The sequence below is a fragment of the Diadema antillarum genome, unplaced genomic scaffold (assembly GCF_040938485.1).
Source record: "Diadema antillarum isolate AM-2024a unplaced genomic scaffold, OU_Dant_1.0 seq00000596_RagTag, whole genome shotgun sequence".
Lineage (NCBI taxonomy): Eukaryota > Metazoa > Echinodermata > Echinoidea > Diadematoida > Diadematidae > Diadema > Diadema antillarum.
Genome location: NW_027271527.1, coordinates 304,362 through 410,730, shown reverse-complemented (window position 1 = coordinate 410,730; position 106,369 = coordinate 304,362). Strand labels below are relative to the sequence as shown.

The following is a 106,369-nucleotide window of genomic DNA, read 5'->3' as shown; positions in this document are numbered from 1 at the left end:
CCGAGTAGCTTGCCCGGATAGGTATGACAGGGCCTAAACACGGTTGCGGGTAAAAAAATATGCGGTGCGCACCTCCGGGCGTCTACTTTTGAGATACATGCTAGGTACTGTCATGTGAGGATCATCTACGGGGACCTCCGGGTAGTCAAAATTGTTCTTTGCAAGTCGCACGCAAGGCTGGTGTGACACGGCCTTCAAGTTCAGATCGCGGTTGGTGCACGCATCCACCTGCGTGCAGACAGCTATATACAGTACACAGACGATTTGTACACGCGTACACCTACACACACCTACCCAAAACACACAGCATCGCTGTGTGAGCACCACAGAATTCTACACACGAGTTCTGTGGTGACCACACACAATACGAAGCAGCGCAGAACTATGCGTACGTGAAGAAAAATCGAGACTTTTGCTGCCCTACCGAATGAATATTCAGAAATAATCTCTCGCTTGGTTACTCCATTGGAATGCTGTTTACCCTCTCTCGTTTCTTCTTCTTCTTCTTCATTATTATTTTGTTCTTTTATCTCCCTCCCTCTCTCTCTCTCACTCTCTCTTTCTCTCTCTCTCTCTGTCTCATCCGTTGATTCCTTGCCTGTCTCTTAGCACTTAAACTTCATGAACATTATTAACAAGAATTTAATTCCGTCACGTTTCACAGTCATAACAAGCATGTCGAGGTTGAAATAGTCTGAATGGTCTTGTTCAGTTCATTTCCTGTCGTGTGTGCAACACTATACCCAGTCTGTCTGACTTCACAAGGAAGCTAATCGTGACAGGAGTTATCTTCCATCAGCTTGGTTTATATTTTCACCCGAAGCTTCTGTAAATCATAGACAAAACCTGCAAAAGTTATTGGGGGTCAAACCTGCCGCCGTGAAACAGCGTTCTTGTCATCAATTACAAATGAATTTGAAGTTAGAATTCGCACGAAATAGTCTTATTTGGCTAGCTACACGATAATTTGGCAAAGAATCCGATAGCTGTTGTTGAATCATCATTCTCACTTTTCACAGATTTTTGTGCGAGATAATGCTAGGCGCGTGCTTTAAGTCATTATGTCGTGGGGTAGTATTGAAGGGAAAATTGCCATCATACTCTCACTGAATGGCAAGTTAAGATGTATACTGTAATCTATGTGAAACTGGTTACATTCATTGTTTTAATTGATTAATAGGGAGGTTTTTTATAATAATATACACAAATCTTTCACTTTCAGGGAATAGCTTTATTATTCTGAATCGGGCTGTCAATTAAAGGATCAGTTATTTTCTCAGCGATTTAGTAAATTCTGATAATTCTACAATTGAAACAAACATAATTATGAGACGAGGATATTGCTCAAATGACAAAAGATTGTACTGTTATACCTTATGCCATGTTTGAAATGAATAGCGCAAATCATAACAAAACGATACACAAACCACACTATTCCCGAAAGTTTCTGTTTTTTGTATAGTTACAAAGTGAACTTACGTAAACATCCCGAAATATTAAAATGCGAATAAACGAGTATACATACTAACAGAATGGAGATGTAACTAACAACGGCAAATCATGAGATGTAAAACGTTTGTGATGGAAGAAGGAATACATTTCCTCAGTGCACTAGGCCTATATTTAAATTGTGGACATTTCGCAAAGTCACACTGCTTCGATAAAGCCAAGAGCTGAACCGAATGGGAGGAAGTTGCAGCTTATAATTCCATTGTATGCCTACAGCCGCATTTTCTCCGCCCTTCTCCTTCCCCTCCCCCTCCCCTCCTCCTCCCCCTCTCTTAATGTCGACTCAGGAGCTATTGGTCAATTGTTTTCTCCAGCTTTATAGCATAAATCTGAATAGTCACGCCAGTTGTAACCAGTTCTGTTTATGCGGGAAGACTATGATTACGTGTCACTGCGGGATACGTTTAAACAAACAAACAAACAAACAAACAAACAAACAAACAAACAAACAAACAAACAAACAACAGCACAGTTATGGGTTAACCATCAAGCGCCTACCTCCATTACACTGTCGTTATTGACGCACATGTTAATAAGCGAAAGATTATAAAGAGTTACATAAGATATATTTATCTGTTTCACAAGAGGTGTTATCTCATTCACGTAGATTCATCGCAAAAACCAAGACAACACATTATTGAAGATACTCTCACTGGGGGAAATACATATGGGCAAAGCTATTCATTGAGCTGCATTAAGTTATGTCTGCTTGATTGAAGTTTTTGTTCTATCTTAATATGTATGTCTATATTATACATGTATAAATAAATAATAACCATATATGTTTTTTATAGGGGGCAATTTGTACACATATCAACACTGTATTTGAAATGATTTGGCATTTAGGTTTATTCTTCATGATGAGGAATACGGTTTTTCTTTCTTTCTTTTTTCTTTCTTTTTGGATCTGCACCTACATTATTATCGGTATCGCCTGGATTTCAGATGGTTTCAAACCTCTAAAGTGTAAATCATATCGAGGAGTTTAAACTGTTTTTTTTTTTTTTAGTGTGCGTGTAATCCCGACACTGCACGCCATGCAATTATCATAGCTATGATAATAAGTATACTCCTGAAAAAAATATTAATGCTGCTTTTTCTTCAAGGGATGAATCAATTTGATGGAAGATTTAGTTTATACAACGCGTTACACAGACTAATAAACGAATAGGAAAGAATCTATATCCATCTTCCGTGGGCATGTCCGGCAGATTCCTCATTTCCACCCCATTATGCAGTTCTCCTCCTTTCTGGGGGTTTGGGAGGGGGATAACGTTAACGTTATTTTTAGCTTGCATTTGCGGTCAATATCAGACCTGTTACCCACGGGTCCAGCGAGTCCTGACTGAGCTTTGAACTGGTTTTCTGCAGTCGCACAAACAAACATCACTAGCTACCTACATCGGACTATGAGACTCTTCTTAAAAATGATCATTATTATGCACATATGTGATACCAGTTTATCCTTATGCTTTGTTTCATAGGGATGGCATTCCTTTTTTTGAGACTATGTAAAAATAATTTACATGGTGACACATCTGAGGGATTTGATAAAACATGTACTGGCAAAAATGCATAATATACTCTCACACCCTAACAATTCCTATTCACACAAAATATATCAAACCTAATTATTGTAGCTACAGCTGTAGAAGAGAAGCTATAACTCTTACAACCTAGCAATAACTCGTCGTATGCATCTATGCATAAACTATTTAATTCAATTAAATAAACTATTGAATTGAATTGAATTGAATTGAATTGAATTGAATTGAATTGAATTGAATTGAATTGAATATGCATCCATCCACATGTACAAAAGTGTAGAATATTGCCTTCTCACAATATGTGTGGGATGAAGATTGGATTTCATGCTTGCCATTCTTTGAAAATGAAGTTTAGTAAAGGGAAAGGGTTTCTTTTCAGGGAGTGGGATCAACATACCAATGATCAGTCTTACCACAGTTTTATACTCTTGCAAAAAGAGGAAGAAGTAGGGCCCCTTTCTTCAGTGTACTGAAGAAGGACACCGGCCTTGATGGCATTAATGAACTGAGGACAGCCATGCTAGATAATAGATAGGTTTGGAGATGCAACTTCGTTTATGGAACCCGAGTTGGCATAGGCTTAAAGCTCCTCGAATTAGTAGTGTATAGTAGTAGTAGTAGTAGTAGTAGTAGTAAATGTTCGTGTATCTAATTTGAATAATTTGAGTGTAGTATAATACGCAAGTTAGGTGTATACTTGAATAATTTTATAAAGACGAGATGTTCTTTTGTAATCCTTGCTCTATATTCGCACTAAGAGTCCAAAGTTTTCTTCATTCGTTATTTTCTATCATCATACCATTTTGTTCTTGTCCACGCAGATGCTCCGTTCCTCAACCCATCACTGTCAGACAGCCAAGTATATGGCTTGCAGACTCGTGCCGTCAACTTGACGTGCGCGTGGAGCGGCTTTCCCCCTCCCTTTATTACCTGGACGCTGAACGGAAGGTCTGTGACCCGCCGGGCGAAACGGAAGTATTTGGATGGGATCAGCACACTGTCGGTAAACAACAAACAACAACAAAATATAAAATTACTAAATCAACAAGCAGACAGACAGACACACAGACAAAGAAACAGGCAAAAACTTGAATCACTCCGGAGTCACATGATTTAAAACAAATTTTGCTGTAGACATTCCTGTCTTTTAAAAATCTGTTAATCATAGTGATCCTGATACGAATTCGGTGAAAAAGGTCCTTCTCAATCGATCGATCAATTAACCAATCAATCAATCAATCAATCAATCAATCAATCAATCATCACTCATTCACTCACTAACTCACTCAATCACTCAATCAATTAATCAATCACAATTATAGCTTAGCAATTGTTTCCTTGACCATAGTAATAATATGTCAATAATTTATTTGAATCTGATTGCCACTGAAAAGGATAAAATGACAGGCAACCAACGGCATACCTGCACTATGTCACACCTTTCCTACATGTATGAATGCCAATGACACAATAGCAAGTCGCTTATTACACCTCTCTTTATAAGAAGGAGATAACAGCTGAAGATGACACCAATCATGCCTATTTTGCTCAGGGTTTTTTCTGTCTCATTTCCCCTGGGGGTCTGAGGAGATACTGTTCAGTTGTGCCAGATTTTGTTTGTTTTGTTTCTGTCTCCCTTACAATCCTCTTGAATTTTCTGAGTAACATAGGGAAACACTCCAGTGAAAAGAAAACATCATGTTCATCTTAATGTCCTATATACAAAATTTATGATTTGTGATTTGTAATTATACGTTTGGATCAATTTTATTTACAGGTGGAGATAATTGGCTAAATTTAGTAGCATTGGCGAAGATGGACGGAGTACCATCATTGATTAAGTCAACTTTAGTAAAAATACTTCTTTGGTTGACTTACACTCGTCTTTTTGTTATTGGTTTATTGATTTATTTTGTTATGTGTATGTATGTGCTTATGTATATTTAATCATTATTTAATTTATCTATTCATAGTACATTTATTTCTTTATTCATTTATTTGCAAATGCGAGCAGCTAACTCCACTTGCCACAGACTTTGGGACGTACCGTTGCCACGCCTCGAACAAGCTTGGAAGGAGCAGTCACGCCATCACTTTAAGAAGAGCACGTGAGTCGCTTATCACATATTTACTACACAACAAACTTGTCTTCCCGATATGACTCTCATTTACATACACATCATGCAGCACGTGGCAGATGATAATTGCAGGCTGAGAGACACTGAATTACTTGCACGTGAACATAAAAAAAAAAATATCATTATTTCAGTCCACTGCCTATATCGTAATACAAGTGCTGACGTGCGAGATTAATGGTGTTAAACCAGAATCTCACGGAAGACGTGTTGAAATTCAAGAGTAGGGTTGCAACTAGAACATTCTTCGTCAACATTATAAAAGGGTCGTTGCGAACATGACAGGATGCGTGCCGTGCAAGAACTTTTTTCTATTGCCACACTTTGATGTTTGTATCATTCCTTATTGATGTTCCATGTAAATTGAAGGGACTGTTGATGAAAACACGAAATCCAACGCGAAAATCATGAGCGAAAGAAAATCTATGCTAGCCACAAAGTAGTTCATAAAAAGGCGGTATTTCCGATCATGCCAATATCTTTATAATCTCTTCATCCTGAAAATGAAAAAAGAAGAAGAAGAAACACCGTTATAAATGCAAAATCCTTTCGGCAGGGCCACCATCAGCTCCACTGCGCGTGCGCACGGGGGCCATTTCCCAGACCTCAGTACAGATCATCGTGGAACCACCATCCACTGAGATTCGGGGATTTCCCGTGCTCTTCTATCACGTGGTATACCAAGAGACCGCCCCAGTAAATCTACGGACGGATTCGCCGCTCCAAGGGGGACAGCAGCGCCAGCCGGGGCATACAGAGCGGCAGCCGGCTTCGTCGGGAAATACATTCCAAGAGCAACAACTGAGGCAGCAAAATCAACAACCTTACGTCGCACGGCAGGAAAACTCTCGACGTTTTAATATAGGTACTCAGACTATGAAAGCATGAGAAATTGATTCCGACCTGAACATGCGCAGCGTCCTATGTTAAAGTGTAGGCCTACAAGTGAAAGAAATGAGAAGTGAGGCAGACGTAGCTCTCAATGATACTAGTCCCTTTTTTATAAATTATGATAGGCTGCCTATATAATTATGATAATAATAGTATGATGATGTAATCATTGACATAAGGGAGCAAAAATATAGAGCTACGTCCGTCTCATACCTCATATCTTTAGCATGTATAATCAAAATTCATATACACACAAAATATAATCTTATACGTATGTGAGTATGCACATGCATTGTTGCCGTAGTCCTTATAGTATATGGTTTACTTTGACCCAGAAGGCTACTGATTGGCCAATCTTACTGAACATTATTTTCTTCTGGCAAGTTCAATAACGGACACGTATAGAAATGCAAGCAAACCATGATGTGGACTGCTCGGTACAGTAGATGCATGTAAAACAATACTATTAATAATCACACAAACTTTTATATTATTCAAAGAAACTGACACTACATTTATTTTACACAGTTTAGTGGATTGTGAATGCAAATATCAATATAAACATTCGAAGCTGCAACAATGCACTCACATACCACAGAGAAAATATCATATTATTCGTGCGAACAGTGTGTGAGTGTTAGCGCGCGCGCGTATGGCAAGCCATATTGCTTTTTAAAAAGATTTTCTGATATCACGAATTCCCTTTCGTGACATCAAAAATTCGAATTTCTGATATCACAAATTCAATTTTTGATATCACAAATACCCATTGGTTTATCACGTAACACCAATTTTTGATATCACGAAATCGAATTAGTGATATCACAAATTCAATTCGTGATATCACGAATTCAATTCGAGATATCACGAATTCACATTCTTGATATCAAGAAATACATTTTGTGATATCACTAATTCCAATTTGTAATATCATTAACTTACATGGAATTTCAGCACATATCTTTCGCAAAGAAATGATTTGATTTCGAGCATTAGTTTTGCGCTGAAATTCAACCGTAAATTCTAGCGTTTGTTGAGCGCAGAAATACACAGGGAATTCGAGCTTTAGTTCAGTGCAGAAAACCAACGGGAATTTGAGCGTTAGTTGAGCGCAGAAATACATACGGAATTCGAGCATTCGTTTTGCGCTGAAATTCAGCTGTGAATTCGAGCGTTAGTTGAGAGCAGAAATACACAAGGAATTCGAGCATTAGTTTTGCGCTGAAATTCAACTGTGAATTCGAGCGTTAGTTGAGCGCAGAAATACACAGGGAATTCGAGCATTAGATTTGCGCTGAAATTCAGTTGTGAATTCGAGCGTTAGTTCAGTGCAGAAATACACAGGGAATTCGAGCATTAGTTTTGCGCTGAAATTCAACTGTGAATTCGAGCGTTAGTTGAGCGCAGAAATACACAGGGAATTCGAGCATTAGTTTTGCGCTGAAATCCAACGGTGAATTCGAGCGTTAGTTGAGCGCAGAAATACACAGGGAATTCGAGCTTTAGTTTTGCGCTGAAATTCAACAATGAATTCGAGCGTTAGTTGAGCGCAGAAATACACTGTGAATTTGAGCATTAGTTTAGCGCAGATATTCCTATGGAATTTCAGGTGTTATCTTTACATAGTACAGGCTGTATATAACGATAGTTACAAAAAAAAACAAAACCCTAAATGAAGAGTTTTGGCAACTCGTCTTCATTTAAAGTGATTAGGAATTGGTTTTAAAAGAATCGATGAAAATAAATCGTTTAGCAGCATATCTAAAATGCCATTATTTATTATGTTGTCAATTACTTCAAAGTCATTATTATATTCTCTTTTTTTTCCCTCCATTTCTTGCCACTGATTTGGCAGAGACTGGTTGACTTACAACTTTTGTTTGCGTTTCTCTTTACTCTGTCATGTGAAAGATACTCTCTCCCGACCTCCCCCTGTTACTTAATAAGAGAGATTTCTCATTGCGCAGATTAACAAAATTGAAGTCCTTCGTACCACTGCTTTTTTCCTACTACAAATTCTAACTGTTTGTTTGCCATGCATACTGCTGCATAAACTCCTCATAAGATCTGGATATCTTCACTCTTCTTGATACGGTCTGAAGACTTTTGGGCTTGTGCGTTCCAGTTTTGTTCTCCCCGGTTTTGGTTCTTGAATAAACTTGCCTATATGATTACACTTTAAATCATTTTACAAAATCATAAACATACTGGGGCAGGCAAACTGTACACCCAACACAATTGGTCTTAATGGATACACCCCTTTGTTCTGGAGGACTGATTTTGAGGAGTGAGAAAATGTCTTTAGGAGAAACACGTTGCTTTATGTGACCACCAGCCGACACCAGTGGTGACATTAAATTGGCAAGTTTACGACTCCCTCTCGCACCCCGCATGCCTCACAGTCTCTCTCTCTCTCTCTTATTCTCCGCTGCTGACATACACAGACCAGAGGGTTGATTGCCCTCGGTCGGTCCTCCGCAATACAAACACATAGTATATGCTTTTATAACACATACACATACCACCACACATAATATCGATTTGGTGGAAGAGTCTACTGTAAAGGGGATTACCACATGAAAAATGTATCATAATTAACAATAATGTAGTAATAGATTACAATTTGAGGATCAAAACGATGAATTAAATGTAAGCCCTAAGTGAACATAGTATCATTGAATTCATGATAACATGTTGCAAAACAATTGATTTGTATCAATAATTCATCGAATATACCTTGACGATCATTTACGGAATGATGGATGTGTAAATCTCTCATATATAGTTATTGGTATTTTGAACATTGTTCTAAAAAAACTTAGCAGTAGTATACCTTCCATCTGAATATCAGCTCAAAAGTAATGTTCCAATTCCCTGTGTATTTCTGCGCTAAAAAAACACAACAAACAAAACCGCTCGAATTCACAGTTGAATTCCAGGGCAAAACTAACGCTCGAATTCCCTGTGTATTTCTGCGCTAAACTATGAAATGCTCGAATTCACAGCGATTTTCTGCACTAAACTGACGCTCGAACTCCCTGTGTATTTCAGCGCTCAACTAACGCTCGAATTCACTTTGTATTTCTGCGCTAAACTACTAGTAATGCTCGAATTCACAGCGATTTTCTGCACTGAACTAACGCTCGAAATCCCTGTGTATTTCTGCGCTGAACTAACGCTCGAATTCACAGTTGAATTTCAGCGCAAAACTAATGCTCGAATTCACTTTGTATTTCTGCGCTCAACTAACGCTCGAATTCACAGGGATTTACTGCACTGAACTAACGCTCGAAATCCCTGTGTATTTCTGCGCTCAACTAACGCTCGAATTCACAGTTGATTTTCAGCGCAAAACTAACGCTCGAATTCACTTCGTATTTCTGCGCTCAACTAACGCTCGAATTCACAGGGATTTACTGCACTGAACTAACGCTCGAATTCCCTGTGTATTTCTGCGCTCAACTAACGCTCGAATTCACAGTTGATTTTCAGCGCAAAACTAACGCTCGAATTCACTTTGTATTTCTGCGCTCAACTAACGCTCAAATTCACAGGGATTTACTGCACTGAACTAACGCTCGAATTCCCCGTGTATTTCTGCGCTCAACTAACGCTCGAATTCACAGTTGAATTTCAGCGCAAAACTAACGCTCGAATTCCCTGTGAATTACTGATATCACAAATTCGATTTTGTGATATCAATAATTCAATTCGTGATATCACAAAATGGAATTTGTGATATCAGAAATTCGCATTTGTGATATCACAAATAAGAATTCTTGATATCACAAATTGAAATTAGTGATATCACAATTTTATTTCGTGATATCACAAATTCGAATTTGTGATATCAAAAAATCATTTTGTGATATCATGAATTACCATTGGTTTTTCACGTGAAACCTATTTTTGATATCAAAAATTCGAATTTCTGATATCACAAATTCATTTAGTGATATCTCAAATTGAATTGTAGATATCAGAAATTCGAATTTCTGATATCACAAATTGAATTTGTGATATCAAGAATGGATTTTGTGATATCACAAATTCGATTTCTTGATATCACAAATTAAGTTCATGTGCTACACTTACGGGAATTTGTGATATCACAAATTTGATTCTTGATATCATAAATTGAATTCTTGATATCAAAAATTTGATTTTATGATATCACAAAATGGAATTTGTGATATCAGAAATTAACTTTAAATGTAAAAAAGGCTTGCCATACGCGCGCGCGTGTGTGTAATTCTGTGCTGATAACAAACTTTAAAGTGTTCCACATACTTAGGGTTTGTGCAAAGACGAAACAGCAGATTTTGATGAAAAGCAATATGGCCTAAACTCACTCTTATTAAAACCGTCATGCCTTGCAGGGTCAAATATCGAGCTTACGGGGTTACACCCTGGGAAGACTTATGCCGTCCGCGTGGCTGCAGGAAACGAAGTCGGAGTAGGCAATTTCTCAGAAATTCAAGTCAGTACAGGTGAGTTTACAGGAAATAACAGATGTAACCCGTTGTTCTAATTCTTTTCCGATTCCCAGCTTTGTTCATATCTTTGTCTTCATATAATTCACTTTACACTTTATCCCTGCCTCAGCTTTGTTCTTAAATTCGCCTTCTAATGTTTTCTAAAGTTGTCGTACTGCTCTGAGCTATGAAACATCTCGCATGGTGTTCCAAAGAAACAAAGACACAATCGGTGTTCGTTTCTGTGTGTCCTTGTCTCAATATGGAGAGGAAGAAAAGATATTCAGATAGATGTATAATATGATATAAGGGGTTTGGTCGCAAAACGAGTTAGCTCCATTCTCGATAGAGGTTGAAGCATTTGCTATCAAAGCTGCTAAAAACAAATTAAGAAAAACAAAGAGAGTATGAAATGTTTCTGATCACAATTTCAAGCATATTCCTTGTTGTGTAAGAAGTGAGGCATCACTTGAACGCTTTTATTTTGCTCTATCAGACTTCCTTTAAGATATTTGAGAATGGGTTAGCCCAATTTGCGATTACACTCTTCATATATGTTGTTCTGCATGCCTACCATTTGGTTCTACTTGCTGAACTAATCTTCTTACAGCATGCTAATATAGACTGTGAACCCTAAATTTCTTATAGTGTAGAGTTTTGCGGTCGAATAGGAAGACCAAAGTATTACAAAGATTAGAAATAATCTGCTTACTTTACCTGAATAATCCTATGTTTTAAAAATGATTAAAGCTCTCCACGTTGTCAGCCCTCTTTGAATAATATACGTACAAATATAGATTCACTTCAATATTACCCGAATTCGTCAACATCAAGAGTGAATCTGTAATGGCACTGAATGTGAAATGTACATGCCCTTCCTATTTCTTTAGAAATTTAGGAATACAACCCCACTACCCATGTGTTCCATTGTCTTGTGTTTGTGAAAATGTTTAACGATCTCCTGATTTATATGATGTCGTAATAGCATGCTAATAGAAAACCTAATCCTGTCTCACTTTACTCCGGTGAATGGATTGCTTTGTTTTTGTTTTTGTTTTTTCTTTTCATGTTTGTATGTTTGGATCATGTTTGGATCAAAACGAGAAAGAATTTCATTGAAATCGCCGAGGCCTTTATTGATGCGGCAGAGACAAGTGTAGGACGCGGCCTTTAATGTAATCACCGTGAGAACTTTGAATTTGACATCTGTGAATCTCCTTTGTTCTTTTCTCTAGCTTCATCACAAAGTGTCAGCAAGATACAGCGACGCACTAAGCCATTAGCCGTCCCCCTCCTCTCTACGGGTATATTCCTCTCCTCGATCTTTGTATACAGTATTCTCCGTTCGCGCGGATTATACAAACGCGGCACCATTTTTTGTTTGTTCTGTTTGCGTAGAATTATTTTGCATTTATGTGCAGTCTCAGAAGGGTCAAATCGGAAGCACAGTCTCTTGAAAAAAAAAAAAATATATTTCCCAGTCGACCTAGGAAGAGAATGAGAAAAACAAAAATTCTACAACAAACAAATGACTCGCTTAAATCAGTTGTATTTATAACCCAGGTTGCAACAGATGGCCTTCATTTTTCTGTTTGTTTTAAGATATCATTTTTTTTTTCATTTCATGGACCGCAGAAAGACTCAAACATACTTACATTATGTCATCAATCAGAATGCTTCAATCTTAGAAATCGGTGGCCCAGTAGCCAGGGTCCACCAGAAATAAATGTTGGGCCACCTGTCTCTCTCTTTCTCTCTCTCTCTGTCTCTTTTAATATCATGTAGACCAATTAGGCCATGAGATATTTGTGAGTGTGGACATTGTTTTCGTGTCTCTTTTTTTCATAGAAAATACGGGCGAATAACTGGCTGCTTGGTGCTTGATAACTGCGGTGGCGGAGCCATGCTTTATTTTTTTGTTTGTTTCAACAAAAGATATAAAAAGAAAAATCGAGGGGGGGGGGTTGTTTGTCCCTTCCCTTTTTGTAAAGGCATCTACTCCCTCTTTACGGAATTCCTGGATCAGCCCCTGTAACTGCACGTGTTTCGTCTAGCTGCTGCGACCAGGGTTGCCTGATCGCTGCTAGTCTTCTTGGCAAAATTCGGTCGAACTGTTCTTATTTTTGCTCACGGCATTTTTTTTTTTTTTGGTCCAATAATAGAACTAGGTGTATAGCTGTGTTAAATATAATGATTTAACTGATATGGGAAATTCATGCTCATATCTCATCTCTCATATCATGAATATGTTAAATCAAGTGAACCTAGTCACAGTATAAAATGTGGTATATGAAGCCCAGCCAATTTTCTCATTATCCTAATGTTTAGTGAAATGTTTTTATATAAATTTCTGACTTTTTAGTCACAGTACGTGATATTTGAAGCACTTTTACAATATCTGCCATTTTTTTTTGTGGGATCATCATGATTTATTTCATTATTTTGATGTAATTTTAATTATTTTTTCTTTTTTCGTGGCACAAAATTTCATTGTCAAGTCACTAATTACATGAAATTCGGTAATTTTCTTGGCCCAAGCGTGCCTCAAGACAACAACAACAACAACAGCAACAAAGATATAATGTCGAACCTTGGTATAGATAATAGACGCACGACAGCAGTAACTCGTTTTGTCGACAATATTATAGAAGACAACAGGATACTTTGTCGTTTGCTAAAAAAAAAAGTAGTAATGGCTTTATGTGCCATCATTTCAGAATTATGATAAAAAAGAAACAGTATTCATAGCCAGGAGCCCCTGTAAACGCCTAGATATTGGCTATAAAAACAACCAAAAAAAGAGAAAAGAAATAGAAAATGCAAATCGTTCAATACACGTATATACAGGTCAGTCAGCAATTAGATTTGTGGATATATTCATATATCATACTAAAGATAATCTAAATACACTGTAAATGCTTTAGGTGTATTTCACAGTGTGAAACCATGTTTCAAAGTATCTTGATACAACAATTTACTAATAGTCAGCATGATACTTAGAGAGCATTACTAGTAAACTTATGTCTGACCATTAAAGAGTCAATTACGATTAGAACTGCAGCATCGACTCAGCGTTAGCGACAAACAAACTCGCGCCTACCTTAAGTGACGCACAGACAAAAATGCAAAATCTATACAAAGACGTCCAGACCACTGTTCTGGTTTGTGTACTATAGTATTTCTAGTCATAATTACTTAGTATGGAGCATGAAAACACGCAATCGTCCCGAAAAAAAAAATGGTTATCCAAATGTTGCATTCCTATACGACGAAGGCAAGAAGAAAAGACAACGTGATTTTTCAAATGGAAGAGATTATTTCCAACGCGCTTGTGACTGCGCGTACCTGTGTTTATGTGCGTGTATGTGCGTGTGCTTAAGTGCCAGTGTATTTTGGATTTGGTTGTGTTTCTGCGCTTTGACGCTTCAAGCTCCTGACAGAATTACCTGCCTGCGTTACGCCCAAGTCCCGCTTGTATCAAATCGCTTCAGTCTCTACATTCCTACTTTTTGCATTCACCGCCCTGCATGCAAGTTTACGAACAAACTTTGCTTTTGGTGCACTTGCTAACATCTTTCCGTTTATGTATCTAACAACTTAAATCAAGTGTCCCATCCATTTCCGTAACTTTTTCCGGGTTGCCTCTTCCGTATGTTATAAGTGTGTAGTCATGAACATCAGTTCCATCACCAACTAAACCATAACTCGATTAAAGACGGCAAATGAATAGTGCCAGGAACAAGCAAAAGGAAGTTAAAACCAATCAATAATGTGTGAAGATGGCAGCGCTTGTAAGTGCAAATATGCTTAAACACTGCCCAATATTATCCATCAATTTGAAGGAATCGATTTTCATATTTCCTGTTCAGCAGCAGGTCCCAGTGCACCTGTTATGCCCACAGGGACCTCGACTCCCGCCTTAAGCCCCGCCCGCCCGGCTCGAACGTCAATTGCTCCAGCCTCTTACCCTACCCCTGGTACATATTTTTGGGTCACTTTCTCAATTTCATTTTATTTACTATTTGACAACGACCATCATTCTCCTAAGAAAAACAAAAGCTTATCTTGTTCATGTCTTGGATCATCTTTTGTTTGTATAATGTACACCTCTGATTACAGAGCCTTTGACATTTTGTGAGAATTCTTTCTTGAAAGTTTAGTCTCAATATACAGAGTAACATGATAGACTTAGGTGAATATCACATGCTTACATTGTGTCCTGTTTTCAGTGTTCGTGAATTTCCAGGTCTTTTTCGTATTTACTTTTAATGCGTCTTTGAGTGGGACAAAATGTTGTATATTCATAATCTTCATAATCAGTGTCTAAAAAAAAAAAGTACGGCAGGCCTACACCCTTTGTCCATAAGCAAAGAGTCTAGTGAATTCTAGCTGATTAATATCTGTACCTTCATTGGTAGATGCATGTTTCGTAATAGTTGATATAGCAACTAGAAGTAACCAACTCTTAATGTGTCGACCATCCGCTTTGAGGAATTGCTTTACAAAAATAACACACGCCATTACCCATTTATTTCTCGCTGTCCAATTTTGCACCTTTTTGAACTTAATCAACTAGAAGCATGACGAATTCCTTAAACGTAGTGCACAAGAAGAAATGTGTGATATCTTAAGCAACAGAGAAAATAGTCCTATATTGTACGCTGCGCACATATCTAAAAACAAATGAAATAGGAAAGAAAAAGAAGAAGTGTCAGATTTTCTAAAAAGTTTTCCACCATATTGTAATTTTACCACTCTCTAGCGCGTGCACCGGTCAACCCGTCTACTCGACCCACGCCCAACATGGACCCAGGAGTTCGTGCAAGGCGGCCCGAGAGCTCTCGTCCGTCCACCCCGTTTCCGACCTTGCCCGAGGGTGGTAAGAAGAAGAAGAAAGGCATGTCGCCGTTCCCAATCATCGTCGGCGCCATTCTAGCTATGTTCCTGGGAGGCCTTCTCATCTTCTTCGCGTCGTCCATGCCACTTTTTCGCTGGCAGAAAAGGCGACAGCGCAACCCACCAGACGTAAGTGTGTATCGTCCTCGTTCTGGCCTTTTCCCATGTATCCTCTAGCGAGGCAAACCAATGCCTTGCTGTGTCTGAGAATATGATAATCCTTTATTAATGAGTTTATCCAGCGCATCACTGCCCTTGAAAAAAGAAATAATAATCATTAAGGCATTTTCTACCAATGGAATTCCTACCTTTGCCCACTGGTCGTCGTAGCGACCTTTATATCCATGAATTTGATTGACTGGATCTCTTTTGATTTTATGCGATTTTTTTTATTACATTTTGGCTAGGAATTTCAGTGGTGAGATAATGGAACAGGACCCTAAAGGTCTTCTTACTTTAGGCTTGACTTCGACTCATTTAACATTACGATTACACCGAATAGACGTTAAAGGAATTATGATTGCGATGAGGTGAAGCTAGACACTGTTTGATTTTCAATTTCTAACATTAAGTAACAATCTTTCTTTCTTACGCCATCCGAAATATCTGCCCTGACAAGTTGTCAGTCTCTTACAATTTCAGTAAAATAATTGGTTTTAACTGGCTTAGCAGCTCTGGTCACTGACTGTAACTGTGGTAAGTGTCAGAGACTGACAACTTGTCAGGGCTGACAACTTTCATGAAACGGTGTCCTGAATGACGAATCCGAAACCTGCTGGAATAGTCCGACTGTCATATTCATATCTATACAAGCACAGAAAAAAAAAATGTTGCATTTAAGCATATGGTTTGAATTAGCCTTGCTTCGTTTAAATGCGCAATGAAGTTAAGATTTCTTTTTTTGTCTATTTCTAACATGCCCTGAAACCCTCACAATAGAACCGTCGACTCTGTGAGCAATTGACTTATTTAGTCTCTCTCTCTCTTCTCTGTCTCTACACACATGCAGGAAATGGAGGAGGAGTTATACAGGTTCAGTGGCTCCATCTACAGCGAGTCTTCGTCTTTGCAAATGAGACCAGTCAGTGTGGTAATAATGGTGGACTGTCCATCCAGTGGGTCTGTCACGCCAGTCTCTTTTAACCCTCTCTGTGCCATCCACTCAAATACGTACGACTTTCATACACATACTTATGGAAAGAAAGTGAATGTGGCACACAGAAGGTTAATATCTAAGGGATGGTACAGCTGGGGTTGAGATAGGTCTTGATGTTTTCAACGTTTTTTATGCCTTTTTTTCTAGATAAAGAGAAACCTCTTATGAAATATGACCTAGCATAATGATTCTAAAAGGAATTCAAATTTATTAAATGAAAATCGGTTTTGAACTGACTTGAATATCAAAACCAAAGCAATCCACAGGATTGCTGTGTTTCAGTTCGTGTTTAAAATTGGCGACCATTTCAAAATCGATTGTCATCAAAAACACACTGAATTCCTCTTAGAATTGTGTCTTTTTTCCATTTCATACAGTGGTTTCAAAGTATCTCGCAAAAAGCTAAAAGCTGAATTCTCACCCCACCCGATACTATACCACCCCTTTAACTGCATGTTCAAGACGAGAATATCAACACTCCCATTTAAAATTGAAAAACGAATCAATTAGAATATAATCATGCAGAGTTTAAAAATATACTTGGATAAATAAGTAACTTTTGATCATTTTTTTTCTCTATAAGTCAGGTAACGTTAACCCTAAAAAGACTGGGCTATTTTGGTAGCTCGAAAGACTGGGGGGGGGGGGGGGGGGCCTAAAGGGCCCCCCCCCCTTAAGATTTCGGTCGTGGATCGCGCGATCGCCGCGAAAATTTGCACAATGGTAGTGTGCGATGTAATCTACAAGATAGTATATTCAAATTTTCCAAAATAGTCTTCTTTTATTTTATTTTGATTAATTATGCTAATTTATGCGAGAAATCAGACTCTTTGATCTAAATCAGTAAATAAAGCTCCAAAAGTGCTCATTTTTGGTCTAATTATTCTTTGTGGCATTCTTAGCAAATGCACTTGAAAAAAAAATTCGGTATCAAAATTAATTTCTTATTTATTTTATTATTTCATGAATTTCTTATGTATTTCTTTGTTTTTTTGACCTTTTGTTTTTGTTGTTTTTTTAAACAAAATTTGTGGCAGACATTTTTGAAGCATAATACTCCTAAAACAAATTGATTTTAGCCATTGAGAGTAAAAATAAGCATATTTATATGAACCATGTGAAAAAACTCAATTTGCATTGACTTTGTACACAAAATCACATTTTTGAGCCATTTTCGGCCTCACATGCATGTACAAAATGTTATGTAACTTCAGAATCGTACCCCCGGGCGTCACAAATTTGGTGTCAAAATGTGCGGGAAACTTGAAAAAAAAAAAGTCATAGAGCATCGCGGCGAGAGCATTGCGTGTTGCAGAGTAATCGCGCGAAATGTCGAGGGGGGCCTTTTAGGCCCCCCCCCCCCAGTCTTTTTAGGGTTAAGCAAGCATTTCAGACTGTTCTTGATGACTAACTGGTTAAGAGGAATCACTTTAAATACTTGTTTAATATGCTTAAAAGATCTACGTATGTACCTTCGTTTCTTTTCCCTATTACGACTTCCCTCAACTTGGAATACGTTGCTTAATATGTAGATGAATCCTGTAAGTTGCCTGATTCTAGCGAGTTGGTTTCTTGATACCCTGCATGCCAGAACAAGATTATTATCATAATTGTCACCGCGATTAAGAATTCTATGGCAGGTAATAAGAACACATGTTGTATAGAATATTGTCGAGGATGGGATTATGTGTTGTTTTTTTTTTTTAATAATAGCACCTGAAATGTAAAATAGTGTTGAGTGTGGATTTCTTTTTCTTCTTCACTTTCTATGTTCATACTTTCCTATATCCTGCAGAAAACATTAAAGTTGTCCTGAAGCTGATCTCAATGTCTTTGTATGCTAATGTACATCGACTGTTGAATAGTATCATATTCATATCTTTATACACGAATATTAGAGTAACAATCGAAAAAAAGAAAGAAAAAAGAGCCAAAGCATTACCTGTCATTAACATTTTTCGTTTTTACATGCAGCACTACGACTCGGGTATTCACTCTGGATCCATGGGCAAGGAATTCGAGTTCCCGCGGGAACGCCTGGTGATCGGGGCGGTAATCGGTACGGGTTCCTTCGGGAAAGTCGTCCGCGGAGATGCAGAAGGGATTATCAAACCGTCGGCGAAAACGGTCGTGGCTATCAAAATGTTAAAAGGTAAAAGTGAAAAATACTTCAGTGTTTTGTTAAGGTAACAACAACTATAAAATAAGTGATAATGAATTATAAGATCTTGTTTTTTTTTCTGTACTGAAGAAAAACATAATGTGTATATTTGACATGTATAATTTAACATAACATAATCTAACATAGTAATAACTTGCCAACAGCAAAACCAGATGAATTTGCCGGATCATTGATGGTGCATTTAGTTTATTTTTCTGTTTTTCGTTTATTTTTTGTTTATATATATATCTATCTATCTATCTATATATATATATATATATATATATATATATGTAAGCATATTCATTTTAATCAAAACATCTACATTTCGGGTACATTTTCTCCCATTGAATATCAGGACATTTTAATAAATGTATATATATATATATATATATATATATATATATATATTTCCTAATGACGGAGAAAAATAGAATTAAGAATTAAATGTTTTGGATCAAAAAAACTGGAAATGTAAGTGAACTTCAATCTCCCACTGAAACTGCTTCATTAGGTTTTTTTTTCTGTTGTGAAGTTTTTGATTTTATTTGGATACCTTGAAAATGTTACCTTTTGAAACCAATTTCAAAAATTTTGTAAATTAAACTGTGTAAGGTAAACTGTGTAACGTATCCTTCTCTTGGACACGCGAAATGTAAAGGTTAAGTCCACAGATGCTATGTTTCATTATTTTACGAGAAATGATTCGTCAAAATTTAACGAGCAATCATATTTCCCCTCATATTATTCCGATACCGCGTAATCTCGAATGATTCATTTTAAATGTATGTAAAGAGCTTTCCATTTTTATATTAGTTTTATTCAGCGGAGCCAATCCAGTCTCCAAGAGTGTATTCTTTTTTTTTATTATTCCTGTATAAACGATTCATTTCAAAAGAATTATCATGGTTCACATTGACAGGAAGATACAGAACTTAAAATTTGGGAAAGATATGTCATCCAGCATCTTCACGAACGTTATTATGATTTAAAGAGACAGGTAGCATGCTCCACGCAGTGAAAAATTCTGCTCCAATTTCTAACGTGAAGTAACAATACTTCTTTCTCACGTCATTCGAAATATCTGTCCCCGTTGCAGAGGACGCTACCGGACTAGACCACCAGGATCTGTTGAAGGAACTTGCAGTGATGAAGCTTTTGAAGCCACATCCGAATATTGTTACTCTCTTCGGCTGCTGCACCAAGGATGGATGTGAGTACTCACGGGCTTTTCAGTGTCATGCAAAGCGAAGCGAGCAACTGGCAATATCCGTACCTACACTGTAAAAACATCGGTGTTACATTTAACACCACGGGTGTTAAATCTAACACCGGTCAAACTTCAATAAAGGACCACACCCACAGGTGTTGAAAATGCACTGTGATGGTGTTGAAAAGTGTTCACCTGACACTTCGTGGTGTTAATTTGACACTGTACCTGGTGTTATTTTGACACTGTACTGGTGTTGATTAAAAAATGACACCACATGGTGTTGATTTGATATTTGTTGGTGTTAATATCAGTGGTTTAACACCCGTCAAGCTTCAATAAGAGACCACACCAGCTGGTGTTACTGTGGTGAAAATTTATTTTCACATTTTTTCAAAAATCTTGTATTTTAATGTAAAATTCTTGATCGTCTTGTTTAAATTAAAAATCAGCAAGAAGTGCAGTTACTAAGAAACTCTTCAAAAAAACAGTTTAAAATTGGGAAATGACACCAGGTGGTGTTAATTTAACACCATAAATGAGCACCGAAAATTTAACACCAGCTCGGTGTTCACCAGCCACAATGACGTAAAAATACGTACGTATGTGTGCGTGTGTGTGTTTGAGTGTGTCTGTGCGTTATGTGTGTGTACATCGTCAGGGTCGTCATATTGCATTACTCAAGCAAATACAAGATTAGATATAATGATTATGATCATGATGACATCACCTTAAATCATTTCGGCCTACGTCTGTCCAATTAATGTCATGATGGTGACATGACGGGTTTGTCTATCCACGTGCTCGAATTATCTTGACCTTTCATAGATGACGAAAATTTGATTGTCTGTTATTTCAAAAAATTTTTAAATAAGTAAATTAACACTCAGCTTTGCTATTCTTATTTCTTAGACGAATCTCCTCTCATCATTATGGAATATCTTCCAAACGGCAACCTTCTCTCGCATCTGCGCAGTAGCAGACAACGTGTGGAGGACTTTGAGATGCACAGAACGAGCATGCGCACAACCCTGTCGCCGACGGACCTTATCCGATATGCATACGAGATAGCCAATGGAATGGCGTATCTCGCTTCAATGATGGTGACTATCACGTTTCGGCTTCTATTTTTATAGCGATTGTCTTTCACCAATAATTACTGTAACAAGACATATGTAAAAGCGATTGGTTGAACTTTTATGAATGGTTGATTGAGAAGGTCTAAAAAAACAACAAAAAACTCTTGTAGGACTTTAGTAGAACGCCTTCTTTGCGCCTCACCTCTAGAGTTGGTGTGACACCAGCCCCGTTAAGGCCCGTGGATACTAGAATGGGTATATAACAGTCCAACAATACTCGTACGAATAAATGAACATACAAACACACAACAAAGCACGCCCTTTCCACAGCTATAAGATGTCCCCTCAAACCCTGCTAACTATACTTACCTGTACCCATAAACTTCGTCTGTCGGTGATAGGATATATAAATTATATCCGTACCATAATAAAAAAATCGGAAATACCTCACATACCAGCCTACACCCATAGTATCTAGTCTGAGAAAGCCGCGTGTAAATTGAGGAATAATGATGATGAAAGTGTAGTTTGTTTGTTCAAATTTCCATCTGAGAAAATGGTTAGATAGCCAATATTCAGCTGCCCTACCTGATCGTCTACCAGTGTCCATGGGGTCCAGTTGGCTGTATATAGAGGTGAGGCCACTTTACCGGGTTAATGTACCCTGCTCTCTACGATGGATGAATGAATAAAGCTGGATCTTTTCCGCGCATGAGTTGTGACTCACAGACACACGTACGACGCCTCCATTTTAGGTCCTACCCGAGGGACAGAGTTTTTCCTCTTACTAGAGGCGACGATTTGTTTACACATAACATTATCATATTGTTCACTTATACTCGGTGAATCGAACCCGAGTCCCTTGGATCTGGAGGCAGACGCTCCACAGACTGAGCCAGATCACCGTCATTAGTTCTGAAAACAAGATCTTATTTTTCTCTCATCTCCACAGTGCATCCACAGAGATTTGGCGGCCAGAAACATCTTGCTGTCCAGAGATGGCGTCTGTAAGCTGTCCGATTTCGGCTTAGCGCGTGACGTCATGAATGGTGGAGTGTACCAAAGAAAAACACAGGTAATACCCTAACATGTCGGTATTTTAACGCTACTCACGAACTGTATTCGGAGACTGAGCATTTTGCATTTCCTATGTTATACTATAAGTGAAGTGGCAAGAACGGATTTCACAAGTACGTGGAGAAGTGTCATGTTATTATATCACACATTTCTTGGTATTCTTCTTTTTTTTCCTAGGGAAGGGTTCCTATTCGGTGGATGGCACTTGAGTCATTATTAGACAATGTCTACACAATCCAGAGCGATATCTGGTCGTTTGGAGTTCTTATGTGGGAGATTGTCACGATTGGTAAGTTCAGCTAAAAGTAAGCAGGCAACACTTTTGCAGTCAAAACTACAATGTTTTAGAAAAGACACTTCGCTCGTACTCAGTGCCAGTTTGTTATGGTTTTGTGACGTAAAACAGTCAGTTGTTACGAAAGTGTTTTGAATGATATACGTATATGGCAATGGATTCAGCATAGTTCACAATACCAGTACAGGCAATACAGCAACCTGTACAGTACACCGTATTGCTATGTGTCAAAACGAGTACATTGTCATTTCTAAACATATTTTACACACATTATTTTGATATCGTTTTCTTTTCATTTATTTCATTTCCAATTAACAAAAGTACAATCACAGGAAGACATTTGAACCTATATGATTACACGAAATCAATATATCATTGTAATGAGAGAAAATACAATGAATTTAAATACAATGAATATTGATTGTTAATGAGTTATCTACAAACTACAAGCTGTGCTCTATAGCAGCCTCTTCTATTCCCCACAATTTTCATTCGTATTGTCAGAAAAATCACATAAATTGTATTTCAGTTTATTACATTTTCCTTTATTACAGTGTTGCATTGATTTTGTTCCAGGAATTGTACACTTGCTCGTTGGAAATTGAATGAATGAAATGAACTCTAAGAAGAATCATGCCGTCTACAAGATAACAGAGTGTCAAAATGGAAATGCTTTTAATTCCAGGAAGACGACAGGGTACAAAATTAGGAAACATTGCAGCAGTCCACCTAGCCCCAGTTTTATCAAGAGATAAAATCGATTTGAAATTCCCTTACCACACATGCTGTCATAGACTTACAGTTGAAATCAATAATATAAATAATTCTAACTCTTCATAAAACGGGGTCAAGGTGTGATAATATAGTTATTGTACATTCGTTGATAGTCCTGTTTGTAGTTGGTAATATAAATCATGCAACTATAATTGTTGCAAAACTTGTATTTTAGTTATCTCTACCTATGCCGCCTCCAAAGCTGAAAACCAAATTATTTAGTGCATGCTAAAATATCTCATCACGCAGGCCTACATTCCTGTAGCCAACAACTGCGCAATCCTTCAAATCACTTAGGTATGATAATCGTGTGTTTTCTTCTTTCCAGGTTCGTACCCTTACCCGGGTGTTCCCAGTAAGAAGCTTATCAAGGATTTGCAGAAGGGCTTCAGAATGCCCCGGCCAGAGCACTGCAGCGAAGACATGTAAGTCCACATTATATCTTACCATTTGCGTGTCATATTGATTTTACTGTTTCCTGGGAATGTGCGTGAAATTCGTGAACACTTTTACTCATTAATTGGCATAGAAAGAGCTGACACAGGTGTACAGTCGTGTCATATTTCATATTTGTGTAACACATTAATTACGTATATATATATATTTATTATATAAGTGCGCGGGCAGTTTTATTTTGTGTGTGTGTGTGTGTGTGTGTGTGTGTGTGTGTGTTTCTGTTGTTACGGTTGTTGCTGTTTACTCGTCTTTTGCCTCCACTGATACATTCAGAAACTCGCCAATGGAAGAAAAAAATATCTTACTTGACTTTTGTTGAGAGGAAGGACAAATGCCAAGAACGGTAAAATTGTCACAAATTTTGGATAGAAATTAGACAATATTGTGGAAGTTTGAAATGATGTCCGTTTCTTTTAGCATGCAAATCTGTCACACTGACGTCATACCTTAACATTATCATTCTGAGTACAAAATATGTTGAATGGAACTTAAATTATCTTTTTACTACCATACAACCCCATACTTCTGACAAAGTACAATTGTAATTGTCATTTACTGTGGGATCATGTAAAACATAAAAAAGAAAGAAAAAATGTGAACAGGAAACTTGTAAGGTCTATTCTTTTATTATGATATTAGTTTGGCCTATTGTAATGTTTAAAGAGAGCATTTGGAATGTCATTGATACTTTGTACAAAGTTAAGTAAAATCTCGTAGGTTTGTCTCAATCTATATTGAAATTGTCATCCATTTTCATTTTACAAGCATTCAATGTCGCATGATTGAAACAGTAGAGTGGTTTTGGTCAATTTCAAGTTTATTGCTCTTAACTTTGATTTTAAAGGCACCAAAATCAATGCTCACAAGTTCACATTCGAATGTACGCACTCACTCAATTTCATGTTTGATCATGCTTTTTGTATTTGAACATTGAAATAAATGAGCTGAGTGAGCACTTCAGAGCATTTGCAGATTCGTTTTAGAGCCATCAAGTAATCATACAATCAAGTACCAATTTTCGTTAGGTAAATGTTGTTTGCTAAGTGTACTGATAATTATATCATATTTTCATTTGGTATGTTCTTTCTCATAAGACGAGATGACGGCTTTCATGTCTTTCAAGAAAATACAAGCTTTCAATGAACACACACCTACCATTAAATTAGGGAGGATGGAAATCTAGTGGCTAAGTGGTTCTGAAATTTATTTGAAGTAAATTCGAAATATAGAGAAGTTTTGCATCCCGCAGTAATATGTTACTAACATTTTTGAGATGTGGTGGGTTTTTTAGATGGAGCAGAGTTGTTCGAACTGTCTCCCACCTCCATTGAGTGAATGTATATTGAAGTTACAAAGCATATATCTCATTTGACCAATTGTGCCTATTTTCCAGTATGTCATTTTTTTTAATTTTTTTTTTTTTGGTTTTGGGGAAACTAAACCGAAATGTAAAATGAAGTTGTTGTGCTCGTAGATAAAAGCAAAAACAAACACATCAATAACATCAAACAGGACGCGTTTCAATCTGTTGCATCTGTGACAACGATTATGTGCTTAGTTTCATATCATCTCTATATCTCTCTCTGGTAGCTACACCATAATGTTGGAGTGCTGGAGGGAGGAACAGAGTCAGCGGCCGACCTTCGAACAGCTACGAACGAGACTCGAAACTATTCTCATCGAGTCCGGGGTTAGTGTCCATTGTCGCGGATGGGATTTCTGTGTATATATTATCAACCTATGACTTTTTGACAAAATCCTGCAGGTCAATGACCCTTCTTGCTGCTTCATCCCACGACGTGCCGTTTAATCAATCTTCAATTTTATTTTTTAATCAGATCATCATGTTTGAACAATTATGTCATAATTCCTATGTGGTAAGTGGTCACGCACACACACACACACACACACACACACACACACACATATATATATATATATATATATATATATATATATACATAGATATAGATATAGATAAATATAGGTATATAATAGTACACGTATTGGTGCAATGATATAAATCAATATTACAGAACTCATGCTGTCAATTCCAACAGTCTATTTTGACACACAAATTTTTGGGCGATTGGCCCTTTCTCAAAATAATGTTCTTGATTCTGAGAGAATCTATCAGAGTAATGTATAAATGCATATCATATATAAGGGTAATGTGCTTTTTTTTGGCATTCTTTTACTTTAAATGAACTGACACATTGACCGTTACGTACTATGTTCTCTTTTTTTTTTGTACAATGCATATATCTACACTGAGCATTATGTATTATCATATTTGGATATATTCTTTGTATTTTCCATCAAAAAATACGGAAATAAAATTGAAATATGAAATACATTGACATACACTTCAATTGCAACTAACCGACAAATACCATTTTTGTTTTCTTCGTCGATGTAAAATGATTACATATCCTTCAGTATCGCATTAATAGCCATGATTAAAAATCACTAGCCCACATACATACTTGCGTTTGACTCGAACCAACGTCCTCCGAATTGCTAGATAGGCGTCATTTTCACCAGACTCCCGAACTGCTTGTTATGTTTCATTTTTTTATGCCTCCGCCACGAAGTGGTGCCGGAGGCATTATGTTTTCAGGTTGTCCGTCCGTCCTTCCGTTAGTCCGTCAGTAATGAATTTTGTGGCAAGCGTAACTAAGAAACCTTTTGAGTTATATCCTAATGAAACTTGGCATGTATGTGTATGGGGGGGGGGGGTGAAGTTGTGCCGATCAACTTTTGGGCGCACATGCTTGAGGGCAAAGGTCAAAAGGTTAAGGTCATATACATAAAGTTTCACTATTTCCACCACATCTCTCCAATATCTCAAGATATTTTCTTGAAACTTACTGTAATCATGTATTACCCAATTAAGATTCTATGGTGAAAATTTGGGGTCATGAGGTCAAAGGTCAAAAGGTCAAGTAAAAATATTAAAACTTCACTTTTTTCTCCGTACCTTTGAAATTGTTCGAGGTATCTTCATGGAACATACATGTACTGACTGGCAGTGATTTTCTAGACAATTTAGGGTTCATGGGGTCAAAGGTCAGGGGTCAAAGGTCAAAGGCAACACTTCAAAATTTTACAATTTCCCTCATGTTTATGCAATGCCAGCAGGATTATTTTTTTTTTACACTTGGTGTATGCATGTATAACCTAATAGAGATTCTCTGGAATTTTTTTTTTGCCTCAAAGGTAAAAAGGTCAAAGATCAAGTGAAAGTGCTGAACTAAGTTTTTTCCTTCATATCTTGGAAGTGGCTCAAGTCATCTTTAAACTTTCTACATATTTATGCATGTTCGGCCTGACAGTGATTATCTTATGAATTTAGGGTCAAAGGCGAGATGAAAATGGTAACAATTTACTATTCAATACAGAAATTGCACTTTTTCTCCATACCTTGGAAATTACTCAATGCATAAACGTATGAATTGGTCAAAGTCAAGTTAAAGTCCTTAAATCCCAAATCATACATGCTCTCCTACTCGTCCAATTAAACCTAGGTCAAGGAAGGTGAACATTCAACACATTTGTGACAAACTTGTCATTTTAATATTTAGCCAATTTTGTGAAAATGTAATCACACATTTGTCCACATGTACTGTCTAGACCTATAAGGAGAATCATGCATCATGGCGGAGGCATACCAGTCACCATAGCGACATTTCTATTTTATTGATAAATTAGTAATTGATAGATTAGCCTTCATCATTGCGCTTTATCATCTTGTGTCTTTCATGTTTTTATGAATTATCTTGTTGTTTTTCTTCAGCTCAAATTTATGATGCAAAAGTCCAGATGTCATGCGTCAAATATGCGTAACATTATATACCTGCATTGCAGAAATCTGTCCAATTTTCTACCATTCACACTTTCTTATTTCTCTGTGCTGCAGAACTACCTTGTCCTGGATGACTTCGACGAGCGCCTGTACGAGTACACGTACGATGGAAATTCCACACCCGACGAGTGACGGATCAGCGCTGCCTGCCGGTAGTTCTAGCAAGTCCCCTCGGAAGGCACACGAAAACAAGCCAGACAGAATTGGATAACTCAGTAGAACACCTATTACGCCAATAGTCTTTCACAGCTCATTTTTAAACTTGCCCTTATTTGACAGTGACCGAACGCGAGGGTCTCTGCCCTTGACAGTCTGCAAGGGTGCTAGGTGAAGCGAGCAAGTCCACCAAACTGTCAGTAAAAGAGCTGCTTTTATGTCATCCCATCTCCACATTCTGTATATCATCTGGCAACACACAGAGCTCCCCAGTGCCCTTCCTTCATTCTCTGTCTTTCTTCGGGGCTTTTCATGTTTATTTGTCAACGATGTGCCTGATTGATGTGTCTCTTAGTGGAATATTGCGATTTGGACGAACCGCGAGAGATCGGCATGCTCTAACAGCTGTTCCAGACGATCCACAGTAATTAAACTTTATATTACATGTAGTCCTGATAGTTCTCTAAATAAAGTTTTCATAAGTGAACAAGGACACATCTGCAAATGGAGCACTGGTGGACACCCAACAGTAGAAGCGCCTGCTCTTTTGCTTTGCCAGTTGCCTCTTTAGATCGTCCCTCCAATTTTGATACGCGCACGTGTTGTTATTCACTTAGACAGTGTTGTATCACACAAAATTTAATGTGCATTTTGATTAAATGTCGATGGCTTTTGGATGCCGTGATTGGTTCGGATCTGGTGAATGATGTAGGAAAATATATACGATTTAGCCATGGGTATTATTTCCTCAGTGTGTTTGTTTGTTTGTTTGAAAAGAAAACGCGCGTATGCTTGTATGTTAGTTGCGAATCTTTAATGCTTAAACCAAAGAGGTCCTCACTTTGACAAGACAGCACTGGACTGTACTCGAACGCACTCAGTCTCCCTGGTACAAGGTCAAAGGCTACATCTGTTCGGCTAACGCGTTTTTCTTTTCCTTGTCTTTCTTTCCTTTTTTCTATCTATCTTTCTTCTCATTTTTCTCATTTTTCTCTCTTTTGTATCCTTTGTCATTTCATGTTTCTTTCCTCCTTCGTTTGTTACGTAAAAATGTTGATAACAACTTGGATCCAACGGTCGACATTCTGACTGAGATTTTATCTAAACCGGTTAAGCAAATGTGAAGGTAATTGATGCGTATACTCTTGATGTTTTATGGAAATTGTTATCAAACTTTATAGACATTAGATAAGGCATCATCATTATAACACGTTGTATTCCCGCCAAACGTGTTGTAGCGTTTGGTTGAATAGTAAAAAGAAGTATTTAGATGCTATATATCTGTGATGTACTTTGTCCCTTTTTTCCCCGATGGATTTAAGCCTTACAACATTTTAATCCTGTATAGCTGTCTTAATGTTGTTTGCTCCAGAAAGAAAGTATTTTATTTCGATAGAAACACTGTCTTGATGGATAATACTGACGGTTATGAAAGCGATAATAATAATGATGATAGTAACATGTTAGTTAAAAAGATATTCTTAAAGTAAAACATTAGAAAAACAAAAGAGTCGAAACTGTTTATTGTACTTCAGTAGTCTTTTTGCTTGATAGGCATATCCTTTCAAACTATTGAAATTCTTGCGTAGAGTTGTTTTTGTTGCAACAGATTTGTCCAATTTGTCTTTACTTTACAAAAGAAAAAAATGTAAAATCCGAATTCTGCTCTAGATTTTAAACAGACATGTCGGGGAAAAAAGAACCAGTAGCAATCAAACCTGCCATCTGCTGGATAAAAAGCAGTTAGTTAAACTGACCCATCACTGTGGACTTGAATAGAGCAAGTCATGTTGGGCGTCGCTACATTGTAGTAGTCCAAATGTTCTTCAAATTTTGTTTAAGCTATTCACTAAATTGCTTTTTTTTTCGGCGTAGTGGTATTCTTATCGATGAAAAAGCACACTACACATTCATCACCCTCCTCTGACTCGAAAGAAAGCCGATTTGTATTGCAAGTGTCATGCTGGCAGCAGCTGTGGGATATCCAGGAAAGCCCGTTTTGAGTACATTGAAGACGCAGTGAAAGATAATCCCTACCACATTTCCCCACTATTAGGTTTCAAGACTGCTCTACGTTTTCCAGCAATTTACGTTGAATAAACTGCACCAAATTTTTGAATTATGTTTATCTTCGATAACTATTCTCATTATTGCGATCTACTGTCTTTAAAACGAGACAAAATATCACTTTTTTCTTTTTTTTATAGCTCTGATGGTAATTATAGGGCAAGAATGTAAGGTGTCTGACGAGTGTACTCTTTAAATGTGTACAGTTTCTTATGTATTTATCGGAATATAATTATGTAAACTGTTGTAAATATAGACGTTGGGAAATGCCGCTGCCGAAACCGGTGTAAGAGTGAAATGTTTAATATGAGATGTAAATATTATTTGTAGAATCATACAAAATTGTAATGTAGAGTTATAATGCCAATTTTCATCAGCCTTCAGTATTCGATAATTTAAGTGCCTCATGATTTTTGTAGATAGTGACAGATGCGGATAATGGATGGTAATGGGGGAAAAAACGACTTCCGAATAAAATCATATTTGTGTATTAAGAATTTAATTGCAGACCTGCTAATGTCTCTTGATACCGCGGAAAGACGAACATTGTTTTCCTATTAAAAAGTAAAATAAAATCCGAGGCTCAGTATGTTAACAATGTATCAATTTTTAAATAATAAAATTCCTCTCAAGTTACATTTATTTTGTATTGTTTTTGATCTTCCTGAAAAAAAAAACATATTTCAGTACAAGTGTCCAAGTGTCTTCTTCTTTTTTTTGCGTAGTAGAAAACGTATTCAGAATAAGGCATTTACACTCAAATGGTAAAAAAAAAATACATTCCAGATGAATAAGAAAATATTCAGTTAAATATACAATTGAGTTAAATAAACATAATTGTCAGAATATGGAAAGATGTTCTATACTTTCAGCGAAAAGGGATATTGTTTGTCACCACATAATTTAGCTCATGTGATAATGATGGTAATGATAATGATATTGATTGATGATGATGATGATGATGATGATGATGATAATGATTATAATGATGCTGATTGTGAATGTAATTATGCTATAAAAAATCATATTAGTCATTATCAAAAATAACCGTAAGCCTTTACCACTGAATGTCATCATTACAGGATGAGTGCAAGATGAGGACTTGATGGATGGGACCAAATTTCGCTACTTCACTTCACGTCCAAAATTGAAATTAAGTGATGATTGTGTAAAGGTCAATAGGATAACTGTGGCACTATAGCACCATCACGTCACCTTTGATAATTCAACGTACAATTTACATCTTCAGAACGTTATTTCATAGCATACGTTGATTTGGGGGTCTTTTTTCCCCAATATCTATTAATAACGGTGCACTTTTACTTTTTCGTTGAAGCCAATGTCAAACTTATGTAACTTTGTGCATTAAAAATGGTTTCGGGAATGGAAGATAAGGCATTACCGATAGGCGTTCCTGTAGTTGTTAAAATGGTGACGATTTCCCTCCTTTACACTCGCCGTGGATGCAGCCGTTATTGTTCGGAGCAACACCAACCCTATGACGGAACAGTTACAGCTTTGAAGCCGGAAAATACTTCGACACGTTTTCCTGTTGTTTTCAAGACGGTTGCGTCAGGCTTGAGCCATCAGGTGTATGGATCTCTTCAACACAGAATCGCAGATCGCTTCCACGAATCGCATGTCACAGGATCGCATGGCGCGTGTGACGTTCAGTACCTCATTACAAACGCACCCACGGACATGTAGGCCTATACACACAGGCGCATGCACGCACCGGGGAGGCAGACAACGTGACATTATACACCAAATAATAAGGTTCCTTTTCTCCTTTTTTACTTTTATTTAAATCTTGATGCACGAGGCATAAAGAAACAGAATACTTACGAACAATACTTGCACTATTATAATATTGTTATTCTGTATTTGAAACGAAACATGTTAGATTTGTTTTGTTTTGTTTTGTATTGCTTTCGGTACTTCTCCAAGTAGGCCTACAGTGACAAATTGGTCAAATTTTGCAAAGAAAAAACGTGTTATTTTTGATAGGCTTTCCTAATTTCAACCTAGAAGATGGACAGGATGCAAGTTTTTCCCTCTTTTCTTTTTCGCTTCACTAGTTCAGTAGGCCTTATCAGGTATTCCAACCGCATACTAAGACTTTTTGAGTTCAATTTGTATTATCTCAGTAACTGTGATGCGTGACATTATGGGTACAAACGATTTGTATCGCAGCGATTCGCCTCGATTTGTGGCTTGTTTGTAAAATTATTCTCCTGAAACTGTACATTTTTTCATGAAACAGAATAGCTGTTTTCATGGATGCACCTTCTTTTGTTTTCGTATCCTTAACGCTATACCTTACACGATCACGTTATTTTCTGAGAATTTGTTCTAACTCAACACCTTCGCAGATCTACGCGTCTCCAGATCACGTATAACCATGTAAACTTCATCTTACTTTTGGATATTTTTCTGGTTGGTTTATCTGAATATCTGCATCATTTTATTCCTTTTTTTTTCCTAAGTAGGTGAATTATGTGTTTTTCGGAAAGGAAAACGAGAGTGTTTGGGCATTTTTACAATCAATTCCAAGGTCGAAAGACCAGTTAGCAACTGGTGCTGGTACCAGTTAATTCCAGGTAAGGCAACTTGCTTTAATATGAAAATTGGAATGTGTGTCTAGAATCAACTGGCATCAACTGGTATCCATTCAACTGGTAGCATCTGGCATTCGTCCAACCCAACTGGTACCAATTAGAATCATCTGGTGTCAACTCGAATCAATTGGAATCCAACAGACTTCAGCTGGTATCAACTGGTACCAAGTACGACTCAACCTGGCATCAGCTGGTACCAGTAAGACCTCAACTGGTGTCAACAGGCACATATTAGAACTTGAATTGTTATCACCTGGTACCAGTAAGACTTCACCTCAACTAGCTGGTATCAACTTACACTTTGTAAACTAGTACTCTGCAAATGGTATCAACTGGTACACAATGAGACTTGAACTGGTATCAACTGGTACCAGTAAGACTTCACCTGGTATCAACGTATACCAGTAGATTGCAATTGGTATCAATTGGTACACATTGACACTTGAACTGGTATCAACTGGTACCCCCCCCCCCCAAAAAAAAAAAAAGAAAGAAAAAAAGAAAAAAAATCAACTTTACATCGAGTGGCATCAACTAGCTGATACACAATGAGACGTGAACTGGTATCAACTGGTACCAGTAAAACTTCAACTCGCAGCAACTGTAACGTAGCAACTGGTACAGTTGAACTGATGAGTTGAACAGTCTGAACTGGTATCAACTGGCCACCACAAGAATTTTACTGGTTTCAACGGGGAAGCAGTGCAACTTCAACTGGTGTAAACTAGTAGCCATATGACTTAAACTGGTATCAACTGGTACCAGTACGACTTCATCTCGTTTAAATTAGAATGGCTTATTTTGTTACTGGAAAGTTGGAGAAAAGTTGCCTTCTGGGTTCAACTGGTACCATCTAAAACCAGTAAAAACCAGTTAGAATGCTTATCCTGGTTTTTACTGGTTTCTACTGGTTTTTCGACCTGGGAACGTGGAAAGATTAATGAATACCTTTACTGAATTTCGATTATTTTTTCACAAACACTCACATGCACGGAAAACAAAATTAAAAAGGACTGTACACTGCTGGTTGAGGTGAAGAGTTAGCTTTGAACGTTTGGCGAGATATTCAGAAACCACTCTATGAGATATCAAAGAGCATGCAATTCTAAGGGGCATCAAAGTTTATTTCATGAAAATCGGTTTTGAAATGGCTGAGATATCCAAAAACAAGGTGAAACAAAGACATCCTAATAATCCTTTCGCCTATTATATTTTTCACTTTCTTGGCTATCTCAGCCATTTGAAAACCAATTTTCATCAAATAAACGTTGAATCCTTCTTAAATCTACATGCTCTTTTCACATTTTATAAGAGGTCTCTCCTTATCTCACTTATTAATGTTATAACCAATTTTCATCAAATAAACGTTAAATCCTTCACATTTTATAAGAGGTGTCTCCTTATCTCACTTATTAATGTTATAACCTGAATCCCACCTCAACCAGTACTGTACAGTCCCTTTAACTCAGTCATGCATGGATTATGAAAATTTGGTTATGCATCAAATGAAAGAGGAGAAATTTATATTTGTATTCATGTACATCTCATAAGCACGTTTATGATTGTGACCGCAAATGTTTACAACGAAATCCGGTTTAGTTCTTTTTTTTTTGGAGGGGGGGGGGGGGGCGCTGTATATAAGGCTTTATAGCAAAACTTTCAATATGGTACGATTTTTGTTTTTGTTTATACAACGGATATACTGATGATGATGATGATGACTTGAATTAAATACAAAAATAGTAATTCTTATATCACTGGGGACTTGCCTTTTTGAAAGCTGCTCATTCTTTTCTTTGCTTTAATTTCTTTAACTTTGTTTATTTTTTCACAATCTTTATAATATATTATTCATATAATCATAGTCCACACCTCGATAAGACTAAAGTAGCATGTGCCTTGGCATCGACCCTTGAACTCTTCCTCCTTTGCTCCTTCCTCTGTACACTTGCTGTCCCTTTCTGACCTTTGACCTCCTGTTTATTCTTTACACGCGTATGCAAGAGAGCTGCTTTGTTTCTGTCTGTGTGTGCGTTTGTGTTCATATTTGTTTTATGTTCTACTTCCCAAGGATTATGTCTAATCGTTCCGTTTGATTATTACGACAATTTACTACTCACAACGGGACTGCATTCTACAAGCTAGGCTTTTTAGCGTCCCCTCTGTTTCCGACTTTTTCTTTGTTACGATTCAGTTGCACTTTATCAATGCGTTTCTTCATCTAAAGTATGTTTTGTCTAAAGTGTAATCATATTATGACGTGCATTTAAATCTCATTTGAATCTGCAAAAGTTACATTGTACTTCACTTTGTTATATGCAATTGTCATATTGTATACTTTCGTCAGAATTAAAATGAAATAATATACACATATGCATCAAATGTGATATCTCAAATATTCTTCGTAAATAACTGCTCTCTATGGTAAACAATACCTTCAAAGTCTCATATTAAGGCAAACATGCGGAGGCAGAAAGTTGTATGGATCGAAAGCAACAAATATTTATTAGGAAGCTTCATCATTCATTATCGAAACAGTCATACATTCCGACCATAAATTCAAATTTATTATATAGAGCATTATTCCAGCGACTTAAAAAGGCTATTTCATGTGAAATAGATGACATGACTGCTAAAATGGGAAGAATCATACAAGGAGGAATTTTTACACCTTGGCCTATCTCCCATAAGTATAGAGCAAGTTAGCACGCAGGGCTCTCAAGTACATCGTGCGTTCAATTACTTGTAAAGAATGTAAATTGTCTGGTGACATGATTACAACAAAAATACAGGATTGTATGATCATTGTCAAGAAGAGCTAAATAAACGAATTAGCACGAGCACATTATATTATCAATACAAGCATAACAAACACAGCAAGAAACAGATGTACTTTGTAAATGTAAACGCTAATCGTATAAACTATAGAAACAGCATCTTCGCTTCTGCGTATGCACTTAAGTTATAATGAAATTCAAGGATACACTGTACTACAAAACACGTTCGCAAGTAATGTTTACATCTAACTATTTATATATTCAAGATTATAATCCTTAAATTGTTACAGGAACTATCGCCTAAAATTCATGAATTATGTCATTGTTTTCGCTTTATAAAAAAATAATGAGATACAAAGAGAAAAAAACAACACCCATCATCACGCTGAAGGTAAAATAAGTGTTTTTATATACAGTTGTTGCATAGGCCTAACCATGATTTTGTAATAGTAAAATGCGCCTTAGTTACTACACTTATTGCGTCTTTTGTATAGGAAAAATGATTAACACTTCTCGGACTTACCTTCTTATAGTAGATAGGTACTGCAACCCAATCAAAGACTCTCATTAACAGTGTCAAGAATACACGTTCATAAAGAAATCCAGACTTGAGTTTGCATGTCAGAACACAAAGGCACATTCTTTATTATGATGATATAAGACGCAGTTCTCAACTTTCTGATGCTTTTGCGCTAGTGCTTGGAGACGCCACACGCCACTCACTGGTAGGCTTCTAACATGCACTGTTGTTGACTGACAACTTATAGTAAATATACGTTACCCCCTCGAAAACGAGTACTGGAATCGTAGTGTTCATGACATTGACCCAGGTAAAGTTATCTCTTATTACTTTTATCAGTATATTTTGTTGCTAATTGCTATCATAATTATGCCCGCATGCACTCTCAGAATATTGTTGTGAATGACTGTACTCGAAGAGATTCACGACATATCTTGAAAAGCCAAAAATATAAAATATTTATTGATTATCCCACGAAGGCCATAAGTCTTGTCGTGAGAGGAAAAAAAAATAGGTGGAGGGAGGACCTTAAAAAAACACACCTCTCCTTCTCGAGCTAAAAAGATGGGTACTAACGGCATGTTCAGGTCTTCAAAACTTCAGAATTTGATAATAACATTTTTGTTGTGAAGATAAATTAGATGTGTACAAGAATTAGAAAATCATAATGACAATTTAGAAAACATTAGTTTTGATGAGGTCTTTAGTTGTGACGTCTATAATTATTCACTGACACAATATTACAAGTTACATTTCTTTGAAGCACTAAACTGATTCTAATTCAACGAGAGAGGCTAATAGATATAAGTTGCAAACTTTAATGAATAATAATCGGCATTTTACACCAATTTATTACAAACGTCACCAAAATATCTCATAATGAGCACCAAACAAAATGGTGCAGGAAGAAAATAAATGGGTTTTTGTATACTATGCATGTTACACAAAATCATTGGATAACCATTCGAATATATCGCTGGCAATGCATAGTATAAGATGCGTTAACTCATCTGTCTGGGTTTTTTTTCCCCGATATACCAAGATGGGCAGTATTACATTGGTCAATGGATGATTGCCGATGGTTGTATGGTGCCACCTTTTTGTTGTGTAGTTTCTCCACTCCAGTGGTTACTTCCTAGTGGGAATCACTGAAAAAGCTATCCCCAAAATCCGTAGTGGTACCCCTAACAAATTACTCGCACCGCCTCCGCCATTAGCTGTTGTTTATGGAGTCCTGGTCGCTTCGACTGATGCCGCAGCGCCAGTTATTTCCTGGGTTGGTTCGCCGCCGTCACCTTGAGGAGAAGTTAAGTGAAACATAGTTAAATTCCAATTCTGGAAAATCTTTTGCAATTGACGAGTACATGTTTTTCAATAACAGGCTCGATAAGAGTGGTGGAGGTGTTGCACTGTATATATCACGTACTTTTGAATGTATTGTTTATGATGATATTTCGAGCATGGATAACATTGCTGATTTTTTAAAAGAAATGTATATATCAAAGGATCTAGGAATATTGAGATAGGCATTATGTACAGACCTCCCAACTCCAATATCAAAGATTTCTTAACTTAATTACCTTTTAGATCTGGCTTCCTTGGTGACTTCAATATTGACTTACGTAAGTCTGAAGATGATCTTGTCTCACATGAGTTTCTTCAAGCGATTTTGTCCTCTCCTTTTCTTCCGCTTATGTCGAAATCTTCACGTGTCACAGCTCACTCTGCTACCCTCATCGATAATTTGATTTTTAATACCCTACCCCTTAATGATTCTTATATAATTTTTCAGATTTGACCTATCATTATTCAATTATGATTTATTTTTCTTTTAAAACTTTTCGTCTGGTATAGCTAGTCTTGATGCAATTTTAGAATATGCTGACTGGTCAAGAGTATTTCATAGTAATGATATTGATTTGTCTTTTGATTATTTTATGAAACATTCAATCATAATTTGGATAATGTAATTAAAAAAAAAAGATAAATCAGACTACAACTACAAATGCCGCTATGCGACTGGTATGCCTCCGCCATAATGCATGGTTCTCCGAATAGGTCTGTAGCACAATGTCTTCACAATGTGTGATGACAGTTTCACATACTTGTAACTGGCAAAATATCAGAATGACAGGTTTGTCACAAATGCATTGAGTGTTCATTTTTCTTGAACTAGGTTTATTTGGATGAATATTTGGGAATTTGAGGATTTGTTCCCAACTTTTGACCCTTTTATATTAAAGTTTAAAGAAGAAGTGAAATTTAGCACTTTCACTTGACCTTTGACCTTTTAGCAAGAAACTTCCAAGAGAATTTGTATTGGGTAATAAATGTATTCACTAAGTGCATAGATTAGGCAGCGTATAGATTAGAGAGAAATAATGGCATTTTGATGAGTTAATCCTTGACCTTTGACCCCTGACCTTTGACCCATGACCTCTAAATCCCATACATGATCACTGCCAGTCAGTACATGCATATATTCTAAGTTCCATGAAGATACCTTTAAATATTTGTGAGATATGGAGAAAAAAGTACAACTTTAAAATTTTTGCTTGACCTTTCACCCTTGACCTTTGACCTCATAACCCAAAGCTCTCTCTGGGGAATCTTTATTTAGTAGTTCACCAATACACCAAGTTTCAAGAAAATACCTCTAGGCATTGCATGGATATAGGGGAAATTGTGAAATTTTGAGCATTTGACCTTGACTTTTTGACCTTTGGCCTTGATCATGTGCGCCCAAAAGTTGATAGGCACAACTTCGTCCACTCATTATATACATGCCAAGTTTCGTTACGATACCTTTAACAGTTTTTTAGATACGCTGTCCACAAAATTGCTTACGGACGGAAGAAAGGACGGACGGACGGACGGACGGACAACTCGAAAACATAATGCCTCCGGCGACACTTCGTGGCGGAGGCATAAAAAGACACCTAGGTTACCGTGGATTTCAAAATCAACTCACCGTTCAATTAACAGGAAAAATAGATTGTATTGTAGATACAAATTGCAAAAAAAAACCCTGAGCAATCAAGACACAAATACACTTCATAAAAATACTTTAACTATGATTTTACGTTCTGGAAAGAAAAGAATATTACTTTAAGCAATTGCAGAGACATTAGATTGATATGAAAAATACTTTGAATGTTTTACAGCAAGCTATGAATGTTCGAGTAAGAATTCAGACATTGATAACATAAAGGTGAATGATGAAACCATCAATGACCCTGTTCACAATGCATATGTTTTTAATTACTTTCCAATAAAAACAAAATTAGAGAATTAGAGAATTATTTTACTGAATACTTAGGTAAGCATAATTCTGATTCTGTCTTGTTTACTCCAAATAATAGACATGATATTATTGATATTGTATCTTCTTTAAAAAGCAGGTGGAGTTCTGGTTATGATGACATAGATAATTGTATTCTTGAAGGTGTTATAATCTCAGTTGCTGATCCACTCGTTCATATTTCTAATTTGCCAATTTCTAATGGTGTGCTTCCTGGTAAGATGAAACTGACCAGAGTAATTCCACTATTTAAGAAGCGTGACAAATATGAAATAATATAATTGTCTTCCAATTTTATTATTATCATAGTTGTCCGAAAATTTAGAGAAACTTATTCATAAAAGAATTATCAATTTTATGAAGCTGCACAACATTTTTACAAATTCTCAATTTGATTTTCGAGAGTAGCATAGTACTAGTCATATTCTTTTATAATGGTATTTTCCTCGATAGAACAGTACATTATACACTGATGTAATAATGAGTGTGGCCCGACTTCTCTATCACCTTGCCTGAGTACCTTGTTTTGGCTACTAGAGCACGGGATTAGTATGTAGGATATCGGCCACTCGCCCTGCGTGACTTGTCTTGCTCTTCTCCAATCCATGTGTTTCACTTCGCTTGTTTACAGACGCACTCTTAAGACAAGGTCATTTAATATACAAATTTCCAATCATGTAAAGTCCTGCTGTTACATGTAAACATCATGTTAAGTGCCAGTACTCCATAACACATACTAGTCGATGTAAATTGGTTCACCCCGTACACTTTATTCGTCTGTGCCGACGACAGTCCTTTTCACGCCATTATAAGATTTCCTTTTTACTTTCTAGCACTGAAAAATGGGTCACCTCAACCACATGCAATAAGAACGTCTTCTTGTTTGCTTTATTCAGCAAAAACAGGTTTTCACGGTTTATATCGCAAAATTGAGGAAAGCTTTGCCTTGAAAGCGAATCAAATGTTATGATATCAACCGAAATAAATATCAATATTGCAAGAGGTCATTTCCCTTGATCTTATCTCTATAAAGCAGGATATACATGTATTCCTACTCTCCCTGTCCGCTTCAGGCAGAAAGAGGCGCGGTTAAAATCGGGGCAGGGTTAAAGGGATTGTATAGTATTGGTAGGGATGAGAATTGGGTTTTTAACTTTTAGTGACAATCCAAGTAACCACTTATGAAACAGTGCAAAGCATACCATGTCAAAGTTTTTCAGATTGAAAGCGGTTTTGGAATCGCTGAGACATCCAAAAACAAGGTAAAACAAAACGATCCTAATGAAAATTGGGTCCCGCATTTTATATCCTTTTTTCCATATCTAATCTTGTGCTAATATTTTAACAGGTTTTCAATATATATTCTTTAATAATTACATAATATTATGCAAGCAGTGTTGCTGAGAAGGAGACTTTTGTGTATGTGTGTGTGTAATTGGTTCATTGTGAGTCTGATTTGCACAATCATCGTGGAATAAAACTAGAATAACGGAGATAAGAAGTTTAAAAACAAAAAAAAAATATGTGTGTGTGTTTGTGTGTTCTAGTAATGTTACCCAAGCCACCAACTTTGCCTTTATGGAGTAAATTCCACATCTTACCTCACCATAAAGGCACCATGCAAATAAAAATGCTGCTCGTGATGTAGTGAGTTAACAGAATTTTCTCTACCACCGCAAATAAAGAACCAGAAGCTCACGTTCGCACTGAGGGATCTCATCCGACCACCGGCCCAGGATACATGTATGATACGACGTGTCGACCTGAGGTGTAGTTAAGCGGTATCCGTCGTCACACTCAAACGTAATTTCCTGCGTGATAGGGTAGCGACCAGGAATCCAGTCGAATAATTTCACCACACGTCCATGATTAACAACTGGTTCAGGACAGTACAATTCTGTCGCAAGAATTGAATGGGAAATAACGAATGTGTTAATAGCATGATGATGTAAATTTTCATCTCATGACATTGTTTCCACAGAAATTATTGTTTACGTTTTAGAACACTCAAGGGATGTTCACATAATGGTAAACCATTGGTTCTATTTTTCTCTTAAATAATTATTTCTAGAATCAATCTAAATTCGTTTTTATCAAACTCACAGACAAAAATCAAAATGTTCACTTATTTTTTCGAATACGTGTATATGACTGGCTGTATGAAAATGTATCAACGATCGTTAGGATTTCGTTAGATCACGTTCATTCAGCATAGAACGTACAAAGTTAGCTTTATAGGACCTATGCGGCATTTGAGCAAAAGATAGTGAAAGCTATTATGAAAGATGCATACCATTGACGATTATTTCCACTGTATGGGAACTGCTAACAAGCGTACATGTGAAGTTTCCAGAATGGGCAGAAGTGGGCGTATTCAAAGTGATCTCTTTTTGCCTGTACGCCTGGGGGTATTTGACAAGAGAATGCATAGATTATCATGATGTTACGAGATACATGACTTTTTATTGTCACTTGGTCTTATATAAGATGGTCTACTTCCCAGTTTGTCTATCACCACTATGGCTAAACTCATTTGGTCTATTATTAATTTCTTCTAATGCGCATTTCGTCCAATCCTCGCTTGGTCTAATGTCCAGTTGGCTAATTATCATTTTGTCTAATGACCAGATGGTATAATAATTGCAATTTTGTATCCTTGGATTTTTCCCACTATTTCTAATAAACTGTGGGTATTAGACGACACCTGGAAGTGGATGAACTGGTAATGAATCAAAGTGGCAGTCTGACTAAATGGTTATTAGACGAACTGATTGTAGACCAAACATGATTAGACCATTTGGGTTGAGACTAAATGGCTATTAAACAAAGTGGGAGTAGACAAGTGATAAACCACCATAAATACCAGCCATTCGGGACAGACATTTGCAGGAATAATTAAGAAGTGAAAACTGACATAAGGGCAACAGCCTCATGCCCTTAAACCATGTAGTAACTGATGGATAAATATTCCGCTGTCTCGGTAACTGTCAATTATGTATGCAATATAGGGAATTAGACCTTCTACAACCAAATACTAATCACGGTATAAAACGAACCCTCGCGTACCGTCTCGGTACGTTAGGGTTCATTCACCGTAATTAAGGCCTAGTCTTTGATTGTGCGCAACACAATTTCCTATTGCCATAGCGTGTATCTCCAAATCTACAAACTCTGACGTCTGAGGAGCGAAACTATAAAGTGAACTCGATTACCAAGAGTCCGCCACTGTATTACTCGCATTTGAATTGCTATCCTCTCCGAATGAATAGAGTAGCAAAATCATAATTGTAATTCTACACAAAATATAAATCACGAAATTTCTAATGGTTATAATTCACCTTTTCCCCACCATATTCTGTAGTTGCCGCTTCTTTTCATGTTTGCTTTTGTTTGTTAAAGTGTATGACTGAGGCTTGTTCTCGTTTTTCTATAGGCCTATACTCGCATTATGGTACAGGTTTTATTTTGATTTTAGTATCAATGTTTGCATTGTTGCATTCATGTTCGTGTGTATGTGTGTCTGTGTGTATGTGACTTTGCATTACAAAACTAACAAAAAGTTGCAAGACATGGATTTTTAGTTAAGGGCAGATTCTGAAAGAGCAGACTCTAATGATGTATAACTGAATTCAAATGGACTCCCCTAACCCCTTTCTAAATACTGGAAAGAAAGCACACACTCTGGAAAAGTGTGAAATGAGAAAAGAGGCTCTGAAGTACAGAGTCTATTACCAAGCCGTGCTAGCCATTATTACTAGTTGTGTGATGAAAGGGACAAAACACAGGATGTAAACCATCGGGTCAACAACAGTGAAAGAATTATCAGATTTAGCTGAAATTGAGCATGTTCTGCTAACACATTCTGTTCATGATTAATGCCAACTTGTAGCAGCATCATCCATTCAATAGTTATTAGCCTTGAAAGCGAAGAGTGTGCAAAGGATTTCAAGAAAATGAAAAGGGGCCTTGAAGACATACCTGATCATTCCGCTCTCCCCTCCCCCTCCTCCGCCCCCCCCCCCAAAAAAAAAAGGTTGTAGAAAAACTGGTGAAAACACACTTTCAAACTGATATTATAATCCTAAACTAAAGAATAATGTAGAAGAAGGCTAGCTCTATTAGAAAATAAGAAAAACTCAAGCTTGACTCCGTTGAACCATATTTTATTTTCACCTTTTTTGAGCCCTTACGTACAAAACAAAGGGATGCGACTTTTTGTTGATTTTGTGATGCACGGTCACATAATATATCCCTTATGGAACAATTACCACACTGTGTTCACGTAGTTTAACTTGTGAAAATGTGTGAATACGGTGTGTTCACAGTGTTGCCAAAATTTAAAATTGTTTCTTTTTAATAGTTTCTTAGTTACTGCACTTCTTGTTAATTTTGAACTTCAACAAGACGATAAAGAAGTTTCCGATAAAGTACTTGATTTTTGAAAAAAAAAATGTGTAAACAAATTTACACCACAGTAACACCAGTTGGTGTGGTCCCCTATTGAAGCTTGACGGGTGTTATACCATTGCAATTAACACCACCAATATCAATTCAACACCACACTGTAAAAACATCGGTGTTAGATTTAACACCACGGGTGTTAAATCTAACACCGATCAAACTTCAATAAAGGACCACACCCACAGGTGTTAAAAATGCACTGTGATGGTGTTGAAAAGTGTTCACCTGACACTTCGTGGTGTTTATTTGACACTGTACCTGGTGTTATTTTGACACTGTACTGGTGTTAATTAAAAAATGACACCACATGGTGTTGATTTGATATTTGTTGGTGTTAATATCAATGGTCTAACACCCGTCCAGCTTCAATAAGAGACCACACCAGCTGGTGTTACTTTGGTGTAAATTTATTTTCACATTTTTTCAAAAATCTAGTATTTTAATGTAAAATTCTTGATCGTCTTGTTTAAATTAAAAATCAACAAGAAGTGCAGTTACTAAGAAACTCTTCAAAAAACAGTTTAAAATTTGGAAATGACACCCGGAGGTGTTAAATTAACACCATAAATGAGCACCGAAAATTTAACACCAGCTCGGTGTTCACTATTTAACACCGGACTTTTTGCAGTGCATGCGGTGTCATTATTGAATTAACTCTAGCGCAGTGTCAAAAATATCACCAGCCACAGTGTCAAATTAACACCACGAAGTGCCAGGCGAACACTTTTTAACACCGTCACAATACATTTTCAACACCTGTGGGTGTGGTCCTCTATTGAAGTTTGATCGGTGTTAGATTTAACACCCATGGTGTTAAATCTAACACCGATGTTTTCACAGTGCAAACTGTGTGGTTTACCACAGACAGCTCACATAGTCATTTACAGTTACCACAGCTTACTACATAATGGTCACAGTGTTTTATATGCTGCAGTATTTGGGCATTGTGTGTTCACAGAGTTGTCATAGTATGAATTTTTTAGACTATGTGGGTACATAACCACATACTTGTCATATGTGGCATGCAGTTACCACATAATAGCCACAGTGTCACATAATGCAGTCTATGGAAACAGTGCTTCAGAGATATGTCACAGTGTGAAATAGTCAAATGGACTATCTTGTTTATCTCCTACTAATCACATAGTAGTATACAGCTACCACAGCTACCACATAATAGTCACAGTGGGCTACAGATTTCAGTCTGGGGAAGATGTGTTCACGTAAGTGCACAGTGTGTATTTAAAACTATGTGACTTAACACATACTAATCTCATAGAATTCACAGTTACCACACATGGGATTATGATGACCACAGTGTCCCACGTACTGCAATATAATGTGAAATTTGTGTGCCCACAGAATTTTATAGTGTGAAATTCTAGCCTTTGTGGTTCTTCACCGAAAGTCACATAGTAATTGCAGTTGCCACAGCCACACAGAAAAACCACATTGTGTCACATATTGCAGTATGTGGGAATATTGTGTCCGCCAAATTGTCACAGTGAGAAAATTCTAGATTATGTGGTTTCTAAGCCAAAAATCACACAGTGACTCGTCACCACAGCTTACCACAAAATAACCACAGAACATGTCAATGTAGACTGACCCACAAGTGAATGGGCTTTTAGGCCTCATCAAATAAAAGAAGTTATTGTTTTTATCATTATTGTTATTATTATTTTTATTATTATCATCATCATTGTTATTATAAGATTTCCCGGTCAATTTCATACTTTTGTCATTCCAATTCATTAATGTGCATTTAAATTCATACAGGGCATACACTCACGCCAAAATATTCGGGCATTCAAATTCAGAATCCGAGCTATCTATTTCATTTATTGGAGTTCTATTTCGTTTTCGTCAAATCAAATTCACGCTTGGGCGTTCAATTTCCAAATGCGGACATTTCATTTTCTACTCGTGTATTCAAATTCATGTGATAGTCATGTGATAGTCCCGACGAGCTTATTATGTGCAATGAATTTAATGAGGAAAATGGAGTAGACTTTTATAGGAAGAAATGGCATACGAATCCAATGGAGGCTTGCATATAGTGTAATTATGATTATTTAAAGGTCCATTTTTACTTCTCATATATTTTAACCTCTGACATTGATTTTTTACCTCTGACATTTTTACTTCTGACACTTTTTACCTCTGACACTTTTTACCTCTGATATTATTACCTCTGACATTATTACCTCTGACATTTTTACCTGTGACATTATTACACCGAACCTTGGAGAAAGTTACTGCTAAAGCCAATAAAAACGTCATTCCAAATACATTCAGAAAATTGCGGTAACACTGTTAAAAGTGCAAGAACTAACTTACTAATCCTGTTCTCTTAACTGGACAACATTTCTACTTACCCCCGGTTTGTTTGTCTGTCTGTCTGTTTGTTTGTTTGTTTGTTTGCTTGTTATTTGTTTATTTGTTTCTCATTTTCCCTCTGAAAAGAAGGCTGGACAGCCCATATTCAGCTATAAGCTGGTCTTCCATGGGGGTTTGGTTAAACACCGTGCTCCTTGCGTTGAATGAATGAAGCGGGATCCTGTATGTGCATGAGTTGTGACTCTTTCACACACGGGACATCCACTTTATGTCCTATCCGAGGGACGGAGTATTTTACCTCTTGCTAGAGGGAACTAAAAAAAAAGGTCTGCAAGTCACTTTGAAAATCGTCATGACTGATGACTCATGTTTAAAACAATGTGCTTGGATAGTCATGCCACTTTGATAACTTTAAAATAATCATGACATGACATGAAGCTTATTATAGGGTACTACTAAAGTTGTCTCACGCATTTTTGAAAGAAAATCGCAGAATTAAATGTACGGTACAATGATATTGAGGCTACACTGGTAAAAGTCAAACAAAAGTCCTTCCTTGATGTGAGAGGGAGAGATTACATATTGATTATGATTTCCTTCGTCTAAAATGTGTTCTGTATTTTTAATCGCTTGTCGTTTGCTTTCTCTATGTCACAGCCATTGGTCTTCAGCAATGATTCGTAGTGGGGGAATTTGACGGAGATTCACCAGGTCGTTTAACGAGTTATTACTTGAATCGTTTAGCTATTCTTTTATACCATACCTGAGATGTAGCAACACTTGATGATCTTATAACTGGGTATGCCCATGACCATATCTGTTTTTGGCAAAAGACAACGAGTCTGTTACCACAGCATCTACCAGGCCTGTTGATAGGGAATACCACCACAGTTCCGTTCAATGCCACCTGGCGAGGCACACCGTGGAAACGGAGGGCAACCACTACTTTCTCTGAAAAGACGAACGAGTTGACAAAAACGAAAATCGCAATAAACTTCTTTGTCACTGCTTACAAAAAAAAGCAAGCACAGGTTATGTGGTGTAAAATATTTGTAGTACAGACCCACTATCGCCCATATCATTATGAGCCGCCACATTACTTGGAGAATTTACTTATCGTCGGCGAGGTGCATATATCATTTTTTTACAGCTGTTGCCACATGATATCAGTGACGTAGATTTTCACTGTTGTATCTATCGAAATTTCAGCTAGCTACAGCAGAGTTTGAACTAACTCAAAATTATTCACGGCAAGAAGTAACTCGAGCTTATGCTCTTAAAACGAAAAAGGCAGTCGATTTTAATAGACCTAGTCACGTTTATTGAGTAATCAGCTGTCCTTGAGATACTTTGACTACTTCGACTATGTCGACATAATTATGCACAACCAAATAGATCATCAAGCTGGATGCTTACATGATAATGAATCCAAGAGACGTTTCAAGTGATGTTTTAGGTAACCAGTAATAAACTCTTTAACTTTCTATCCAATTACGTTTTATTGACTGAAAGGCTAAGTAGATATACGTGGTCAATATCTGCATTGCTATAATGTGTTTTAAATTTTTTTTGGAGCAAACTTTCCATCATAATCATCATTGATAAACACTGGAACATATGCTACTGAAGGGTAGGGTTGCTAATCCGGGAAAATACACGGTAATACACAAATTAATATAAAATGTTGAAGTATAAAAAGGAAGACACAAAGCTAAAAATTTACTCTTGGCAGGTTGAGACATTACAAGAGACCATGTGGTCTCCCACGTTCACCTTCCATGTATTCTTGCAGACTCTTTCCTATAAAAACTTTGAGAGCTAGGGATATAGTGTCAATTTGCTAATTTCATCAGAGTGGTAAAAATTCCTGCAAAGTACACTGTACTTAGCAAGTTCGACTATGCAGGCTGAGAAGATTTTTAAAGCTCTATCACTTCTGATTCAAGAAAAGAGTTTTATTGAATATCCTTTAATTACGGAGGTTTGGGCCTCCTTTGGACCCTAGGGGAACATGGTGCTTATTCGAACACGTCGAGATCCTATCCCCTTACGAATGCTACTTGCCAAGTTTAGTGGACATTCATTGTTGTTTTCAAGGAGAACATAAAAATGTACCATGTAGGCTCGCATTTTTATCCCCTCCCCAACCCACTCCAAACTTGGTGGGGAGGGGGAGGGGGCACCCCTGGATCTGCAATAAACAAACTTGGGAACTACAATTATCAACGTACTTACTTATGCAAGCTCATAGTACCAACGTCGATTTATTACTTTTGGGTCTCGAGCAGAAGATAACATTATGAAAATATTCTTCCTTTTTTTTTTTTTTGGGGGGGGGGGGGGGAATGCCCCCCTATCTCATAATGCCCCCCAAGGAAAGCATGGTACCAAGTTAAACAAATTGAGATCCTAACCTCCTATATGCATGCTACCTGCCAAGTTTGGTGAAACTTCATCAAGGTGTTTTCAAGAAGAATATGACATGTGCAATTCAATTCAATTCAATTCAATTCAATTCATTTATTTTCATTCTTCTTCTTTTTTTTTCTTTCAACAAAAACATAACACAAGATAAATCAGGTATTGCATCATAAACAAAAACATTTGCCTTTGCAATAAAGAAATGATATCGATAAACATAAGAGCGCATACTGGCAAATACAATAATAATACAAAGTCATGCTTCAGTTGAAAAAAAGGAAGAAAGAATAGAGAGGTCCACTAAAAAGCAAAGCTTGTAGATTGTGAACCACTCACAAAACTTATGAATTACTACAAACACTTGTGACAAAATATGATATACGACAGGACAGGACAAAACAGAAGAAACACAACAACATGACACAACTTGCCAGAATAGATGAAAAGTATGGAAGGAAAGAAAGAAAGAGAGAATGAGAGAATGCCTACACGCTGAACAAGGGAAAATCACCCATGGAACAGGGGATGGTAGAGAATGTGCTTCATAGAGTTGGTGCTGCATGCAGCTGAGCAAGGATTGTTATGGCTACTTCTTTACGTAATAATGAATTCGGTGATTGAATGATTGGTGGGTGGACGATGAACCCTGAGGTTAACAATTAAGTCCGCATCTGGACTATCTTCGCCCACTCCTGTGCATGAGTCCCAAAGGGGACACTTCTGATTCCCCCATGAATTGAAACAACTGTCAGCTATGTATTAACTCAAAGTATCAACTTATATAACTAACAGTATTAATTAGGGTAATGGCTCCGTCACGTTTGGTGATATCTTGGGCCCCCAGAGTGCCCATTTGAATAAAGTGAGACCATATCCCCCTAGGGATGCTACCTGCTAAGTTTGGTGACAATCGGTTGTGGAGTGTTCCAGAAGAGGATGAAAATGTACAATTTAGGCCCCTATTAGGACCCCTCGCAACCCCTCCCCTGGATAACAGGAGAGGCACCCCTGATTCCGACATGAACAAACTTAATTGAAACTATATTCATCAATATCCTAACTCATAGTATTAATTTAGCTTTTATATCTGGTTCTACAGAGGAAGTTTTTCTTTTATTCTTTTTTTATTTATTTTTCTTTTAGGGTTCCTTAATTCTGGGGTTTGGGCCACCTGGGGTCCTCCAGGTCGGGCATGATGTCCATTTGATCAAATTCAGATCATATCCCCTACTGATATTACCTGCTAAATTTGGTGAAAATCTGTCATGGGGTGTTCCTAAAGAAGAAGAAACTGTACTAAGGCCCCTAGTAGCAGCTCCCTCTCACCCCTTCCCCAAGGACCCAAGAGAAGCACTCCTGATTCCGCTTCGAACAAACTTAACACTGCAGTCATCAGTGTACTAACTCATAGTATCAAAGGGAACGTAAAGTTGTGGTTAAGACCTAACGTCAGGTTTCTAACATATTTGGTGAGAAATGAGAAACCTCTTATGAAATATGAAAGAACATGTAACTCCAAGTGGGATTCAACGTTTATTTGATGAAAAATAGTTTTGAAATAGCTAAGATACCCAAAACCGAGCAATTCTAATACAAGGTGGGACCCACCTTCTAATAGGATCGCTTTGTTTTGCTTTGTTTTTTGATGTCTCAGCCATTCCAAAACTGGTAGTTATCTTAAAAACTTTGAAATCCTCACAGAATGGTATGTTCTGTGTTACTTCATAAGTGGGTTGTTTTTGTTGTTGTTGTTGTTGTTGTTGTTTTTGGTATCTCGCAGTTATCTGCCCAATTCTCATCTCCACCAATACTATTGTGACGCTTTAAGTTAGCTCTATCACTTTTGGTTCTAGGGAAGAGTTTGTTTTATTTTTTAGATTCTTTGAACATTTTGGGGGTTTGCCACCCCCACCCCCGGGCCCGTAGGTTAGGCATGGTGACCATCATAATGCCCATTTGAACAAATTGAGAAGAAGACAAATATGCAAAAAAAAAGTTTACGCATGACGTGCGACGCAGGACGGACAACGGACAGCGGACAAAAATCGATAAAAATAGCTCACTTGAGCCTTTGGCTTAGGTGAGCAAAACTGGAAAGAGATGAGTTAAAGGCTCATCAAGGATATGCATGGAAAGGAGCCCTGTTGGGCATAGTCCAGGACATTCATGGACGTTGTCCCGCAGTTTATTTAGGTGTAATGATGTACACAGGAATCTGGTTTCTATGTTGTTCTTTTTTGTTGTCACCATTTTGAGTCACGACAATGTCTTGCATTCGCAGTTACCAGCGTCGAGTATTTCCTGCTATCAATTTACATTTACCACATCTTGGTTCTTCCCCGAGCCACTCGCCGAAGTTGCATTGCCTGCGGGAATCGCCGATCAGCCGACTTTTTGCTGGGTCAAGGCACCGGGCCACCATAAAGGATCCACCGGGGACCAAATCACGTGGATGGAGCTCTCTTGTCTCTTCACCATGCAGGAAGAATTTCATTGAGATTTCACCTTCACTCTCCGGCACGGAGCAGGGTATCTGTTGCCTCACTGTTGAGTGAAAGGAAATGTAGCACCGTGACGCTGAAACACCAGCGATGACATTTTTTCTAGCTATACAGCCGTACCAAGTACCGAACCATCGGTCTTTTTTTAACCTAGATATTTTACACTTATTTGCTATAAAATATAAGGCTTTCAAAAATGTAAAATTTGTTCCAATGCATGAAACACTCCCGTTTAAAAAGGAGGGTAGTACGAAGAACTGTCCATCATGAAATTACAGTTCTTCAGCAAATGTGGTCAAGCTGTATGTTATACAGGAGAGTAGAACCACCATTAAAGCACGGCTGTCATTTTCGTCAAACAGACTTGCCATATTTATTCGGGTTACAGCTCGTTATTCCGAAGGTTCGTTATTCCGAAGGCTCTTTATTCCTAAGATTCGTTATTGCGAAGGTTCATTGTTCCGAATTTCATTTACGGATTAACCAATCTTTGGAATAGCGAACCTTCGGAATAACGCCACAAATTTTCGGATAAACGAACCCTGTTTCATTTTCGGATTAACGAACCTCTAGGTATAGGGAATTTGCGTGTTTCGGATTAACGACCCTTCGGAATAACGATCCTTCGGAATAGCGAACCTTCGGAATAACGAACAGCACCCATTTATTCGTAGGCCTATTATCTCGTATTTCATTTTCATTTCATTTTCACTTCATTTTATTCACTTCATTTCCAACAAGATAATAATTACTTATGAACACATCAATCTAAATACAATAATAATGTACTGAAGCAAACATGACAAACAAACTGTGGCCTCAAATACAATATTGTAAATTTCATGACAATAGCGAAAGAAAGAAAGTTGTTGGAAATGGAGGGGAGTGCTAAAAAGCAAGGCTGGTAGATTTGCCGTCCCCTCATAAAAACAAATAAAATATATACTTACAAAACTCACAACTTGGCAAATTGCACATAAACGAACGACACATAAACGAACACGAGACAGCTGTCTTGTTAAGAAAAGAAAGAGCAAAAAAAAAAAGTATGGGCATAAAAAAAAAGACAGGAAGAGACTATTGTGGATAGAAAATAAGGAGAAGGAGGGAAGGCGATGGGTCAAAACCAGGCCACGCGAAGGATTAGATATAATCATAACTCACCAAACGAGATTTAAATAGGATTTGTAGAAGACGATAAAACAATCGTAATAAAAAAGAGACTTGAAATTAAGCTTGAACATTCACTTTGTAACTGTAACAATTAGAAAATTATATAATTTAAAGGTAAAAGTTTCAAGATATGAAGCTCCTTTTATGTTGCTAGCAGGAGAACTCCAATTCTTTCATAAAAAGAGAGCACAAATTTGGCAAAAATAGTGTAATTCACTGGATTGCCGGGTAGGACATAAAGGATAATGTATTTTTGGAACATGGAATCATATACAGGAGGGAGGGAATTACTGATGTATTTGTTCATACAGATGTCCTAAGTGCAAACGATATAATTTATTAATATTTAAAACATTGTTGTCATGAAACAAAAGAACAGCATATCCATGATTTAAAACAAAGTTCCATATAACACGAAAGGTGCGTGTTTGGAAGACAAAATTCACCTCTATTTAAAACGTCTATCTTTTTAAATGATAATGCGACATATCAACTGATATGTAACTGTCACGTAGAGTTTATTGTCCAAAATCTAATTAAAAGATTTGATTGAATTGACTATGATAAAAAAGTATAATCTATATTTGTTAATAACAAAGTACCATGTAACATGAAAAGTTAGTGTGGACTAATATGTAACTGCCACGTAGAGTTCATTGTACAATATCTAATCAAATAATTTGATTGAATTGACTTTCCCGCGTCGTGCAAGGGAGCATTCCAAGATAAAACCTTGTATGCTCTTATCCACTGAAGTAATCTTATCCATTGAATATTCAAAGCGTCAATGAATTCATCAGGATCAGAGTTAGATCAAAATACATTAATATCTTCCAGATGATAAAAAAGATACTTGATGAATTCTGCAAATGTGACCCTGTATCACAAAACCAACAAAAAATCACCAGACATAGATTTTTTAAGTTACAAGCAGATTCCAAAACAGCAGACATTTAGGCTTTAAAATGATATATTATAACTCAATCCAAACGAACTTTAAATGGACTTCAAATGGAATCTAAATATTGGAGAGAAAGCACACAGTCTGGAAACGTGTGTTATACTGAGAAATGCTCTGAAGTTACAGACAGGGTCTTTTCAAACTCTTTATTTCACCAAGCCCTGCTCTCGGCAGTGGTAGTGAATGGGACAAAAACAGGATGTAAAACGTCGTAGAGCCAAGAATTAAGAGAATATCAACTTTGGCTAAAATCGATCATGATCTATGAACACACACTTTCCATGACTGATACCAATTTTCAAAGCAGAAGTATAATCCCTTTAAGAGATTTTAGAGTTGAAGGTAACGAGTGTTTTCAGGTTTTTAAGAAATGAGAAAGGGACTCTGTGATGCAGCTAATGACTTCATTCTAAAAAAAAAAGAGAGATGTTCTCAAATAATTGTTATAATTTCCTGTATGTTTTATGATGGCAAACTTTGATTTACTGTACTCTTTCAGAAAATATGTAAAATTCAAGTTTGATTACTTCAACCAATTTTACCTATTTTGAGACATCGCGTAAAATAAGAGCGTTCGACATTTTGTTGCTGTTGAGATGCACGGTCACATAATCTCGTTAATACAAAGAACAAACGAGAGTGGTCCTAGCAAGTTCCTTGCGGATCGCCTCAACTGACGTCTTGCCTACTAGATATACACTTAGCAAAAAACAAAACAAAACAAACAAAAACAACCAAAAAAGAGACAGTAAACTTTTTTTCGAGTTCATATTTTCATAGATGAGTTTGATGAAAATCAATGTTTTATAAATCATATTAAAAGTAATTTGATTGGCTATCAACCCGTAAGGTCAATATGAATTGCAGTTTACGCACGAGTGAACACATTCGTTTTGGTCCTTATAGGCACAAAAGTAAAAAGTGGAAAAAATTAACATATATACGTTGATTTGCTAGTGCCTTTTAAAGATGACAATGATAACAAAAGACCAGTTAAACAAACTGAAATAAATGAATGAAATAGTAAAACTAAGATCTCTTTTTATCTCTTCGTACTATCAAACCAAAGTAAAGTGGGAAACTAAAGGATGGAAATGAAAATTTTCTGTCAACTCAGAACTGAAATGAAATTTGAATTTGGATTTGACAGAAGATTCTTCATTTTCTTCCATTATTTTTAATCTTAATTGATCTTTTATAGGCTTCAAGGAATATCATGGAGATCCAAGTTTATTCTTACAACTTTATTCACGTTTCTTATTGTGTTAAATGTGCATTTTATTCGTATTGTTATGTGGAAGAGCACTTACGCATGAATGACAACTTTTCATTTTTCAATTCTTACATGTCTTCGAAGAGATATCTATGGATCTTCACTCATGTAAGAAGTTTCCCTTTTTATTGACCTACCAGGTTGATAGCTAATTAAATCATCCTTCATTTAGTATAATAGAGTATGTCCCAAAAATAAATTACAATGAGATATTTTGCGTTGATAACACCCAATATGATTAAACTGTCTAAATCCTACTTCAGGGTCTTAAAATATAACATCTTAGCTTTATATTGCGGAAAACCCCATTCAATTTGGTTTAGTGGTCACAGAGAAATGTGGATTGTTGTAAAGCATGTCATGAGTCTGAGTCTTCCAAGTTTTGCACTTGGATGATCTTGGAACTGCATATCAATGTGTAAGCACAACGGACATAACTTGGAGGGAAGGGATTTCTGACATGATATACACGTACAAAATATTGTCATTTCTCTTTTACCACTGAAGCGAATTGAGTGGGGCTTTCTGTATGATATGGGCAAGGGGTTGTAATTTCCTAGTACCGCGAAATTGTGTTTGTATTGATTCAATGTTTTTAAAGTTATCGTAGCGGAGGGTACGGTTGTAATTTTTGTTTGACGGTACATCAACTTTTAGCTAAACATCTAAGAAAAAGATAAACGTCAGAAAATGTTTACTTTCTCTCTTTTTTTTTTTTTGCTGAGTGTATAACCAATGATAAGTACAAATTGTTTGCGATTACCAAGGTACCTCCTGAACCATTCCAATGCCTTTCACGAATACCATAAAGAAATAATATTATGTAGAAGTATATCATGGTCGATGGTATCGACGGCTCTTGGAGAAGTCAGGAAGTCAGGTACGATAGAACTTATCAATGTTTTGTCGGCATTTCTGTGTAATAGTTCATTTGTATCAGAGAAACACGGTGGCGAATCACAAATATTGGACTTTACATCCCATGACCTCTTTTCATACTGAGGAGAAAACCTCTCAGCACAACTCGCCGGACTTTTCAACTGGCAGTCGTTTGAAATGCCACTAAACACAAATCTGATGACTTAGTTTTGTACCTCAAGGCGGTGACATGACTTATGCTCCGCAGGCATATTCCCCGCGACATTTGCTCCTCCGATTTTGCACCACCGACATTTGCTGCCCCGACATTTGCTGCGCCGACATTTGCTCCGCCGACAGTTTCTTCGAAATCATACGACATAATGTGCTCCGCCGTCAATTCCTCCGCCGACTATAATAATAAAAATAATAATAATAATAAGGTCTTATTTACCCAGGGAAGCCTCTTCAGTGTTGCCACTGCTCTACCAGAGGGCCCTGCCATTATTATTGCCCTAGCGTTGCAAGGTACCCATTCATACACCTGGGTCAAGAGGGACATGGTGGGAAAAGCATCTTGTCCAAGGACGTAAGTGCTGGGCGGGACTCGAACTCGAGTCCTCCGATCGGGAGTCGTATCCAGTATGCCACAGTGCCCCCACTCATTAGAGATTGTGCTAACGATTGAATTTTCTAGTAGTAATAATATGACATTGTTCACTTTTCATGAATATTGAGTGAAACAGTGAACGTCTTGCCATGTTTTGATATCATTCAGAAGTAATTTTACACTCTAATGAGTGAGTTGGTGAGTTGGCTCAGTCGGTAGCGCGTCTGCCTCACGATCACGCGGCCCGGGTTCGAACCCGAGTCTGGACTGAGCAATGTTGTGTGTAAGCATACCGTCCCCTCTAGCAAGAGGCAAAACACTCTGTCCCTCGGATAGGACATAAAATGGAGGTCCCGTGTATGAGAGTAACAATTCATGCACGTAAAAGATCCCGCTTCATCCATTCATCGCAAGAGCAAACAAACAAACAATTGTTGTTTCTTTAAAAATGCTTTGAAAACAAGGAAATTGGATTCTGTCGAGTTTATTAACAATCAATCGTTCGAGTGTTTCAAGTTTTTTATTTTTGTATAGTATCGGCAAATACTTTGTTTATCACAGTTACTCGTTCAATTAATTATCCAGCCAAGGGCACGACATGGGTATTAAAATCCTCTCCGATAAATTTTTACAGCTTTTTGTTACGTCTATACTACTTCCAATCTTGAAGTAAGGCAGTCGTCACAAATTAGGAAAAAGACAAATTGGTGTTGTTGGTATCTCTAATGAACCGCTTTCACCAAGTCTTGGTGGAGAGTCAGACGTCACTGACGCCCAACCGTACGAACACAGTGTTCTAATCGCTCACCTGCTCACCAGCGAGGTTTTGTTTTCTTCTCTCTTTTTTGTCCATCTCATATCAAAAAAAGAAAGAAAAAAGAAATGATCGTAAAAGGTGGGCTCCATGGTTGAGAAACCTCGGCAAAATCAAGCTGAACATAAGAAGTTACCAACATTCTCCAAATCGTGCTGTACATTGTATGCATGAATTCCGTGATATACATGTCTATGTCATTGGCTGACTGATATATATATAATTATATATTTGCTTTCTCTCGACGTTGGAATAATGCTGCAACATGAACAGCTGCACCACTATCCTATTGGTAAAGAAGAGCTAGTACAATAAATATACATATACCCATTATGCATGTATATATATATATATATATATATATATATATATATATATAGATAGATAGGCGTACCTGTGTTTTGGTGCCTTGTCTGCTACCGGCGGTTTCACGCTGTCACGATCTTCAGGCAGACTGACAAAATGGTGTGTTTCTGTGATCATGTGGCGCGGTGGATCGGTTAGACGCATGGATGGTTTTTCCTTTCCGATGTCTGCATTTGGATATAAGTTCGAAACAAAAAAGCACTCAATAAAAGGTCCGAACTTATATCCAAATGCAGACACCGGAAAAGAAAACCATCCATGCGTCAAACCGATCCACCGCGCCACATGAGCACAGAAACACACCACTTTGTCAGTCTGCCTGAAGATCGCGACAGCGTGAAACCGCCGGTAGCAGACAAGGCACCAAAACACAGGTACGCCTAATATGCTCTGCTTTACAGCATTGAGCACTTTTCGATCCTCATATATATATATATATATATATATATATATATATATATATATATATATATACATACGCAGAATTCGAGTCTCCCCTGCCGAACACACTGCACACCGGACTGCGTACAAGGTATTAGTAATAATATGAACGCGCGCGTGCGTGGTTTGCATACAAAGTAATATCCAACACGGACGTCAGCTCGAAAAGGACGGAAAATGTATAAGCTTACAACAATTTATCTAAAATTAATAAAACACATGTTATAAATTATTATGGCAATTTATGGTAAATCCTGTATGACCATGTCGAAACACTTGGATCGGTTTTCTAAAACGCTATTACTTCCATCCAACGAATTGGGTATCGCCTACGTAGTACCATTTGCAGGCTCTTGCACTATCGTTTGAAGGAATTATTTTTCAAAATTCGCCTATCCGGTGACGGTGATTGGTTTTCTTGTGTAATAACTGGTGATAATTGTTATTGCTTACTCATAATTATAGATACAGTCGAATTTCTGCCGAATGTCTCCTTTGAATTCAAACTAGAAGAACTCGCATCCTTTTGTCTAATTGACTTCCTCCCTCCCTTCCCATACCTAGGTCTTCTTTCGTCTTTTTTGAAAATGTATTACCAACTTACTACACGTAGTTAGTTTTCAATATCATATTTCTTTTTCTTACTCGACAGCATACTGCCTCAAGAGACGTAGATTATATTGGCTGCTATCATAGCACTATTAAAGTTCTGGTTATGTGCCATATGGTTGTTGCTGTTGTAATTGTTGTTGCTAGTGCTATTGTTTATCATACAAAGGGAGGGGAAGGTAATGCTATTAATGGAAATACTTCTAAAAACAATCAAATAATAATAGTAATTATGATAATAATACCAACAATGATAAAAATAACAAAAATAATAAAATAATAATGCTAACAATAATAAATAGTAATAATGATAATAAAACAATAATGATCATAATAATTGCCACCTCCAGCAAAGACGAGAAGCAGTGCAGCATGCTAGTACAGATGGTTCGTCTTGTCAGCAAAGACTTCGGAATGGACTTCGGCATCAAGAAGTGCGCTACTCTAAGTTACGAAGAGAGGGAGACAAGTGAAGACTGTATGAATATCACTTCCTGATGGAAGAATATTACAGAGTTTGGAAGAAGGATAAAATTCCTCTGTGTATTGGAATCTGATGCTGTGTGGAGGAAAGATGCAATCAAAGTGTTTGTCACGAAGGACTACTTCTCATGAGTGAAAAGAGTACTAAAATCACACCTAAATGGCGGCCACATGATCACAGCTCTAAACAACTGGGTGGTAGCAGTTTTGAGATACAGAGGATAAGTTGTGGAATGGACGGAGGAGGAACTGGCCACTATCGCTCAAAGTACAAGGAAAATGTTTCCGATTTACAAAAACTAAGGAGGCTGGAGAGCTCGGGAGCACATCAAGCTGCGTGAATATGGAGCAAATCGGCCTCAACGAGTCCATAAAAAGTAATCAGGAAAAACTCCTTCAAGCCATGCAGGTGGACTTTGGAAAGGACGGTTGAGTTGATTCACTTACTTTCAAAACCCAGAAACAAGCAGAAAGATTCGCAAAGTGGAGAGAAAAGCAGTTGCATAGCCAGTTCTGCAGAGAGACGGAGAACATCAGCAGTAATGAAACATGGTTATGGCTGAAGAAAGGAGAACTGAAGAAAAAAGACGGAAGGACTGATTGTCGCTGTCCAAGAGCAAACACTGTCAACCAATGCTCTAAAAGCCAAGGTGTAGAAAAGAGATGTGGATGCCACATGTAGAATATGCCAAGAACAAGACGAGACAGTGCAACGTATCGTAAGTGGCTGTAGTAAACTCCTACAGTGTAACGACTACAAAGACATGACGAACTGACAGATGCCGTTTACTACGAGCTTTGCAGAAAACAGAAACTACCATGTGAGAGCAAAATCGTATATGCACGAACCACATACAGTTTCTTAAAATGACCAAGTTAATATCCTGTCCTAGGTTGAAAAACCAGTACAAACCAGTAAACATTTTTAAGTGATCTCTGCTTGTGTAACTGGTTTAACCCTACCTATAGGCCGGGCTATTTAATAGGTAGATGATAGAGCCGGGGCGGGGGGCTCCCCCTCCAGATTTCGGCCGTCGACCGCGCGATCGCGACGAAAATAGGCACACACATTGCCTATGATGTAATCTAAAGTACCAAGAAGCTAATTTTTTCAAAAATCATCATTTACACTAAATTAAGCTAATTTATGCATAATGATGCAGGAAATCAATAAATTTGGTATAAATCACTAAATAAAGCTCAAAACAGGCACTTTTTGTGTAAATATTCTTTTTAGTGTCCTTAGCAAATGTAAGATAAAAAAATGTATTCTATTGTTTTATGAATTTCTTATGTATTTCTTTGTTTTTTCGACTTTATGTTTTTCATTGTTTTTTCGATGAAATCTGTCCGCGACATTGTTCTGAACAAGAAAATATTATGTTATTAATTGATTTTAATCAATAAACCCCCAAAATAATCATGTTTTTATGAAATTTGCCTGTAAACACAGTTTGCATTGAAATTGTACACGAATTCACGTTTTTGAGCAATTTTTGGTCTGACATGCACGTGCATATTTATGCCCAACCTCGGAACCGCGCGCCCGGGCATCGCAAATTTGGTGTCAAAAGATGGGGGAAACTCAAAAGAAAAAAAGTCATGAAATGTTGCGGCGATAGCTTCTCGCAATAGCAATACATCGCGCGAAACGCCGAGGGGGCCTTCGAGGCCCCCCCCCCCCCCCCTCCCGCCTAGTTAGGATTAAACTGATACCAGATGAAACCAGAAAGCATTCCTAAAGTTTTAGGTATGCCGGCCCGGTGCGGGCACACAGTACGGGTGGCGCTCTGTACTGTTACACATGATATATCACCGTCGTAGAAAGGGCTCGAGAGATGTGCACGGTAGTCGATATCGCGGTATCGGGAGGCAGCAGAGTAGCCGAGAAGGAGAAGATAAAAATAGAAATGTACAAGGATCTGGCCAGCAAAGTTCGCCACCTGTGAATATGAAAACGGAGATGATCCCTATATTATGGTTGGAGCACTCAGAACAACGCCAAAGCAGCTACGACGTTACTTGGACGATGTGGGTGTGTCAGACCGGGTGCAAACGCTCCATAAGCATTGCCAAAGAAATATACAATCATTTTTCAATACGATTTCGAAAGAACATCTGAATGTCGCCAGACTAGTATTTTGGTTTCACATACAATTCATATCAAGCGAACATAATTTAATCAAAAGCACTTAAAATTCAATTGGCAATTATAATCATGTAAGTCAGCAGGGTAAACGAAGTAGCCTACCTGAAAGTGGAGCAAATTTGGGCAGAGCAAGACTTGTCCGCGGAGCATATGTATCTTTGGAGTAAATGCCGAAGGAGCAATTGTTAACGAAGCATTATGTCGACGAGGCAAAAGTCGCTGAGCATTTAAAACTTTGCTATGGAGCATTAAATGGAACACCTCAAGACATAGCCCGTAAGAAGAAACATTTAGTGAATTTTCTGGATGTTTTTCCCCAAATCTCACCACATACGGGCCATGGCTGGCTCCACGTGCCGAGCTGACATGTTGTCCTCAGGAATGATCGTGCAAGGTAGCCGGGATCACAAGCTAAGGACACTTCGATACAGGTGTTGTCAGCATAGATCCCTTCGTGAGAGGTTCCCCGTAGAATTTCAATAGAGTACCTCCCGTGCTCAGTCGTAACTGGAATACACCGTCTCGCATCCACTACAGGGGGAAATTGACAGCCAATAAGTGAGTGAGATGACTCGTGTGCTATTATCCATGTATGTCTCAATCTCAGGTGATTGGAAAGATTTTGTGTTTGCGCCTCGGAGTGTTTGCAGTAGCACCTTGTTTTGTATGGCTAAATATGAATATGAATGACAACCAGATACGGAGAATTATGTTCTCTTTCTCCTTGCCCCCCCCCCCCTCGTCTCTCTCTCTCTCTCTCCCTCTCTCAATCCCTCTCTAAGAATTGTTGGTATAGGTAGTGTATCAAGTGTCCGTCCAGAGAAAAGAATAGACCGTCACCAGTGCTTCCTGTAAAGGCTCCTGGAACCCTATAGATTAGAATCCCAAATGCAAATCTTAAAATGCAAGAAGTCGCAGTTACAAGCTACTGTTTCCAGCTCCTGATTACAAAGGCAGTGATCAAATTGCTTAATTGTTGACGTGCTCAGAAACTGTACGTACCTCCTCGTCCCCCCCCCCCCCATCCACCGCAAAACAGTAGAATCAATAGAATTATCATTATAATTATGCTTTGTTCACCACAGGGAGATAATCCATTTTTTTATCAATACCTGTATTTCTTTTTTACATTAACCACGTCTACAATCAGTACCTCTTTAAATGATTATATAGCCTATGTTAAATATATATTCTAGAGTTTACTTTTGATTTGATTATTTCGAGAGTCAAGGTAAAACGGAAAATGATCTTAGCCTAGTTGTAAATCAAATATTGAGCTTCTTGTCTTATAGTGCTGTGGTTCAATTAACTGTCCCACCTAAGGAAGGTTTCTTTGCTTTCAAATGCGTTGTAACTGCTGGGAAAAAACACTACATCGAAAATCTCCTCGCTGTTGTGTATTTGTATATTCTACTGAAATTATTATCTTTTCTTTCATTTTTTTCTTGCCGTCTGTACCATTTCCATCTTACATGACAAGAACTTATATCATATAAGGCTATGCTTGAAAATACATTTCACATGGCATGGTTTCCACACAGACCCTCCCCACTGTAGAATACAAAAATATAAAAGACATCAACAATTAGCTCTTTTTTTTTTCAATTCCGTATATTACCACAGTGAGGCCAGGAAACGGACCAATCACCATCTCTGCATAGCATGTTCACCGGTTGAAGAGGGTACGCACGATATCCATTGTCACATGTCACTGAAACGCTGACTTCCGTTCTATGGGGGTAACCGTTCTCCGATGCTGGGTTCACCGTATAGGTACCCCATCGAGCAACTCGTGATGAACATGATCTACCCTGAACTGTAACAGGAGGCAAACATGAAAAACGGGTGCTGTTCGTTATTTCGAAGGTTCATTATTCCGCAGGTTCGTTGATCCGAAAATAAAATAGGGTTCGCTATTCCGAAGGCCCGTTAATCCGAAAATGACCTCGGGTCTGTTATTCCGAAGGTTCGTTATTCCGAAAATGAAATATAGTTCGCTATTCAGAAGGTTCGTTAATCCGAAAATGAAATTACGCTCGCTACTTCGAAGGTTCGTTATTTTGAAGGTTCGCTGATCCGAAAATAAAATAGGGTCCGTTATTCCGAAGGTTCGTTAATCCGAATATGTAAGGTTTTTTTTTTTTATTCCAAAGGTTCGTTGATCCGAAAATGATATAGGGTCCGTTATTCCGGAGGTTCGTTAATCCGAAAATGAAATAAACCCACTGTAATGACAAAATACGTTGTCGTAATCAAAACAACTGCTTGAATATCATGCGATGGGAATTCGATATTGTCTCTGGGGAGGATGATACACGTGTATATAATAGTTTCAGGTAAAGCACGTCGTGTTGCGTGAAGAAGTGACGTAGATCAAGAATCTTGATTTTAATTCAGTCTAACAATTATGATTTACTTGAGCGATTGGATTTAAAGCGTAGGGGACTGTGTGATTTTTCTATAGCCTATTTTCAGACACCCTAACATTTTCAATGATAATAGCAGTAACGACGTCATATTGTAAGTTTGGCATTAAGTGCTTCCTTATGCCCCACCTTCCCCATACTGTTATGTAGTCATGCAGGATCTTCAACATGCAGCGGCTCCGTGTATTATGATCTCACATCGTCCACCTTCATAACCTTTATGGTTATTTTCAGCACGCGGTATCATATTTATTATGTATGATAACGACCAATATAATCGCCAACATTTACACGTATAAGTTTGTTTGTTTGTTAGTTAGTTTGTTTGTTTGTTTTTTATCAGTTGTACCATTATCGAATGACGTGGCGTGTTTTGTTTTTGTAAGGTGCTTGTAGTTAGTCCCCTTTTTATTTTGTGTCCGTGTGTATGTATGTGGGGGTGTCTATCGACCTTCCGGGGTATCAGTGTCTTATAAAGAGATTTATTTCATACAGGCGAGGTATTCTAAAGGGATAGTATAGTTTTGGTTGAGATGTGAGATTCAAATTCAAATTTTTGCAAGATAATTAGAAATCTTCTGTGAAATTTAAAGAGGATACAATTCTAAAATAAATTCAAAATGTGTTGCATTAAAATCGGTTTATATGGCCGAGATATAAAAAAAAAAGGGTAAAACATTAGGCTAAACACAAGATGGGTCCAACGTTTTATTGGGATCCCTTTGTTTTGAATATCTCAGCCATTTCAAAACCAATTTTCATCGAATAAACTTTGAATTCCTCGTAGAATTACGTGCTCTTTCATATTTCATAATAAGTTTCTCAATATCTCACAAAAAAGTTGGAAACCCGACGCCCCATCTCAGCCAATACTATACCATCCCTTTAATTTTAAATGCCTTTCCTATAGGTTTAAGATGGTGACCGCGGTTCCCTCCCCCCCCCCCCCCGAAAAAAAAAATCATATGTTTAAAGAAAGTGAAATGCATGCAGACTGAAAACTCGGGGTTTTTTTTCACTTCTAACAATGGGTATATACTGTAACTTGAATATCCAAACAGTACACCTAAATATGTGTCCAAAATCAGAATTTACACAAAAAAGTTGCAGTTTCTTTTGGTAATACGTAATACAACTAGTGTCATGGCAAAGGCTATCATAGTGGAGTGTAAAACTCAATTTACTTAACTTTACGAGAACTAGAAATTATACAAAGCACTGGCTTACATTTTGTCAGTTACCATAACGACATGAATTTCATGTGTTACCATGTCACACAAAAAAGTGGAGAACTGCATTTAACTTCTCATTGAATTCATGCAAAAATGATTACATACCTAGTCACTGATCGGTAGGACAAGTTTGATTACATTCCACTCTTCACAGTGAAGCTTATTAAAAGAGATGTTACATTTGAAATCTGCTTGTTGAGTATACTTGATTGTTCATTTGTTTAAAAGCCTTTATTTTCAAGTCCATGCATATGTGATTTTTTTTTTCCTGCATGCTTGAGACATGTTAGAGTCGCCGAATATGGTAATTATTTCAAATAATGAATGTATTGTCCTGACAATGATGAAGAAGTGAAGAGTGGGAGGGGGCGAGCTCATCCTCCGGAGTAGAAAATACCTCTATTTTCATCGTTAGTATACATGTACAAATGAAATTACAAATTACGACGGCATTTTTGGCGTCGCCGATAAAAGATTGTATGGAATTGCGTGTGTTTGTGTGTGCCTGTTTACATGTGTGTGTTCGTATGTGTTTATGTGTCCCAACAGAGTATGGTGCTGGCATCCCCTTTTCAAAGTGAACATGCCTCTCCTGAATTGTTATGATGATGATGATGAATTTTAGACAACCGATAAACGTGAGGCTATAAAGAGACGATAACGGGGGTGAGAGGGGATAAGATGGGCATTCAAACAGTATTAATTTCAAAGGTTCTATGTACTTGACCTCAATACACACACTCACACATATGCGCATACGTGTCAACGAACGCATAAGACAGTCAACACCATATTTTGTCACGACAAGAATTTTACTATATTTTCGGAATTTCAAGATCCGTATTTTATTTTCGGATTTGCGAACCTTCATTTTCGGAATAACGAACCTTTGGAAAACCGAACCTTATTTTATTTTCGGATCAACGAACCTTCGGAATAACGAGCCTTATTTCAATTTCGGATTAAGGAACCTTTGGAATAACAAGCCTTATTTTATTTTCGGATCAACGAACCTTCGGAATTACGAACTCTATTACATTTTCGGATTAACGAGCCTTCGGAATAACGAACTGTATTTCACTTTCGGATTAACCAACCTTCGGAATAACGAACCTTATATCATTTCCGGATGAACAAACCTTCGGAATAACGAATCTTATTTCATTTTCGGATTAACGAACCTTCGGAACAACGAATCTTCGAAATAGCGAACCTTCGGAATAACGAACCTTCGGAATAACGAGCTGTAACCGAAAAAACAGGTGGAGACAACTGCATAACAATTAAACATGGGGTGGTAAATACTCACACAAGTTAATAGAATTCACGCTCTTTTGATGATTTTAAGTTGGGGTCGTTTTAAAGGTGTTTCAGTTCAAGCGATCCATCATTTACCCTCTTTTGTTTATGATTTGAAATTTTATCTCCCCATTGTTTTCCTAGCCCTTTGCATGCTTTGAGGTTTGAATGGCGCAAAAGACCCCAAAGCGTGGTCCAAAGCACAGAGAGGGATGCGGTGACTCACCACAAGTTGGCCAGGACTCAGACTACTGTCCATCATTACACATTACCCTGACCGGTTCCTCGGGAATAAAACCTGATCGACAGGTGACCTCGATCTCACTGCCATGCTCGTATTCCTCCCCGATACCTGACAGAGAAGTAGCGATGACGTTCAGTGGCTGCACCGTAAAGCGACTCGTTTGTTCACTCTCTTGAAAACATTGTGCCAGCTCAACTAAAGGTAGAAAGAAGGATGACATGGGTGTGAATTAGAGATTACGGTTACTGTGCGTCATCTGCTATCAGCGGGTAGTATTATTCTCTCCCTTCTTGAGATTTTGACACTCAGTGCCTGAGCTCGAAGGTCAACGGAAACCTCGATCCAGGAAAGAGGGCAAACCTGGCCTTCAGTGAAGAACTTAGGGCACGTTAATTAAAAAGTCTGATCGCAGGAATTGGGTCTACCATGACCTTAGTCATGACGTAATGCCAACGCTTCTCAGTGAAGACTGATCTGGTGAACGCAATTTTCCTTTCGGAGAAATTTGGCAAGATAAATGGTAGAATATTATCATTCCGTTTTCCGTCAATTAATGATCGAATCACCCTGCAATTTCTTCTATAATTCCTACATTGATCACACAAGCTGTTTTATCGTGACAGAATTTCATAAAACAGGCTTCCCAATAATATCATTTAAAAAGAGAGGGAACATTAATTTCAAGTATTTATGTGATCTGTGTCACTTCCAGAGACAGGCAACGAAATGTTCCTCTTTAGTCGAACACATTTAATATGCAAGGCCTACGTTGCGCCATCATTAGAAACATCCCAAGATAAAATATGTTGTTGGTTTTTTTTTTCACACGACAATGAATATAACCACATAATGTGCTAACACCAAACATGAACTGAAGAAGTAGGCTCATCGTTACTTTTGGCCTTTTTCCACTCAACCCAAGAACCAGAAGTAATTTGTCACAAAACAAATGCAATCATGATCGTGCGTGATTGGGATCGACGGAATTTCTGTAAGGTTAATCCTGATAAACACAAATCGATAGTTGTAGTGAATGTGTCCATTAATGGTCAATCATACGAACACATCCCCTTCTTCTACTTGAGCTACTCCTACACCATGCCCCCATATCTCTGAAACATTACATTCCGTTTGACACGCTGTATGACTGTTACCGCGTTTACACGTAGCCCCAGCTCCCGGGTCGAACCCGCGAGCTGGGGCAGACTCGCCTTTTTCTCTACGTGTAAACGCAATTACCCTGCCCCGCGAGGTGGGACTGTCCCAGCTTTTTTGCCCCAGCAAAGTTGTAGGATTCGACCCGCGAGCTGGGGTAGACCCGGCATTTTTTTGTCCGTGTAAACGGAAAGGCGAGTCTGCCCCAGCAATTGGTGGGTGAACTTCCGGTAAGAGCGCGCGAAATCTCGCCTGTACACAGATGGGTACGGTGGAGATTATCGCGATAAGCATTATAACCATGGACTAAACGTTGGAGGCATAAACTAGTAACATTACAGATCCATGATGTAATGTCACCTAATTGTACATGTGGCTACATACACGTACCATGCACGAATTCGAATATGTACACATACTGAACTGCACTGACCTTTGTTGTAAATACATCACACATGCACAGTACACGTACGTACGTACGTGCAGCCTCGCCTCTTGCATGCAATTGTTGCTCTCTTCTCGAACTGCTCACTTCTCGAATTTGTGATTGTTTTACATTAGTCCATGGGCCAAGACCCGAAAAATGGGTTGTTGGTACCACCTGAGGTGGCAAAACCTTTTTGGTGTCATTTTGTTTGTTGGACATAAATATGCTTATCAAGCTATGATAGCATTTCCAAATGAGTAGCTTAGTCATAATAAATGAATTTTTAACCAATTTGGTCTCGTTTTTATATCCCTGTACTTCTGAATCGAAACTAACCGCTATACAAAGAAGAGCACTGTCTTCCGTATGTCCACAGGTGTTCTGTTGTAAACGCGGTGCGCTTAGTCCTTATTCAAGGCAGCGAAGGGAATATCCAAAGGGTTATGATGTCCACAGCTGTCACGCGGTGCGCTTAGTCTTTATCTAGACCAATGTAACGTTATGATATCTAAAGTTCCTCATAAAAGGGATTATCTATACTGTTTTTATACTACCCTCTCAACAAATACATCAGTTTTAAACAAAAATCACTCTGTTCATTTACAATATTATTTATTATAATGTTTTGCAGTGTACCGGTACATTGTTTTTGCATTGTATTTTATTGTTGGATGGAAATAAAGCGACATTGGCGTGGTGTTAGCGTTTTCACCGTAGCGTTTTTGCCGGAAAATGATAAATAATTGAAAAATACGGTAAAATTCACGAGGAATTGCTTTTTTGTTGTTGTTGTTGTTTTTAGATAAAAGGATATACACTCAGAGGCGGATCCAGAAGGGGGCGCAACCAGCGCACGCCCCCCTTTAATTTTCGTTAAAAACAAAAGAAATAAAAAGAAAAACACTGAAATGAAACCCGGAAGTGGCACTAAAAATATTAGTCACGCCCCCCCCCCCCCCTTTACAGAATTCCTGGATCCGCCCCTGACACTGTATCATAAGCTTTGGATGTGCCCTTCGCCGTCTAGAATAAAGACTAAGCGCTGTGGACATCATAACCTTTGGATATTCCCTTCACTGCCTTGAATAAAGACTAAGCGCACCGCATTTACCACAGAACACCTGTGAACATACGGGTACCATAGAGCTGCATTTTACAGCTCTATGGAACATCAAGAAGACAGTGCTTTTCTTTGTATAGCGGTTAGTTTCGATTCAGAAGTACAGGGATATAACAAGGAGATCAAATTGGTTAAAAATTCATTTATTATGACTAAGCTACTCATTTGGAAATGCTATCATAGCTTGATAAGCATATCTATGCCCGACAAAAAAAAATGATACCAAAAAGGTTTTGCCACCTCGGGTGGTACCAATATCTGGCCTGGCCCATGGACTACATGGAGCTACAAGATTTTACTTACATCGATCGGCGGTCACCGGTCTTGAAATGAGCGCGCGTAATTGTTGTTTACAGGTACGTGGTCTGGCTAGCGAAGCATTGTGGGTATCAGTCGAATTTTACCCCACGAGGCGAGTCTGATCCGCGAGCTGGGGTAATGTAAACGGAACGCTCGAAAATCCGCGAGCTGAGGCTACGTGTAAACGCGGTAATAAGCAGTTCTCTTACCACACGTCGGCCACGGTAGTGACCAATCACCGTCTTGACAAGACACCCACATGGACCGCCTTCCGATGGGTTGAGCGCGATAACCTTCGTTACACATAGTCTGGTTTCCAGACCCTTTGCCAACTGGACTCCGCGGCGACGAAGTCGCCGCCTTTGCCGAAGGCAAAGGGTCTGGGCACATTCGCTTCAAGTGGGAGGAGCCTAAATTTACCCCCAGTGAGCGAGGGCGATCATTCTGTCATTACGTAATAAGGAAGAGGTCACGTTAGTGACCCCTGCATCCTCACCCAGAGGTCCCAAGGACACTCTCCATATACATCACATGCATGCATCCACTGTCCGTGGAGTATTTCCATGCACTGTTTACTGCATGGAAAGGTTTTCTGGTGCGATAATCCTGTTTCTGATAGGGCCTATTTAGTCACTATATCCACACTATGCACGGAGCTATACACCATGCCCAAGACACATGGCATCCAAAGAGCGAAAAATGAAGTCGAAAAAAGAAAGTGCAGCGGAGTATTGTGCAAAATTGTTTGTAAAAACTTTGTATGTGGAGATGAGTTGTGGGTGGGCGGCCCATGTGATATATAATGTATTATTTTATGTACATGTATTTTTTATGTTCGTGTTTGCTGATGAATACGTTCAGTTGCATGAGACCCTTCTTTCTATAACTTGATAGCAGCTAGTGAATAAAAAGAAACAGATGATTAGCAACGTGCTCTTCCGATCAGTTCTTGTCTTCATAATATCGTGTCCCTCTCGTGGAAACATTGCGGCAACTGACTTAACTTAAAAATATTCTACGATATTGTTTATTTCTTCATCTCACACATATGATAATCACCAAGATAATAACATCGGGATATGTATGAACCCACACAAGAAAAATGAAGTACACTTGCATGTATAGGTGAGCTGGGGTATTGTGGCCCCTCAACATAAGATGTCTTCATACACCATCTTCTATCCCTTGAAATAGCCCGCTTGATAGCCGTACAAGGTCACTTCTTACCACTATATGCTCCAACATCCATTCATTTAGCAATTATAGCATCTATAGGGGGACCAGTTTTTAAAAGAACGCGCGATAAGAGCCACATCTATTCATTTTCAATTTATTTTTCATAAAGTCACTTGATGATAAAAACCTTGTCTGAAGTGGTTATGTATAGTGAAACAAATAATTAACAAGATATTTCTTTGACAGAAGGCCATTGTTTGAAGCATGATGCGCTTCGGGGCAATTATGCCCCCCCCCCCTTAAAAAGTCTTGTTTTGCTAAGAACATCCATGGGTAAATATGCAAGAAAGAATACTAATTATTTAGTTTAAGTCGCAATTAACATGGTTCATTGCTGGCATATATCAAGTGGACGTATACAGTGCAATCATAATGAATTATCATTGCAGCTTTGTTTTGGATATCTTCAGCTGAAAGACTTCATTTCCCAAGGTCATCATGCAAAAAAAAAAAAAAAATAACGGCCAAACGTTACAAACAATAATAGACTCTGACTTACAGTTTTTGTATTCACATAATTAAGATATGACAAGCTCTATCATTTGATATAGATTTGTCCATGTAACTCATATATTTTTTCAGCTTATTGCAGATTTTCACTTGTATATAGGAAAGTATCAGTTTTGTGGAATATTTTGCCTCAATTCAAATTCTCAAAAGATGCTCATGTACTTTTTTTTCATTGTTTTTCATATGCTCAGAGACCCGTCCATATTAGTTAATCATAATAAACTTTCTATAAAAGAAACAGGTGCCAAGTTTATGACAAATGATATGTTTAGAGACAATTATCACCCCATCGTAAGACTATTAATTGTTTTTTTTTTTATTTCTATATATAAGAAGCAACGCAAGTTGGCTGCTTTTATTACCTCATTCAATGCAAAATGAAAATTGAGTGTAGATAAGTAGAGAACAGAAATAAGTTCGGTACTATATGGCACACCACAACCAATTATTAATTTTGGTCTCCATCCTGTAATTTTTGCTTTTTAATCCCTCGACGACAAACTTCTCCATTTCACCATATGCATGTCTTTAGGTGATATGCTCCTTGGACCTTATAGGATGTAAGCATGTAGGCCATATAGGTGGTATTACCAGGGAGGTGGGAAAACCGAGCACTTGTGTGACCTTTTGTAAATATTGATGTTGTTACATTCCTGATTCCGATTTATTGAATGGTGAATGTGGCAAAGAATGGTTCATCCCGATGACGATGTTGGCTATAGAGTATATGGGAAAGGTGGGATACGGAGGAAGAAGAGGAAATATTCGTTTTCTATCAATAATGCAATCCAAAATTCCAATTGTATTCCAGCTAGCGCTCTTCCCTTAAATTTCATTGCGTAATATTCTATATCTTAACAATAACAACACCGCATTTCGCTGAAAAATAAAACATATTTTATTTTCGGAATTACGAATTCTATTTCATCACCAGATTGACGCGCCTTTGGAATAACGACCCTTCATTCATTTTGCGATAAACGAAACTTTGGAATAAAGAACCCTATTAAGTTTTTCGGAATAAGGAACATTATTCAATATCATCTGATGATATTGAATAATGTTCGTCATTCCGAAAAACATGATCTGATCAACAAACCTTCTGAAGAATTACGACTCTGCATTCATTTTGGGATTAATCATAAATTTTTTAATTCACGAAACTTATTACATTTTAGCACTGACAAACTTTCGGAATAATGAACTTAATCATTCGCATTAGCGAACTTTGTTCGGAACGTAACGAATCATAACAATGAGAATTATACGTATGAAAGCATTGACAAAAATTGAAAGAATATGATATGTCCAATTCAGATACTTTTAGCTTGAATAATTTTTTTAAATATTTTTCCCGTGCACAGGCCATATTGAATCATAGCTCTTCTCCGAATATTAGCCTGCCTTATGCAATAATAATAGCTTGTCATCAACATATTTTACAGAGCATGTGGAAGCACTATGCTTTTCAGATGGAGAAATTGTGTGTTTTTGTAATGTATCTCATCATTCTGACTCTTAAGTATGAGTTTAACGTTATACGAACAAATACAGCGGAAGGCGTTGTGCATCAATCAATATCGCCACAATCAAGTCTATTATACTCGCAGGGTTTTGTTGTTGTTGTTGTTGTTGCTGTTTTGCTTTTTTAGAGGGCCTAGTCAATTTTTTCATCCACAAAGATGCCTGATTTTGAAACTCACAATTCCGGATACCTGATTTGGGAAACCTCTTTAGAGTTTTCATTATTTGTCGAAAATGATCATTGATATCATGAGAACAATAATTATATCTCTCTAAGATTTATAATGTTTGTTTTTTGTTAAGTGCTGTCTGGGGCAAATTATTTGTATCGGGCCCCATTTTCTCTCTCTCTCTTCTTTCGTTCTTTAAAACAACAACAACAACAACAATAATAATGTCTACATGAATTGTTAACTTGTTTCTCTCTGAAAAACCCCAAACCATCTCCCCTCCCCCCCCCCCCCAAAAAAAGCAACAAATTAAAATACTTCACTGTTGATGCTGTTCATTTGGATATTTGAGCACCAATTCGTACATTGATGAATGTCGGGAAGATTTGGGACCTCAGATAATGTTCATTTACATTGAGCTGATGATTGCATTCCACGTCTATAACACCTATAAAGGGACTGTACAGTACTTGTTGAGGTGGGCATTCATCTTTTGAACATTCCTAAGCGAGATAATGAAAAGCATCTTCATATGAAATATGAAAGAGCTCAAAGAAGGATTCAATGTTTATTTGATGAAAATTGGTTTTCAAATGGCTGAGATATCCAAAAAAAAAGTGCTAATAATAAAAGGCGACATGCCACAACTTTATTAGGATCTCTTTGTTTCACCTTGTTTTTGGTTATCTCGGCCATTTCAAAACCGATTTTCATCGAATAAACTTTTGATACCCCTTATAGAACTTAGAAGGTTTCTGAATATCTCGCAAAATGTTCAGAGCTATATCCTCACCACAACCTGAACTGTACACACCCTTTAAGATTAAATCATTGAAGTGAACTCAATATCACATATAGAAAAAAAAAATGTGTATCTGAAATTGCCAGTTTCTATCAAAATATGCATCCATTTTGTGTTTTTTCATTGGTCAAAGATCCGTGAATTTTTGCTTTATTTGTAGGATTCAGTATACTAGTAGTCAAATTAGACCGGTTTTTACATTCATACTCATAAGGCCTACTAAAAAAAAAAAGGTAAAAAAAAAGGTTGCTGGTTTTCCCCAAGTCGAGCCTACAAAAGAAATCCATTAGACAACATAGTGGAAACGAGAAAACGACCCAGATGGTTATGCATTAAAATACTGTGATTGAGATACTTTGCAAAGGAAGGAAGGGAAATGTGGTTCGCATTTACTGATTGTATTGCACTATAGGCCCTACATTAGTTGAAAAAAAAACCCAGCACACATGAAGAAACAAAAAAAAATCTTCCTTGGACACCTATTCCTTATTGAGCTTATAACATAAATAACAAGGATATGTGATTTTTGATTTCGTCGATAGACACAATGGTCTGCTTTAATTTTATTGGAAACATAGTTCACTTGACCATTGTGCGCATCTATAGTAGTAAACAGGAAAAAACGTGAGTAACAATCAAAAACATAGCAAACTTTTAGGAATACACATCATGGAGTACACACTGTCTACGATTGCCGATTCTTCCATCCGACCTTACTTTCGATCTTAGAAAAGTCCGAATGTTCGTGTGCAGGGAGGTAGAATATACGCCTCCCTGAATGTGCCTGTATACCATCACCCTCATCCTGCATACTACAGTATACAGCATCCACACCATTGGTACACACACGCCGCAATGCCAACACACAGGTAGTAGGGAGAGTCCTCCACCACCCGGCTCTGATAACACGCTGAGCAGGATAATTCGAATTTCGCGCTTCAGAGGACGGGAGCGCTGACAGATTTATGGATTCCGCCCAAAATCGGGCGGAATCCATTAACTCCAAGACGAATGCTTCCAGACCCTCTGCGCGAGAAAATCAACTTAAACTATACTAATTTTCGACGTTGAGGGCGTCAATATCATGGATAGCGAAATAGTATGGGCAGAGGGTCTGGAAGCCAGACTACGTTACACACGGTGTTGACCCAGAAGCGCTCACCATGTGTGTGCCCTTGAGCCGAAGGTGCACCCCGGTATGGATATGTCAAGAAGATAATGCTGTAGTGTCCGTTTGAAGTGGTAGATGGCATGCATTTCAAAATCTCTGCAAAACATACGGACACACCAGCCTTACTATAAAGGAAAAATAAGCGTTTAATAAACATGAAAGGAATTAGCATGAGAAATGTGATGTTTCTTGAAAATGTTTTTAATTTTCTTGTCTTCTATTTGTTTTGTTGCTTGTTTGTGTGTGTGTGTGTGTGTGTGTGTGTGTGTGATTTTTTGGGGAGTGGGTCCTTATGTTTATTTTGCCCCATGTTTTGGCATATGTGTTTGAAAGAGCCGTGTTGGAGGGAAAAAAGGAGCAGGGTGTAGCAAAAAAAAAACAAGCATACTTTTGTTGGAAATATTTGGAACGGTAAAAGCAAGGAGTGTGTGTGTGTGTGTGTGTGTGTGTGTGTGTGTGTGTGTGAGAGAGAGAGAGAGAGGGATAGGGAGAGGCCCCAGAAAGTGTCTGTACAATTCGATAGAACTTGCTGAAAAGCGTATCATTTCCTTTAGAGAAGATCCCTCAAGACAGAAAAAGTAAGAGAAGTATAGGCCACACATGACAGTACACTACATACATTTAATCATCGAACTGGCCTTTTGATTTATGCAGAGAGGCTGAAAACACGACTGCATCACCACCGTAACTTTCCAGCACGTGTATGCATACGCTCATTGTACTGCCTCATGAAAAGATATATACTCTTTTTCTCTTCTACTTTTTTTTCGCATATTTACTGGGGTTGAAGAAAAATCACAACGGGCAAAAAAAAAAAAAAAAAAAAAAGAGAAAGAATAGAAAACTTGAATAAAAAAGAAGACGTGAAAAGAGTGTAGTTATGAGAGGATGCGATTAGGATATATCAGGACATACCTACAGATGCATAGAGGAACGTCTTTGATTATACGCACATACTTTTTTTTTTAGGGGGGGGGGGCTGTTTCTTAAACTTTTTATTATTTTTTGGTACTTTGTTAAATCCCACTTTGCAATAATTACAAATATCCTCTGTATATACCTTGTTTATAATGTCTTTATTTATTTAATGGAAGTGAAAATAAATTTGAATCTTTAATCTGAAATGTTGAATCACGTCGGAAATGTGACTTATAAACGAGCACTTTAAATTTGTCTGATTTAATGGTTTGATTTCATTTTCTTACACATAAAATACTATTCCAAAACAAATTTATTTGCAGTAATATCACAGTTAATATTAGTATACAAGTTACAATGTACATGATGCACGGAAAGAAAATACATGTGTACATTAATTTCATTAGCAAAATATATGCGTATTTCCAAATGTGCAAATTATATACTGAGAAATAATGCAGATTGTATTATTGTCTGGAACATTTTTACTCTTTCAAGACAAAGTGCGCAACTTCCCACACGATGACTCCTCGTCATTTATTCAGTCATTTTCGTAAATTTCCAAGTGAGTCAAATGCTATTCTAATGTTTTGCCAATCATGTGAAACTGTCGTCTGACATTGTTGAGAGGTGTTATAGACCCATCGGGAGAACCATGCGACGGGGCGGAGGCATATAAGTCGCGCCGTAAGGACATTTCTAATCTAACCTATTTGGGGGGTCACATCCCTTCTTCTTTTTTTTCCATTTTCCCCCATCTTCATTTTCTTTTTTAATTTAAACAAAGGGTGACGGTGTACAAAACATGGTATGACAAAAAAATGTACATATTTCGTATATTACATCGAAATATTAAGTCAATGCAATACATTCAGAAAACAATAGATACATGCTATTTACTTAATGTCGGAATTGTCGACAACGGAGGGAAGCGAAAAAGTAGAGTTTGTGATATGCTTCCCCTCAAAGCCATTATTAGTAAGGTACAAAAAGTAATAACCATGTACGGGCAGAGAAAAGTATGAATATGAAAGGTATAACGTTAGATGTAACGTAGCTAACGTTTTTTTTTTTTGTTGTTGTTGAATATATTCATTATATTATACGTCAAACGTATGTGACCCTGCATCACAAAACCAATGGAAAGTCGCCAGACATGAATTTTCGTTAAGGGAAGATTAGGAATGAGCAGACTCTAAGCTTTAAAATGATGTATTACTCAATTCAAATGGACTCTCCTAATCTATCTAAATACTTGAAAGAATGCATAACTCTGGAAAAGTGTGAACGGAGAAAAAAGGCTCTGAACTGATTCGTAGAGCTGTACAGGGTCTAGTTAAGCGCTTTTTATAGCTTTACCAAGCTGTACTAGCTGTGGTATGAATGGGACAAAAAAACAGGATGTAAACCACTGGACCAATAACAATGAAGGGATTATCAGATTAAGCTGAAGTTTAATATGCTGGGCCGTATATTAACACATTCTGTCCATCCAGCAGTAGCATTATCCTTTTTAAAGTTATTAGAGTTGAAAGTAAAGAGTGTGCAAAGGATATGAAAAGAGACCTAATATCTGATCTCACTACTCTACAAAAAGAGGGTTGTAGAAAAACTGCTAAAAACACACTTTCCCATTCATTCTATGATCCCAAACTTGGGGATCAATGCAGAAGAAGAATAGCTCTTTCAGATAATAGGAACACCTCAAGATTGACTTGGCTGACCCATGTCACCTTTTTAAAGTTCTCACGTAAAATAAAGGTGTGCGACTTTTTGTTCGTTCTGTGAGGCACGGTCACATATCATGATATGTAAGGAAACTAAAATTGCTGAAGGTGGAAGGTAGTGGTCTTATTACCTATATTTTTCCATAATAGCTCATATATTCAAATGTCGTATGGAATGATATCTTACCAGCTATGGGTGTTTTAATTTCTTATAAAAGCTCGCAACATAACGATTGTTAAGTTTTTTAACGCCGTTATGTTTTGGGCCAGTCTCTTTTCTCTTTAAAACTAGAAATATCACTGAAGGTGATTAATACCCTCGCCCCGTGACGACAGTCTTACCCAAGGAATGATCTTTCCTTGATCTTCTGCCATTTAAATGCAGTTACCATGGCAACGCAGCTTCCGACACGTCCGAAAAATATGTCTTGCACATCTTCCCACCAAGACTATTGTGTGTGCCACATTTCATAAGCTTTTGTCAAAAACTGAGGAAGTAGTTCAATCCACAAGATCTTTCCTTGATCTTCCGCCATTAATATGCCGTTACCATGGCAACGCAGCTTCCGACAAGTCCAAAAAATATGTCTTGCACATCTTCCCACCAAGACCAATGTGTGTGCCACATTTCATGAGCTTCAGTCGAATACAGAGGAAGTAGTTCAATCCGCAAGATCTTTCCTTGATCTTCTGCCATTTATATACCGTTACCATGGCAACGCAGCTTTCGACACGTCCGAAAAATATGTCTTCCACATCTTCCCACCAAGATCAAGGTGTGTGCCACATTTCATAAGCTTTGGTCAAAAAACTGAGGAAGTAGTTAAATCCGCAAGATCTTTCCTTGATCTTCTGCCATTAATATGCCGTTACCATGGCAACGTACTTTCGGGTACTGTCAAAAAATGCGTCTTGCACATCTACAACCAAAGGCACACATCTGTACCAAGTTTCATGGAAATTGGGCAAAAACTGAGGAAGTAGTTTGCAACACAAAATTTTCCATCATTTTGGCTCATAATATGTGAGCTGTTACCATGGTAACATACTTTTTGTCACTGTCAAGAAATGTGCCATGCTGACCTATATCCTAAGACAAACATTCAATATGAATTCCATGAGAATTGGAAGAACGCTGATGAAGCAGTTTTGCCATGAAGCATTTTGCCCTATATTTTACCAATAACATGTCGTTACCATGGCAACGCACTTTTTGCTACTGCGGAAATATGTGTCTTGCACATTAACATATTCAGATGAACATCTGTACCTAATTTCATAAAAATTGATCAAAAACTGTGGGAGGAGTTCGCGACGCAAGATTTGTACCCATTTTTGCCCATAATATGCCGTTACCATGGCAACGTACTTTTGGGTACTGTAAAAAAATACGTCTTGCACATCTACAACCCAAGGCACACATCTGTGCCAAGTTTTATGGGAATCGGTTGAAAAATGAGGAAGTAGTTCGCAGGGGCGTCACCAGCTTTTTTTCAAGGGGGGTGCGTTTTGACACTAAATGTAGCGCGATGTTTTGGACAGACATAATCTTTGGAATATATCCCCAGACTTTTAATGTAACGGCGTAACTAGGATTTCTTTTTTTTTTGGGGGGGGGGGGGTGGGGGGTGGGGTGGTGTTAGTATGCGAGGGAGCGAGCAAGGGGGGGGGGGAGGGAGGGTGTGGAAGTGCCTGTTGTCTCCACTCTTCCCACGGTGAGAACTTTTTGCATTTTGATGTTGTAAATGGTGCAAGTTGATGTAGGTTTTTTGCGTGTTTTTATCGACTTGAAACAGTCCCGCTTGTTTAAGGTAGCAGGTATACATTTTGATGGAAATTGTTGCTGAACAATGTGCCTATAAATCATATCATTTCAATAAACTTCTTGTATTGATTCTTACACTGATGTCATGAACGCGACCGAGCCCGAGCAAGCGGAGCGAGCGAGGGGGAGGGTGTGGGAGGGGGCCAACCCCCCTCCGACGGTTAGAACTGAAATTGCATTTTGATGTTGTAAATGGTGCAATTTTATGCTTGTTTTTGCTTGTTTTATCGACTTGAAACAGTCCTACTTGTTTAAGGTAGAAGTATATTTTGATGTAGATTATTATTGAACAATTTGCCTATAAAATAGTATCATCCAAATAAACTTCCTGTTTTAATATTCACACTGAATTTCATGAACGCGGCCAAGCAAGAGCGAGCGGAGTGAGCGAGGGGGAGGATGTGGGAGGGAGTGTCCCCCTCACAAGGTGAGCACTTTTTGCATTTTGATGTTTTAAAGTGTGCAATTTGATGCAGGTTTTTTGCGTGTTTTATCGACTCGAAACAGTCCCACTTGTTTAAGGTATCATTACATTTTGAAGTAAATTGTTAATGAACAATTTGCCTATAAATGGTATCATTTAAACAAACTTCTAGTATTAATTCTTACACTGATGTCATGAACGCGACCGAGCCCGAGCAAGCGGAATGAGCAAGGGGGGAGGTTGTGGTCCCCCCCCCCCCCTAAATAGATTATGGAATGACGGTGTGAAATGACAAATTACTGGCAGCAACATCAGGAAAATTGCATAACAATTAAATGCGAGCGAGCGAGCTTGAAAATGTTGACACTTTACAGTAAAAAAAAAAATGCCGTTTGTAGCTATATTTTTTCGCTTTGGAATTCAAGGGGGGCACCGGGTGCAACTGCTTGCAATAGCTGGCAGCAATATCAGGAGAATGGCAAAACGATTACATGCGAGCGAGCGGAGCGACCGAGCTTGAAAATTATACATTTTATTTTTACAGTCCAAAAACTGCCGTTTGTAGCCATATTTTTTCACTTTGGAAATTAAGGGGGGGGGGGCGCACCGGGCACAACTGCTGGCAGTTACTGGCAGCAACATCAGGTGAATGGCATAACGATTAATGCGAGCGAGCGAGGAGAGCGAGCTTGAAAATTTTGACATTTAAAAGTCCAAAAACTGCCGTTTGTAGCTATATTTTTTCGCTTTGGAAATAAAGGGGCGGGGCGTACCGGGCGCAGCTGCTGGCAATTACTGGCAGCAACATCAGGTGAATGGCATAACGATTAAATGCGAGCAAGCGAAGAGAGCGAGCTTGAAAATGTTGACATTTTACAGTCCAAGAACTGCCGTTTGTAGCTATATTTTTCGCTTAAAAAAAAATAAAGGAAGGGGGGGGGGGGGCGCACCGGACGCAACTGCCGGCAATTACTGGCAGCAACATCAGGAGAATGGCAAAGCGATTAAATGCGATCGAGCGAAGACGGCGAACTTGAAATTTTTGACATTTTACAGTCCAAAAACTGCCGTTTGTAGCTATATATTTTTCACTTTCGAAATAAAGGAGGGGGCGCACGGGGCGCAACTGCCGGCAATTACTGGCAGCAACATCAGGAGAATGGCAAAGCGATTAAATGCGATCGAGCGAAGAGACCGAGCTTGAACATTTTGACATTTTACAGTCCGAAAACTGCCGTTTGTAGCTATATATTTTTCGCTTTGGAAATTAAGGGGGGGGGGGGCGCACCGGGCGCAACTGCTGACAATTACTGGCAGTATTGCATAAAGATTAAATGCGAGCGAGCTTGAAAAATTTGACATTTTACAGTCCCAAAACAGCCGTTTGTAGCTATATTTTTTTGCTTTCGAAATTAAGGGGGGCACCGGGCTTAACTGCTGGCAATTACTGGCAGCTAATGGCATAACAATTAAATGCGAGCGAGCGGAGCGAGCGAGCTTGAATATTTTGACATTTAAAAGTCCCAAAACTGCCGTTTGTAGCTATATTTTTTCGTTTTGGAAATAAAGGGGCGGGCGCACCGGGCGCAACTGCTGGCAATTACTGGCAGCAACTTCAGGAGAATAGCATTACGACTAGATGCGAGCGAGCGGAGCGAGCTAGCTTGAAAATTTTGACATTTTACAGTCCAAAAACCGCCGTTTGTAACTATACTTTTTCGCAATGATCACCCTTTCATGTCGAATTCAAAAGCAGTTTACTCACCCTTGAATTACTATTTTGGTAAGTCTTTTTTTTTAACCAGCGGATGGGGGGGGGGGGGGGGGGGGTAGTTACGCCACTGCTTATGGATGAAATAATTGGACATATTTCTAACAAAAAAGCAAGAATTTCTTTTCATCGCGGGAATTATGATTATGTGGGGTGGGGCACATGGTGCGCTTGCCTTCCAATATTTTTATGGGGGCAACATTTTTTTTTTCTTTCAAAAGCAAGGAAATCTTCTCATTTATTAGATATTAGTTATGGGGTACAAAATTATAATAGGCTTGCTCCTCCAATATTTTAATGGGGGCAACTTTTTTTTTTCTGTCAAAAAAAAAAGGTAAGAAGAAATTCTTCTTGTCTCTGGAATTATGGAGGGGGTTGGGCAAAATGATATACTTGCCCCTTCTTTTTTTTTTTCTTTTTTTTTGATGAGGCTTAGGCTGGCACTTGGGCTGGCAATATGGATTGGTCAGAAGTAACGTACATAGACCCTACATTCTTGTAAGTAGCACACGTACATGCAAACGTGTACGTGCTCCGTACCGTACGGATGTACAGTACGGTCGATAAATAGTAAACACTGTATAGAATACTAGTAGATATGTATAAAATCAGTGCTGCCAGAGCCATCAGGGGTGCGAATTGTTTTTGCCCACGAATTTGTTGTCCCTGGTGCAAAATAAAAATAAAATAAAAAAGAATAATTATTTAGCGTCCGGCGTTGATGTCGCTCGCAGTCTTATTTTTTTTTTCTTTTTTTTTTAGGGGCTGAAGGGGGGTGCGTTCGCACCCAACGCACCCCCCCCCCCCCCCTGGTGACGCCCATGGTTCGCGACGCAAGATTTGCAACGGACCGACCGCCCGACCGACCGCCCGACCGTCCGCTGATTCCTATATACCACCTTCAAACTTCGTTTGGCGGGGGTATAATTAGTAGTACTCTATTCTATCTATCTATCCCTCTCTCTCTCTCTTTGCATAATTATGGAAAAAATCTGAAATATACTATAAAAATGATTGATGAAGCATCATCAAGCATTTTAGCATGTAATTTACGCCATTTGATTTATTGATACTCTCTAAACTTTTCACTTTTTGATTATGTTTGTTTTACACTTCATATTCATCAAAATTAGTTCTCTACGATTTTTGAAGACATCATATCCTTTTCTCCCCTACTTTTCAATTCTGCAAAGCTGAATTCATAACATGGCGTATTCACTCAATATCGAATTGTACTACTTGTATTGTTTAAATTCAGTTAAGTTCAATTGAAATAATTTATAACTCAACCTCGGGCTGCACTGAATTATCTGTTGGCTGAAGTAAAGATAATGTTAATCAATCAATATTTCATGACCATCCTGTTTTTTTTCAATGTATATATTCATACACTCGTCATTCAGATGACATCCATGGGTATAAAAAGAAATTAAAAATACCATTAAAAAGATCAACTTCGTATCGATCCACAAATATAGTGAAACTCGTTCCCCATCATCCCTTGCCTATTAAAAGGAAACTGAAATGACCTGAGCAGGACAAGGACAATGCAACGTTTTATTAACAGATAAATGAGGAATAAACACACTAAACGAAATTTCGATACAACGAAAGAAAAATCGTCGGTTCTGAGGACTTCATAATAACGGGAGAGCACTGTGCAGAACAATGAGGCCCAACAACAGTGAAAACCAAATTAATAAGACTCAAAATAAAAAATAGAATAAGATCTATACATAAATCATTGCTGAAACCTTGAAAATCTCTTTCCCATTTGAAAAAAAAAGTTTATCAAATGGATAATTATATCTATAAGCTTAAAGGACAAGTCCACCTTCATATATACATAAGGATTGAGAAGATGCAGCAATATTAGTAGAACACATCAGTGAAAGTTTGAGGAAAATTGGACAATCCGTTCAAAAGTTACAAATATTTTAAGTATCTGCGCAGTCACTGCTGGAAGAGAAGACTACTACAGTGTATGATGTCACATGCGTACAACTATATAAGGAAAATAAAAAGAGAATTTCACAAAACTTTACTTTTTGAATAAAGTGCACAGTTCTTCGACTTGCTACTGACGTATGTTAAGGGTAATATTATTCCCCCTGCCTTCTGAAAGAGAGAAGTCGAGTGTTCTTTTGTTATGGGAGAAAAATGGGAATATTTTGAATTTTCTTTATTCTTTCTTTATATCGTTGTACTCATGTGACATCACAAGCTATAGTAGTCTTTTCATCCAGCTGTGACTGAGCAGAAACTTCAAAAATTCATAACTTTTTAACGGATTGTCCGATTTTGCTGAAACTCTCACTGATGTGTTCTACTAATATTGCTGTGTTCACTCAACCCACATGTCTAGTAAGGTGAACTTGTCCTTTAAGGTATGCCTACCGCATGTTGGCCATGGAACCGTCCAGCTACCATCATGGCAAGACGTCAACACCGTAGACTGATTGGGTTGAATGCGATAACCGTCGTTACACACGGTGCTGACATTGAGGGCGTCCCCATGTCTGTACCCTTCAGTCGAAGGGGTTCGTAAAATGTTGGTACCGCTGTTTGAAATACTGTAGCTTCCTGATGGGTTAGCAGGTGGCAGACATTTCAGAACCTCTGTAAGGATTGAGTTTGTGCAAGATTGAAAACTTGAGAACAAATGGGGATCTTTAAATCGACGCGATAATAGAGAGAAACCAGTATAAAATGTGCTACCAGCATAATTTGAGTGGGTCTCTTCTGGCAAATGAATCGTTCCTAGCATGGAGGTACAAAGTACCTTCATGTTCCTAGCAATCCGACCAATCCGAGATATGTAAGCGTTCGACTATTTAATAAGCGTTGGACTATTTTTCTGGGACGATTTAACTTCTTCAAAGCACATTTTGTTGCTTGGGCAAAATAACACACAATATTATAAGTTAGAACACTCTCAATGATGGAGTTGTAGAATAGAGCAACGAGTCTGTCTTCCACATGGAGCTTTTTCAGGGTCCTAATGAAGTAAAGCCTCTGATTTGCTTTTTTCTGCAATGATTCGATATTTTTTTGACCAGTTTAGTGAGTTGCTTATGGTCGTACCCAAGTACTTGTATTCCTGGACTGAATTGTTCCACTACTACCCCGTGAATTGTAATCCCTAGATGATGTCTATCAAGAGAGAGTTGCTTCCATACTGCGGAAGATTATGCAGGACCCCACCCACCCACTCAACGAAAACTTTACCTTCAACCGTTCAGGTATTCGCTTGTGTGTTCCACGTACTCAGAAAACCCGTTTCAGGCAATCGTTCATCCCTAACGCCATACATCAATATAATGCGTAAGTCCGAAGGTCTGTGTCACACCCGTCATGAATACCTTACCCAGATATCAATTGATTGTAATAATTATGGATAATCTCATTTTTCTTTTGGTGTATCAGATGTAACATTGATGTAACATTACATTGATGACGTAATTCTGAAATATTTGCGTGTAAGAAGAATTTACTCACACAAACACACACACACACGCGCACCCATACACTGCACACACACACATACAGAATACATACCACCTTTACTCACACTATATCTCATATTACTCTCAAATGCTATGGCACACACATACATCTCACCATGTATATATATATTTTCGTAACTGAAACTCATATGTTGTAATTAAAGATCATATCACATTGTTGTTTTTTCTTTAAACGAAAACATTATATGAGCTATTATTGACAGTTTTCTTTTTATGACCTATATGATACAGAACTTTTTGGCCAAAAAATTGATTTACAAGACAGTTGTATATTATCCATACCTGGTCTATTTCATATGCTATCCTTATGTATACATTGGGCAAGCAGAATTATATGTTATGCAATATGTACCTTTGAATTATGATGAATTTGTCAATTCGTAATATGTAATTGTAATTTTTTGTCTTGTTCACTATGTGGACTACATGTAAAAAAACCAGTGAAAAGAGAATATCCTTTATGGACAATAAAGCAATTCATTCATTCATTCATATCATAAACTCTACTACCCGTTCAAATGAAAGAAAATGACTACGAGATGTTGCTTTCTCGTCACCGAAAGAAAAAAATGGGAGGACGAGAGCTTTTAAACTTTAAGTCGGCCTTGTGCAAAATCTTTTAATCCGTCGAATTTTGTATTTGCTCCTTCTGCCGCTTTTTCCTTGTTTGGTGTTTGTTATTGCTTATTTTGGGTATTTCAAGGACCTCGGTAGAGTGGAATAGACGGCAAATATCATTTCATTTCTATCAGATAAAGCACTGCAAAAACAATCATTGCTGTACGGTGTCCACACTGCATACACCAATCAGATGTCCGTATAAAGTCATTTACTTTTAACACCTATATATTGCAACATTCTTTGCAGCCATGAGCTTAATTTGTTTTGGTCGTTGTTGTCGTCACGCTTAATTCTCATGCAGAGAAAGATCCCTAGGAAACACATTACGCTATAAATATATTAATATTTCTTTATAAATTTTATTTCTATTTGATATCGAGGGGAAGTGTGAATATCCGGCCTGTCTTGCTAGGTGGGCCATGGTTGAGACCAAATCTTGTTATAGCATGTTGTCAAGCAAGGTGACTGACCGCGGTAACCCGCATCACAACTTTCATTAGTGAATCCATCCACAGACGGGACCTGGTACAAGTGGTTATGTAGTCCTTTCACAATGTACGTTCCTACCGGCGTAAATTGTGATATGCAATTTGGACCAGAAATTGAAAAGAAAAAGGAGATAACATACTAGTAGCAGCAGAAACTGCATTGATAACTTCAACATTATAACGTCAATTTGATTGTCCATTAGAACCTATATTATGGTCAAGTATTCTGAGAACCTTTCTTATACCTATGAATTCCAGCAAGAGTTAAATTTGAGCTAAAAATACACCAGGACGAAACTAATGAAATGTCATAATCCCCGTGGATTTCTGTCAGCCCCTCATAAGAAGTTAGCTGCTGTTTTTTCTTTACAAGACGTTACACTGTCTGGTACTTAAGGAGGCAGAGGAGGACCGATTAGACTTTTATAATAAAGTATAAATTGCTTTCACACTCTCTCATGTTCTGTGCCCCTTCGAGCAACATCACATAGCCGACCATGTGAACACGCTATAGGGCACTATGAGCTGTCTGTATAGGGTTGTTCTATGTCAACCCCAATATTCAGTAATCTGAGTCAACCGGAGTGTAGTCTAGTTCTGGACTTTTTATATTTTTTATCTTATATTTATTCATTTAGTTACTTAGAAAGGTGGTTAGTTAGTTAGTTACTGGTTAGTTAGTAAGTAAGTTAGTTAGTTAGTTAGTTAGTTGGCGAGTATATCCGTTTAGCCGACATGTTGACCCTCTCGAGGATCTCGTTAGTCTATTTCTGAACTCCTTTTTAAGTGATTCTCTTCCTTTTTTAGGGGTTGACTGTATTCGTTAAGCCGAGTGATGGCGCGATCTCGAGAACTGCTACCCTGGCAGCGCCTTTTTTTTCCCGTAACCAAGCGAGAATTAATACTAGTAATGTTAAAATATCAGTGCACCAGCCACGTGTGCTGTCCTACCAAGTACACATAGAAACGTGTGTGTGTGTGTGTGTGTGTGTGTGTGTGTGTGTGTGTGTGTGTGTGCGAGTACCTGTGTGTGTTTGAGTGTATGATACGTGCCTGTGCGCGTATATGTGTACTTTATGTGTACGTATTTGTGGTGTCACGTGTATGCACACGGTGTGGGTACTCGTGGAGCAAGCGTGACTGTGTTTGAGTAACCATGGACGTAGATCTGATTTATTTTTCTTTGTATAAAAACTGAGATCGACATATAGATCTATTTGGTCGCAACTAATGATACATTTGCTGATACGGGGCGTGATGAACATGAATGAAATATTATCATGATACATTTCAAATCACTTTCGATTCTAATATCTGTCAATTGCCAATGGAGGGTGAAATGATACATAGACCAATACTAAGTGTTAAGGAGAGCGTTTTAAAATTCAATTTGTGAAAGTAACGCAAAATATTACATCAACAACTACAAACAACAACATGAAGGACTTTACAATACACAATTGACAATTGTGCCACACGTATCATCTCACACGAAAAATTATTACATGATTTTACTGATCAGATGGAAGAAACAGAGAAGTAGTATGAGGAGACTACATAGAACACAGTTTCTCATACATACGGTTAGATGGATACTTCGAACATTTCAGTAATGCTTCTAGAACAAAGTGAAGAGCAAAAGCTTCTGGAGAGCAACTTTGAAACAATCATCTGTGCAATGGACCGATCTTCCATGATTTCCTAATATTTGGAACAACAAGTAATTTCATTACAGGAAATTGAATTAATCATGAGAGCTACAGCTGCAATGCCCTGATTAAGTGAACAGCATTGTACGAAACAATAGAATAAGCTTAGGTGTCACAAAGAAATTGCTTGGGCATTTTTTTTTCTTCATTAATAGGCCATCCATTTGTTATGCGCTGTGATAGTGAACGTATATATTATAACCCCCCTGCCTTGTCGGCCCTATAGGGTCCTACTTAACAAATGTAAAATTTAATTGGAGTTCTTGTATTTTTTTAATGGAGCATGATTTTATGATGTGCTGTATTCTACCAATAATTCGTTCTTGACCAATCTTGTTAATCTCATAAATTTGAACCTCTTCTGCATTTATTCTTGTGTCAGTGTCAGTATCACTGTGAAGCTATTAACAGTTATCAAACCCTCCAACGATCGATCGGTCTAACATTTAGCCTATCAATAGTACCATAGCATGCCTACAATTCATTTCCAAGCAAGCACTTCACATTTTACATTGCACTGCTGCACCTTTTTTTCTTTTTTTTTCCTCCTTATTTTTCCCTTTCTCTCCCTTTATCGCCACTCAGTGACTGGTCATTTGAATGTTATGTTTTTACTTTGTCGCATTGTTTAGACAATCATTTCTACACGAGATTGTCCTCGTCAAGCGGTTGATTATGATGTTGGCTTTCCTAAAATTCTCGGTACATGTATCGCCAATGCGCAGAAAACTTCTGCGCACGCTGAAAAGCGCTGTCACAGATGCACTGTGGGTTTCCTAGGTGCCCTTGTTCGCTTCCGGTTGTCTCACGCGAGTCGCAGTTCCCATACGATTCAATGGAGTTATTTGACTGCTTTTCTGTTGTTACCCTCTTTTTTTGTGGGCTATAATTCAGTTTAAAAGAGTCGAAAGTTTCTAAATTTTACTAATTTGTGGTCACTAGAGTCATGGTTCACTACTGCAAGGCTTCAATGTGCTGTTCACACGATGGAAAGTGAAGAAATTTTCAACAGCAACAACAACAAAATACCTCTGGATAAAGACAGAGTGTGGTCTGAGTGTGTTTGCCGCCTAAACCGGGGCAAGTTTGTCCCGTGAGCAATCCGAAAATGCATCTAAAACGCTGCTCTGCGCACAGCATCCTTGCTATTGGAGATACCGAGAATTCTGTTATATTTAGAATTGCTCAATTTGTCTTTGAACGACAAACACACAGGATCCTACGTTTGCATAAATATATGCATGAAATAATGCCTGTTTGTGTTCATTTTGTATTGTGTTATAAAAGATGTTGAACATTTTGAATTTATCATTTATATGTTTTAACTGTCAGATTCAAATTAAACTGCGCTTAATTAGTTCGTGAATTCAATTGACTTTGTATTTTATTTATGTATGAAAAAGAAATTCAGAAATCAAATCAAATTTAAAAATTAAGGAAAATAGAGAAAGAAACAGGTAATATTTCCTTTATTTTCATGATTTTTGTTCATTTCACCAATGTCAAGCCTTTGTTAGGATGTATTCTGGCACGGCGTCATTGTTGAGAAGTCCAGGGTCCTGGGATTGTTTTATGAAGCTGTTCGTAAAGTTACGAACAACTTACGAGCGACTGGTGATCAGTTCTTGTGGTGAATTTTGGAAATTCTAATAAGTATAACAAATCAATAGTCCTCAGTTCTTCACATACCGACCATAGAACTCATCTCAGCTCCGTACATTTTGGGGGCAGAGAGCTACTGTGCACAGACGGTTAACACACGCGTACACATACACACACATACACACACACACACACACAGACGCTCGCGCGCATTATACACTGTATCATACTCATAATCAGTTGCAGGGGCTTTGCGTCCTGCGTAATAAATATTCATAAAAGACTCCCACTCTAGCCGAGGAGAATGGTATATTTGTGGCTGCGCGTAATAAATAGTCATGAGATGATATCTCGCTTGGTTACGGGAAAAAAAAAGGCGCACCCTGGCATGGCCGGAGGCGTGTTTTTTTTAGACGGCACAGATTGGGGCCCCTAACCCTAATCCTAACCCTATTCCCTCAAACCCTAGCCCTAACCATAACCATCAAACCCTAACCCTAACCCTAACCCTAAATCCTGACCTTAACCCAACGTGTTTCCCATAGGTGTAATACGCGCCATGCCCCAATCTGTGCCGTCTAAAAAAAAAAAAAAAAAAAAAAAAAAAAAAAAACGCTGGCCGGAGTGAGGGCTGCTCTTGATGGCGCCATACTATGGTCTCAACGAATATAGAGAGGGCCAACATAAGAGAAAGAGAAGGAGTAATCTCTTTCCCACCTTCCTGATGATGACATCTTCCCTCACGACTCGCCCAAGCAGAAGCTTATATACATACAATGCATTAGCAATACTATTATATTTATATTACTTTTATTATTATTATTATTATCATTATTATTGTTATTATCATTATTATCATTATTATTATCAACATTACATTCATATTATCATGATACTGTTATATATTACTATACAGTTGTAAAATGTACCTCTGAGGTCCTTTTATCTTTGTTTGTTTCTTGGCGAGTAGATATATTGTATTTCAGTAAGTATGCTTCAATTGCCAGAATATGATAATCATGTTGCTAACTACTAAAGAAAAAAAAATACACTGAAAAAAAGTCTCCCTTCAGCGTGCTCAAGGGTCAACGGTCTCTGTACGTACCACAACTGTTATGATCTACATACTGAGTAGCTCTGTCGCAAAAGTAAAAGTTCACTTACCACATGTAGGCCACATGACGGACCAGGTCCCATTCACACACGTGGCATATCGATCATTCTCAGGACGGAAACCGGTATCACATATCACTCGGACGGTAATCTCGCTTCCATTGGTGTAGCCCATTGCTGACGTATTCCGAAAATCCTCTCGCTCTGGGAGAGCTACTTGGTAATGACCATTTGTCGTAGAGTTCGGCATGCAGCTACCTGTTAAAATCGCGCTTAATTGATTCAGCAATTTAGAATGGTCATGCTGAGATTATAAATCACATGAAAGTATAACATATACTTTTTGAATTATGTTTCTGTTCACGTAATTGATTAATCCCCATCTAAATCTTTAACTCGATTTTAACTTGGACCTTCGCTCAACAAGCTCGCTTTTAAGTAGGTTATTTCATATTTCTTTAAGCATTCATTCACAGATTCCAAACTTCATAGATCGAGCACTATATGTTTTATATATTTGCAATATTCTATGTATGTCTCCTAGCTGGATATCATGTATTTCATTTAATTTTGTTGTATTTGATGTATTTTTTCCTCGAGAAATATGGAAATAAACTGAAATTGAAATGATTATGATCATGATATATGTATACACTATATCATACACATACCGCACACACACACACACACACACACACACATGTTAGTGTTAGTGTTGGATAGTTATTCGAGTTTGAGTGAAGGAAGTTTGGTAATTCATCAACATAGATATTGTTATCTTATAGTATTCTTTTTTATGAGCTCTTTTTTGAGACATCCCTTTTACCTTGGGTGCTCAATGATACTACTCGAATTATTAATATTTGCATAAGCTCGTTTCTTGACTTAATTCGGATGAGCTCCATCGTGGAGACGCTATGAGCTCCCTCGAGGGTACATCATAATTATGGTATATCTAATATTCTTGTTTGGTACCTATTATTCTGTTTGATTTATGTCAGCATCGTCCGGGGCAAATAATTTGTTGTATAGGGCCCCGTTTTTCCTCTCTTTATTCTTTAACACACAACAACAACTACTGATCTTTTATTGGAATGAATAAACAAAACAAACGAACTTTTTACCATGAAATAACGTCGGTAAGGGAAAAAGACCAACCACAAGAAACCCAAAACATTTTGCTTGAGACGTTAGAACATCGGTCTCACCTGGCGAACAAGTGGGGACTTCCGGGAGGAGGTTGCCACGCCTACATTCCACGCGGCCTGATGGGGCGCCCTCGTAACCGTCATCGCAACCATATTCCACAACGCTTCCATGAGAAATGATGTCACCGACTTCGTAATGCAACAGGTGTCCATTTTCAATAGACAGGGCCGTGCAGTTCTCTGACAAATGTAAGGGGAAATAACAATGACACTTTATATTCCTGACACTGACGCTAATGAAGTGAGAAATTATCTATCTTTGTCTAATTAAACTGTGTCATTTATTGTTCTTAGGGACAATCTGTCATAGAAAAAAAAATTACAAGGGATTGGAATATACCGAAATAAGGGGGAAATAGAAATAACATCATAAATAAGATTTCAATCATGATTATATGTTTGAAACGAGAGCATTTAAGAGTAGTATGTCATTCGTGTCCATGTCGTGTCCTCCTTGGCTTCATAATGCCTTTCAAATCAACATATTTCCTAAATCATCTATTGTCCTCAATACCACCCGACTTTATAGGAAGCTCTTTCTGAAGAGTTGGGAGGAGAAGGTCTTTTTTAACACTGATCCATAATTTGCTGATTACACTATTATGGGCCAACATAGTGATCACCATGAATTGTATATAGGCATAGAATATTTGTTACTGGATTACGATGTCCCCCACAAAATTATTTATGGTGATTGAAATTTGGTACAGGTTATGGAGTACATTACTTCTATTTATCTTGAACTAAAAGTAAAAGTAAAAATAAGAAAAAATTGTGATGCAGAAGATTTTTTTTTCCATTTTGTACGAATATGATTTTACAAATATCGGTTCGATTTCTCTGATTAATGAACCTTTGATTTCTGTATCAAAGGACCCTTGGATATTTATTTTTCTTTTTTTTTCCATACAAAATTTTCCAAATATTTCTCTAAAAGTGTGCACGTGATCGTTTAGGGAGGTGTTTTTCTTCTCACCTCCCTGTGTCCTTGATTTAAGTTCTAAAAATGCAAATGTCAAATATCGCAGGCTAATAAAAAACAAGTAATTACAAAACAACTTAGTCCTAATGTGCATCATAACAGAATTACGGTAATCATGCTTTTGATCGGCTATCAGATGTAACACATATGTAATCAAGTTATCAAAATTATTCTTTTACAACCCTTCATATGACTCGTTGTGTAGGCAACTCTACTTGTACACTGCCTATACAACGTCTTGAGTTCTGTCAATGACGTCACATCAAGGAGATTCGAGAGGATGGAGAAACAACAGCCGTGTTCGCTTTAATCCAACGATCGTAGCCTCCACTCAAAAAACCCCAAAAAGAACATATGTATCAACTCGATCTGCCCCACATATAGGAAGCTAATGGATGCACGTCTCATTGCATAATGACCAGCCATTCTTCAAGGAAGATATGTCTTTATGATGGTAATTACTTTTCGCTATCCCTACTCACAAACGTTGGGCGGTAGAGAATTGTAAAGACACGGGGGTGCACGAATAGAAATTGCTGAGATATTGCAGGAATAAATATCAAAAGTACTCGACTGGATACATCTGGACACTAATCTGATGTACCTATTCATAAAGAACTATATTTGGAGATAATACCATAGCCTTTTTTTTTCTCAAATAAGTGATGAATCCGGCTTTCCATGAGGGTTGAATATCAAACATTTCTACAACACACAGCTCAGATTTACACTTTTGCACATATTTTTGGACGGGATTAACTTTTCTTTTATATGCTTTATCATTGGGGAAATTTTGTTCCATTTGATGATCGAGCAGCAAATACTCGATATTTTTTTAGCGTTAAAATGAATCTTCAGATTGCTCTGGAAGACGACGGCTTCAAGCATCAAACGTCAAAGGCACAAATGCACCAGTGGAATTCCTTTGTCCATCCATAGAAAACTAACAGGTTATTGATCAATTATAAACAGGTGGGAGTCCATCTCTTAAACCTCCGATAGGTCGCATCAAGTATGGACAGCATAGCCTACTTTGGGATTGACAAGGAGTGTTCGACCAAGGAGGTTTAATACGTTGGAGTTCCAACTGGCTGCGATTATTCAAACAGTTGTCAGATTTCTATTGATGTACAAAAGAATTCCACAGGTGCACTTGTGTCTTTGATGATCGATGTTCCAAGCCGCCGTCTTGCTGAGCAATCTGGAGATTCATTTTGAACGTTATCATAATGTTGGCCATATTTTGCTTATTTATTTATTAAATGAAATGAAATTTTACGTAATGATAAAGCATGTAAAGCAAAAGTCAATTCCGTCCAGAAATTTGGGCAAAAGTGTAAATCAGAGCTGTATCATGTGAAAATGTTTAAAACTGTACCATCCTGGAAAGCCGCTTTTATCACTTCTCCGCTTAATTTCCACAAATGAAACTAATATGGAATAATCTCCAACTATAATTCTTTATTGATAGATATATCAGATTAGTGCCCGGGTATGCCCAGTCGAGTAATTTTCATCTTTATTTCAGCATTTTAGTTGCGCAATTTCTATTCGCACATCCTCGTGTCTGTACCACCTACCTTGTATAAGAAGGGATAGCGAAAAGTAATTACCATCACAAAGACATATCTTCCTTAGAAAGTGGCTGGTGATTATGCAATGAGACACGAGTCAATTGTCTTCCTATCTGCGTGGCGGATCCTGTTTGGCACATGCTTCAAATATTTCTGAGCGGCGGCATCGAACATCTACCAAAGGAAATATAGTCCATGGGCCAGGCCAGATATTGGTACCATCTGAGGTGGCAAAACCTTTTTGGTGTCATTTTGTTTGTCGGGCATAGATATGCTTATCACGCTATGATAGCATTTCCAAATGAGTAGCTTAGTCATAGTAAATGAATTTTTAACCAATTTGGTCTCGTTGTTATATCCCTATACTTCTGAATCGAAACTAACCGCTATACAAAGAAGAGCACTGTCTTCTGTGTGTTCCATAGAGCTGTAAAATGCAGCTCTATGGTATGTGCACAGGTGTTCTGTTGTAAACGCAGTGCGCTTAGTCTTTATTCAAGGCAGCGAAGGGAATGTCCAAGGTTATGATGTCCACAGCGCTTAGTCTTTATCTTAGACGGCGAAGGAAATATCCAAAGCGTATGATACAGTGTATATCTTTTTATCTAAAAACAACAACAACAACAACAAAAGCAATTCCTCGTGAATTTTACCGTATCTTTCAATACTTTATCATTTTCCGGCCAAAACGCTTCGGTGAAAATGCTGATACCACGCCAATGTCGCTTTATTTCCCTCCAACAATATAAGATAATGCAAAAACAATGTACTGGTACACTACGATACAATATAATGAATGATATTGTAAATGAACAGAGTGATTTTTGTTTAAAACTGATGTAATTGTTGATAGGGTAGTATAAAAACAGTATAGATAATCCCTTTTATGAGGAACTTTAGATATGATAACGGTACATTGGTCTAGATAAAGAATAAGCGCACCGCGTGACAGCTGTGGACATCATAACCCTTTGGATATTCACTTCGCTGCCCTGAACAAAGACTAAGCGCACCGCGTTTACAACAGAACACCTGTGGACATACAGAAGGCAGTGTTTTTTCTTTGTATAGCGGTTTAGCTTCGATTCAGAAGTATAGGGATATAAAAACGAGACCAAATTGGTTAAAAATTCATTTATTATGACTAAGCTACTCATTTGGAAATGCTATCATAGCTTGATAAGCATATCTATGCCCGACAAACAAGCTGACACCAAAAGGGTTGTGCCACCTCAGACGGTACCAACAACGCATTTTTCGGGTCTTGGCCCATGGACTAATAAGACAGTTGTGACTCCATTCTCTTGAACCTCCTTGGTTCGACCGACAGTTAGACCCCGTTTACAGTGCGGGGCTGGGCCGAGCCGCGGCCAAGCCCCGCACTTTTTTCCGTTTACTCTGCCGGGCTCGGCCCGGGCTTTTAATTCAAACCTCTCAATATTTTTTCGTAGTGGCGCTCTGCTTGTAAACAAACGCAATTTGGTATAGTCTGGTTTCCAGACCCTTTGCCAACTGGACTCCGCGGCGGCCTCCTTGGCTTGATAATGCCTTTCAAATCAAAATATCTCCCTGGTTTTTCAGGACAAAACCACCTTAAACTATAGGGGCCTACTAGTTTTCGACGTTGAGGGCGTTAACATCCTGAATAGAATAATAGTACGGACAGGGGGTCTGGAAACCAGGCTAAATTTGGTACCGCATTTGGCCCAGTTTGCGTTTACACTGAGAAAAGGCCGGACTCGGCCGCGGCTCGGCCGCAGACCACCTCCAGAGCTTGGCCAAATGCGCGGTCAATTTTGGCCCCGTTGGCCTTTTCGCTCAATGTAAACGGGGTCTAAGATAGTTATAAGCCAAATAAATTGGCTCTCAACTTCTTTTTCTTGAAGAAAAAAGGTGCATACAAAGAGTTGGCTTATAAAAATTTAAGATCCCTAGACGCTAGAATGAGGGGGTTTAAGATCTCTAGACGCTAGAATGAGGGGGTTATTTTGTCCACTTTAAAGTTAGATGTATGAAAGAGTGACTTCCATGATAATTATGCAAATGTACTGGTTTTGAACGTGCTTTATAAGTAAAAAATACAAGGGGAGGGAACTGCTGGATAGGGAAAAAACTTCTTTCGATCTCAATCTCATCTGTGCGTATTTGAGTGTGTGTGTGTGTGTGTGTGTGTGTGCGTGTGTGTGTGAGTGTCTTTTTTTAGGGGGGGGGGGGTGGGGAGTGGGTTACTTCGAACTTACCATTGGCTACGCAGCTCCATCCACAAACACCATCACAGATACAAATTTGGTCCCGAGGACACGCCCTTCCAGGTTTATTCAAGCACGCAGTGCTGCAGGTCCGTTCGAAGTATTCGACGAGAAAATTGTTTCTTCGACACCTCCTGCCTACACGGAGTGAAAAAAAAATGGGAAGGGGCTAGAGAGATTATAAGTACATCAGTGTACCACTTAAGCCCGAGCTCACGGTTGTGTTGGAAAACGTGGCAGCTGGATCTTTTAAAAAGTACAAGAAAAAGGTCTTTATCTCGTCTTTTTTCTTTTTTCCCGCAGGTGAAGGACGCTAAACACTTTCATTTTCCCTAAGATATAACAAATTCTTTTCTTTCATCCTTTTTTGATGAAAATTTTACTATACTCTTTGTTTGGCTGCATTTGTACAGTTAGCTCAAATATTTCTCCAGTGGAAGGCTCAAATAATATTGTACTCCCCCCCCCCCCCTCCCTCGTAGTCTCTGTCTCTCAGTTTTTCGATGAATTATCTCCACAGCGGTCCCTATGTAGATGGTTTTTCTGTGCAGTTGCAATCACGTTGAATTGACAAGTGTTCTCTCTTGTTTAAATTGAGGGAAAACGAGGTATTCTTAAAGGGATACTTAATAGGATACTTAGAAAGATATAGTATTGGTTGAGATAAGGATTCGGCTTTCAACTGTTTTTGCGAGATACTCAGAAACCACTTTATGAAATATTAAAGAGCATACAATTCTAAGAGGAAATCAAAGCTTATTTCATTTAAATCAGTTGTGAAATAAACAACGTAAAACAAAGCGATCCTATCCAAATGTGTATGGGTCCCACCTTTTACTAGGATCGATTGTTTTGGATATTTCAGCCGTTTAAAAAATAAATTTAATCAAACTAAATTTAGATTACGCTTAGACATTGTTTGCTCTTTCATATTCTATAAGACGATTCTCGTCACCTCAAAATAGTTATCCTTAAAAACGCTGGAAACATAAAGCCCCATCTCAACTGAAACTTTACCAACCCTTCAAAACCCCATGGTGTATGTTTGCTCTGTTGTTGCGGTCAACGTTTGATGGCAAAATGCCTCATATATATTTTTTTCCCTTACACAGGGTGTTTTATTTATACACATATTCAGAAAGTGACATTTACAAAAAAATTTTTTAATACAAAACAGGATAAGAATTGAATGATAATTCAATCATCGACAAAAATGCCTCATATTGCCTTGGTCGATTGTTGATAAAGGTGATGGGTTGTACTTAAATAATATGTGAATAAGCTGTTAATATATCCTTTGTTTATAGAATAAAATGGTATGTTATCTTGCACACTGAGTCAACCGTTTGGTATTACGTTTAACTCCTAACCGCCTTCGGTTTAGACTCTTTTGTAGCACTACTACAAAAGGCTTCAGTTCATCTCGACTGGGTTCTGAGAGTCGCTGTAGGCATTGCCGTACTGAGAAGTCTGCTAAACACCACATCGAGCCACGACGGCAAAAGATACGTTTCATAAATCTGACCAGAGCTCGATCGATATCTTGTAGCTTTGAATCACAAGAAAATGTGAAAACATAGTTATAAATATCTGCATATTGCTAAATTAAAATCAGCTTGAAATAGAAAAAGAAAAGAAAATTGTTTAGCGAATGCCTTTCAACGTTTTGGCCTACATTTTTAGGCTAAATGAACAACGTTATACATGTATAGCCCACAAGCAAACTTATAAAGAATCAGCTCCTTATGTTAATGAACATTCCTCCAAGATATTAAAAATCCTTGTGGACCTTTGAGGTAGTGGGTTACTACTTTTGACGCACAGACGCCAAAGTGACATAATTATTCTAACAATATTGATTTTCTGGCCACGGCACGGACACAGTTGAGTATTTTTTGTTCCATCCTCACAATTCTTCATTCCTGGAACAGTGAAATAGGAAATTAACGGAAAGACGTAATTATAGAGTTGTATGGTTGATTATACTTATGTGTCGACAAGTGTTCCTAGGACCGCTCCATGAACCGTCATCGCATGTTCTCTCGGCCGAGGAGCGAGGGAACACGGCGTACTTGTCGTCGCACTGTGTCCTTGCTACCGTTCCTTCAGGATAAGTGTCGGCCCCAGGTGAAGCCGGAGGGTCGTATATGATGTTTGCGAAAGTTACCCACTCAAGGGAGGTGCAGTTTTCGGCTAACACTCCTAAAACAAAGAGACAAACCAGAATGTGAAGAGTCTAAACGAACCGAAAAGAGTTCGTTTTGGTGTTCAATCAAGGAGTTGCTAGGTTTTATATTGCCTAAGATGTCAACCAACGCTTTCGTGTTGATCACTTACTGAGAATGAATGTAAAAGAGTCCAAGAGAATTCAGTCGAATTCTTGGCTGTACTCAGAAAAACAATTTAATGAGGGTGCACAAATATATTCAGTATTTAGGAGAACTCATAAGAGAGTCAAGTGTTGAGGAAGGTACTCCCCTTCCATGTAAAGGGACATTTTGTATTTTAGAATTTCAATTCAACTGTCTTATTGCAAAATTTAGATGGAATATTCTGTCACCTCTCATTCGGCATGTTCTTCTCAACTACTGTACTGTACTGCGGTAATTAGCCCCGCGAAAGGGGGAAGGCCGTGCCCCTCCACTTTTTAACATAATATTATAGAGTTTATGTATATCGCAGATTTTGCAGGGAAAGAAAAAGAGGAAAGACCAGCCGAATGGGGGAGGGGGGGGGGGGGGTAAAGGAGTGTTTCTCCAGTCCATGATCAAGTTAGCTTGAGCCTGATCCGGGTGCACGTCACGAGACTGACACTCATGAGTCATAGAGCTCACAAGTTATAGAGCCCACGAGTTTTACAGCCTATTAGTCACACAGCCCACTAATACAGGCCACGAGTTCGACATCGGGGCCCACGAGTTGCACAACGTACAAGTACAACGGGGCCCCCGAGTTACACAACCAGTGAGTTCGACACTTGACAAATGAAGCCCTCGAGTTCAACACGCAAAAGAGTCTCACGAGACCGACACTAGGCAAAGAAGGCCCACGAAACCGGCACTATACACTAAAAAAGGTTCACGAAAACGACACTACGCAAACCAAGCCCATGAGACCTACACAACGTAAAGAGGCTCATTAGACCGACAGCGCCATTTATAAACCGATTAGAAGTGCGTGATTGTACATGGTGTGGCTATAGGCCTCACGCTCCTTTTCCGGGCTCCCATAGAAACCTGTGTTAAATGTAGCATATTCCATAAATCAGAAAAAAATCAATCGAATCATAGAATCTTTTTTAAATTGAAGCAGATGAAGGGGAATTTTCTTTGCTATCAAGCAAACAACATATTTTGGGATGTTTTCCAGCTCTAAAAAAAGTTAAGAGCCTCCATACGAGACTAGTCCACCAGTCACTCTAAAAAACGATAAAAATAGCAAATTACATTATAAAAATTCATTCAACTTCTTCATAGCCTGCAAAAGCTCCTGTCCTCAAGCAATGTCAATCACTACCAAAGGTGGCAATTTTCCACTTGACTGATTTTTAACGATTTTTTTGGTAAAAAATAACATTGCATCATCTTTGTACTGCCTTCCCTGTAGGCAATGCGCGAGTTGAATTAGGAGCGTGAGGCCTATAGTAGCCTATAATCTATAATCGTGAAAAAAAGTTGACAATAAAGTATTTCACATTTATGGTCAATGTTGCAGTGGACACCTGCTTTACATGATCTGGAGGGGGATGTAATCATCAGCGAAGGAGGGGATTTTCTATTCATTCACAGCAAATACCGTAATCTTCTATCAAGGTATCTGAACTATGAATCAGGGAGAGAAGATGCATCTATGAAAACAACAATCTATTCCTTCTAAAAATTACCGTTTTTAGGAGAATATTACAAACACATGCCTTACATCGAGGATGCATCACTGCCATTCAGGTCCTATACAGTTTTCATCACTTGAACCCGGCCGCTGCAATGCAACGGAGTAACAGAGCTGTTTCTAAATTGTTCAAATTCATGAAATTCTTTCGTCGTGATGTTTTCATTGCAAATGATTGACAAATTGCCCTGAATCGGCGTAAATAAGCACTGAATTGATCAATGTTTTGGTAGTAGCCATGATAAGAAATCATAGGCGTATACATACTCGAGCAGGATTCGAACCCATGACCTCCTGATCTCCGGACAGGCGTCATCTCCACTAGACCACCGAGCTTCCGCCCGACAGCAAGTATTGGTTGTAATCCTTATGGCATGCAGTGGGTACTTCGTAATATTCTAATTCAATGTCAATGCAGGGCAATTTGTCAATCATTGGCAATAAAAGCATCACGACGGAAGAATTTCATTAATTTGAACAATTTGGAACCAGTCTGTTACTCCGTGGTATTGCAGCGGCCGGGTTCAAGTGATGAAAACGGGTATAATTAGGTATAGTCTGGGTGCCAAAGCCACTTTTTGGGCCTAACCTTGTTTTACCGTCCACCCAATGTTTTTTGATGGTTTTGCCCTATTTCGAGGGTGCTGAATCCGAATCTGGATGATGCAGCTCTTGCATCCTTGAGGGTTTTGAGATATTCAACATGGCCGCCAAAATGACCGCCAAAACCGGAAATTCGCATGTATTTCCTTTTAAATGGTGAGAAATTGAAAACAATTCATGGTTTTACCCTATTTCGATGGTGCTGAATCCGAATCTGGATGATGCAACTCTTACATCCTTGAGGGTTTTGAGATATTCAAGATGGCCGCCAAATGGCCGCCGAAATAACCGCCAATTAAAACCAGAAATTCCGATGTATTTACTTCTGGTTTTACCCTATTTCGATGTTGCTGAATCCGAATCTGGATGATGCAACTCCTGCATCGTTGAGGATTTTGAGATATTCAACATGGCCGCCAAAATGGCCGCCAAAACCGGAAATTCTCACGTATTTCATCCTCAATGGTTTAAAATTGAGAACAATTGATGGTTCTATCCTATTCCGATTACAAAATGGCCGCCAAAACCGGAAATTTCCACGTATTTCAATTTTAATGTTTCGCAATTGAGAACAATTTTATTGATGAATCTACCCTATTTCGATCACTGTGCTGAATGCGAATCTGGAGGATGCCACCCTTGCATCATTGAGTTTGGAGATATTCAAGATAGCCGCCAAAATGCTCGTCAGAATGGTGAGAAATTGATAACAATTGATGGTTTTACCCGTTTCAGGTTTTCGTCGATGGCAAAATCTAAACCTAACCATACTCTGCTGATAAACGAACGCATATTGTACATCCCAGTTTGGATTTGCTGCACAGTGAAACCAGCTTTATCGGATATCTTGGAGTTTGTAAGATACAGCTGTGCCAGGAATGAATCCTGCAAGACTACAGATGCGGTTGAATATTTGAAAGACTACACTGTTTCATCTACATATCATGAATATGTTTTGAACACTAACAATCAGTGGACAAGACATACCCATCTCGATCATATTGTGATAGTGATGTGAAGAAGTTTACTGAGATTCCCAACATTACCTGTTTTAATCCATGAACAGTTTTAATCGTTTCATCCATGAACACTCACATTGGTTAATTTTTGGTTTATATTGGTGGTCTTGATGACATTGTTGAAGACAAGAGTTGGACATTTTTCTAGTTCTGCTTCAATTTTTCTTCAATATGATGTAATATTATATATATATATATATATATATATATATATATATATATATATATATATCAGGGCTCCACACTAACTTTTATTTGTGGTGGCCCGATTGGGCCACCAAAATCATTGATTTTTATTTTTGGTGGCCCGAAATTAAAATCTGGTGGCCAGAAAAAAATATCAAGAAAAACATAAGAAAAACTAAAAAGGTCCTATTAAACATAAAAAGAATAGATATTAAGCATTACTGAAGTGATACAGGTACCCATGTCTAAAATAAATGAATAGAAAATTCAATCATCTTACCGTTATTCCGAGTTGTAGGATTTAGCAAATAGGCTTATATATTAGTTTAAAAGTTGATGCCTATTTAGGTGGTCAAAACTTATGTTTGAAATGATAAAGTGGGAGCATTTGCAGACATTTGACGAGGATCAAGATAGCTGGTACGCGAGTTCTTCTTCAAACAAGGAAAAACATGAGGAATGGAGGAACGCCTGAGCGCTGGTCAAACTATACGGAGTGATTATCCACGTAATGTATCCATCATTTTTTCACTTTTCGACAAAACAATTCCTACTGTGTATCTTAAGTTCGTTTGCCATGATAAAAAAAAAAGAAATAATCATACATATACTTATTATATAAGTTCCTGTTCATGTCAAACTGAAACAGATAGGCATATCGTTTCACTCTTCTCCTGACCCATCGATATGTCAAAATTATCCAATCATACATTATGAAAAAAAAATTGTCATGCTGCGATATCACATATATACTTAATATACGTTGGTTGTACTTTGTGTTGAAATTACTGACCCAGATCTCATCGAGAATACAACTTGTATTAGAACTATTGACCCAGTTTCCATTGAGGTTCTTGGGATTGTTTAATTCAGATGTTTTGATACGATGTGAAACAAGCTCCCCCGGTTTATTTTATGTGGGAAGTCTTGTTGTTTGATTGTAATATGACATTGACCAAATTCTCAAGACATCTAAAGAAATTGTTGTGAAATTGAATTTATTCCAGTCAAAAGGTTTTGACGCAAGTTGTCGTATTCTTAGAGGCAGCACAACCAGTGTAGCCAAACAGACTCATTGTGATGGGCATATTTCACAGCATTGTTTCTTTTGATAGTTTAATTGGGCTTATCATCCAAAGGTACCACTTTACTTTCATTCTCGATGAGATCTAACAACAATCCTCAATCATGCTGCAATGATAGAGCTCATTTTAGTTTGTATGAGCTCAGTCCTCAATTCTTTGACCGGTGAATGTAATGAGTTGAAGTTTGAAGGACATAAAGCTTTTGTTGCTGGTGTTTCAGATAAGAATATTGTACTCATTCTATACACCTTGGATCCACGACATGTATACTCTTATACTTTTGTCCAAACACTGATCTTGATTTCACCTGTCACGATGCAAAGTTGATTCCCAATCGCTCTGTCCTGGATACTGATAGCATGATTTTGTATATTCTTTTTTTTTCTTTAATACATAGACTAACTCCGTCTATAATGTAGATACAACATGTTTCGATCATTTTTCGTGCATCACTAGAAAACTGAGTAAAACTGGTCATAGAATCATCATGAGGTAATTACTTTACTCTTGATGATGTTTGTTTGTTTGCTTTTGGCTGGGTGCTAGTAAACAATTTTGACACGAACTTTTAGTGAGGATAAGGATATGGGGGGGGGGGGGATGGTCCGACATAGATTGCATGGAGGAGACAGATGGAAATAGTTTTGACCCTGTGCGGACCCACATTCATGTCCTTTTTTCATGCTTGGCTCAGGTTATCAACCTCACTTACCTGATTTCGTTACGTAAGAAGATTTCTGTACAACGCAATTGTACATAGTCAACCCGCAGGAAAAAAAAATACAAACCTATCGATTACGTAAGAGCAGTGACTCACTGCGCTCGTGCGTTCAATAACATTATCGTATCGTTATCATTTTATAGACATAATTTTCATAAGAATGAGAGTAGTTGTACGCATTCCAAATGCCACGTTAACTGGCTGCGGCATTGTCCACTTCAAATGCAGAATACGTATTGCAGAAGTCTGTAGGTGAGAGTTCATGACTTACCCTATAGATGTCATCCTTGTAGCGTCCTTCATGATGGAAATTGGGTGAGGAACGCCAGTCACTATGGTCACATGTGTTGCTCCTTTTGTTCTTATTTTTGTTTCATCACGAGTTTGCACCATTGGTTTGGCAGTCTTGGGCTGCTCGAAGTTTACTAGATTTGGTTCTTAAGATGTCGAGATGTTGGCAAGTCTCGCTAGTCAATCAATCTCTGGATTTTAATTTTGTTTTGATTTCTACTTTATAAGTGAGATTCAATGAAATACTCTAATGTTAACTATGTACAAGTTAGGCACCTTGATAGGTGGTAATACTCTTGACAATTTATAAGACGATTTGTGTTTATTTGGCTCAAACAGAATCAATGACTCAGTTTTATCGAGGCTCTAGGGACTCTCCAAGTCAGCTGTTTTGATATTATGAAACAAGCTCCCTTATTTTGATTAGGAAGACCAGTGTTGTTGTATAATTGTAATTTGGTCTGATTCGACTTCTTAAAGCATGATAAAAAGTTGTTGCAAAATCATATTTATTCCAGTCAAAAGCTTGTTGACACAAGTTGTTCTATTCAAATATCCGTATTGCCAAACAGACTCATTTATGTGATGCGCTTATCCCACAGCGTGATTTCTTTAGATAATTTCAATGGGCTTAATGTCCAAAGGTACCACTTCATTTTTATTTTCGATGAGATCGAACAATAATCCTCATATTATGCCGCAATGATACGGCTTATTCTAGTATGCATAATCTCAGCCCTGAATGCAATAACTTTCTGAGTTTGAAGCACACGAAAATTTTGTTGTTCTTTTTCTTGTTGTTTTCTCACAGATGCGAATATTGTACTCATTTTATACACCTTGCACCTATAGTTTCATACTAAATTGTCCAAACCCTGATTTTGATTTTGTCTGTCACGGTGCAAAGCTAATTCGCATCATTGCTCTGTCCATAATGATTACAGGATGATTTTGTAATCCTTTTGCATAAATAGACCAACTTTATTTTTTAGAGCCTATCATAGATATTATGTCATTTACAGACATTTCGAATATTCTTGTGTGTTGTGTTTGAAAAACTGAGCGAAACTGGTATTACAATCATTATGAAGCAATTGCCCTATTGCTGTTGTTGCTTTTGCTAGCTGTGAGCTAGTATACTATTGTAATACAATGTTCTATAGGATGAGGATGGGGGGGGGGGGGTAGCCTGACATAGTTTCTGTGGTGGAAACAGATGGAAATAACTTTGGCTCTACGCGGGAACCATGTTCACGCCTTCTTCTGTTATTTTTCCATTCATTGTACATTGTTTGCTCAGGGTATCAACCCTGCTTGCCTGATTTCTACGCGGGAACCGTGTTCATGCCTTCTTCTGTTATTTTTCCATTCATTGTATAATACATTGTTTGTTCAGGGTTCCAACCCTGCTTGGCTGATTTCTTTATGTAAAAAGATTTCGGTTTAACCCAATTTATATAGGCAACTGAGAGAATTTGTTTTGATTACGTAAGAGCAATGACACACTGCACTTGTACGTGCAGTGGCAATAGCGTACCATTATCATTATCCTGTAGTCGTGATTTTTATAAGAATGTGAATAGTTGACCGCATTTAAAACGTTATCCAACCAGACTGCATTTTCCCCATTATACATTTAACGCATAATAATGCATGCCGAAGTCTGTATAGACAAGGGTTTGACTTACCCCAGCATCCCAGTATAAAGTCCTTCATGATAGAAATTTTGGCGAGGATCTCAAGTCACCGTGGTCACATGCAATGTTCCTTTTAATTTTTTTTTTTTGTTTCACCATGATTTCGTGCCATTGAGTTGAGGGGTCTCAGGCTACCCGAAGCTCACTAAAACCTGGTTTTTATCACGTTGTCAAGTCTCGCCATGGTGTTACTCAACCTCACTCTGAATTTTATTTTGTTCTGTTTTGTTTTGATAGATAAACCTTTGCGGTATTTTGATGCCACCAATCTCAGTATAAAGATCCATAATATTTGTTTTGCATAGGATTTTTCCCTTCAATATTGCATCAAACTTTGTCAGTTTTCACAAGAATAATATAACATCCCTTTTATAATCTGATACTGTGTAATAATGTATATCTCATTCATATCGTTAAAAAAAGTATGATTAATCTTACGCTTCTTATTGATTGCAGCATGATTAATGTCTGCATTTTCTTTAAGTTGTTCTTTTTAGTGCTGCTATATTTTCATCGTTCACTTCCGTCATTCTTGATTATCTTATATTTCCTCACATACTTTTCGCCAAGACAAAACGTAGGGAGCTTCTACTGTTTTTTTTCCCTCTGTTCATATGCCCTGTACTGATTCTGCTGAATTCCGTTTGCAGACCTTGTCATTTAGTGTGTACGCTTTCTACTTGTGTTGTTTATCTTGTTCTTCTGTGTTCTTTGATTGTGTCGCTTGAACTCTATGTTAATATGTTTTTGCCTACACGCTGTACTATCCCCGAACTCGAAATTGTTTGTGATTCATTTACGTTCACACATATTATTCTTTTGCAACCTTGCCAGTTGACATGCCTTCATATACTTTATGTTCTGCGTTATGGCTAATCGACTTAACGCAGCATTTGACTCCCTTGATGACGATGAACTCTTTGATTTGTTTAGACGCTCGCCTACAGAATCAACAAGTCAATTCAATTCACGTTCTTCTGCACTTTATGAAAACCTCGTTGCCAATAATGTTAAATTTTTTTCTAATGATTTGTTTGATGATTTTGACTTTGAACATGATTCCACTTTAATCTCCTCCAAATATGTTACGGTTGATCAAT

General features: G+C 37.9%; 2 protein-coding genes across 2 annotated transcripts; one reads left to right on the top strand and one right to left on the bottom strand.

Annotated features, from left to right (window-relative positions):
* Positions 1-3,877: 3,877 nt before the first annotated feature.
* LOC139735739 (proto-oncogene tyrosine-protein kinase receptor Ret-like) lies at positions 3,878-27,658 on the top strand (the record flags this gene model as incomplete). Its single annotated transcript, XM_071646488.1, has 15 exons — positions 3,878-4,059; positions 5,071-5,164; positions 5,748-6,056; positions 10,462-10,572; positions 14,427-14,540; positions 15,329-15,582; positions 16,463-16,552; positions 18,584-18,761; positions 19,870-19,983; positions 20,893-21,083; positions 22,012-22,134; positions 22,314-22,425; positions 23,534-23,630; positions 25,252-25,351; positions 27,581-27,658. Coding segments are annotated over 15 exons (2,147 nt in total), but the record flags the coding sequence as incomplete, so codon positions are not given.
* Positions 27,659-36,888: 9,230 nt separating this feature from the next.
* Positions 36,889-105,288, bottom strand: LOC139735738 (complement receptor type 1-like). The gene is made up of 9 exons (XM_071646486.1): positions 105,261-105,288; positions 97,766-97,981; positions 90,975-91,154; positions 65,648-65,821; positions 60,753-60,956; positions 50,510-50,731; positions 46,530-46,583; positions 40,665-40,862; positions 36,889-36,959 (listed from the first exon to the last, which is right to left on the bottom strand). The coding sequence occupies exons 1-9, from the start codon at positions 105,286-105,288 to the stop codon at positions 36,889-36,891; spliced, it is 1,347 nt and encodes a 448-aa protein (XP_071502587.1).
* Between the last annotated feature and the right edge of the window lie 1,081 nt (positions 105,289-106,369).

Coding starts and splice junctions, on each gene's coding strand:
- LOC139735738 (XM_071646486.1), bottom strand. CDS start 105,288: ATGAAGGACTTTATACTGGGATGCTGGG. Junction 91,155..97,765: donor GAACACTTGTCGACACATAA/GTATAATCAACC, acceptor TACATTTGTCAG/AGAACTGCACGGCCCTGTCT. Junction 40,863..46,529: donor CAAGTGTTGCTACATCTCAG/GTATGGTATAAA, acceptor TTCTTGCGACAG/AATTGTACTGTCCTGAACCA.